This window comes from Apteryx mantelli, chromosome 12, assembly GCF_036417845.1.
Source record: "Apteryx mantelli isolate bAptMan1 chromosome 12, bAptMan1.hap1, whole genome shotgun sequence".
Lineage (NCBI taxonomy): Eukaryota > Metazoa > Chordata > Aves > Apterygiformes > Apterygidae > Apteryx > Apteryx mantelli.
In genome coordinates this window covers 24235476-24379654 of record NC_089989.1, presented here as the reverse complement: position 1 = coordinate 24379654, position 144179 = coordinate 24235476, and the positions used below count along the sequence as shown (strand labels likewise).

General features: G+C 38.2%; 1 protein-coding gene across 1 annotated transcript; it reads left to right on the top strand.

The window, feature by feature from the left end:
* Nucleotides 1-39760: 39760 nt before the first annotated feature.
* On the top strand, nucleotides 39761-126787 carry CNTN3 (contactin 3). Its single transcript, XM_067303660.1, has 22 exons — nucleotides 39761-40167; nucleotides 40737-40859; nucleotides 44344-44509; nucleotides 67571-67688; nucleotides 81718-81921; nucleotides 82266-82368; nucleotides 83327-83511; nucleotides 92609-92745; nucleotides 95085-95214; nucleotides 96487-96637; nucleotides 108030-108157; nucleotides 109614-109789; nucleotides 113854-113971; nucleotides 115199-115357; nucleotides 115451-115600; nucleotides 116275-116345; nucleotides 117245-117479; nucleotides 117634-117749; nucleotides 119081-119267; nucleotides 122812-122924; nucleotides 124976-125144; nucleotides 126531-126787. The coding sequence occupies exons 1-22, from the start codon at nucleotides 39761-39763 to the stop codon at nucleotides 126632-126634; spliced, it is 3450 nt and encodes a 1149-aa protein (XP_067159761.1). The 3' UTR covers nucleotides 126635-126787.
* Nucleotides 126788-144179: the final 17392 nt, after the last annotated feature.

Here is a 144179-nt window from a genome sequence, read left to right as displayed (position 1 = left end):
GTGTAAACCTTTAATGCATATAGCCTGTGTAAGGGTGAAGCAGCGCTTTCAGTGCTGCAGTCTAATCCAGTCACATAATTAATTTCCTTAATACAGACAGGGCCTCTCATTAGCCTCCCCCCTCCCAGCCTTTCCCTCCTGCTGTTCCAGCACCAGCTACACTCTCCATTTATTAGCAAGAGCAGGAGCTCGTGGAGACAACAAAATGGAATTTTTAAGATACTGGTGATTTAATCAATCACATTTGATGCCAAAAGAAGTGTTACCATTGACTTCAGTGAAATTGGGCTAGAGTGTTGCTGGATGCTTCTGAAAACATAACTTTTTAACATAACATCATTTTTAATATAATGGCTCCTAGACCTACTGAAAGCAGGATTATACAAAATGGTGATAAAACACAGATGGCTATGAGCGTGAGTAGCTCATCTGATATTGGCATCCGTATTAGCAACACCAATGACATGAAATGACTGTGGACCAAGCACAAGCGTGAATGCAGCTTATCCTCTGACACCGCCACAGTGGGGAGCCTCTCTGTGCTTTGAAGGACTGACACATTATCTTGTGATGCACATACTCAGAATACCACCTAGGTACTACACTTGACCCTGGTCTTGAAAAAATGCATAATCTGTTAATTGTGCACGCAGAGCAAGGCCTCAGATAAGTGTATATCAGTGTTGCTGAAGGACAGAAGTATTTCTTAAAAATTAAATTATTGAATTTATATTAAACACTTATTTTTAAATAAAAATTCTATTAAAAATTCTGGAAAAGTAGATCTTCTAATCATTTAACTGCATCTAAAGCATCATATATTTTGTCCATGTATTTTAACTACTGACGTTACTATGCCTGAAAGCATGGATGGAAAATGAAGGCTATTACAACCTTTACAGCTAGAAAGACAGAAAACTAGATTTTCAAATATGCTTTTTAACTCTGAATATTCTAGGGTCTGGTGGCCATTTCAGATGAAGGAATATTTTATTTGCTTCCAAAGAAACAGATAATGGTGATTGTCAGTAGCAAGACCAGACGAATAGTCCATCTAGTTCAATGGACTATTTTCCATGTTGACAATGTTCTAAAGTTCTTTTGCAAAAGAAGTTCAGCTGAAGCTTGAGGTGAATTAGACGGTATTTCTGCCAGTGCCTAAGAGAGTCTCCTGAAACAAAAGCATCCAGAGGACAAGCTGTGATTTATTTTTCTGGAGGAAAACATGGTGGATTTTAGCCTACTTGTTACTGGTGGCTAAATTCCCATCTAAAACGTGAAACAACAAGATTTGTCAAAGCAGATAGGGGACAACAGTGGTGCATACAACAGGTATATAGGCAGCTCACATGCTGAAAACATGCGAACGTGATCAGAGAAATATTACTTGAAAGTAGGCATAGCAACTACGGCAGTTGGCAGAGAGAAGTGAGGGGGTAGGTAATTAATGGGAACAAGAGTTCAGTTGATAGTTTTACGTTTATGCCAGCTGACATCAGGATGGAGGAGGGGTAAATTTGATTTTCCGCAATTATTAATTGGGGAGTTTCTTAGCTGATTTCCTTAAGTATCTTTATATTCATTTATCTGCTTACACCCATACCACGCTCATAAATCAAAGTTTTCCCCCCCCCTCAGTTTAATCCTTAGAAAGCATTAATTAGACAACGCTACAATAGAAACATCTCTTCTCATATAATTTCTGAGACATGCCCACAGTGATGTTTGAATGACAAGCAGAAATGAAAAAAATCATTAGGCTGGAAGTAGCGTGGGACATTCAATTAGGTTGTTATTATTAAACATGTATATTACAGTAGCGTCCAGAAGCCCCAGGTAGCAGAAGGGCATCATAATATCAGGTAGTGGATGAAAACATGCCGTCTAGCCTCAGAGAGTTTACAGTCTACAAATTGATTATCTTCAGTAAATATACTGTGCTATTGCACATTTGCTGTGTTTCCTGAAATGAATAATAAAAGCAAAATACTTACTAAACCACTATATCTACATGCCTGGGTTCCCATAAAACAAGTGAGGGAAAGAGTGCTTTCTTTTTACTTGTCTTCACAAAGGTTAGAGTCACCTTTTTGATCTCATCAAGTGCCTCTCTGACAAACTTCAAAAAACCTGCATTTTTACATAGTGTAACTTGATACCTGTGATAGCAATTTGAAGTCCTTGATTTAAATAATTATTGCAACTGAAAAAATAATAATTGTATTAGTTGGCCGAAGTAGTTAAAGTGTGGGGCTTTGCTGGAGGTAGACAAGGTCATAAGGGAGGGCAAACTGCAAAATGCATTTTCAAAATTTTAATGATGACGGTGGTCAGTCAAGCATAAAAATACAGGTCATCCTTCCTATACAAAGCACAGCTAAAGCACATATTTCCAAGTTGAAAACCATGCCACAGGTCTGTGACCTTGTCAGGTCTCATAAGCCCAAGTGAATCAGGCACAGGGAATGTGTGAATCGGGGAGCCCTGAGGAAGCTAAAATATTTAGAGGGAAGAGAGCCATCTACTGCATTTCGGGTCTTCCTCCTGGGTCAGTACTCAGCTGATGCCCTGCTGAGGTGTTAACAGCCGCTGTGCTGCTACCTGGAGAGGCTACACTGTAGTTTGCTGTAAAACCAAGGCTTGGTCAGCCTGTCATGAGACTTTGTGCAATAATAAAAAAGTTAACATCATCTTCTAGGGAAAAGTCCAAAGCAGAGTCTTAGATACATAATAGAGTTACCATACTTTAATTCGTTACCTGCCATACATCAGCCAAGCTACGGTAATAGACTGAGGGCGCGTTCCTGCTCCACGCCAAATCTGAGCTGAACCATCCTAGTATGAACGTCAGTGCTCAGCTCATGGATGCTGACTCCTTGAATCACGTCTGCGAGGCCTCGGTGATCACGGTCTGCCCATTAAAGCACATCTTGTAGTCTATCTAGTGCGTTTTTCAACATCCCTTCCTCAGACCAGCGCCACATGTCATCACGGGAGCGACCGCGTTTCAGTGCCGGCTGTTCCTCGACTGCAAAGGCTCCCAGATTCATGGAAAAGCCACGGCGGTCTCCTCGGGCCCCTTACAGGTAGCCAGGCCTCCCGCGCCGAGGCGGGTCAGCGGTGCTCATCTAGCGTGTGCCCGTCCCCAGGGGAGGGGTGCCACCTTTCTCCCGTTAGCACGTTTCAGTGTTTCACCGCTCAGACAGACGCGGGGCCGGCAGCAACTCCAGCCTTCCTTGCCCTCGCGAGGCCGAACCTTCCTCCGCGCAGCTCCGTGGCTTTCGCTGCGGCCGAGCGGACTAACGCGTACCTGACTGTAACGTACGCTTTACCGGGGCTGGGGATCCGGGAGGATAATAGAGATTTCAGGAAACTTATTACTATTTGTTATATAACCTGCTAAAAAAGGGACTTAGAGGGATTGCGCTCAGCCTTAATTACAGCAACGCAGCCGTAATACTGCGATCAGCTGGAGCCGGGTTCAATAAAATCTCCATCCGGCTCCTACACAGAGGCCGACACGAAGCTGATTCTTTTCCCGGGCTCCCAGCCCAGGAATTAGATGAAGTTTTTATTTAAAGTCTTCCGCGTCAACTTTCTCCGTAGATACCACGTACCCTGGGTCTGAGGAACGGCAGCGGGGGCGGCAGCCCAGCACGGCGCCCTCCCGCCCGCGGCCGCCAGTGTCGCTGTCGCCCGCCCCGGCCGCGGCTCCGCGGGGCTGCGCTGAGCTGCGCACGGACCCCCGGAGCGGAGCGGAGCGGCGCGGCCCCTAGCGCGGCGGCGGGGAGCGGCGGAGCGGGAGGCGGCTCCCGCCCGGCCCCGGCCCCGCCCCGGTCCCGGCCCGCCCCGCCGCGCGGCGCTCGCCGCTCGCAGCTCCAGAAGAGGCGCCGGGCGCTGCGGGAGCCGCAGGATTACGGCGCGCTGCTTCCCGCGAAGGGCTCCGCCGGCGGCGCGGCCGGGCCGGTCCGGGCGGCAGGTGGGTGGCGGCGGGCGAGGGAAGAGCGGCGGCTCGAGGTGGGCAACTTCGCGAAACAAAGTTGGGCTCCGCGCCCGCGGGGGGCTGGCGGGGCGGCTGCCCGGCGGGAGCCCCTTGGCCGCCGCGGCGTTCGCGGGGAAGCGTCTCGGGGCCGCCGGCGCACGTGCCGCCGCTCGCCGCTCTGCGCCGCTAACGGTCTCTAGCAGCGGCTCGGTTCGAGCCTCGCCGCGGGGGCGAAGTTGGCAGCGCGGCGGCACCCTGGGGGGAGGGGCGCGGCGGGGGCGCCGCGCGGCGGCCGTTAAACGGGCGTCGGGGGGGGGGGGCGGGCGGGCAGGCGCCGCGCGGCGGCCGTTAAACGGGCGTCGGGGGCGAAGCGGGGCTGGTCCGGGGGCGCCGCGCGGGAGGCTGCGACCCCGCGGCCGCGGAGGAGACGCGGCTTTGGCTGCAGATCGCAACGCGCGTTAACCAGCGGATCCGGTGGCTCACGATGCACGCTGCTCGTAGGTTTTATTTTTAAATACCTTGGGGAAGGATCTGTGCCTTATTTTGAAGAAACGATGGGGGTTGATTTGTTGCCTTACCTTGCTAAATGTATTTGCAGTCCAGTTTAAAAAAAAAAGTCTTTCTGACAAGGTGCAATATCGGCACTTCATACATTCTTCCACAGCACCAGTGGCACAACCTACTGCTGCTCTTTGCTTAGTGATTTCTGTTAATTCAGTGAGCAAACTACACGGCATTTCTGCACCTATTGCAAAGAGCTGTTACAGTTCTTCTAATGCTAATAAATATTTTCTTCATTTATAAACATCTCAAAATTTTCTTCCTTTCTTTCCAAACCCCTCTGTAAGGGCTAGAAAAATGTTGGGGGGGAATGGGTGATTTAGGACCAAACCAGCTTTGGCAGCTGTGCTGCCTCCCTCTGACTTGGTGTTGTAGCCTCTACTTTTGAAAATGGTTACCCAAGTCACCTGTGAACGTTTTGTCTGAAACCTCTAAATATTGCATGTTTGCAAAGAGACTAATATTCGCTTGATACTATTCAGTGAAATAGCTTTATGGATTAAAAACAATTAATTATTGAAAATCTGAATGTTTGTATGTCTTTTTTTCCTGAAAACTGTTTCAAGTTCATTCTTGTGTATGACTGTGGAGTTACTCAAGTTGTAAGGCTCTTTAGTTTTAAGGAAATGCTAATAATCCTCTGAAATTCAAGAATCTGAGTATATGAGCTTTTTACCCCTTTTTTGACATTCCTGGGAATGCTAATGTGCTTTTTAACAGCAACAAACCTCCAGTGAAAGTTTGTTTTTTTCCTTTGGTTGTTTTTTAACTTCCTGAATAATGGTTTTGTTTTCTGTACACCATTCAGGGCATGTATATATATTTTTTAAAGGTACAAAATGCTTTGAATATACTGTTCTCCAAACAATTTTAACTTACGTTCTTGGCTAATTATATACTCGAAACCTTTTAGAACCAGATACTAGCTTTAAAAAAATCATTCTTTAGGTTACCTGATTCTTTACTAATTCAATTTTGAACAAATATGGATTTTCATCCTGAAGTAAAGTTGCTCCTTGATTTCTGTTGAATTCTGACAAAAGCAGGATCTTTCCATCAGAAATGGAAAAAAGAGTGAGTTGTACACTAAGCTTTGGTAATACCCTACTGTAATTCTGATCAACAGTAACATAGCTAAATACAGAATAGGTGATTAGATCTACTCTTTTCCTGTTATGCAGTAGTTCTCTACAATATCTCTCTGTAGTTCTTTGCTTACTCTATTCTGCTTTGATGTTCATTCTTTAACTACAGTGATTTACCTTGTTTTGGGGGATCTTTTGATTTTTATTTGTTATTCATATCTTACTGGGTTTGAACTAAGTGCCCTTGTTGCCATTAAATATAGTGCTGGGATTGAGTAACATAAGTCCGAACACCATTTTTTCATGCATGTCTGAGAGGGATCAGTCCACTTATGATGTGAAATGGTCCAGCAGTATACTTGGGTGCAAACTGGTTAGTTATGATTATTTTTGGTAATGATACTGAGGACAGCTAAAAGCAATATGCTACTTTTTTTTTTTCCTTGGTTGAAGTGCTTATTGTATATGACATGAAATAGTAATTTACATTATGCAAGTCCCCCCTCCCCCCAAAGAAATACAAGACCTTATGAAGGACAAGCAAATTCTGCAGATTACTGACTGCTATAGTTTACAAGAGTAACTTGAACTATAGCTTGAGCTGCATGCTATGTTTGAGTGATATATTTCCCATTTTTAGAAAAAAATGATATGGGAAGTTGCAAACAATACTCAAGTTGGAAATGGAAATGCTGAACTAACCTTAACACTTGCATGGTATTCCTACTATGTGTAGAACTATTCCTGGAAGGCTACTTGTTATGCAAGAGACTTTTCATAATAAATTGGCAAATGAACTTGAGAAAGCATTTTAGGAGAAATTGTGTGATAAATGTGTATAATTCTTACTTGAAATGTTACTGACTTGAGAATGTACTCACAATGTTCGACTGCAATTTAAAGGTATGTTGTTGTCCTTTAATTGTGCTCAGCTGGGTGTCATTTACTTATTTTTATATCCTGCTATTTGATAAGTTCACTTGCTCACCAGGTCACCTACAGGCTTTATGGTATTTTTACATCTCATTATCAGTTTTAGCATTGGCTTATGCTGGGGATGAACTACAGGCTTTCTTAGCTGAAAGTATGGGTCTTTTCTGCTTATGCTAAAGAAATAGGAGGTCTAACTTACTATTCATTGATTTACACTTAGTCAGAGCTGAGGATCTGGAAGATAATGCTGGCATTGCTACAGGATTTGCCAAAGTTGTTTTTTGTGGACAGTCTTAATGAACAGTACACCAGGTGGGGGCTGCATAATTCATCTGCAACTTGGTACCTTTTATGTTAAGGAAACTAATATGAGATCATAACTTCAAATATCTTTAGACATCAGAAAATTCAGCACTATTTAACTTAACCTTTAGTGGAATTTATGCATCTGACTTAAACTGGTAGTATGAGATATTCTGGGCTCATGCTTGGTGTTGCAATGTGAAAGAGTGGAGGAAGTCACTGGTGGAAAATTAAGACCTATCCTAGACAGGTAGAGTGCTACTCTGAAACAGATTCTTCAGCAGCCTCTTGTTGTGGTGCAAAGTAATAAAGTATGGAGAGAGTATCTGGGGTTTGGAGTATGCCTTGGGGCTTTGGGTAGCTCTGGCCCTACACATGACTTTCAGTAGCTTTGGCAGTCTGATGCCAGTGGCTTTAGTTAAGGTCTCTTACAGAAGTATACACATGTATCCCAGTTGACTATACACTTTGAAAATCTCTGGACTGAAGACTTCTGGATGTGAAAGTTATGAATCTGCCAAAGCAACTTGGTAGCTGATCTTTTAGTGTCAAGCTAAAATATGCATTTTTAATTTGGGTCTGAGAAAAGATTGATTAAAATACATCTCCTAACATGTATAACATTGGCTTTATTTGAAAGAGCCATTATCCTTGAGTGTTTCTTGGAAGGACTTCTCAGGTTGTAGGCTGACACTGTACTCACTGTCTCTAAGGAAACTGAGAACATATAGGGACCACCTTTTCACAGTGGCACTTCAGAAGATTTCTGCAGCCTTTACTTAAAATTCAGTTGTCCTGGATTAAAAAAAGAGGAGGGGAGGGATGATTACAGAATAGGTGAAAGGGGTGCGATGGAATGTTCTGAATATGCTTAAATTTTTTTCTCGGCATTCAGAAGGAAGATCTAGTTTTCTACTGTTAAAACTTTGGTATTTTTAATGTATTAAAGTGTTTTTATTCCTTAAAAATCAATAAGGTATTTTCTTCTTGTAGCTCATGTTTCTCCAAACTATCACTTTTAAGTAATACTCATTTGAAAAAATGAATCTGTTGGTCAATGTAATGAATAATTAACTGCTAAAATTGCTGCATATCTAGCTGAATGAAACAGCAGCTATAACTACTGAAGTAGTGTTCAGCAATGAACCAAAATGTCTGAAGCCTGTTTGTGCTCTCCTGGAGAAATTTATTGTGTGAGAATAGACAGTATTCGAAGCCAGTATATGTATATTGATGCATTGAGAATCCTGAACGCAAACAGCAGGAAACTGCTTTCTGTCTGTGTTTTGTAGTAGCTTCATGCTCCACAGTCAAACACTAAAATAAGTATTGCAGAGCTATTGGCTTGGTGAACCCCCAGGAAACAAGATGTGGCAACATATGAGCAAGCATTTCAGACAACAGGAAATAAAAACAGAGGTGGCGAGACTTGTCTGGGAGGTACTTATTGATGGGTTATTTACTGGATGCCCCCCTTCTCCCCCCCTCCCCCCAAAAAAAAAGAAAAAAAGAAAAGAAAAACGCCCAACTTCAGGGTTTTTGTAGTGCTGCATTCTTCTGGGCTGGCTAGGTTCAAGGTCCATTGTGGCCAGACTTATTCCTCCTCCCTTCTTGAAGGATCACAATGATGTGGAATGAATACACGTGGTCTGGTGGTGCTGAGGTTATGTTTGAATATTTTGGCTAAAAGTTGATAATACCTTTTCCATCTGTCTACTCCTGCAGCTTTCATATGAAAGCCTCTTTTCTGCATCCATTGCTTAATGCTGCTTGCTATTCCTATCTGTAATCTTTTCCCCTATATCTTAGCATGTTCCTACAAAACCCCATCAATGGCCCTACAAACAGAACATCTCAAAGCTGCCTCGTGCCCCTGCTACTTTTCTCCAGAACAAAAAATACATTGTGCAACACTAGATTTGCAAGTATCTCTCTGTGTGGAGGTATTAATGAGTTTAAGCACACATGTAATGTTGAACAAATACTTTGTTTTCATACACTGATGCCATAAGGTTAGCTAACAATGTGTACTTCACATTTAAGGTAAGATTGCATTATAGGTAATGCTACACAGTAATTCAGGTCACAAAGAATGTTAGTCGTACCATATATACTATTACAGAAAGCTGTACTGCTATCTTACCACACTGCATCAAACTCGCTAATGTATTTCTTTTAGTTTGCTCTGAGGTACATACAGTGCAATGGGTTGGGCTTCTTTATGGCAACAATTTGCGTATTGCCAATATTTAGAGTCTAATTCCAGACAAACATTTATTTTTATTATGAAGTGTGTCTTATAAATTCAACAACTGGTTGAATTGTCATTTTTCTTAAGTTATTGTATCATTTTTTTGTGCCTGAAGGTTTTGTTTTAGCTAAACCCAAACACTGCACCAAAAAAAAAAAAAATTTGCACACTGAGATTGATGCTGAAGTGGCACATGACTCTGTAAATACGCAGATGAAATAACACTGCAAAGATGCAGTTAGTCGATCTTCTCTTTTTCTTTAAAGGATCACTCCTTCTGGTGAGTTTTTGTGATGTGTAGGCAGAGGGCAGGGATGATGATCTTTAATGTGGTGCATATTCTTTAAATTTAAGTGCAGTTTGAGGGGGGAAAAGGTGTTTTATGATGGCAAGGAGTTAATGAGTATGAAGGAGGTAATAAAATCTTTGTGCAAGTGAAATCTGAGCACCAGGACAATGCCACTAACTCTACTTTCTTATCCCAGAAGGCTAGTGCGCTGCCTGATGCCTCGCAACTGGGCAGTTAAGAGTGAAGCAAGACTTCTGTGCTGTAGCTATGTAGCAAGGGGTGTGTATGTCATTGAGGACTTTCTGCCTTTCTATTGTAGCTTATTTTCAGCAAAAATCCAAAATGCTTAAACTGTTTCAAATTAGTTCTTTTAGCATATCTTTAAAGAAAGAAAACTAAATGAAGCATATTTTTATAACAAGTCACTTGATGTAGCTTAATGTCAGGGAGGCTGTGGAATCAAGACCCCATCTGTTTGAGTTAGGCCTTCTGGCAGTAGCTCATAAACCATCAGAGGTCTCGGATATAGCCAGGTTTCATATCTATTATTATATACTTATTCTTCTACACTGTTTATCTTTTTTATAGTTAAGGAAAGACATGCTTCTAAGTCCAATTATAATGGAGAAGAGAGAAATCTTGAATTTTACTGTAGTTCAACAGTTTGAGATTTTTTGAGACTTTATGGCTATCTAGTTCAAATTCAAACTTTCCTAGATCAATCCAGATTACTTTGCCATTTCCATCTTAATCCAAGTCACAATGGGCCACCCCACACTAATTTTTTTAAAAACAGCTATTCCCCCTATTCCTGTTTTTGGCATGCTAGCTCATAAAAAAGATCACATTATTTCTGTAACTCTGCTGAAATCATGGTGCCTTGTTTGTAATTTGGGGGATGTTTCGGTTTGATTAGACTTTGACAATTCGGAAGACTATTATAGCTCAACATATTTTGGTCTTTTTGAGATTTACAATCTAATAAATCACAGCTGTTTGTAGCCATAGATATCTCTTTAGAGTAAACTGGTGGGGAAAATCAACTAGTTTTCCACAATGTGACTTAATGTAAAGCATGGCCGGTGTCCCCTTCACTCGCACTGAGGTCAGAACAATCATTTTCAGTGTATTGCACTGCTTGACTACATAAGGAGCAATCCAGTCTAATCCAATCCAGAGCAGGTCAGTAAATGATAAATTTTGTTTAACTTACAAGCATACTGATTTTCACAGTTCATTTACAGAAAAATCATGCATCTCTGGATTTGAAAATGCTCTACTTGTTGAAATTGCCTCTCTTGGAATTCAAGGTAAAACATATAAGAAGAAAAGTCCTTTCTTAATGGTGTATTATTGTGGAGTTATTTTACATGGAGAAATTGGGAAATCAGACTCTTATGACTAACACAGAAGCCATAATTTACCTTTCTAACTATAACCGAATGTTCTATTTTCATTCTGTTTTCCTCAGGAAGTAAGGCTTATGCAGTCACTTTAGATGTGTCTTGCCTACCTGTCCATCTGTCTTGTTAATCTTTCAACTAGATAGGTCAAAGATAGTCTGTTTCTACAACTCTCTGAAAACAGGGTCTTTGGCTGTTAACCAGCTGCTTACTGGTGCCTCACTGAAGGGAAGAAACTTCAGCTTATTAGATGCTAGAGAGCCTGCCAGCAGGATCTAGAGCTGTGGAAATAAGGCTTTCCTGGGAACAGGACAGCTAGTGGTAGTGCCACTACGTAGTAATGAAGACATAGTAACCCTTATTGAACCTGGTCTTGTATATGCAGATGCAGGGGAGTAGCACTTGCCTGGATGATGGGACTGTTTGTATTAGTACAACACACTCATGTGGAACTGCTTTTTGAATCATGCACATTTTTATGTAGAGCCCAAAGATCATGTTTTAAAAAAATAGTCAGCATTTACTATGCTAACATTTTTCTTGATTTAATCATAACTTGTCTAGCATTTCCCGCTACAAGTATAGCGCAGATTGCGTTGTGTGCCAAGTTGAAGTTATGACTGGGAGGAAAGCTCACTTCTGGATCTTGGGTTGTTTAACATCTCAACCAAGCATATTGATGTAGGCTGTAAATGATAAGAAAAGGCAGTACGCACATGTCTGTTTTACTAGGGTGTAATTTGTAAAGCACAGTATAGCTTGATAGCATTTTTGCTAGGTCACTGCTTGACCACTAGTACCTGTTAAACAAGTGTGCTATGCTTGGGAACATGTTCCTGGATGATGAAAATAATTCCTGCAAAATCTGTTTTCTGTGCTTCTAAAAACAAATCCTCTAAGGAAAGGCATACAAGCTGGAAGTGATCAAGGGCTGTTAGCATATAGTGTATCATATATATGTGTACACTTTGAGTCTTTCCCCTCTACTATAAAGACTAATAGGAGACCCTATATGTGCTTACATTAATACTTCACGCTTGGAAACTATGAACCATTTTCTGTTATCCAAAGGCTGGGGAAAAAGTGTTAACTCAGTTTTTCAAGAATACTGAGGAGAAAATACATTTTATCTTTAAGGTTCTGTTGAACTTACTGTCTGCAAGCAGAAAACTATATTCATTATAGTAAGCCAGACTAGAGAGTGTTCTTCTAAGTAATTCTAAAGAACTGCTGGAATTTGCATGCATTTAAAAAAAAAAAAAGCAAAACATGATTTGTAAATTTAATGGTATGTGTAGTATAGGGTTATGATTATATAGATCAGTATTGCGTATTATTGAAATACTGCAGGTTTGGAGGTGGTATTTTCCTGGTATTTACACAGTTAGTTATAGAAGAGTTGTTAAGTGAGAATCTTCCCTAACTCATGTTAGCAGTTGTCTGTCTTGCCATATAAATCTTTCTGAAAGCTTACGGTTAGCTGGTGAGGAGGATTTCTCTGGTCTGCTATGTAATTTAAGCCCTGAAGTAAGTATTTACCAGTGCCAGTGGGAGAGAACCTCACTTTCTACAGGCTGAGCAGAATCTCAGGGCTTTAACAGGAGTATTTCTTCTTTGCTCTAAGGCAGTTAAATCTTATTATGTGGTCATCTATTGATGCCCACACATAAGAAAATAGGGCTTGCTTAAAAAAACTTCATGAAAAGGTTTGGTACTATATTAATTGCTAGTATTTCTCTAGGTGATGGAACAGTGCTTTGTTCCAGCAATGCTTTAGTTATTAAGTCCTTCCATCCACTGTTTTTGGTCCCATCTCTTCTAAAATTCTTAGTTACTTCTTTGAATAATGAAGGAAATGATAGTAGCAGAGAAACCAGAGGGTATTAGAAGGAACAGCTGGTGCTCTTTGTCTCTTCTCATGCTGCCAACCATGACTCATGAAAAGGACACATCAAGGGCATGGTAACAGAAGGGAAGCCATTCCAGGAACAGCTATGCTTCATCACAACCTTTTTACTTCCCTGAACATCCAGAATGACAGAAAAGGAGCCCATTACCAAGTCAGCTTGGTAGTAGGATGCTCCATTTCAAGCCATCTACTCTTATCTGCTTGCATGGAATTGAGACTGTAGTTAAGGAGCAGAGCTGAGTTTCAGCTGGAATGAGTCTTATTATTTATTTTATAACAGTGGGGTATACGCCTGAATAATTGGTAGGCCACTGTATCCATCTTGAGCTACAAGGGTGTTTTATTATAAATACTTGTCCTTGAGACATTCAGGAAGCTATTAAATGTTAACAATCTTTCTTACTGTAATCTGCACTAAATTTAAGGATTATTTCATTGGTGTATACAGTGCAATCATTAACAATATCAATTAGGGTTCTCTTAAACCTTGGTATTTAAGAATATATTGCCTTATAGCTATTAAAAGGCAAGCTTTGTGTTAGAAGAAAACACATTTGTGCTCTTTCATAGAGAAACATGTAAACATTGTGTGTGTGGTTTTTTCTTTTTAAATTATTATTATTAAATAAGAATAGCCTGGCCACCTTTGAAAGATACCTCTTAAGTAAGCACTGGTTTCAAGCACTGCTGCTGGCTTTTGGACTGTTCAGCTCTGCATCTGGCTTTTTAGGAAAAGTCCTAATGTTTTTGTACATGAATTGGCATTCATTATATAGTAGTGCTGGCTCCAACTCTTTCCTTTCCATCTGTCTTAATTTCTGCTTGTGTTGACTAAATATGTTGAGTGTGTTTTTGACTGTGCAGATAAATGTATGAAAATGAGTATCTCCTTTGGGTAGCCTACATGAAAGGGATAGGTTTTGTAACAACTCTCTTCTTTTTCTTATGACATTACATATTTATATGTGAATTGCATCACATATTACCATAATGACTCCTGAAAAATAATGTAATTTATTCAAGATTTCAAAGTACTGTCATGTAAGTGAGTGTCTTTTCAACGAAGCTGAAGTCGCAAGGTACAGGGAATTGAAGCTTTCCCTGAGAACAAAGAGGAAGCCAGTGGAATGTAAATCTCTTTCTGGAGATTCATATCCAGATTTCTATTCAGTCCAGAAGATTAACTCTTCCAAATATGCCTTCCTATATCAGGATCTTTTGAATCAGACTGCTGTACATGATGATTTAAATCAATGGCAAATACTGGTGCTCAGTACCTCTGAAAAACATAATGGAAGCAAAGGCTGTCAATCTCTTCTGAAAATAAGATTAGCAGAGGTGTAAAATCAGTCCTTTTGGTTTAGGTGTAAAATTGGTCCTGGTGGTTTCCCATTAAAGGTTGCTACTAATAGGTTAACTTACAGCAGAGGTGAGGGAATCAATAGCTAAATCAGAAGATAGACTCCTACCTTGATGTTCATGTTTTTGTTTTCTCATTTATGAATATAAAAGCTTGCCTTAGTAGTTAATGTGTGGATTAACTATTAGGTTAGAAGTTTGTTTTATAGAAGTTCAGATAAAAGTTATGTAGAAGCACTATGTATGTGCATAATACTCTCATTGCTTGCTTTTTCTCCTGTAGGCAACATCTCTGTTTAGTTCACTTAATTAAAAACCCCCAAAAGTTAAAGCTGATGGGTCAGATGCTTTAGGATCTTCAGGGAGACATATTATGAGAGATTCTAGTCCACCTCTTCAGATGACCGTCTGCTGCTCCAAGTTTGGGGTATGATTGGGGTAATATTTACTGTACTGTAAAAATGAGATCTGGAATATAAATTGAGTGTAACTGCTGGAGTGGGAGTGAGTACCGGTGAGTGGAAATGGAGAAAAATCTGTGTTACTTTGTTTATGAATGAACTGAATGTTTAGCAGATGATGTGAATGAACAAATATAAATAACTTGGAAATACTCAGAATCTCTTTAAAGGTTGAATAGTGAAATATACAGAATTTTAGGGAAATGTGCAAACTGGTCATGGAAGTCTGGTAAATGTATATTTCTGGTTTTCTATGCATAACTATTACAGTAGACTGCTTCAAATGCATTAAAACCTACTACAATGACTGTGAATTTTTTAACCCTTTTAGAAGAACTTGTGCACAGCTTACAAACTTGACAAAGAGCTGTTTGTATCATTATTTCAGTCTTGCAGGTAGGAAGGCAGAGACATGGAGAGCTGAAGGAAGTTGCAAATGATGAGTGGCACAGCCAGGAATGTAGGTTCTTGATGTTCACTGGAACTCATCTATCAGCCGTGTTACTTCCCAAGAGAAAATGGGGGGGAGGGGGGAGTAGTGTATTAATGAGTCTTGTGATTATGAGTTGGTATATATAGGTGGAATAGGGACCATTGCAACATTCTGTTTTAATGTTGGCTTTTTTCTGCCCTCTTTCCCAAGAGCCTCTTATCCTCTGGCCATAAACATCTAGTTACCTGGCAGGACACCTGCCTGTTGTTAAGGAGGAAATGCACCTCCCTAAGTATGGAGGAGGGGCTGAGGTGTTTGGGGGGGGGGGTGGCAGCTCTTTGGTCTCCTTGGAGAGAAAGGTAAGGTACTATGATAAATGCTGAGCCTCTTTGCTGAACTGTCTTCTGGGATTTTTTTTTTCTCTTCAGATGAAGCCTGAGAATATTAAAATTGAAAAGTTCTTTTTTGATTCTTCACTTTCTTCAAGTGAATTGGTTTTTTTTTTTTTTGAGTTGTTTTATCTGTTTTGCAACCTGATTTAAAACAGGCAAACTAAAGTAACTCTAACAGGGAGGGATTTTGTTTATCAGGTATAGTCTTTTTATGTATCAGTTTCTAATTTTCACGTTATCCTTTTTTAACCTTCTCCATTAAATTCTGAAGCAAGCTTCTGAGGTCAGGATGTTGCAGGTGATATCTTCATGTTAAAAAGGGGAGGAGAAAGTTTACAGAAGAAAGTTCTGGATAAAACTTTGCAGAAGGCTGAGTTGCGATGAACAAATAAGCTTTATTACATGTATCCTGGAGTTTTGGCTATTTGCAAGCTATGCACAAGACATAAGTTTAAGTCCTATGTGTAGTCATTGGTTTACAGGATAAAAAGCAAATCTACAGGTTGCAGAAGAGGTGAAGGAGGATAAACAAAAATAATTTAGCACCCAGGAAGAAAAGAAATATGGTTAAGAATAGAGGTAATTTATATAGATTGTTTAATCCCTCTTACATTCAAAAGATTTTTCAGATGATAAATAAAAATTTAGATTTGCCTGTGTGACTTAACAACTATCCTAAAAGAACAGATTGTGAGTTAAGCATAAAGGTGCCTAACCCTCTAGAGAGGCGCCTTGGCCTTAATGACTTTTGGAGGGGGTTCTGGCCTTTATTACAAAGACACATTTGGCACTGACAGTGCTGGTTTGGACTTGCAGCTTGCTCCTCTTCTCCCTGACATCTACTGTATGGGTAGAGAAGGGGAGACATTCAGAGAGCTGAATTGGGTAACATGTTTACACACCCTTAGCTTAACCTGCATCAGTTCTGTAACTTTGTTCATTGCGTAGCATCACAAATGACTATGCTGGCATGACTGTAGGAATGAATAACTAAGAGTGGGTACAGGTTAAGTCAGCACTGCTGCTGAAAAGGTGTCTGTGTAACTGAAACCTCGGATTTCAAAATGATTGTCTGGGAAAAATAGAACTCAAGTTCCTAAGACTGTCGAATACTTCATGTGAGGTCTCGAACTGTGTAGTCCCCAGTATCTGTCTGAGCACTTAAGCTTTCATTTTTCTAAAAAGTGCATGTCCTCTGAATAAAGGACTTACTGATGCTACTTAGGACTGACTTAGTGATGCTGCAGAGGTGTTCTGCATATTCAAGTTGGGTTTGTGTACACATTGTTAGTAGTATGTGAAAAAACTCTATTTATATACTAGACTTCTTGTATCAGAGAAAATGTGCTTTGTTATTGTTGTGGATTAAAGATCTCCTCCTTCATACCTCTAGAAGGAAGATTTATTTGTGTTTAATTGACCAGACTGCTGCTATCAAAACTGGTAGAAGGGAGTCCCTTTACAGTGGCTGTCCAAATTCTTGATTAATTCCCCCCCCCACACACACACACACCTTCTGCTGGGGTTGGGTTGGATGAACTTTGATTTGGATCTACTTCTCTTGGACCAGTTCTGGAGCCTGCAGGAGCTATGGGGACCACTTGCCTTCTCTGTCTGCTCCTATATGTCACCCTCAAGGGCTGTCTGATAAGCTCTGTTGTCTCCATTTTTCCAGCTGTAATAGAAATGCACTTAAATATCTCTTTTGAGAAGATATGGGGCAGCAGCTGCTCATGTATATCACTTTGCCTCTTCTTGGACACTTAGTTCTTTATTTCTACTCTTGACTGGGAAAGAGTTAAGTTTTGTTCCGGAAGTTATATATATTAATGTAATATGGAATTATTATTTTTTCTCATTCCCTTCTCACATACCAATATTCCTCTTGTTACTGCTGCTTATGTCATATATTTTACTAATTTTAGTGTTCTGTTGAAATTATAATGGAAAAAGTGATGGAACCTTACAAAGAACTAGCAAATTATTTGTGCAATCAAATAGAGTTACTGAAATTATATATACACAGAGAGAGAGAATAGGTTTACCTTGTATGTGTTTAACTTAATCTGATCATAGATGTTGCAGTTTATCAATCTCTCACTACAATTGTCATAACTGTATTGCATTTTGAATCTCACATTGACTTCTTTGCTGTTGTATTGCTAAAGGAAAATAAAAATCCATACAGCTCTGGTAAAGAGCTGTGTTTCCAGTGCTTTAAATACAGTAGTTTGGTCTACTTGAGCATCTTATTTTTTGGATAAGCCTAAGATGCAAGCACAGTCAGAGGTATAATATCTAAAGGGGCTGATGCTGACTCTGTCTTATTATTCTGTGGCTGTTATGTGAAGAACAAATAGGGTTTCCTTCAGTCTTCTCTTTTGGGGAATAACAAATGGTTGGGTTTTCTGTTTTGCATTGGTTTTGTTTCTTAAATTCTTCCTTGCCACGTACCTCTGGTTTGAACACTGAAATCCGGATATTGTAAAGCTCTGGTATTTCATCAGGTACTAAAATTAGTACTTATTTATCCAGAGTTATTCTGAAACCACAGAGTTATTTTGAAAATACATCCTTTTTAGCTTTCTTTACAAAACATAGCTGAAATGAGCAAATCTTAATCAAGAAGTGTACCGTCCTTTTCCATAGGGCAGCCTCCAGAAGTCACCTAAGTGGGAGAGGAGTGTGGCCCAGCCTCTTCCAGAACAGTTACCTACATGTTGACTGTGGTGACAGTGCCCTCTCCTGACTTGATGTTTGATGTTGCTGTTTGTTTCCTCTGGAAGTATGGACAAGTGATAGTTGAGGTCCCTTCATATGGTTCTGGGGTCAAGAAAAGGATCTTGGTCTCCTTTTTTCAGTTTTTCCCGCATCTTCTTCAACAGCTTCTGAGAAAAGCATGTTGTCTTTTAATTGTTCAGTATTCCTTTAATTCACGGCTTTGATGAAAGTTAAGTCAAACTAGTTTGAAGGCTTAAAGGTTTTGATCTTGTCCTGTCATGTTGTAAGAATATTCTTGACTAGATCCATTGTGGGCTGATTTTCCCCCCCCTCCCCCCCCCCCCAGCTTATTCTTTCTATAATTCTCATTTAGCTAGATTGGTGTCTTCAGGTGAAAAATTCTAATAATTCATCACAAGTCCCTTCTCTGACTGGAATACTCGCAGTATTTGTACTTGTGTTATTTCTACAAGTATTTTTCTACATGTATTTCCAGTTGACTGCATAGCAGCTTGTTCTTAGGCTCTCCTTAAAAACCATAAAATAATCTCTTGCTTATATTGCCAAAACCCAGAAGCCGCGCTTACTATCCAAATGTCTCATTTCATACAAGGGAGACCTCAGGGAAGATGGATACATCAGCTTACTTATCTCTTACCAAACTGTACCTAGCTTGTGGTTTGTGGTGGTGGTGGTTTTTCTTTGTGGTGGTGGTGGTGTTTTGTTTTGGTATCACTTGCCAAATCTACTTATTCCTTCTTTCAGAGTCAGGAAAGTTGCATAAGCTCCTTGTCCTGAAGCGGTAGTTGCAAAGCTCTCGCCTTCGCTGTCCTACGCAATGAAGGATGTAGAAGCATCCCAAATATGGCATGAAAGGCACTATAGTTAATAATGTCACAGGTCTGGCTATTTTAATTTCATATTCAACTTAAAATAACTTCTCTCTATGAGAAGAATATAAATCTCATCTAATATATGTTGGTCAGATGTGTGTCTCTTAATCTTCATAGAGGATATTTCATCTTGATAGGTATAACTCTTATGATCCTGACAGAAAAATGCAATGTAGATGATCACTTATTTTTGCAGAGATATCTGAGAAGTGCTAAGGGTTGCTTCTCCTAGGTCTTAAGGGATGGCAGAGACACTTACACTAAGAATGATTAGTCTTTCTATATTTCACAGAGTGGTTGAGGTTAGAAGGAACCTTTAGAGATCACCCCTGCTCAAGCAGGGTTGCCTACAGCAGGTTGCCCAGAACCCTGTCTAGACACCTTTTGAATATCTCTGAGGATGGAGACTCCACAGAACCTCTCTGGGCAAACTGTTACAGTGCTCAGTTGCCCTCACAATAAGAAAGTTTGTGTTTTTTTTTTTTTTTTTTTTTTTTTCTTCCTTATGTTCAGATGGAACTTCCTGTGTTTCGGTCTGTGCCTGTTGCCTCTTGTCCTGATTCCCTTTGACAATTTATTTGCCCTTTCTAAAACCTTGGTCTAAAGATCTGAGTTAAATATTAAGTGCTACTATATTAGGAAAAAGTCTATGGTGGGACTGTCCAAAAGCCTTTGCTCCTTTGGCTATAGCACAGGATAATACAAATTCCATCACAGATATGACCATATACTGATTGTATATGACCAGTGAAATCATTTGAACTGTGTAGCGTGGTGTGTGTTTTTTTTTTTTTTTTCTTTTTTTTTTTTGGTAGATGTTTGCATAGGATTACTGTGGTCTTTTGGCCTTTTCTCTCCTTTACTGGCTCAAATTCAGGTTGTGAAACTGTAAGAACAGCTTCCACTCAGTGCTTTAAATAAAAGGTGGTAGTGAATCTTGCTAGAGGAATAAAAAAAGCTTATCTGCCTGTAGCCCACTGCAAAAGGGCTGAGATTGCTGGTTTGATGGGTTTATTAGTTCTTAAAGAATTATGAATTTAATTGAAGGTCATTTCTGGAAATGACTTTCTTTGTCTGCAATATATGATTAGTAGGGAGAGCGATGCCAAGTACATAAAGGCATGAAGTGTACATTGGAGGTTCAAAAGAAAATTAGCATCTTCTGGGGTCTGGAGCTTGTTGCTACTTTCTTATTGGACACTGTAGAAAAGGATTTCTCCTTCTCTGCAATTAAAAGGTAAAGTAATATTTGGGAAAAATAAATTAGAAAAATGTAAGCTTTTGGTTAGCAAAGCTTCAGTATTTTTCATTAAAGAGCGAGTATTCTGAAGCTGTATTTCAAACTTGCTTCTGCAACCATGAAAGAATTCAGAACAAGATTATAATTGGGATGAAATAAAACTACCGAACCTCGAACTAGATTCAGATCTATGTGTCTACATGAATTTCCCCCCTCCCCCCAAGCAGGTGCAAATTCCACTCTGTCTGTATGGCTTTTCCACAGATTTCTTTCCTGTCATGGCATTTTAGATCAAGAGACTCTTAATACTTCACGAACGAATTAACCTCCCTCCCCCATCCTCTCCTACTTCCATGGTTTTCAGAATCTATCAACCACAGATTTCCTAATTTGAATTTATTTCCTAAGTCAAGAAACTGATTTCTTCAGTACTTCAGGTATTCTTCACTGGAATAGCTTCCTGACCGTTGAATGCTATCTCCGTATTTTCAGTTTAGCCATCTGTTCCTTCCAGTTAAATGCTGCTTGTGTCAAGCCCATTTCTTTTTGTCATGAAAGCAGGGTCTTGATAGATGGGAAGAATAAAAGGGGTGCTTCACACTTTTGTTGGCTAACCAATCTAGCAGTTCTCTTCTTTTCTCTTTGTAGCCATAGTTCAATTATGGTCATCCCTTGCAAGCCATAAACTTGGCAAGACCTAAGAGTATACCGCTTAGCAGAAGAAAACTATGTGGAAATTTAGTTTTCTTACTGTTTCAGGTTTATCATTGTATGATGACTCAACTTCCTTCCTGGAGACTTTAGTATCATAGATACCTGAATAATAATAATAATCTACAAATTGTGCAAAATGGAAAATATCTGCTGCTATTTCATTACCTACTATGTTCCCTCCTTCCTCCCTTATACCCCTCATTGTAGGGATCTGGGTAGTGAAGGCTTATGAGAATATCTCAAGATACTGTCTTCTGCTAGTGTTGAGTTAACCAAACAAGCTTTTGTCTGAGTTAATGCTGGAATTCCTTTCACAATAGCAAATATGAAGGGGAGTTGGGGAGTGGGGGATGAGAGAGAGGGAGGGGGAAAAAATGAGCAGCTGCCTAGGTTATCCCCAGTGCATTATGGAAGAGGAGCGGGAGGAAGCAGGAGAGAGTTCTATTTAAAAATAATAATAATTTAAAATAGACCATATCTTGTGGTCTTAATCAGTAGTAACCATGAGATGGTTCGTTTCTGTTATACAGTGCACTGGAATGTTCAAGCTAATCAGGCATACTAATTGACTGAGCATCTGTAACTGCTTTATCATAGTCTCCAATGGGTATTATTCTGCCTGCTAAGTGTTTTTGCTGTTATAATCTCCTTTTGGGGTTAATATCTCTGCTACTGGTGATTTAATTTGGCTGAAATGCAGTATTCAGGTTCTTGGGCAGTATCTCAGTTTCTGTTTAAAAATCTGCATAAAAATACTTAAGCATTTTAAAGTTATTTATCCTGAGACTATCCTCTCTCCTAAATAAAAATAAAGTGAAACTTCATAGACATTGGTGTGGATTCAGCTGCCTTGGTGTAAAGTTTTTTTTTTTTTTTTTTTTTTTTTTTTTTTTTTTTAATACTGAAAATGGGTTCAGATGTAACCATTCAGCTATGACTTTCAGCTTCTCTTTCCTTTTACATCAGTGCTGTGTCCTTCAGAGGATTATTTTCTTGCATGTGACTGAGTGAGATAATCATAGACAGGATAGATTAAGGGTACCTGTGGCCATATCTACTGAAGTTCAGTTCCATATTAAAATTGTTGGATTCTATCTAGCTCATTTCCAGACTGTAGAGAGAGATATATATATATTTAAAAAAAAAAAAAGCTAATAAGACTTGTATGAAATGTAAGAATAGTGATATTTTACTACTTGGGAGTTTTCTTTTTTGCCTGTATATTTAAGTATTAATGTCACTTTGCCATTCTTGGTGTCTGACTTCATGGGGCTTTGTTTTAAAATTAAATAGAGACAATAAAAAGTATCTCATTCTTCACTGAGTATCCACTGTGAAGCTGTAGAACAAACTGTTGCTTACTCTGCTGTCGTGTGTGGGGAAGGGTCAGTCTTTGAGCTCATTTTGAAGACTTGTGTCATAAACTCATAGGTTTAGGTCTTGATTTAGGACTGCAATGACTTGTTTCTCAAGTGCTCTTTTTGTTTATTATCTCTAACCATGTAAGACTGTTTGATATGGATTATTCTGTGAGTAGTTGACTTGACTTAGAGCTACACAGTGGGCCAGTGTTGTACTTAGGTTTGCAGTCCTTGAAGACAGTGTGAAGGATGTGCTAAACTTCAGAGCAGAAGACTTCCAAAGTACCTGGTTTCTGTCAGCTTTCCCAACCAAACCACTCCACGTCTTTCACAGAGTTTATTTTTCAGTAAAGTCTATCCAGAACATTTATAATATTTTCAACGTCAGCATGCATCTGATTACAATATTAAAAAAAAAAAAGAAATGAGTGCTAGTTTGTTAGTGTGTGACACTCTTCACCCTTGCTTACAGTAGCAGAACTGTAAATATCTAATAACTGCAGAAAAAACAAAAAAGCATCCCCTTCATTCACCTGGAGTTTTCACCTTCTGCTTATCTAAGTGTGAGGCAGAAAACAAGCCTGCAGGGTGTTTTTATGTCTGCTTGCTTTTAGATCGTCTTTGCTTCCTAAATTTAGCCTGATGGAAGGAAGAAACTTTTTCCTCACGGCTTGTGAGCAGTGTGTCTCACGAACAAGTCTGCATCAATTTTAGGTTAACTTTGGTCTAGAGCTTCCCCCATTGATATCAAACAAGAACAGACAATTGTATAGTGAAAGTTCTCTATAGAATTTTGGAATTTGAGTTACAGTTTCAGAAAAGGCAAAATATTATGTAGTTTTTTAGGAGTGGTGTTTTTCATTGTTTTTGTTTTATGGTATGTGATGTGCTCTCTGCTACCTGGGGAAAATGAGTCTGGGGTAATCCAGATAATGTGATCCTGTGGGAGATGCATGGGAATGTAGTGTGGAGACCCTTGAAAGGGTCTCTAACTGAGGCACAGTATAGGCAAGCAGCTGAGAGTTGTAAAATTCCTTCTTACCCAGTAATCTTCTCTTCCCTCCATATTTTGTCATGTCACCATGTCATACTATGCTGTCTCTTATGATTTTTTGGGTGAGTGTTCTTCTCTATATGCTGATAGACTTTGCCCTAAAATCAGATGTTGCCTGCAACTTTCTTTTGTGCCTTGAATCTTGTATAATATTTTAAGAATTGGTATCCTTAACATACAAAAGAAAATGGGTAAGGAAGGGGGCAGGGGAAGAAAGAGCATGGGAAGAAAAGGAAACAATGAGGAAATGTTGGAAACAGTCTCCTGTTAATATTAATTTCATATACATATTCATTCACAAATATGCCTGAGGATCCATGTACGTGGGTCTATACCATTTAGTTAGTCTTGTAATATGATTACTTGTTTGGGTTTTGATATAATTTCCTTTGTAATGGCAAAAATAAAATGTGTCCACCCCTGGCAATCAGAACTCTGAAACATAACGCAGGGAAGTCTGTCCTTTCTTGCTTTGAATAATTGGCAAGAAAAGTCTGCATTTAAAGGCTTTAATAATGTATTTCAAATATGAAGTCTTGGAGGCCTTTTCTGCTTAGTAGTTAGTAGTAGCTTGGTAGAAATAGCCTTTTCTGCTCATAGGCCCCCAGTAATTCATGAGGTTAAAATAAGTGGTCTGGAGCTGGTTTGTGGTAATGCAGGTAATGAGGTGATCTCCTCACTGTGTAATTCAGAACAGAATACATGTCTTCTGGCACCTGAGCCCCTCAGTATGATTTTCTGGAGAGGAGGAGCTTAGGAAATGCTTGTGTGGTGGTGTTTGGGGTTTTGGGGTATGGTTGGTGCTTGAAATAAGTCTGTTATGTGGTGATTGTCTGCTTTCTAAGTTTCTTGGTCCAAATTAAATGGAACTGACTGAATTCCAGTGATTGGGATTTGAAGCCTGTCACAAGGGATTTGAAGCCTGTCACAAGGGCAGGATGAGTATTGGTTCTCCTATACCTTGAGCCATTGTCAATTTACGTGGTGTACTTCTGTGGGAGAAGTGTGAGGGGGAATGGCACATTCTGTTTAAAAAATGCTGTTTGAACTAGATGGTATTACTGTGGGCAGTAGGTTTATTAGAAATTCAGCTCTCTAAAATTTTGATGAAGGGAGAACTACTGACAAATTGCTTTAGGTAACCCTCTGAGCCAGGTCAGTTGAAAACCCTAATTGGTATTCTAAGGGATCTTTGGCCAGGTAAGGCGGTGCCCTGCAGGAAGTGGATGTTAATTCAGACTGAGGCATGAAGAGATGTACAAATGAACTTCCTTCTGGCCAGGAAATATCTAAGTGACATTATGTATGCAATGGAAAATGATGCATTATGTTTTGGCACCCATGCAGGATAAACAGAGCTTTTGAAATTATGATTTATAGGAGATGGAACCTAAGCTGTTTTGAAACAAATACTATATTATTTGCACCTGACCAGAGAAATAGCCAACCTTACTCTCCATATGCTTATGTGGCAAAGAGGAAGGCCTAATAAAAGTAACTCAAAGTGCCTAACTGCCAAATATCAAGCTTATTGTTGGAGACTGAAACACTGACTCATTGGCAACATCATTTGCCATCCCAAGACTTGCCGTGCTAAAGGCCAGCACGGACTCTGGCAGTTTGGGAGATAGCAATCAAAATGCAGACATTATTTTCATCTAAGTTACAGAAATAGAAATCAAGTAGTCAGATCACTCCCTTCACCTATGGTGCAGCTCTTTAGGATGTTGTTCATCCAGTTTCATATTTGGTCCTTCCAATAACTTTATCACGATTCTAGAGTCTTGCGCTGTTTTTTGAGATGATTCATTACATCTGGTCCTCTGGGGTCAAAGAACTCCTTGCCTCTCGTGGAGAACCTGTCTTGGGAAACTGGTTTAAAGGTGATGACCCATATGTGTTATCAGAAGGGTTTCTGAAATTGTTAAGCTACATGGGGAAAGCCTCTGGCATACAAACGGTAAGAATAGGGGCCTGAAAATAAGAGGAAGTTTTTTGTTTGTGGATGGGGTCCCCCCCCCCGGTCACTTCAGTAAGGCTTTTTGAAATTGGCCCTTGGTTTGAAATATTCTTATTCCAAGAAAGGAGGAATTAATGGACAGAGCACAGGTCGTTGTGGCTGCAATTTTAACATGACAGTACATTAATCTTAGACATCTGAAATGCAAGAGGTATTGTCGAGATTATGCAGCATGTATTTCAGGAAGGTATTTAGTAATCTACTGAAGTATAGAGGAATGCATCTGTATAACAATAATAAATGAGATATTTAAAGCAGGTAACAAGTTGGCTTTAGAAGATGACTGATAAATACAAATACAATTTTAAAAGAATGTTTAATAACATTTCTGGGGAACTTCAAAGTTTTCTTATTTGAATGGCAGCAAGGTAAGATAATACCTAATTCTTCATTACTGTATTTAAAGAATTTTTTACAAAAAAGTTGCAACCTAAGAGACTTGGTACACTATAAAAACACCCTTTTCTCTTGTATGAATTGAAAGTATAATTTTGGCATTGAAGCTCAATGTCAATTTTACCTTAGAATCTGGAATTTGGCTTGATTGTAACTGTGGTGCAGAGAGCCTATATACAGATAAACATTGTAGCAAAGCTACAAATACTGCTTCTTGGTGCTTGCCAGCCATCCCTAAGCAGCAAGGATAGAATCTGGATTTCCATCCACGTCAGGAACATCTTCCTTGTATTTGAACTCAAATACCTTAGCTGATGCCTGTGTAGTTAACATTGTCCTAGCAAGTGTTTTATCTAATATGTGTCTTATTTTATTTTATCTGTGAGCAGAGGTTTCGTTTTTAATAATGAATATCTTCTGTAATTAAAACTTTTGAAAACATGAAGAGGGAAGAAAACCTCAAAAGTATACATTTTTATGATGTCTCTGAAAAACTGGCTAATCACATGCCATGAATAACAGGGAGCACTTACTTTAAATATAATTAGTTTCTGCTAACTGTTTGGATAGAAAAGGAGAATATCAAGTTAAGTATAAAGGTCTCAAGAATGAACCTTTGTGCAAATATACTTTGTCTCATCAACATTTGAAACTTCCATATTTGCCAGTCTTTGGACATTTTCTGAAGTAATACAGAGAACAACAATGTAATTCTAATTTTTGCTTTATATATATTTTGAATTTGAAAAATTAACCTACTCTATCTGCAATGCTATCAGTACAAATTCTTATAATTCAGTTTTTGATTACAGTAATTAAACATCAAACTATTCACTGTGTTCAGAATAACTGTCCTCCATGTATGTTGGGTATGGAGTTAGTAGTATTGCTTATGATGATTTATTAACTTTAAATTCTATCACATAATTGATTAACTGAAACAGTTAGATTCTGACTTTTTTCCCAGTATTTATAGTGCAAAAATGTAAAGCCAGGCCCTCTGAAGTTTTCCCCTGAGCTTACTAAAATGGATTGAGGTAGGCTTTCTCCATGGATGGTCAAACTGTGTAAAGCAAAGACCTCTGGCTGGACTTAGAGGCTCTCAGGTTGTTGGTACACAAGTTAATGCTCAGACTTGTAGAAGCTGATGGCCTAAAATAAAGTAGGATTCCTGAGGACTTTAAGATAAATGTCATTCCTCGATTCTCTTCTTACTGTAACTTCACCCCTTTTGTTGGCGTGGAATATTCCCTTTGAAAAGACTGAATTGAGTGATAGAGTTCCATGGTGGTTATTAGATCCTAAGGGGGGGGGGGGGGATGCAGATACTGAGTTCAGTAAGCTCTGCTGGCATATTCAGAGAGGATCTCTGTGTCATGAGGAGGTACAAAGTAGAAATGCTCCATGAAGTTGTTTGTAGAGAAATTAGTGTACAGTGAGAATGGGCATTCAATTACTATAATTGTTCTTTGTTTCAGTGGGAAAAGGAGGGATTAAAATAAGCATAGGACTCGGGGAGATACTGTATGAACTAGCACCACCCACGTGGTCCTTAGACCAGAAAACCTGCAATACAAGATTTGGACCAAGTGCCAAGGATGTAAACAGACAGGTAAATCCAGTGGACCATAAATGAAAGAGTCAATAAATGCACTAAAGACAAGAGAAGTTGTAGTAAAACTCTTCACAGAACAGTTTCTGATTCTTCTGTTTTAAGATTTTTGTAGATAAACTTTGTTAAAAGTTTCTGTGACTCTTCTGACTAAACCTCTGCTGGTGACACACTGAAGATAACTTTAATCCTACCTAGTGCTTGTTAATGGTGAAGTTTCTCTAAAACTTTCCTCCTCTTTTTTATGTTTACAATCCAGCTTCATCAAGATGATTTATCTATTGTTGATATCCCTGTAGGGATAGGAAGGCTGAGCAAGAGCCACAGGGCAGCCTCACAACTGCTACCTGCAAAGGCTGCTTGCTAATGAGTGATGTTACCATCCAGTTGTGGAACAGAGATCTAATAAGACCCCAAAGGAGCCAGAGCAACCACGATTTTCCTTGCAGCACCATTTTAAGCTCTTTTGAACAAGCCATTGTAGTGTGTGTGTGGTGGTTTTTTTTTTTTTTTTTTTATTACCTGTATTCTTTGTTATGCTGCTTAGCTTTTAACTGGTTGATTACTCTTTATTTATTGCATTTGAGGTGTACTGGATCTATTTGCATTTCTTTCAGAAGGATGTTGCCAGTACTGGTTGTCTAGTATTCAATACATAAACTTTGTTTTGTTTTATTGCAAAGCCTTTCCAATCTCTGACACTAACTTACTGAGATACCTTTATCTCTAGATTTGCATGTTTGCAGATGGATGATGTCAAAGGGAAGTAGTTAACATACGTTTTCTACTCCAAGTGACAGAACTTCCTTTTGAGAATTCATAAATGTAAATTATGCTAATCTTATAAGCTGACACCATGTCTGTGTCAGTGGAACTAATCAGAATGTACTTCTACTGGTTATGGAAAAGATGATCTGGTGAATCCTAGAAATTGCAAGAACACTTGATTTGATTAAAAAGCACTAAAACAACTCTGTGCACTGGACTCTTTAAAGCCATTCTGTGCAAATCTTGAGCAGTGGCCCAGCAGTCAAGTGACTGAAAAACAAGTTAGCAATTACTTGCTTCAGCACTGAGGAGAAAGATCTCTTTGGAGAGAGGAATACAGATATGGTATGAAATAAAGAAGTTGGGAGGGAAAAATCTTGACTAGCAGGATCTTTATTAAGCAGACCAGTATGGAAAATGCATACACAGATTTTCATCAGCTGGCGTGGATCTGGCTTATCCCTTAAAATACTCTGATCTGCAAGTGCCCTCACCTACAAAAATGTTCCACTTTTCCCAGAATAGATGTGCCTGCCTTCCACATATCAGACACCGAAACTCTAGACCTTTAAGTGCAGAAATCTCCATACAAAAGGATTAAAAAAAAAGACTATTTTCTCTGGTTAACTCTGGCATTGGATGGATCTGCGTTGACTTGGTATTTTCATACACATTTCGCACTTCAGACTTGAATTTGTCGCTGTGGAGACTGATCCTAGAGAGCTGGGCTATCTTGGTATTGAAATAGTCAAGAGATTAGGAATTACTACAGAAGGACTAGCTTGATAAATTATGTTTAAAACGTATTTTTACAGTGTGTTTAACTGTGTTTCTTATGCTTTTTCAGAAGCCTATGATTGTAGCATCTTTTGAAAGACAGCTTTTTCTGAATGTATATGGTTGCAACACATTTGCTCTTCCAAAGACAGAATAAGTTGTTTTCATCATGGAATTTGTTTCTCTCGGTCTTAGAATATGAACTAAAAGACTGAGGCTTGCTTCAGTGATGTGGAATATTGATTTTCTTCGTTGATACAAAGCATGTTGGGTAATTTTTCACTACTAGTAACTTCATTTTTGAGAGAAATACATATTTTCAAAGACTTTTTAATTCTTCCGGCTAGATTGTGTTGGAGTTCATTTTTGAAAATAACTTCGTTCATAAAAATAGATGAGGACTGCTTGAAATTCCTGATGGTATGTCACATTAATCACTATCTCATTTTTATGTTGCCCTGTGTAGATGACTAACTAGAGTGTTAATCTTGTAATTTATCAAGATCAGCTTCTAGTAATTCCTTACCTTTGCAAAGATACGCTGACCTCTAGTGTCAGTACCTCAATTTATTTTCTGTTTTGTGGTTTGCGATCAACATAGAAAAAAGCAGTTCTGGTTTCTAGCTCTCCTGAGTTCCAGGAATTTCTGATTAATATAGATTCAATGACTAAAAATTCTTCTGGCTCAAAATGAAAGCTTCTTGAACCAGTCTGTGTGTGCAGATATGCATGTGCACACACCCAAAAAATCCCACCTTTGGGGAACTACTAATTTTTACACTTTACTCTGGTAGTAAAAATTAATGTCACTGAGTAAAATTGCTAGCTGACATTTGAATTTTTCCCAGACTTTTTCAGGTTAGTCTTGTTCTTCATTTGCTGTTTTATATGATCTGATAGCATATAGGTTTTGGAAAGCTAATCTTGAAGGAAGGAAAATCAGTTTGAAACCCTTATAGGTGTGTGCTGCCCTGATATGTAGTTCAGCTGTTCTCTTCTTGCTCTCCTGTGGTCACTTTCAATGTACTTCTAATGCGTGAATTTACTTAGCTCTTCTGAAATTCAAAGAAATGTATAATAAAGTAAATCTGTCCTGTCCCCATCCCCCCTGCTGCATGTTCTTTCTACTTCAGACTTGCATTCTTACTGTTTCAAAGTGGTATCTTCAGGTTCTCCTCTTTTCAGTGCTGTATCTAATGCTATGAAGCCTTTTCTATTAAAAAAAAAATTTTTTTTTTTTAATATAGTTTCACACATTTTGTGGCTATTCTTTTGTTTCTTTAGCATCACTTCCAACCATAGGAGGCGCTGCTTGTCTTTATTCTCTCTGGCCTTTATACGCAAAGTACTGAATTTCCATTGAAGTGCTTGAGATCCAATTCAGAAGTACCAAAATACCTTCGTGGATATGCCTCTTTGCCTCTGAATGTTAAATTATGCTTTGCTATTAATACTACGCTACTTTTTTGCGAGATGTGATATATTGGAAATATAGCAATCAAACAGCAAGGAATTAGAATTTTTCATACTCCTTTTCCCTTCTTCTTTCTCAATTTGGATGGTCTCAAATAGACCTGGGTCATCTGAATATAAGCTTTGAAGGTGACTAAGAAGCTCAACTTTGTCATCTGATTTTAGGACCCTTGCTCTATTAGTGAATAGTTCTGATGCAGATTACTTTCATGTGCTAGATAATTAGAGTATGCATATTAGGAAGAGTGGCTCACACCTACATTTCTGATTTCATGAACTTTACTTGTTATCACTTGATGGTGATCTAATTTTTTTTGAATAATAAGTTCTTGGATTTTTGACATTACAGGAGTTAATACCATTAAAACTTAGCTTTACCACTATCCAGGGTGTTGGATGAGGAGGAAATTCAAGAATTTTATAGTATGGTGTCTTTCTGGTGTTAAATCGGTGCACATATGAATTTGAATCTTCTTTTGTAAAGACTGGCTTCCAAGTTTGAAGATATGTTTATTTGGCTTAAAACTGACTTTGAACACTTATAGGTGTAAGAATTTGAAAATGAAATCTTAGATATTCATGAATGGATACTGGATTAACGAAGTTCTACAAAAAAAAAACAAAACAAAATGAAGCATGTAAAAAGTAACTTAAATCTTAGATTAGCTAGTTAGTAACGAACATTCTCTTTTAGGTATTAAAGTTCTGTAAAAAGATAATTCAGACAGTTTGGGATGTTTCTTTATGACTTTATGCCCACATATAAAACTTTTCAATTTCTTAGCTTCTACCAAAATGCTGGGGGTTTTCGTAGCTGGAAATGGCATGTATCTTGCTCTTCTTTGCCCAGAGCAGTTAAAGAGCAAAATCTAATGAATTAAGGTTTTGCATCTTTTTTTCCTATTTGTAAGCTTTTTTTTTCTTTTTAAAAAAGACATAAGTGATCTAGATCAGGATTGATTGATTATTGCATATGTGCTGACTATTGGTAGATACTTCTGCTGGGATTTTCTTGGCCCCTTGCTGTGCTAAAGGTGAATATCATAATGTTTGATCAAGGTATTTAACTTGAAAGGTGAAAACATAACACTGTATACTCCTTTAGTTGTAGAAGGTGACTGATGCTGAGAAAGGAGCACTCGAGCATAGATGAAATCTCAATAAAGAAAGGAGGACTAAGAACTGGTGTGCTATCCTGAGGAATATGCTAGTTGGACACTTTCTGGCCTGCCCTTCTCCAGCTCTGTTCACTAGGCTTCACCTCACTCTTTCTCTGCCTCTTCTCTTCCTCTTTACCACTTCCATCTTTAGCCAGGATATTTTTCTTCCTCTTGCTTCATTGTTTTCTCTTTTGCCTTTCCTAATTCTAAAAAATTTTTTTGTTTCTTTTTATGGCTAGAATAATTGCATACTTCTGTCTGTGTATCTCTTTAATATTACATTTGTAAAATACTTCCTCCAGAAGTAAGTCATATCTTCTACTTTTCGTTCTGTGTAGACTTTTATTGTCTGATCATGCAAATTGTTGAAAAGCCTGAACTTCCTGTAGCCTTTTCAGAGATGGTACCTGTTGACTATAAGGAAGGTAGGATAAGGAACACAGCTATCTTTGGAAAGCACTCATTAAATGTACAGTGCAACTACAGCACAATGGCTTATGCTAATACAGTTTCATAATTGTATTACAGTGTCGGTGTGCAGTAATTACCAATTCTATTCGATAAACTATTTACAGATGATACTACAGAAGCAACATGCAAAATACAATGGTGCTTAAGCTACACAGAAGTATGCAATTATTCTAGCCATGTCATGGTATTTTGGGGTTTGTGGGGGGGTTCTTTTAAAGCTTAATTCTTAGGACTTTTAAGGTGTTTCTTTCTCAGTGACGGACTTCTGGCCATTTCCTAGATGTCATGAGAAATAGCAAATGCAAGGTAAACTCTCTTGCCACACAACTGCTTCAGGGTTTTGGCCCTTGAAGGGGGTGGGGAGAGCTCATGTCATGCAGCTGTCATGCGAATAGAACTTAAGCAGAGCCAGAGCCCCTTGCTCATTTCTGCTGGAGGTTGCTCTAAGTCAAGTAAACCTGTTGCAGTTATTGCCTGTTCTGTATTTTAGATTCCACCCACATCCTTTCAATTATGAGTACATTTCAATACATTATCAAACATGCCTTCCCTTGTGTAAATTGAATACAGGATGGTGTTTGACAATCACAGCAAATTAGCTATCTGTCAGAACAGTAAGTCCTGAAGCAGTGTGAATGAGGCATGTACCTTGGGCTGGTGTTTTATTGTTCCACATTCTAAAGTAGGTGATTGCCCCATTAACATTCATTAGGGGAGTGTTTTAAAGATAGTCTTTGGAAACACAATTTCTATTTTCTGTTTTAAAAAAGAGAAAATAAGTTCTCAAGCCTACAAATATTAAGCAAAACGGATATATTACCTTTCTTTGCTTATGTGGTTTCCTTGGTATGTACATCTGACTTCAGACTTTTTTCAGCTGCAGAAAGAAGAGTTGTAATGTTGCCAAATCAGTGGTGTTTTTCATATGTAAAGTTATCAAGTCATTGTACTTACATGAATGCTTTCAGAAATAACTAACACTTTAGTTGCTGCTGTTTCTTAAACTGCTTGTTCAGATCTTAGTCTATGAGAACTGGGCATGGTTCTTGACGCTACTTGAGACCATCTGATCTAGACAGAGTAACTTGATGGTGGGATTTCTTTTCTTTTTTCCTCATTTTTAGGTACTTTGGAATTGCTGTACCCTCTAAAGTAAAACTTGCTCTTGTACCTGCTTTGCTTTGCTGGCAGCAGATACCTGTGAAATTCATTGGCAAAATGTCAAATTGTTTTCTACTATTGATCTTTCCAGAGTATGATCCGCTTGTTGCTTTGTGCATTTCATTGTCTTTCATGGCTCAGACCCATAAGGTATATCTGCAGGTTCCTATGATTGATATTATCAATACATATTACCTGAGAGAAATTTGAGAGTGTATTTTTTTTTTTTTTTTTTTTTTTTTTTTTTTTTTTGAAATACATGAAACTGAAAGAAAGTACCTATGACACTATGGAGGACACTGTCAATAGAGTCCCTGTGTGCCTTGCTACGCAAGTTGATAGTGTACTCTGCATGTGTCAGGCAATTGCAGAAAGAGAAAAGAGACTGTGGCAAGGGTCATGCAATGTTTTCCTGGGAAGCAGACTATTTCTGGCAAGTCACTTGGGGAGGTGGTGGTGAGGAATATATTGTAGGTGGTCCTCTGCATAATCTCTTTTTTTGGGTTCTTAACTTGAAATTCAAGCACCTGATCTACAGAAATATTTAAAAATTTGTAACTGTAATGTGAAATAAACTGAAAAGCCATGTCCAGATATCTCAGATTGGCTCCCCAAATCTAATGGTTGCTTTTTTGACCTTAATCTTTCTGTGCCAGGAAGAACCATTTGATCTAATCTGATCTGTATATTGCAGGACCTTAAATTTTGCCTAGCTACCCTCCTTTTGAAGAAAGAAGATGCTATAGAAGTGACATGTACAAAACAAAGGCCACAGTGGTCTCAACTTAAATAAAAAGACCTGTAAAGCTGCTTTTAAAAACAAACAAAAAAAACATACTCGGGCTAACCATAGCAAATGCTTTATCTAGACCATAACAGAGTTAGAAATGGAAGTTAACACATTAGCCTATAGCATATTGTTATACCCGATACACTGACAGTGAACTGTTTTTTAGCCATTGCAAAATATTTTAGCAGGAATACCTAACATCATATTGCAAAAATGAGACTGATTGCGAGACAAATTTCTGCCTTCTAACCTCTGTCAAACAGAACATGTTACTCTCTTCACTCAGAAATTAAGCCAGAGCTATAAAGTAATTCCATTTTTTTGCGTGCTGTACACTCACAGATATTTTTTTGTTCAGCTGCTACATCTTCCTCTTTATACTTCTCCAGTGAAGTTATGCATACTGAACACAATTACTGTATTGTAAACAAAGACTTGGAAAGAGTAGACGTGCAATAACTGATTTAAAAACATGTTCAGATTGCTCAAATAGTGTATACAAAGCAAGTGGAATACAAGCTGTTCTTGTAACAAGTGTGGATACAAAGAATACTAAAAAAATTGTACTTTTTCAATGCTAACGTATTACACTTTCAACTTTTGTCCTTTGTGTATAATTGTGCCTCATGTACTCTTTTATTTTCATGAATCAGTAGTTTTAAATAAGTATCACAGATTTTGGGGGCTGGGGAGGGGAGGCTAACCATAAAATCAGCTTACCCATCAGCTGTGCTCCTGCTGAATTATGTAATTTCTAACAGGCTATACACATGAAATGTGATATGTAGTCCTCTGTTCAGGGTTCAGTCAAAGGGGGGGGGGGAAGGAATTTCAAGAGATTGGACTGTCAATCTCGCTTAAAAACTACATTCATAGGAAAAACAGTTCTTAACTGAATCCTGTGGTGATCCCTGTGTATCTATTCTTTTAACAGGTTAAACCTTTCTCTTGGAAGACTAAATGTACAATTCATCTGAGGCTGAACCAAAATTGCTAAATTTTGGTAAATGAAGATGCTGCTGCTGTGGAAACAACTGTTCCTGCTATCAATTGTTAGCTGTCTTGGAGGTAACACTATATGATAGTCTCTAACTTCCAGTTTAGAATTACACACAAGTCTTTGAATTCCAGATTTGAACTGCACTTGCAAAGTAGAACTGTACATATTTTAAAATGCAGATGCTAAGTAAAGTTCTTAAGAAGATAAGCATGCAATATAGAGGTTTCAAATATTAACAGTGAGTGATTAAAATAACTTTTCATCTACAGAGTTTCTACACAGGGCTGCCATTGGGGGTGACTGGGGATGATTGCTGCAGTTCTTGTGAAAACTTTATTTATTTTGGAATGAGTTTATTAATGAGGAATAGCACTGCGTTGTCATTGCACCAATTCAGCATTTAGAGGCTTGCTTTTTCTGCTCTGCCACATAACCTAGCTAACTCTGTGTTTGGAACTTGTGATGCCTAACGAATTCAAACATCTGTCTGAGTAAAAACAAAATCCCAGGAGACTTAAAAATATAAGTTCTCTTCTGCAGTACAACTTTCTGGTTTATGGACTGCTTTCAAAAAAGTTACCTTGGAACTTCTGACACTGAAACAACAATAAGAAATGTGCACATAATTAAAAACTGGGAGTTTTGTTTTTCTCTGCTTTAAAGTGATGGGGGCAAAGCTACCTTTTAGTATTTTTCTGTTTGTTTGAGTAGATAGTGTCTTTCTACTGATTCTGTGTTTTTTCTAGCCCTAGTCAGTCCTGCTGAATCATCAAGCCATGTAAAAGTCTGATTCCCTTTCAGCCCATTGAAAACTCAAAACAGTAAGAGTGTGGCAGGGAGTTGCTTTCCTTCAAGAGGGTTATAGGTAGTGTTCTGTGGCGTTCTTCAGTACCGTTCTTGTACTTCTTGCTCTTCTGTTTTAGCAGTAAAGGTATGCAACAGCAATCAAGCTCTAGAGAAGAAGGTGAAGTTGTGAACATCCTGTTAGCTAAAAAGTGGGACCATACCACTCAGGGTTGTGCCATTTTTGGGCTGCATCTGGAAATACCTCAAGCTGAAAAATGCGTTTGAACTTTCATCCTTAAAGTCATTTTAAAACTACAGTTTCTATAATGCCTACTACCATGTTCCAGGACTGCTCAGTCTGTTGTCACTGGAGGATTACTTGTAAAGCCAATTTGCAGCTGCAGTGCCTGAATTGGCAAAATTTGATGTTATAAGTGTCAGCAGAAGGATACATGGTTGCAGAATGCATTTATGCACTTCTGAATGTCTCATATGTAGCTTTAGAATTCTGCTGTACTACTCAGTACAATTGTTATTCAAAGGAGAAATACTGTGTGAATTAAAATTTAGACTAAACCAATTTTTTTAAGTGATTATTTGAGGTAATGAAAGATGCTGTGAAAATACCAGACAGAATCCAAACATTAAAAATTTGTTAACCATCTAAAGTGTTCTTTTTCTCTCAAAATGTCCTGTTGCTGGTTTCTATCTGCTGGATGTTGTTTCTGTTATATTTACATTATGGTACCATACTGAAGTGCACAAATACTTTTTGTGCAATAGATCACTTGTATTGGTTACTGGTATCATGCATATTATTTGTAGTAGAATGAATGACTTCATAATGGCCATGGTTGTGGTGGTGTTAGATAGCTATTTATACTTTGAAATCAGCAAAGTCATGTTCTTAATCTGTTGAATTTTTTTTCCTATAAACTCTTCAGTTAATATGTTAGTCTTGCATAAACTTATCTTCCTGTAGTTTTTGGTAATACTTATACAACTTAAAATTTAACCTTTGAATCATAACAAATATATAAGATACAAGTAGTATAAGAGAGGAAGGCTAGAAAACAGTATTTCATTCAGAGACAATGTGGACTAAATATGTTACACCGGAAAATGGCAGGCATTTTACTCTTACTAAAGTTGTATCTTTTTTTAATTGCAGAGCATCCAGAATCTTCTAGATTGATCTGCTGAATTAAAAAATAAAAATAAAATTATTTAATGGAAAAAATATTTGGGATAATAGATGAGATAATATTCAGACCTAGGAGGATAGGTCAACTCTTAAATAGTACGGAGAGTTTTCATAGTCTCCCAGGTATTGCTGATGCTACTTCTTCTGTTATCAACAGTAAGATGCAGAAAGCTGTAGGCATAACCAGCTGGAGACTTGGAAATGAGTGCTTGCAAACATGCTTTGAATGTGAGCTGCAACATCTACAGGAGTATCTGTCATGCCCTCGGTGCTTCACGCAGATCGCTTTGACCTTGGTGGAGGTTCACATGGGAAAGTACATGATCTCCTCCTAAAAGGATGAAAGATAGATCTATATATATGTTACCCATCTGCTGAATGAATTTTTCATCCTTTAATCTTTCTTACATTTTTATTTCATGTCATCTCAGTTCTTTTGGGTCATCCCTAAAAGCAACTTAGATGAAAGTAAGTTTTGTGTTTTGCTGCCTATGAAGAGTGGTAATCTTAGAGATTCAGGATGAATGGGAAGGTTCCTTATGCTAAACCATGTTAACTTCAGACATACCAAATGACTTTTGAAAAAAAAACTTAGAAATAAATGTGTGGTTCTGTGCAAACAGAACTGCAGTAAGAGACACAAAATGAAAGGGATGTTTTTAGCTGCAATGTAAAAACTTACTGGTTCACATCTTTGAAATAATGTATTAGCAAAGCTTGTATTAGATATTGTGGAGTTTGAAAAAATAATAGCAGAAATAATAGAAAAATGTTTGTTGTTCAACTAATTACTCAACTAGTAGAATACTTACTTTGCAATGACCACTGAATTAAAAATGAACAAGTTGCTAATGTTTTGAAGTGCAAGTGATTCTAGTTTCTTGTAAGACTGTGTCCTTTTCACCCTTCATTCTCCTAGCCCTTTGAGTCTGTTTCAGCTCATATCTCTTAAGTCAGAGTATATCCCAAATATCAGTTTAGTAGCAATGGGAAGTTGGTAGGTTGGAGGACCGGCAAGAAGCCAAGCAAAAAGCTATTTTTTTACATTGCTGAAAGCCAGATGGTTTGATAGAACAGGACTGCTTAGAAGCCTCGACCACCTGTTGATATACCTGACTTAATGTTGGTAGATTTCTGTCACTGAGACTGTCATTTGTAGTTACAGGCACTGTTTGCAGACATAAGTTTGAGCCAGGCATGATTTGTTAGTCTGAACAGTTCTAGCTGTCTAACCCATCTTGCTCAAAACCACAGCTAAAGGTCTCAGTCCTGACATTCCGTACTCTTACTATTTGGATTTTGGGCATGTTAATTCTCACATTACTAGCTTATTTAAATAGCTGGAAAATTATTAGTATACTGTCAGGAACAGTGTAGAATCCTGTATGTTTGTTTCCAGTCCCATTTTAATAACAGCATGCTGTCAACATAAAGTAAGCTATTAAAAAGTTTTGAGAACATTATTTTAAACTATCATTAAGATAGATCAGTAGGTATTCTGACTTTCTATAGAAAACTACTTTTCTTATAGTCTGCTTATAAACATCATTAAATTGCAGACAAGACTTGAAAGAATTGTCTTTTATGTGATGACATCACTTCTACAGAAATGGAGATGTTGCTGATCTTGGCTTATAAACTCTGACATTTTCAGAGTCCTTACAGATAAGTTCATTTTATACTAGTTCCCCTATTATAGTGTCCTATATTGAATTGCTTTGGGCTTATGCTGTGTGAATCTTGTCAGTTTATCAAAGTGGGGATGTGAGAGTATCTAAGGGGATGGGACCTTTGGAGTTTTTTTTTGTTTTTTTGTGTGTTTTTTTTTTTTTTTTTAATGTATGCTTATATCTGTATGACTAATGATCCTGCTATCTTTTTGCTTACTTGGGCAATTTACCTTAGGGAAGAAAAAAAGATTATATAGCACTTAAAGCATGCATGGAGTTTCAAACCAGTGAGAAAACATCCACCTTATTAGGAAGGAGATATAGAGCATACGTTTATATGTTTTAAAATGATTACATTTAAATTACTCTGAACAGTAAGTTCAAAGATGAGATTAATAGAATATGTAAAGAAACAAGAGTAAAGTGTGAAACTAAGTGATCATCTGTGGTGAAGTCTTGAGTCGATTCCAGATATTTTATGACTTGGAGTAGATGGATACTCCAAGTAAATAACTGGCTGTGCTGCTGGTGTTGGCAAAAGGATTTTGGTTTCTGTGACCATGGGACCCTGTTTGAAAACTGATTGGGAGAGATGGGATCCACCTTACTAAATGGGAGACACGCATCTCTGCCAACAGGCTGGCCAACCTGGTAAAAAGGGCTTTAAACTAGGAAAGACGGAAGGGGAGAGTTATCGAGACCATGCAGGCAGCAAAATGGGGCTCAAGTGGGATTACCTCAAGCAATAGCATATAGCTAAGGAAGTACTTACAAGACTATGGGCAATCCCCTTGCACCCCTCCTGGGAAATCAGCGTGCTCAAATACCTCTCTGAAGTGCCTGTACACAAATGCATGCAGTATGGGGAATAAACAGGAGGAATTAGAGCTCTGTGTGCAGTCACATGGATTTGATCTCATTGCAGTTACAAAGACGTGGTGGGATAGCTCACACAACTGCAATGCTGCCATGGATGGCTATAGGCCCTTTAGGAAGGACAGGCCAGGAAGGTGAGGTGGGGAAGTTGCCCTTTATGTGAGAAACGAACTGGAATGTATGTAGCTTTGCCTAGGGGTGAATGATGAGCGGGTTGAGGGCTTACGGGTGAGGATTAAAGGGCAAACTAACATGGGTGACACTGTTGTAGGTGTTTGCTACAGACAGCTGGAAGTAGCCTCACAATTGCAGGCCCTGATTCTCGTGGGGGACTTTAACCATCCTGATATCTGCTGGAGGAACAACACAGCAAGGCACAAGCACTCCAGGAGGTTCCTGGAGAGCATTGATGATAACTTCCTGACACAGGTGATGGAGGAGCCAATGAGGAGAGGTGCACTGCTGGACCTTGTACTAACAAATGAGGAAGGGCTTGTTGGAAATGTGAAGTCTGGGGGCAGCCTTGGCTGCAGTGACCATGAGATGGTGGAGTTCAGGATCCTACAAGGAGGAAGCAGGGCAATAAGTATGATCGCAATACTGGACTTCAGGAGAGCAAACTTTGGCCTCTTCAGGAACCTTCTTGGAAGAATCCCGTGGTATTAGGGTCCTAGAAGGAAGAGGGGTCCAGGAGAGCTGGTTAATATTCAAGGATCGCTTCCTCCAAGCTCAAGAGTGGTGCATCCCAGTGAGCAGGAAGTTGAGCAAAGGAGCCAGGAGACCTGCATGGATGAACAGGGAGCTCCTGACAAAACTCAAACAGAAGAAGGAAGTGCACAGAAGATGGAAGCAGGGACAGGCCTCTAAGCATGTGAAGGATAAGGAGGTGATCAGCAGTAGTCAGCATGGATTCACCAAGGGGAAATCATGCTTAACAAACCTGATAGCCTTCTGTGACAGGGTGACTGGCTGGGTAGATGAAGAGAGAGCAGTGGATGTTGTCTACCTTGACTTCAGGAAAGCTTTTGACACTCTCCCATAACATCCTCATAGGCAAGCTCAGGAAGTGTGGGCTAGATGAGTGGACAGTGAGGTGGATTGAGAACTGACTGAATGGCAGAGCTCAGAGAGTTGTGATCAGTGGCGCAGAGTCTAGTTGGAGGCCTGTAGATAGCAGTGTCCCCCAGGGGTCAGTACTGGGTGCAGCATTGTTCAACTTATTCATCAGCGTCCTGGATGAAGGGACAGAGTGCGCACTTGGCAGGTTTGGTGATGATATAAAACTGGGAGGAATGGCTGATACCCCAGAGGGCTGTGCTGCCTTTCGGAAGGACCTCAGCAGGCTGGAGAGGTGGGTGGAGAGGAACCTCCTGAAGTTCAACAAAGGAAAGTGCAAAGCCCTTCACCTAGGCACACCTAGGGAGGAATAACCCTACAGGCTGGGGGCTGACCTGCTGGAAAGCAGCTCTGCAGAGAAGGACCTGGGGGTCCTGGTGGACTGCAGGCTGACCATGAGCCAGCAATGTGCCCTTGTGGCCATGAAGGCCAATGGTATCCTGGGGTGCATGAGGAAGGGTGTTGCCAGCAGGTCAAGGGAGGTGATCCTCCCCCTCTCCTCAGCCCTGATGAGGCCACATCTGGAGTACTGTGTCCAGTCCTGGGCTCCCCAGTATAAGAGAGACATGGAGCTACTGGAGCAAGTCCAGTGAAGGGCTACAAAGATGATTAGGGGACTGGAGCATCTCTCTTATGAGGAAAGGCTGAGAGAGCTGGGCCTGTTCAGCCTGGAGAAGAGAAGGCTCAGGGGGGATCTTATCAACGTGTACAAGTATCTGAAGGGAGGGTGTTGAGAAGATGAGGCCAGACTCTTCTCAGTGGTGCCCAGCGATAGGACGTGAGGCAACAGGCACAGACTGAAACAGAGTAAGGTCCATCTGAACATGAGGAAAAACTACTTTCCTGTGAGGGTGACAGAGCACTGGAACAGATTGCCCAGAAAGGTTGTGGAGTCTCCTTCTCTGGAGATATCCAAAAGCCATCTGGACAGGGTCCTGGTCAACATGTTCTAGGTGACCCCGCTTGAGCAGAGGAATTGGACTAGATGATCTCCAGGGGTGCCTTCCAACCTCAACCATTCTGTGATTGTGACTTTCCATGACTATAGTAGTGACTATAATAGTGACTTTTTTTTGAGTGACCCAGAAGAATTCACTTAATCTCTTGGTAAACTTTGATAGCAGTTCCTTCATTTCCATAATGCTAGGAAGAAAAAGGCACTGATGACTGTGATGCATTGCTATGCAGTGATTGACAAATACGGTGTCTAAAATAAATAAATAAAGTAAACACCTATTTAATGAGTGTGCAAACTGCTTCTCTGCAGTTTGTGTGACAGCTGGCTTTCCTTACTGCTCCTTTTAATTTTGGCTTCATTTTCTGCTGTGTGTTTATTGTATTGCTAAACTGGAGAGAAGGAGTAAACTCCAAGGGGAGCACCATCTTGCTCAGCCTCAGCTGGCAGAAGTGTTGTGCTGGTTACTTGCTCACCCATCCTTTCATAGCAACTTTGGTACAGAGTGAAGACATTAAGTTTCTTTTGCCCTCCTGTCATTTGCTGCTGTTTTCTAACAGCACAAAACAGATGAGCTGACCACTGTTCTCTCTGCCGAGGTACCCTGTTAGTTCTTCCTGAGAATTAAGAGGAAAAACAAGTTTTGAAGAATGCTGGAAAGGGAAATAAAGCTATAAAAAGAAAAAAAGGTTTAAAGGAAAGGAAGCAAGGTGGGGTGTGTGTGTGTGTAAATATATACATATATAGTATTAGAAAAAAATCTTTCTTCAGGAGATCAGAGGACAGATCAAACACAACCAAACATGTCTGGAATGAGACCTGTAGAATCCACTTGGACTAACTTGCTCTGCAAAATTTCTAACTAGTTACCACCACAAATAGTATCATAACGTTATCTTGACTGTATTTTATCTGAACAAAGCAAGACAAAAAAGATAAAGAGCCATTAAACTTGGTTGTTTATTTAAGCCTACAAGCCTTGGCTGTATTCAGACTATAAACATGGAGCTGAAAAGTTCTTATTCATTCCCTTTAGGCATGATCCTCTCAAGCATTTCAACATGCTTAAAAACAGAATTTGTTTTTTAATGGCTTCTCTGTATATCGTAACATCAAAGACAGGTTTCCGTGACAATGTTACATTATGGCTGAAAACCAGGAACAAATAGTCTGAAATATAGTAAGTATTGATTCTTGAATATAAATGACAGCATCTGTGTGTGCGTATGTGACAATGGTCAGGAAGTGATCAAATCAAGGGAGAATGCTTGTCTGCCTTAGTCTGAAACACCTTGGAGTTTTGCCGCTGCATGTGACTGGATAATTTTCAACTTCCAAACAGCGTGTTTGTGGTGTTGGCATAGTCAACGTCCAAGGCAATTAAACCAACTATTTCTGTATATGACCTGTATCTTGACACAAAAACCCAGATATGCTAAATTAAAAAAAAAAAAAAAGAGTAAAACTAGGAATTGTTGTAACTAGGCAAGCTGTTCTATTAACTGTAGGCATAGATATATTAAAAAATGTAATAAATGTAACTAAGTGGAATAAATCTGTACTGCAGAGGTAGGTTTGGATTGCTAAAATATTCTGTGTGGACCTAGTTTTAGACATATGGAAGTCAAAGGCAGTAGAGTAGGACAAATATTGGATGTTTATGAACCTTTAAATCACAATCAACAAAGTAAAACTTTGGAATGTTCCTCTGCAGTTTTTTGAGCACTAATGCATGCGTAGATGTGCAGGTAATACTTTGAGTAATTTTTAGTGTTTCAAACCTCTCTATATATAAATTGAACCTTAAAGGGTTCTTTCCTTTCAATGCTTTTTTCTCCCCTTCAAATCTTTCCTTTGAAAAATAGGAAAATGCTGATTTTAATGGCAATCTGGAATTAAGCTTATTGTTTTCCTTGGTCTGTGAATACAGAAATGCATGTTGCAAAATGAATTTTGCATATCCCCAACTTCCATTATTCTGGAATATGTAGTTCCCTAAAATATTTGATAATTAGGGATTCCTAGTATGCATGCATGTGATGGCTGTGAGTATACCATAAACATCTTTGTTAGATGGATAATGTACAGAGTATTTTTGTTACCCCTAATACTGAGGTGGAGCTATTTTCTTTCTTTGGATTATTATTCCTCTCTTGTAAAATAATACAACTGGCATTCACAATCCTATTTTCCTTTGACTTTTGTCATAAAAATTGTGTTGAGTATTGCTATTGGATCTGCCATGGTTTGTTCTTTTATTTGATATTAACATAGGATCTCATAAAGATTCTATTTACAGATGAAGAAAACTATTTGCTCTAGTATCAGGAGATTCCAGATTATTTTAGTATTGGATTTCTGAATTCATTCCAAAATGCTGTGTATCTTTATGCCTTTGTGTTACATACTGTGACCAGATATTTAAAGTTTTTTCTTCAATGTCACCACTTCCTAGTGGATAGGAAGTTTTGACCTCTAGTTATAAACTAATTTTTGTAGAGACAATATGGCAGGGATTACTGGAGAAAGCCAAGGAATGTAATGTTTTCACGTATAGCTTTTGGAGAAAAGATTAAATAAAACCAGCACCCTTTTAGAATCCCTTGAACTTGCACTTGAAATACTGCTTGTTGTTGAGGAATACTCTAATGTACTCTGAGAAATCTGAATGGCTTTGAAATACAAAAGTGTCTCTCTACCTCATACTTGGGCTCTACAGCCTGCTCATTCTGCCCCAAACAGATTTGTAAGTTTTTGTTTATAGGATATGGAACCACATTAAACAGGATGCAGCATATACTGTCTTTAGTGTTGAGAGAGCCAAGCCTCTGATAGAAGATCCTTGGCACTGGAGTCCTTTGAAGGAACAGAAGGAGATCCTACCAAGAACAGAGTGGAACATGGCTGTGTTTTTTAATATTAGGGATCCTGTAAGATGAATGAGAGGAGTGAACACTATTCCTGTTTATTCTGTCATCCAGATATGAAGAGTATAAAGGGAAACAAAGACTTGAATTTTGGTCAAATTCTTACTAACCGGTAGTTGATATGGGAAGCTGTACTCCTGTACTGTGTTGGCAGATGCACTGGACACTTCTAAAGCTGATGTGAAAATGTCCTTTTAGAGTGCTGCTGTAATATCTGATCACTGTAATGAATGTAGTCTAAATCAGTGTTCTCTGTATTCACATGTGCAATCTCTTTAAGAACTCAGTCTCCCACTGAGTGCATATGTTATCTTCCAGTCGGCATAAGCTTATGTAGTGAGATGCGGTTTCCTCTTAGTTAAACATCTCTGAAGGCATGAGAGTGCTTTTTTGGCTTCAGTATTTTTTTTTTTTGAAAACAAAGGATATACCAATCACTTATTCTTAAGCCACTTCCTCATCTATCAGTCAAGAACAACTAATGCGTTTCAGGTGAATTCTTCCTCTTATGTTGAGACTAATCGCAGATAGTGGAATAGCTGCAGTCATAAATGTGCAATTCTTAGTGTATGCTTCTTGGACATTGGCAGAATCCCAATAATACCTTCGCCTGTGCAAAGCAGATGCATTTTCTTATAGCTGTTATGAACTTGCTACAATTTTGATTTAGTTTCTGGTAAGTAGTTTCTGTATGGGTGAAAATCTATTTGTGAAAAAATAAATAGCTATCATTACTTACTTAAGACTGTGACATTCCTCTTGTTAAAATTCAGTTTTCATTAAGAATTAAGCTGTTCAGACAGATCCATTCTGTATCTCAATGCATAATGTTTTACATAGTGATATTCTTTTTGTACATTATATATTTATAGTCATAATGTAATATGCATCTATGCTAATAATGACTTTCAGAGACTTGTTTAGCCTGGATCGCTTATGTATTGCCAACAAATTTATTAAATTGATAGAAAATTTTGTTTGTTTGTTACATTAGTTACAAAATGAGGAGCCGATTTCATAAGTCCTGCTTTCCTGTCAGTTATCTGGTGTCATGAGTGCTTTTTACAAATCTGATAACAGAATACAGAACTGCTACTGTAAACTTAAAAACGCACCTGTTCTAGGTATTCTTTTACCTTTAAAATCAACCTGCTGTCAAGGTGTGTGTGGGGGGGCTTGTGTGTGTCTTTTTTTTTTAATCTTGTGTTGAATAAAAGATACAGCAAAGAGTGGCATTTAAACTCTGGGAGCTAAGAAACTTGTCCTCCTGCAGCCATTTTTACCTTTTGCTTATAAAGTGGCAGAAGGCAGTAGCTTAGAGAAGACCCAGTGACACCTTTTGCTATGAACCAGTGCAAATCTTGCCTCTGCCTCCCTCCAGCAACTTTTGTTTTTAGTATAGCTATAGTCTTTTTGTACACTTGTGCTTGGCATTGCAAGCTTTTCTGTGTTTTTGGCTTAACAATAGAGCACACTGATTTCAAGAAAGGCTTTTTAGTGCTTATTTTTCTTCTTTGTCAATATATCAATAAGAAGGTGAGTGGCAGCAGACGATGATGGTAATTCCTCTACTTTGAATGAAGTGAGGGAATAAATAGTTTCCTTTGTCAGGATCCTCTTTTTTCTTATTAGCTGTAAACCTAAGGCTGTTCAAGTCAATGAAAAGACTGTCATTGACTTACTGGAGCTTCACTAAGTTCACTGGATTTACAGGAATTGACATTTAGATGATGGGCATATTCTATCAGTTACAACATTTAATTCCTTAAGTGTAGAAAATGCTGTGGTACTATAAACCTCTTTCCAAAGACAGACCTTAAGAACTGCCTCTGAAAAGTTTCATCCATTTCCACCATGTGTTCCAAACTAAAGAAAACCTCCTCTCTTGTAAAGCAGCTACTTCTTGCTGTAGATACTGTCTCATTTTAAAGCTGAATCCTCACTTGCAAACTAGTGCTTCATGTCAACATGACAAATGCTGTGTTTATCTTCATTAATTAAGCTCCTCATAGTATTTATGACATCCGAATGGAGTAGTTCTGGTTATTGGCAATTTTAATTTTAAGTGCTTTATTCTGCAATAAAATCTTGTTATTGAAAATATTACTGGGTATAAAGGCTATATATCTGTATTTATACAGTTGTCTCTCTAGTGCAATTTAAAGTGCTGTAAAATATAACAAGTAGTTCCATTATATTTTTTTCTGAAAGTTTATAGGACTTGGGGTGTATTTAATAGTAGCCCCTAAAAATGATCATTTATCAAATATCTAGGCTATTGATTTGAATAAGAATGATGATAACTCTCTGTGTCTTGGGATTTCTGTTTGCAGAATTTCTTGGTGGATTTTTTAGAACATAGACCTAAAATAAATTCTAGACAATTTATTCCTTGTATTACTTCAGTCTACTGCCTCAGATAACTTAGAGAAAGTAGCTTTTGAAGGTATATAGCCTTTCATTAGACAAGGCACAGCATGACCATCTGGTGAGGGTAGGACAAGAGCCTCTCTAGAGCTGCTTTTTGGGTCAGTGTGGCCCAACCTTGGCAATTCTGAGTTTCAGAACAAAAATGCAGATTTTGGAACTTCTTGCAGGACAACTTACTTCCTTCCATCCCAAAGCTACCTGCCATTAGGGATGGGAGGAAGTAAGTTGTCCTGCAAGAAGTAAAGACTAGCAGCTGCCTCTGAGAGGCTGTATCATCCACTCTCAGCAAGCTGGTATCCTTCCTTATTCTCTTAAAGCATCGGCTTCTCTCTTCTTCCCTGATCCTGAGCAGCACCTGTAAAGTAGGATGACTTTAACTTGTCAGGCTGTTGCTACTGGAGAGAAAAGCTTAGAGAGCTTCGTTGTTTTACTTGCCTTTTGCTGGTTAGGGTAATGAAATGAAGATAAAGCTTTCATTCATTACCTGAACAGCTATCCTATTGTCTCTTCTACCTTTTAATAGCAAACTAGACAGAAACATCCCAGGCTTGCTGTTGAACAACCTTTATTGCTCAAGTATCTATCATTGTATTGCTGAAGTATCTATCATTGGCCACTGTTGAAGAACAAATGATGACCCAAATAGCTGAGTAATTTCAGCTAGTGTGATAATTCCTGGGCTTTTGGGCAGTACCTTTAACTTTCCATTTCTTATTTGTAAAATATATCTAGTTGTGCTCATCCCTTTACAAAGGCTAGAGATCAGCAGATGAGTCATATTATAAATGTGCCAAGCAGAGAAAAAGCGGGGGAGGAGAATCCTTTTCTCTGCAAACAGAATGATAAAAGCCACTGGGAAGGCAACATTATGTGAAAGGCCTTTGGTGGAAGTTCTGCTGTGCAGTTGCACAACCTGTATCAGCCACTTGGGAAGCTCAGGATATTGAAAAAGTAAATATGGTTGTGAATGAGAGTTGAAAAGTGAGTGAGGGTGCATTGAGGTTGAAATCTAAAGCTGAATGTCTACCTAATTATTCAGAAAGACAACAGAACTGAGAATAAATATGCTTTATATTTTATTAAAAAAAAAAAAAACTCCTAGAAGAAACTATTCTGATTTCTTTGTTCTTGAAGCATTTATTTTGGATGTCATAATTGACTTAGGCAGATGCTTGCCTCTTGGACAAAAACTTTTTTGGGGTGTAATTAACCTTGTAACTTCTTGTTTAATAACAATTGGGATAATATTAGCCTTTATAGCTTTTCCGGTACAGGTTGTACACCTCAGTAGTGAGATTTCGGGGATCAGTATTTATCAGGGATCAGAACACAATTTTCTCACTTGGTTTTCAGAGGGGGGGCAAAAATAGCACAAGGTTGTGAAGCAAAAGCTTAACTTCAACCTTGTTGTTATACCTGCTTGAAAACCTAGGCAAATAAAGACTCATTTATATTCTTGTATGATTAGCATGATCAGAACTTATTGATGCTAAAATGAAGCAAATTTCCATAGCTGTAAACAGAATATTAAGATATAGCTATTTAATGCATCATGTTTTTTCCTTCCTGGATGGAACTAGTAGTTGCAACTTTGTCAACTTCTTAAGAGTCTTGTTACAAGCTCAAAAACACTTCAGATACCTACATTTTGGCAGGAATGAAGATGTTTTTCTAGACAAGTGCTGCTTGCTATCTTGGGAGAGAAAGCAGAATATTATTTAACATGACATGTAAGTGAATGTATTTGCACTTGCTTATCCTTTATTCTTTCACAAAACTGGAGGGTCAAGTGTTCGGGGACTGTGAACTCAAGGAAGGAACATTTGAATGTAGAAATCATTTTATTTGAACCATCACTATAAGTATTCAGAGTATTTTAATCCAACAGAGGGGGAATAGAAAGACTTAGTAAAGGAGTGAGGTATGGAGTAATTTTATGCAATGGTGAAGCAAGGAACTCCTTATACTTAAGCCAACTGGATGTTTTCCTGCAGTGTAAAATGAGAAACTAGAATAGCCCAATACAAAGGGCACAGGGCTGTGATTAAGAAAACCTGGGTTCTAATGTTGTCTTTACTGTTGTGACCTTATACAGGTGGCTTATCAGTTTCCATTCAAATTGTGAGGAAAAGTGTAATGACACTTGAGTTTTTGTGTAGGCTGTATGTTCTACATGAAAAGAATCATAAAATTGAGAAGACATTGCATTGTTAAGTATCAGTACAATGAAATGTCACTGTTACATTCTAAATGTACAGCAGGGTTTAGTCCTGTTTAGTAACTGTCACTTTGTTAAGAAATAAAGTGAGGAATCATTGCTTTATCATCACTTTTTTTTTTGTTTTGTGCATGTATGGAGTTGAAGCATGTCATGAACCTCTTTCAAAACAAGCAGAAAACTTCACAACTCTTGTGCCTCTCCTCCACTGTCTCAAATAGGGAAGTGTTGAAATGCCGTCTTGTCCACTGTGAATGAAAGTCATTCCTGGCAAACAAGGCATACACTCCGCAAAATAATTCATTGCGTATTCAGGTGCTCTGCAGCTGGAGCAAAAGACAACAAAGAAAAGTGTAGTGTCGGGCAGTTTATTTGCCTTTAGCTGTTGTTGTTGTGCAATGAGAACTTCAAAATACTTTGAACCTGAATTAAAACAGCTTAGACCAATGCATTTACTATGCATTTTATCCTGATTACTCAAAGAAGTATTCATAATTCTGGAAACAATATAGAAATTCCCAAAATAACTTGATGTAAGATTCAGTTAAGGATTCTCCAATACCTCTGAGGTAGCTGATAAATGTACTGCTGTTGGTAAATAAACAAATTGCAGATGTTAAAATATTGAAATGGTTTTGATTCATATTGATGTTAATCTATCCTAAAATAAATCTTGCAGCATCACTTTAAAGAATCTTCACATATACTCCTTGTTCATTTTAGGAGGCCTTTACATAGGTAGAGCTGAAGTTCAAGTAAGAATCGGTCATCTAAAGCTCTTTTATATCTTTAAGTGTTGGGTGTTTTTGTTTGTTTGGGGGTTTTTTTGCTATTTTATTCCAGATTCTCTTTTGGTTACCAAGAGAGACTTTATGAACTGGGCCTTCTAAGGTTTCATGATGTTTCTCTTTTTCAGGTTCACTATGTGGGGAAATAATGTGGCATATTATTTAATGAGTCAAGGCAGCTATGGGGATATGTAATGAAAGCAGATACATTTCCCCACATTTTTTGAATGTGATGAAATGTTTGTCCTGTGTCAGCATTAGTTATATACTGTTGCACTGACTGTAGTTCAGTTCAAAACGGGACAGACCCATTTCTTTTCATGGTATTTTTTTGCTAGCTGGAGAGAGATTCTAGCAAGCTCTAATAAGAAACTCTGTTTCAGATAAACTGCTGACATTAACGGTGACTTGACTTTTTGAGAGAGGGGGTGGTGCAACAGTGCTTTTGCCTTTAAAACTTGTAAGAATGGCCTTTATTGACTGCAGCTATGGGAAAATTAAATCTAAATTTATGTATTTGCCTATGGAAAATGTTATTGCAGGCTGTAGACTTTAGCTTTAGGACAGAAAATTCCATGTCTGTACTTTCTTTAACATGTGTACATATAAAGATTCACTTTAAACATTCTGGATTTACCTCCATAGAATTGACTCAGAGTGGACATGATTTCAGCTTTGAGAATACAAATGAATTACCATAGTGAGGAACATATTGGAAAATATTACTTCAGCTCTAAATCTTTTTAATTTCTTCAATCTTAACATGAATTATTGTATTCTGTAAATAAGATCTAAAGAGAAAATAAAATCTACATGAAAGAACAGAGTAAACGAAGGAGAGAAAGCAGTTGTTACACATCATAACCTTATCTGTTCAGGTGGCAATTTCAATTCCATTTGAGTTCTCTCCAGTTGTTGTCTTTTTTATGTTGGATTAAGTAACTTTTTTTGTCATCTTATTCCCATAGCAACCCTATCTTTTTTTTTTTAATTGATGTAAATCTGTTTGTCTCTTATTATCTTTCAAAGACTGCACATGAATAATGTGAAAGAGGGGAGTATGGTGAGGAGAGAACAGACCTTCTGACATAGAAAATAAAGGAAAGAATATTTTAGGTACATGACAAAACTATTTTTATCCTTTTTAAAAGCTAATTATTTATTATGTGTCGTCCCCCCTCCCAGTGGTGTTCTTCATGAGAATCAAATCTTCCCTCTGCTTTGCTAGGTTGTCTGGGCAAAATCCTTTCAAAAGGTTTGAAGGCTAGCCTACGCCCCCAGCCAAAATCAAAATCAAACCCTCCTGAATTGGGGGGGGGGATCTCTGAATCTTCTATATCACAGGGACAAGGCCCAAAATCAGAATACAAAAACAGTTTATGCAAAATGCTTCACATCATGTGTTAGTTGCATCTGCTTTCATTTTTAAGGCATTAAATGAGGCTGAAACAAGGACCTGTTGCTTCATCTCCATAAACCTTTCTCCTGTTGAATATTTCACTTGATTGGACTTGCTTAATATAAGTTTCTGAACTGGAGTGCAATGGAAGATAGTGTTACATAAATTGACCTGAATCAAAGTTTTTATTCCATAACTATAATGGAGATACTTGATTGCTTCTCTGGTTCATTGCAAGCTATGGCCTTCAGAGTTAAGTTATAAGCAATCTGGTTACTGCAATGTTAGTACTGACACTAAGAAACAACGATCTTCGGAATTTTGTCTGGATTTTTGTCTACTTCCTGTTCATTCACCTGCTTTTGTTTGTCTGCCACCTTTAGTTCGTTCTCACCAGAATCCTGGCTATCAGACTGTCGCATGCATTTGAAGCTTAGCAGCAGCGGGTGAGGAATGGACTGTTTATGTAATGTAACTTGTTAGCTCAGTCGTGTTTCAGTTTTACTACTTGCTCTCCCTTGTTCACTTATCTCTAACTGCCAAAATCTTGGCAATAATTATTTTCAAATTAAATATTAATTAGATATTCTTTGGAGTTATAGTTTGTATACATTCACATTAAGGGTCTGATCTAAAGCCCATTGAATTTGATAGGTATGTTTGGTAGGAATTTAATCCTTTGAGCCTTCAACTGTGGTTTTACAACTTACAAAATCAAACATTAAAAATGTATCGGTCAACAGAAACACATCTGTGCGCTATCTGTGGCATACTTTCACCCTTCATGACTAATCAAACAGTAGTAGACTGGAGCTTCTGCAAACTGAAATAAGAACTAAAATAAACTTAATGTTTTGCATGCGTTTTTACAGCAACAAAATCTCATCTACAAAAGGTTGGTTAAAAAATGATGTCTAGCAAGTGCAGTTGCCTTGGCTATAGCTGTGATTTAATGAATTATACTAACTTAATGAATGTATGAATACATAGTAAGTTTTAACCTTAAGTAACCCACGGCTGCAACAAAAACTTCAGATTTAGAAGGGACTGAGAATCTCTGTTGTAAATGTCTTCACTTGTATGCCTTTTTACTTTTATATGTAGCTGTTCAGTGCTCTGATTTGCTGCCAGCCTATCTAGTTTGTTTCTTGATGTTTATTATGAGTATAGCTACTTGCTAAAAAAAGTAGATATTTAAAGTAATGGAACCTGCAGTACTGTTCCTTTTGCACTAGATTGTTTTTTATTTTGTATTGATAATACATTTACATAAATGTTTCTAATAGAATATGGTAGTGAATGGTAACAGCACAGACTATGGATTGTATGTAGCGTCATTTAATAAGCAAAGAAACTTATTACTTATGAGAAGATATATACTACTTGTGTTTTATTTTCTTCTGTTATTACCTCTCTCAGCCCTGTGCAGTGTGAGATCTTCATTCTTTTTTATGAAGCTGTTTTTTCAGCCATGGGCTTTTTATTAAACTGTAGTTAACAATATACTTTTGAGGATTATGCCACCCTACATAGAAAAATTTTGTTTACACTGGAGATCAATCTGCACATAGTGCATCTGTCACTTGAAGTATCTGTTTAGATACCAACAAAAAGACTTGAGGTCCCACTGTGTTTGGGGGGTTTTCTCTTTATATATATGTTTCAATCTATTAAACTCTCTTCAGTAGTACTGAGATTATATTTGTTTTTATAAGTAGAATAACAGAAGAACAGATCTGTATTTCTGGGTAGCTTTCCTCCTGCCCCCAAATCTATTGTAGAATGGTTTGATGCTGAATTTATTAATCTATGTGGTTCTTTGCTCAGGTGTAACCCCTTGTTCAGCCACATTTATTCATCCATTGAAGGATGTGCATGTTGGTACATGATGGCATATTAAAGGTTTACCACAGCTGTCAGCTCTTTGACCCTTCAGTAAACTAAGTTGTTCACATAATTTTGCTTTCATTCAAGTGTAATGCCATTACAGCAGAGGCAGACAGAATGCAATTCTCTGTAGATCTTGTCTCATTCCTTTCTGTTCCAAGGAGATTAATGTGCTCAAATCATCCATGTATTTTCTTTTTTCATTCTCTGGTGCTTCAAGAAGAGCAAAGAAGTGCACTGAATAATGCATTAGCACTAGCTTTGGGGGGATGGAGTAAACTGGAAAGAATGAACTCGCCAGTTGGGCAGAAGTCCTCTCAATTTTCCTGCACTCGTGCTTGCCCTTTCTCTGCTGTGTTCATACCCTTCCTATTCATTATTAGCAAAGAGCTCTGCATCTTTTCCCTTTGTCCACAGTTAGTGTGACCTGTGCTATGTATTTAGCAGCCCTCTATTTTTGGTGGAGGGGCAAACAGGGTTGGTGGGTTTTTTTGTTTGTTTTAATCTTGTTTTGTTGAGATTCAATGACAGCAACAGTAAGGCATCATCCAGCATCATCCGAACTAACTTTCTTTTCCTTCAAAAGGGAATTGGTATTATTATTTTAAATAACATTCTACAAGAACTGGAGTCGAGGATAGTATTTTGAAAGTCATGCTTACTACTTGAATTTCAAATGCCTTTGTTTTTCCTACTGATTTTTTTTATTTAACTTTACTCAAATGCCAAATAGTTTTTTTCCTAATAGCACTTGTCGTGGATATAAGCAAGTCAAAATCTCTACACAGAAATGTCTAAATCATGTTTAAATGTTAATGTTGTATGATGAAACCTTAAGCTGTTTTAAGCATTTGCCCATAGAAGCACCTTCCTGTGTATATCCATTTACAAAGAGATACCATTAAAACAAGCAAAAAAACCTCTTAGAACTTGATATGGGTGTTTGCTTTCTGGTAGCACTCTGTAGGCAGTGTGGATAACCTTGTTATCACCTCCTCTGTACCGAAGTTTGGAACAACTTCCTGCAGTGTGTTTTCTAAGCCATCTCTCCTTCCCCGCATTCTTATGCAGCTATTCCAAATGAAAAACTTCTTATAGTGCTGCTTGCTGGCATTACTGCTGTACTGGGATCTTGTACAGCTGATGAGAAACCAAAAGAATGGGGAGAATGAGAGAGTTTATAGATGATGGGCTACAACTGGTGTCTGGGGCTATCTCTTCTAAAGCCATGCATGTAAGAAGATAGCTATCATGTTGTCTAGTGCAGTTGCTCTTTATGAACTTATATTCCTTGTAACTTCTGGTGATTTGTGTTTTCCTAGTGCATATATATTGATTCCTCCCACTGTATGTCCTAATACTTTATCCAGTAATGAAGTTAATCAAAGTCAGTAATTTGTTGGGTGTCTTCTTTTAGAGACTGGTTCTACAATGTCACTGCTTCTCATCTTTGCTGTTGGATTTTTTTCCCTAACTGTTGTTCATGATTTGCTAGTTGCCCTGTAGGCTTCCTTACTGACTCCCTAAGTACCCAAGATGCGTATGTTCTGGTGCTTTTCATTATTAATATCTAATTTTAACAATTTGTTTTCTGCACTCCCTTATTATTCATGCTCCTTTGCATAATCATCAGTTACATAAAAGCCCAGAACAATTTTTCCTTGTTATCCTTAAAAATTGGAAGAAAGAATTCAGTTATTTTAAAACCACTCTGTTCTTAAGTATCTCTTTCTGTTTTTTATATTTTCTGGAATATTCTTCCTCCTTGACTAGCAAAAATCTAGTATTTTCCTTCTTAGTTTTATTATTTCATAACTTGACCTCTTAATAGCATGTGCTGCTGCTTTATTTACTTTTAAATGGAAGTAAACAAAAGAATTATCCGTGAATTTAAAAGAGTAACTATAGCCTCTCTAACTAGTTCTGCCTTATCCTTCCTGTATTTTTATTACTTCTAGTTTTTCATTTGATGATTCACTGGAATTACTTTCTTGTTTCTTTTAGAAACCTTTATACTTCACAGTAAATCCTTTTTTATTGATAAATTTGTCCGCAGAATTCCAGGTCTGAGGTCTGTCTAATCTGGGTAACCTAAACATACTTCCAGACTCCCAGGATATACTGTCTCCTGGGTAAGAGTAAAACACAGATGAGTACCATTTCTTCTCATGCCCCAGCCTCTGTGAGAAGGAGATCTAGAGACTGTAAAAGAGCCGCTATGCATTGCAACTGTGTTTTCGGTTAGAAGCAAGACACTTGAGCACGCTTTGGTACTTGTCTGCCATGCAGCCTGAATTACTTAGATTTGTTACTATATAAGATGTCAAAGCAAATCAAGTCAGAATGAATTCTTATCACAAATCATTGCATTGTGTAATGAATTTAATTTATTCCAAGTCATGCTTGCAAGGTTCTCCTGTTCTTCCTCCACAGATAATGGAGTACCAGATAGCAATTCATTTTGAGCAAGACCAAATCCAATTTTATCTTCTGTCTATTTACCTCTATGTTTAATTGCATAACAATCATTGCTCATGCTTTTGTAGATCAAAACACAGGATTTATTATCCGCATGGAGATTAAACTGCTTGATTTTTAAATGTTATCTGCATTATATCTGGGTCAGAACAATGACTAATATTGAGAGGAGTTTAGTCACCAAGCTGAAGCTCTGGCACATGTGCTAAAAAGGCCTAGAATGATTCTAACTTCATGGAGGATATGAGGGGCAGAAGTAGATGTGCAACAGAGCAAATTAAACCTTGGCTTTGTTGCAGGCAATAGTTTTTTTGGGTTTTGGTGTTTGGGTTTTTTTTCCAGTTAGTCAGGCTGATTTAGTTTAGTGTGTGTTTCTGTAGCTAGAAGGAACTGTTATTTGGTAGGATAAAAGGTAACATTTACAGTACTTTAAATCCCAGAGAATAAGCTGTGAAGTAGGTCACTTGTATCTTTTTCAGATGAAAGTTCAGAAGGAACTGTTAGATTATCTGTTTTGATTTCCTGCATATTGCAGTCCAGTCCTGCTTTGTAACCCTTGTATTAAACTGTTATCCAGTCTATAGCAAACTTATTGCTGCTTCTGAGGTGTCCAGCTTTGTTTAGAAGACTTTGTATGATTCAAATATATCCCTTAATATCTTGTTGCAGAGGTAACCTGCAAGACTAGCACTGACAGCTGTTGCAGAGTCTCTGTGCTAGTCTTGCACTGTTTTCTTTACTCCAGTGGTATGTATCAAGTGTACTCTAAATGATTTCTTTTACTGACTGCTGCAAATCTGTTGCAGGGAGGATGCAAGCAGAAGATAAATTTACTTAGTGAAAACATATTTTAGCTGAGATAAGTAGAACTGTTGCAGAGTGTGTAAATAAGTCTTGCTGTGTGTGTTAAAGCAACTGCAAGGATCTCTGTTCATCAAGTTTTCTTAAACAGCCTACCAGGAGTATAAAGCTAGTTCTCAGCAAAAACTGCAGCATATTCAGTCCCTGCTGCAGCATGCCTTGGGTACAAAATAATCTGACATCTTCCACTGAAAATTCAGACTGTCAAAAACTAATTAAATATACTCAACAGCGCTTGAGAAAAGGGGAGGTTTCTAGATGAGACAAGGAACTGACTGCTCTAACAGCAGGAAACCCTGGTACAAATTGCTTACTCCCCATACTAAGCAGCTCTGAAATGAGACCAGGTGGTTTAGACTGTTCTGGTAGAATTGGCTCTTAGTCCATTTAAGAAACACCTCCATCAATTTCTGTTCCCTTAACCTTCCTGTAGAACCAAAAAGTTCACATTATTATAGCGTTTCCTTCCCCCTGCACGTTAGGTTTAGACAAGGCAATCCTGTTTAGGTCTTCACCTACAGGTGAAGGAATATCGTTGAAGTATGCCTGAAGTCTTCATAGCCTCCCCATGCTTGCAGTTTGTTGATACTTCTCTATAGCACTCACCTTATGGAGTCTAGCACTGGCATTGAGAGCATAAGCCAGTCCTTCTTGTGTTGGGAGCCTGACAGCATAAATAATGAAATTCCTCTGGATGAAGAAGGGAAGCGAAAAGTGATGTTACTGTAATTAAGTGGTAAGGGATTGACAGAATGAGTCTTTTGAGACTAGGAATAAAGGGTTTTTAAGAAGAATTGAGGAACATGCAGGGCCTGAGTGTTGGTAGGAGTTTATGAAGCTGGAATTGACTGGAAAGCAAGACTTGAGCTGGAAGCCATTGGGTAGAGGTGAGAGAGGGCAGCACTGGGATGATATTAGGAATGACAGAAATGCGACCAGAAACCGAATCTGGAACTGAAAATCATTGACCAATATGAGGACAAACTGTGGTGCTGGGACCTGGACCTGGAGCTAGTAACCAATGAGTTAAAACTGTGGCGTTGTGATCTGGAGCTGGCTGAACAGGGCATTTTAGTACTACTAGCTGCTTGTTTGGACCTGTGTTTTGCAGCCTTTGCTTCTCCTGCAGGACAAATGCTCCTCAATGCTTTTCCCAACAACTATATGCCCCTGACCAAGAGGGACCAACACATGCTCCCATCCAAATCAGGAATGAAACACTAGGTGCTGAGATTTTAGCATTCTTTTTTTCTCTTGGCCAATGTTTGTGATCCTAGGCAACCTTAATTCTGGCACTTTCGTACTCCAAATAGAGTTTTTGACCTCAGTGTGTTATTTTAATTTACTTAGGGACTACAGAGTAATATGTTTGTGCAAGTATACTAATTTAAGACCATATGGTGTATTTTAGATTTTGATTAAATGTGTGGAGTGTTGGGTGTTTTGGTGTGTGGGTTTTTTTTGTTTTTTTTTGTTGTTGTTGTTTTTTTAGGACTTTTTAGGACTATTTGAAGACTATTCATCATTTTACTTCATCTTCAATATTCAAGATCATTCTATGTCACATAGACTGCACAATGTTGTACCTCCTATTGATCAAGTTGTATTGTTTCATTTTTGCATTTTTATGTGAACTTGGCAATTTTTTTATTGCTATAAACTTACCTGACCTGTTAGTATCACAACGATGAGTAAAATGATGTCTTCCCCCTGCCTTATCTATGGTAGAAAGTACCAATCATACTTGTCAGTTAGCTGCTAATGACATGGCAAGAAATGCACCTCACCCGTCCCTTTCCTCTGAAATGGCTGAGGAAAGTGACTACAGACCATCTGCTTTAGCCACTTTTGGCTACTGTAAAGCAAATGAACAAATTATATTCTGATTTGCTTTGATGTGCTACTGAACATCCATTAAGCTACAGCTTTAGTGTTGCTGTATGGTGCCCTAATAGAAATAGATCATTTTTCTTATCTGTCCTGTCCTTCTGAGGCTGTTAATGCAGTCTAATCCTAGCTAGTAACCAAAGAGATTTATAGTCATAAGTGTTTGCAGCAATTTTCCGGAATGTGTCTTATGCTGTTGGAACATCTTTGTACTCAGCTAGATACTGCAGCAGTTGTAGTGGAACACCTAAGGAAGAGTGTATTATACCCCTACTTCAGAAATGTCAGATTTGGGCAGTGTAGCAGCAATTAATATCAGTACCATCTGCTATTTTCAGGGCATTAAGTCTGAGTCATTTTTTGTCAGATGTGAAAATTCACTTATTGCTTTCTAAAAATAGTGGTTAATAAAATAACTGTCCCTTCTCCATACTAACCAGGCAGATATGATACCATGAAAATGTTTGTGTTACTATTGGAGTGACCGGTAGCAAAATAGGCAAAAGTAAAATGCAGAGTTTTAATGTCTTTGAATTCATCTGTAAATATTCACCTATTTCACCCATATAGGGTAAAATTCTGTGTTTGTAGTCCATCACCTCTATGGCTTGCTTAAAGTAGATTACTGAATTCACTTATATAGAAAAAGTCATCCTCTGTAAGTTTATTAATCTAATGACTTGAATCACTATTTTATTTGAATCGAATGATTTGATACCTGATGAATCCATGATGGATCCATGTATTTTTAGGTTGAGAAATAGCGTATTAGAGAATACTAAGAAAATCCCTGTATTAAGAAAAAGTATCAGATTTAATTGCATTAAATCTTTTTAACTGTTGTTAAGTGTACTTTTATGGAAAAGGCTTTTTTGTAATGTTTAAGCAGTTACATAATTGTGTGCTGAGATAAAAGATGCTAGATCTTCTTCCATGGATGGATAACACTGAAAGTAGTTCAATATGAATGGTCCTGTACAGGTACACACAGTTCAGTATCTCCAGTTACTCAGTCATGCAAGTTAAATTTTACTTTCCTTGAACATTTATCTCAATAAAACTCAGACTCATGGTTGGCTTATCAGAAGCAATCCCTATCTAATGAAAATAAAATAGAAAAACAAGAATCGTGGAAAAGTTTTATGAGCTATTTACAGAGTAAGAGGAAAAAATAAATGAACACTGTGTTATTGTTTGCTCAGAAGTCTTAACTGCAGCATCTTTTATCATAATTTTTACTCAGAATGTGTTTTTGTCCCTTATGTAGCTAGAAATGGTTTTGAGGACATAGAAATCAATTTAAAGATATGTACCCAATTCCCTGAATTGGGGCTCAGATAAAATTTCAGTTAATATTACTTACCCTGAAATGACCTTTGCCCCTGTTTCACATAAATTCAGCTGGTTGAGTATTCTGTTTTAACATAGCCTGGAAGGAAGGCATGGTCTAGTCCCACTGTCATGACAGTTAGAGGTTGCTTTTGGGAGCCTGACATACATGTCCGTTTCCCTTTTTACTGAAGTATCAGTTTCTGCCAAGTTCTTGCACTGGGCTATGAGCTAGCAACAAAAGAAGAGTTCGGTTGTTCAAGTTGTTTTTTCTGCTTGGCAATTTTCTGTGCCCTTCAGAAAGTGTGTTAGGTAAGATAGAAAGATGACTTATTAGTTGGATCTCTAGCTGGACCACTCTGATTTGGGAAATAAACTGCTCCATGTTTTTATCAAGAAGGTGTCCAGATCTGTTGACAGTTGAATAAAGGGCTCTTCAGGAACAGTGAAAACCCAATAACCATGCATTAACTTTTCAGGATTCTCAGTCAAGTTAAAAATGGAGAACAGTAGTTGGAGTTAGAGACGAAATCTAAGAGGTTTTGGAAAAGAAATTGGTGCAGATGATTTTGCCATTGTAGTTCATATGTTAAGGGTTGTTCTGCTTTTCTAGGCTAAAGACTTTTAATATAGTATTGTAGTTTACTGACTGGGAGATATCTTGTTTCATTGCAAATGCCTGCTAGCTGAAAAAGCTGGTGTTGGAGAGAGAGAAACAGATAAAACTACTTAAGAATTTAAATCACAGCAAGAAACAGTCTTAGGGTTGAAGAGCGGTTGAGATTTTTGCCTTTGGAAAGTCTAGTTCTCAAAGAAGCATTCTACAGAGATTATTAAAGCTAGAGCTTCACTATGTAACAGTTCCGTAAATATAATATAGTTATTTCCTCTAGCAGATACATTTTTAATTAGTTGTGTTGGAGTTAACTATTGTTAGTGGCATTCAGGGTGCATTCCTTATTATTTTTGCAGCACCACACATACTTGTGCAGTTCCCATAATTTTTTTTTTTAACCCAGGTATAACAGATATTTTGAGATGAGAATTATAAATATTTTCAAGGTCTCAGAATGTAAGATTTCTATGCTGACTAACAATTTAGTATATTTTTACATGTGCAGCAACAGCTGTAGTAAGACATCTGTTGATGGGACATTTTGTTATCTGCTGTATCTGCTATTTGTCATCTTTACATCTGTTATAGTCCACATGGCCCTAATCAAAATGGTGTGGCTCTTTGCCAGGTGCTCCATACCAAGTGAGGTGGTGAAAATGATGGATCTTGGTTACCCATCTCCTGGCAATCTTTTCTGGTGACAACCCGACTGTATTCTGTAGTATCTATGGGAGAATATGTCCATTTCTTCAAAGAAAGTTGCCATCTTTGGAAAGATGAGTGAAGTCAGTAGCAAAAAAACCTTCTGTTGTCATCAACATGATCTCAGTTCTTCAAAAGTGTATTGTTCTAGGAAGTCTTTTTTTGAGGAATTCCTTCTCAGAAACTGTCATTTATAAAAACCTTCAGGTAGTTAGAGCCAGATCTGGCAAAGCGTTTAGCCATCTGTTTAACTATTAAAATATGAATAGTCCAGTGTTCTTCCAACACTAAACTTGCTTTTTAATCACAAGCTGTTAGAGTGATAGAGGTTCTTTATAGAATATTGTCAGGATATTCTTACAGTTTGTTTTAAGAAAGCTTTAGGGGGATGAGAACTAAGATACATCTGAGAACTCAGCTGTAGGATTACTTGCTTGAACAAACATTGTTTCCTTCTGAGACGTTTCTTAAACTACAGAACTGAACAAAGCTATTGAAGTTATTTGCTTTGAGTGAAAGGTAATTCCCAGATAATGAGCTTCAAGACGACATTTTTGGAAACATTAATTGGAGAATGTTTTTTCTTCAAAATATGCATTTTCCTTGCAATATTTCTTTTCTCCTTTTTTGTATTTTTTCCAATGTTTTCTATTTCTGTCTCTTAAAAAAAAAAAATCGCTGCTCATCAAATGTTTGACTTGATCATCTTTTATGCTATTAATCTTTGACTACTATTTTTTGCTTTGCTATCTCTGATCTCTTCCCTTCCTTCTGTTCCACACAGTCTGTGAAGGCATCTAATATCCTCTTTCTCTCTCTCTCCCTGCTCCCTTATTACTTCAGTATCTTCACTACCTTTTTTGTATGGCAGCATTCCATGTCCACAGCACTCATGTCTGTGCCGATTTTTTAGCTTTTCATTTTTGTTTGTATAAGTGTCATGATTTTTAAATGATTGTCATTTAATTGGTTTGATCATGTTTAATTGTTTCCTGTTGCTTTTTTTGCCGCATCCCAAGTGAGACTCGGGGGAGCTGAGAAGTGCAAGTGTCCTAACTTTACTATTAGTTGCTATTGTTCATAGCAACTAGTTTCTACTGGTCCTAATCCCTGCCTGACTTATTCATTAAACATTCTTGTTTTCATGCAACAGAGCCAAGTTACAGGTACTCCTCCCTCACCCACGCTGTGTAAGGCTGCCACATTTTTATAAGCAGTAGTTCTGTTGATGTGAGTTAGTGGTTCAAATGGACTTTGAATGAGATTAATGCTGCATGAACAGAGAGGTGGGCAATATTTTGAACTGGAAACAGAAGGTTGTTTTCCTAGTAGTGCTTCAATGTGATGCAAATAAAGGTTCCTAGAGGTGGGAGGTAGACACCTCCCTGCTTGCCCTATGCTGGAGCTTTTAAGGCATGAAGATGGCCAGGATATCAGTGTTTGTAGGAGGTGGGGACGGTAACTGGCATGTATCAGAGCTGACTCTCAACCTAGAAGAGGTACTCTGAAGCTGTGTCATTACTCCTATGCTATGGAAGTACACTAATAGTAGAGGAGCCACTCCCCTCTTACTTGGTTTTAAAAATACTTATGCTAGTATATATAACCTGTTGTACTGTTACCTTCGTATAGATGAATGTTGTACTATGTAAGTTCAGCAGTGTGTCACAGCATTACGAGATGTAGAGGTTGCTGTGAAATTATACTGTTTTCCTGTAATACCAGCCTGAAAAAATGAAACTGTAGAGATAGTACTACAATAGCCAGTGAATCTCTTCCCATGTGACAAATCATCCAGTTCTTTTTTGTGTTCTGAGTAATGTTCAGTTTTGCACTGTCATCATTTCTCTCCTTTCCTTTCCACCTCAAACACTATTTGATATTTACAGAGGTAACTTTAATCCTCCTTCATCCATCCCCTTCTTTCAGACTTGATCCAAAACCTAGTGAAGTCAGTGGAAGGACTCACTTTCTCTGTGCAGTTTATTATGTTTTTTAATTGCTGTATGTCTGCAGGCACTGTTCTAGTTAACGGGCAAAGTATCCTAAATATTCTATTGAGCTGATAAAAGTATTAAGAAGCTTAAAATTATGCCAAGTATACATTCAGTTTCCACCATTTGACTAAAGTAGTGAATAATGTAGGTTCATGAAAGTGGCTCTGTGTAGCCAGATTTTGGGCATAAGAGTTGTAGGAATGAAGTTTGCATATGCATGTAAGCCATTTTGGTGGCAGGAAAGTTTAAAACAAACAAGCAAAAATCCCAGGGATTTGTCTGTGTCTCTCTTCTCCAGAAGTTATTAACAACACAGGCTGTTCTTTTCTTTTTTTTTCTTAAGAGCTGAGAAACTGGTATTTCATTTCTTTTTAATAATGCAACTTTGTCTCGTAATTAATTAGGTGCTAACATCAAACAAAGAGTCCCTACTTCAGAATTACATGTTCAATAAAACAGTTAAGCAAGCCAGACAACCAAATCTTAGGTACTTGAGCATCTTAGCTGTAACTTTTTCAAGATTATGCATTAAGTGTATATAATAAATTCTGCTATTTTGTAGGAGTCTATTGAAGTAATGGAATAAATATTTTTGTGGTTGTTAAGGGACACTTGCGCTAAAAGGGACACGAATATAATTTTATCCTCTTAGCACTACTTAGGAAAAGAACTTTTGCTAGTTTGGTTAAAAAGCAATAAAATATAAAAGGTAGGAATACTGTCAAGGCTGCCTGCAGGATCTCTATCTCTATTGTTTTAATGAGTTGATTTGGAGAGCAATATTGAGAAAATAGAGTAACATACGTGACAATTTCACAGAACAAGTTTTTCTCAATGTCTTCTAAAAAGACTTTTTCTGCATTTGTAGAACGCGCACCCTTGTTCTGCAGTTATCAAAGCATGGTAGAATTGTCAACAAACATGTGCTGATGATAAATATCTTCATGTGATTAGATGCTTGGGTTTCACTGGACTTGGAGTCGGACTTCTAAATCCTACCCTTCACTAAGGAGTGCCTGTATGCCCTGTATGTTACTTAAAGAGGAAAATTGGTATAATTTCCAGCAGCCTCTACTAATCTTAGGAAGAACCAAATATGTAACTAGGGGTGAAACTTCAGCACGCGGGTTTCTTGTAATAGTGTGATGTAACTCGGTGCCACATGTTAGGAGGTTGAAATGAGGCATGTGTCTGAAGTCGCTTTTTCTGTCCTGTTCTTGTCTTTATTCTTTGTTTCCAACTATGTTTTATTATATTAAGACATTTCAGCAGGATAAGAGCTTCTTATTTCAGCGTAACAAATCAATCTGAGAAAGTAAACAATCTTTTTCCATTATTTGCCCACCTTTTACAATATTTTATTCAACCTCTCAGTTTTCTGGGAACTTAATGTTCCTTACCAATGATTTCATTTAATAGCCAGTTTTGTTAGAAGACTCATCACTGTTCCCTAGTAATATTGCTTTTGGGATACTGGCTTTATAAAAACAAGCAAAAGAAAACAAAAATCTTTCTTGCTATTCCACAGAAAAGGACTTGTTTTGACCTTTGTAATGCTCTAAATATGCTGCAGAAACCCCTGAAAATAAGATCAGAATATTGTATATGAGCAGGGGATATTTTCTAAGGTCAGAGGTTTGGACTTCATTGGACAATACTTTCTAATATAGAGTTTTAGTAATAATTTACATGATGATTTTTTGATCATTTTCAAAGTGGTATCAGATAATACATAAGACAATATAAAGATACATAAATGAATTAAGTGATGATATTTCTGCAGCTGTGATTAGTCTAGTACTTAAACTGTTCTGCAGGGTAATATGGAGAGCTTCCTGCTAATTAATGAAAAACTGCTCTTCATTGTAATATGGCTCATATTCTTTGTTTCTGATGGATTCTGCTTTGCTTTTTTTTTTCCCCCCAAAATTATTCCCCTGTGGCAATCATCTTTATCTGCAATCAGTGATTAACAACTTCTGCAGTGTAAAATTGCGACAGATCAAACTGTGGAACTGTGATGGGTCACAGCTGGATATCTCCAGCATAATGAAACCTTGCCTGCCTGCGTGTGTTCCACAGGTCATGGCCCTTTCCGAGCTGCTTCCACCCCAGTTCCCTTCTATTAGCACAGTGTGGAGGATAGCACAAAGACTGAGTCTTTAAAGAAGTATGTTTGCAATAAATGAATATATGTGCTTGGAAAGCAGTGATTAAAATAGGTCATCTTGATTACTGAAATAATACGTACTGCATAAGACTTAAACTTGGAGTGGTTGTGGTGTAAGTGGACAAAATTCAGTCCAAGTTCATTTTATATTTTATATGTAAAACTTTTTTTGGTAAATAGGCATTTTAAAAAACAAATTGGGTAGCTATTTTCATCCTAATACAAATAGCATGTCTTTTCTGCTCTGAAATATGACAGTAGAATAGGTCCATTAACCGGGTTAGGAAAAGTTTAAAAGTTGGTAGTGAAACTGATGTTTTAAGTTTTTGTCACTAAAAACCAATTCTAGTTACTGCTTCACAGTTCAGGACGTGCTTTCTTAGCACTCCTTTTCAGACCTAGTGGGGATAATGGTGTTACGAGTGCTGTTAGCTCTTAATTCATCATTTTGTGACTCAGTGGTATCCTTAAGAAAAATTGCTTTAGGGATGGCTAATGAATTTATATTGCTATGCAGGGAAGAGAAAGATGTGTAAAAGGCCTGAAACTATTGGCAAGGCAGACTATTTTGATCTCCCAGTGAAATCTGTTCAGTTGTGGTTGTTTATGACCTTTAAGTGTCCAGCTGAAGGACCCAAACTTACTGAGTGTGAATGAAAGTATAGGCACCTGATACGTATTTTATACAGAAAGAGTGTTGGGAAGCTGGAAACAGATTCATTTTTAAGAGCTCTCTTGTATGCTTTAAACAGACAGCCCTCCTGTGAGGGCAGTTGCAAAATCACGTATCTATACAAGCTGATTTCCAATGTGTTTAAGGTTGTCACTACACAGCCAGTACTGATGAAATCAGTCCAGCTGTGAAACAGCTGACAAAATGAGTCTGTAGCAATACATGGATGTAAGACAGCTTTGTGCATGTATGAGACACTCAAGAGTTCATAGGTGTTTCCCCTCTTTCTTTTAATTACATAACAAATTTTTCTTACAGGCCAGTAACAAAAAATATCTTATCCCTGTGGCAATAAATATATTTTTAATGAAACATTAAGACTCTCTACTCTTCAGTGTTCTGATTGGAACAACTGTTGCTTTTTAATATTAAAAATATATTTTGGGGGGGAGAATAGCTACTGTTGGTTGACTCATTATGATTATGTTTCATAATAAAGACAGCCATATTTTAAAGACTGCTCTGGGTCTTTGAGCATCTGTATGTGAAAATAGCTTTTTACAAAGTTGTAGACAAACTTTTTTAACTTCTAGCTGACTTTACTTCTTGGTCTCTGGATTGTTTTCTGTTTGGTTTATTTATTTGTAGTCTGCTTTATTAATGTGTAGTAATACACTTCATTACTATCAATAACACTCAAAGGACTTCCTGAGACCAGATCTTAGGCAGCAGAAGAAATGCCATCTATTGTGCACTCAGTTTTTTCAAGTCCAATTTTGATGTCCCCAAGTTCACTTCTGTGTGTTTTGTTTTATTAAGAATTTACTAATGGGAAAAATCCTTAAGGTAGAGCCTGAATGTCAGCTTGTACTGATGATTATATCCCGCTAATTTAAGGACATAATGAGGCCATAGTTTCTTGGATCTTGAGTCATCCGTTAGTGCTAAAGTTAATTTTAAGATTATAATAAAATACTACTGTCCTAGAATTTTGCATTTATGCGTAGCTGGTAGCTTCCCCACCCCCTGCCTTTAATAAAATTAAAAATGATTGCACAAGTCCTGAAACCAGACAGAACTCCATCTCAATGTATTGAGATGCAAAGTGCTTGCTTTAGTCAAAGCTTAGAAAAGTTGCAAGGAATTGTGCCCATAGGGAGGTGGTAGGTTGTGTGTGGTGTTTTTTTTTTTTTTTTTTTTTTTTTTTTTTTATAACTATTTAAAGGCATGCATCTCTTTTCTGAATAGCCGTGTTGTTAGCATTAATTTACAGGTGGTTAAAGTAGTTCAGTAGGATCTTGATGCTATTTTCTTCATTTTAGAAGAAACAGTGGCTTAAAGACTTCCTTTTAAGTTATGCTGATAACTCCTTTCTAGTTATTGACATTTCTGATAGTATAGACCTGGCATAAGAATAAAATTAGCCATAGAATCTGTTTAATTATATTCTTGTAAATTAGTTCTCTTTGGTCCTAATTCTGTCATCCTTGCTTATGTTGAACAACCATTTCTTTTGTAAGTAATCAACTGAAATCATTGAACTTATTTGCATACTAAATGATTTGATATTTGGAGTTGAAGATCTTGAAACACCTGTATATTTAGGCTTTTCTGTTTCCTAATATTCAGGTTACCTTTCTTTCAAAAACAGATGTTGAAAACTCCAGAACTAAAATAAGAAGCACAGTATCAGTTCGAGAGGGGCAGGGAGTTGTGCTGCTTTGTGGAACACCACCTCATGCTGGAGGTAAGAACCAATTTTTTTTTTTCCTTTTAATCAACAGCAGCTTTTAAAAATGTCTTGTGTGAGCTAGATATGCTGGATGTTTCCATGCTTTTAGTGTTAAATTCAAGTATTACCTGCCAAAACCAGTAAATCTATAACCTCTGGTGCAGAGAGTAAGTGCTGCTTATGGGTAGAATATTCTTGCAAAAATTTATCAAAGTTACTTCGTGGAGCCAGCCATGAGCACAGGTTTTAAACAGATATGAATTAACTAACTAAGATTTCTTAGTGCTGTCTATTTTAATTCAATAAAGCAGGCTACTCTATAGTCAGCACCTATTGTGTTGGTTGACAGGTGACATCCAACTTACAAAAGGTAAGGTGTGAACTCTTCCCAGTGAAGTCTTAGTATTATGTCATGTGTAAGGACATGTATTTATCACTTTCATTTGACCCATTCTTTTGAATGAAGTATATGTGAACCTTTCAGTTAAGTTCTTCAGGTATAGAGTTTTCAGCAAGTAACAGGAAAGCAACATAGCTGGGCTGACTGACTTTTTTCTTTTAACAAATGTCCTGTAGTTTAGAAATGCAGTTTCAGTCAACTCAATACTGTATGTTAACTTGATTTGAATTTTGGGGTTACACTCGCAAGGAGTGTAACGACTTACTTGAAATGTTAGATCAAACAGTGGTTTGGAAAGCTGCTGCTTCACCTAGCAGGCAGATTGCAGGTGGCATCTGGGGGCTCATGTTTCCCTTCGCCATCTATTTGGCACAGAGAAGGGATGTAATTCCAGTGTGGAGGTGGACGACACCACTGCACAGAATTCCGAAGTATGCTGTTGAAACTAGAACTGGTGGTGGTGGTGTGTTTTTTCTGTTTTTTTTTTTCTTTCTTTCTTTTTTGGGGTGTGTGTGTGTTTTTTGTTATGATTCCAACCAGAGCATCTGACTTTAAGGGAAAATATCTCTTTGTCACTGTGGAAATATGGAAGATAAGTTCATCAGAGAGCAAGAATGGAACCTGCTTTCTGAACTAAATACAGAAAGAAAAGAAAAGAAAAGCAAAGGAAGCTAAAGAGAAAAAGGGGGAAGGAAGTACCTAGAAGGACTTACTTTTATCTTGAAATGTCTGTCTAGGTCCTTGTAATTTCTGTGCACTTAATGTGTCTGATTTTTATGGTATTTCCACTAATTGAGTATCTTCTGCAGTTAAATTCTGCCCAGTTTCACAATTGTTTAGCCTCAATGAATTTAGTTTTCTGTATGACCAGACAATTGTAAGAAATTAGATTTGTCTTTAATTGTGCTAGGGTGTGCCCATTTCTTGAAATTAAGATATTTGATAGTATAATGCAGTGATGCTAGTACAGGCATACCTTGTTTTATTGTGCTTTGCTTTATTGCACTTCGCAGATAGCTTCAGTTTGTGGGGAGAGAAAAAAAAACAAACACAGTTTGTGGCAACCCTGTGTCGAGCAAGTCTATTGGCACCATTTTTCCAACAGCATGTGCTCACTTCATGTCTCTGTCACATTTTGGTAATTCTCACAATATTTCAAACTTTCGTTATTATTATATATGTTATGGTGATCTGTGATCAGTGATCTTTGTTACTATTGTAATTGTTTTGGGGCACCACGAACTGCACCCATGTAGGACGGTGAACTTAGTCGATAAATGTTGTGTGTGTTCTGACTGCTCCACCGACTGGCCGCTCCCCCGTGTCTCTCCCTCTCCTGGGGCCTCCCTATTCTCTGAGACACAACAGTATTGAAATTAGGGCAATTAATAACCCTACAATGGCCTCTATGTGCTCAAGAGAAAGGAAGAGTCGGACATCTCTCACTTTAAATCAAAAGCTAGAAATGATGAAGCTTGGTGAGGAAGGCATGTTGAAAGCAGAGATGGACTGAAAGCGAGGCCTCTTGTGCCAAACAGTTAGCCAAGTTGTGAATGCAAAGGGAAAGCTCTTGAAGGAAATTCAGAGTGCTTCTCCAGTGAATGCACGAATGGTAAAGCAAAACAGTCTTATTGCTGATATGGAGAAAGTTTGAGTGGTCTGGATAGAAGATCAAACCAGGCACAACAGTCCCTTAAGCCAAAGTCTAATGCAGAGCAAGACCCTAACTCTCTTCCATTCTATGAAGGCTGAGAGAAGTGAGGAAGCTGCAGGAGAAAAGTTTGAAGCTGTCAGAAGTTGATTGATGAGGTTTAAGGAATGAAGCCATCTCCGTAACATAAAAGTGCAAGGTGAAGCGGCAAGTGCTGATGCAGAAGCTGCAGCAAGTTATCCAGAAGATGCAGCTAAGAGAATTGATGGGGGTGGCTACACAAAACAGCAGGTTTTCAATGAAGATGAAACAGCCTTCTAATCTGTTGGAAGAAGATGCCATCTAGGACTTTGATAGCTAGAGAGGAGAAGTCAATGCCTGGCTTCAAAGCTTCAACGGACAGGCTGACAGCAAGAGAACTAGAACTAGAAGTGGAGCCTGAAGATGTGACTGAATTGCTGCAATCTTACGATAAAACTTAAACGGATGAGGAGTTGCTTCTTATGGAGGAGCAAAGAAAGTGGTTTCTTGAGACGGAATCTACTCCTGGTGAAGATGCTGTGAACATTGTTGAAATGACAACAAAGGGTTTAGAATATGACATAAACTTAGTTGATAAAGCAGCAGCAGGGTTTGAGAGGACTAACTCCACTTCTGAAAGAAGCTCTACTGTGGGTAAAATGCTGTCAAACAGTATTGCATGCTACAGAGAAATCCTTTGTGGAAGGAAGAGTCAATGGATGCAGCAAACTTCACTGCTGTCTTATTTTAAGAAATTGCCACAGCCTCCCCAGCCTTCAGCAAGCACCACCCTGATCAGTCAGCAGCCATCAACATGGAGGCAAGACCCTCCATCAGCAAAAGGATTACAACTTGCTGAAGGGTCAGGAGATGGTTAGCATTTTTTAGCAATAAAGTATTTTTTCATTAAGGTATGTACATTGTTTTTTAGACATAATGCTATTGCACACTTTTGTTTACGCTATACTGTAGTCTAACTTTTATATGCACTGGGAAACAAAAAAAATTTGTGCGAGTCGCTTTATCGCGATATTCTCTTTGCGGTGGTCTGGAACCGAACCTGCAATATCTCCAAGAGATGCCTATAATTAAAACACTGCTATCTTAAGAGAGACCAGACCACTGGATGTATGGATCCTTTGTGGACCCAAAGTTGTGAGTACATCTTATTATTCATTCTGTATCTGAATCTTTGGCTAATTAGCATTGAGCCTCAAATAATACTTTAATGTAACTGATTCTATTTATTTTGCTTGTTGGTATGCCATCCCATTTTTTGAAGGGCTGTGAGATTAAATGTTAATTTTGATTGCAAAGACAAAGTAATACAAACTAAGCATTGTGAATGTAATAATTTAGGTATTGTGGCCTCTTAAATTTGGTAGAGTCCAAGTACTCACAGGTCTAAAGTGGCAATTTTACAACTTCTGAAACCTGCGGAACTTTCTTCTCTACTAACTGACGTATATGCTTAAATCATCTTTAAACTCTTTAGAACAGCTTTGTCTTTTGGCTGCTGAGAAAATGGGTTATTTTCCCAGCTCTCTGTAAGAACAGAATGATTAAATTCTGCTTCTATATACAGTCCAAAGGCTGAATTATACAAGCCAAAGAGATACGCACATCCTGTGCACATCTCCAAACTGACTACAATCCTGCGCTCTATCTGAAATGTGAAAGTTTGAGGTGTTAAACAGGAGGTGATACAAAACATGCTCGTATTCCTAAGAGCCGTGGTTCAGATCACCACATAGAAAAGGTGAGAATTTCTTTCGCAGCCAACAGATGGAATATGATTGACACTCCCACACTAATTGTTATTCATGCAAAAAAGAGCTGAAGGGTCTATGAATTACCAAATGGAATCAAGAATTGTTACCAGAATTACTTAGAATTTTCAGATTTGTTTGAGAATTGGAGGATTAACCATTAAAGTTTTCAAGATATATGGAACAAAGTGGAATTGTCCATCCTCTTCTTTCTCTCTCCAGTAAAATAAGTCTATATCACAGTGATGTCAAGCATATATTGCCTTTAGATGTGTCACGATGGGACACAAGTCAGTGAGTCTTTGATAAAATATTGATTAGACTGATTCAACAGAGCTGCTAAGGGAGCAAGAGTAATAATCTATTAGGCGTGAGTGAAAGAGAAAACTGGTGTGTAACCAATAGCAATTTTTAAATATGTGCAAAATTTGTGCAAAGAGAAAGCAATGAACTGTTCTCTCTATCTAGCAAGAATAGAACAGGAAGTAACTGTGGACTTCCACTGTCGCAAGGGAAGCCTGGCAACCTCAATTAGATACTAGGACCAGAATGGCTGAAATTATTAAGCGTGGAAGTGATTGCCTGAGGAGCTGGCAGACTTTAAAACTGGAATTTTTTTAAGAATGAGTTAGACTATCTGTCAGGGATGGTTTAGGAACAGCAGACCTGGCTGTAGGGCTCTGAGGGCTGTTCAGTCCTTTCCAGACCTGTGATCTCTGATTTTTGTGATTCTGTACCTGTTCTGCTGAGTAAACAAATTCTAAACAACAGTAACTTTAAGAACTTTGTCTTCTCTTCCCCTTTAGTCACAAAAAAAAAAGTTTTAGTCTTAAGCATGTAAGATGTAAGAAAGAAACAAAGCATGTTGCAGGTTTTCTCTTAGAGGTGAAGAAAACCAGTGCCTTCATATGCTGAATTTCGTATCCCTTTCAGCACTAACCACCTGTTTTATAGGTATTTGTGGGCACTTTCAATGAAAGCCTTTTGAGTTTTGCCATCTCTCACAATTTATAAGGTCTTGCTATCTTGATGGAAACTTGCAGTTACCTTTTACATTCCCTGTAAGGAGCTTTCAAGGAGACTTGAATAAATTGTGATTATTCCTCCATGTGCAACCTCCCAGTTGCAATATGAACAGATCTCCCCCCTTTCCCCCCTGCCCCACTTTGGTTATCTTAGCCACAAATAGTCATGTAAATAGTATGAATATTCCCTTCCTGTGGGGAGTGAATTATTCCTGCGCTCAAGGGTACTTTTGTCCTTTAATGTTTGCAGCTTCAGTCCCATAAAGATATGGACACTTGCTGTTTAAACCCATAATGAGACTCCATTTAACTTTGTATATGTTAGCTCATATGTTGAGCTTGTATATTAGCTTGTTTTCTGTGATTGTTGTTAGTACATGGTGGGAGGAAGAGGATGCTCACAGTCAATACTTCTAGCTGAGAGTTCACAGATCAGTTTTATATTACTGTGGTTAAACATGACCTGTATCACAAACTACTCTAACTTTTTTTTTTAATGAGTTACAGCATTTTCCCATTTTGGCATTCTCTGTTTCAGCAGACTTGTTTGAGATTTACTGAATGGGAGATTCAATGAATGATTTACCTTCTGTGTGAAGATTTTCCCCCTCTTTGGTTTTGCTCTAGCTGAAGAGGGATGTATGTATAATTCGATGATTGTTACTGATTTGGGATTTCTAAGTAAAACTGAAAGAAAATATTTTTGCCAATTCAACTGTCTCTTATATTAGATAATGTAAGTTATATTATAATTCAGCAGGCTTTTTTGATAATTAAGATACTCTTCAGTCATGAATGATCTTTGTTCTGCAGGTGCGTGATCACATTTCTTTATATAACTTTAATCATGTTACAGGAAACATGTTAAAATACACTGTTTTTCACAAAACAGTAAGTCCTCTTCCCCACATACTTGAGAGGTAAAATGACATCTAAAATTGGTTTATGTAGGTCTACTGCTATCTCTTTCAATTGTTATAATTATTAAACTTCACTTAAGTCTCCAGGGCTGTTTTGACCTTTTACTATCTTTCTGTTATGTTTTCAAAGGAGAGACAATATATCAATCATCTCAAATGAACATACAAAATTTAATATTAGACATGCATTTAATATGCAGCTAGTTAAAAAGGCTAGATGTGGAGATCTAAAAATTATTTTTTCTACTCTTGACTTTGTCACTCCTTCATTTACTGATTTTTGGAACAAAGCCCTAAGTAAATCCCGAAGTTCCTTTAAGGTACTACCTACTATTACTACTGTACATGTATCTTGATTATCATGTAGTGTGCCTTCAGATATTATGATTTACATTTGTATAGCACAGTCAGTTTTACTAATCTGACAGTGATTTTTGAATTTCAGAAAATGTTATAGACTTAAGGTGTTTTCTCTCCTTCAGGAGAGAAGAGAGCAATGAGGCATAGTCATCTTATTTTATTTATAGAGGTGAAGATTAGCTTTATAGCTGTCTGCACTTTTCAAGAAATTCAGGTTTGCCTGAATTACTATGTTGGTGGGTATACCCACCATTATCTTGTTTCTATATGGAATATGAACATAGCCGAGAAGAACTTGGGTAAATGCCAAGAATGTTGTGGAGCCAACAAACTACTTGGTTTCATGCTTACAGTGCTAGGATGAAGTTCTACTTGCCTTATATTCACCATTAGCCTTGTGTGGTATGAGTGTTCCTATTTCATATGGAAATGGTCAATGTGGCAAGGGCATTTCTACATGAAAAGCAGCAAGAATGTTCTCTATCTTACTATCATGTCCTGATAAATGCAGTCCTAATTGATAAATGAGACCATATTTGAAAGATAAGCTATAAGCTAGATTGATCACTATTATTTTAAAGTTGTTGCATGCTGGTCTGAAATGATATGAGATCACTGAAAATAGATCACAATTTATTGCTCACTGGTTAGTATGACAAATCATCCAGTGAATAATGTCATGTCTGTTGCAAATTAGTGTTTAGACTTGCAAATTGTTGCTCGTGTCTTTGTATTGCCGTTTGGAGGCCTGTAAGTTTCAGAAAGACTGCTTCATGAATAACACAACACAGAAAATCTCTCCTATGCCAGAAATATTCTGATGCTTTTATTTTTTCCACACTCTTGAATACCAACATGCCATTTTTCAGGGAACTATAATTTGAGTTAATTTAACTCATTTGGCTTTGTAAATGTTTCATACCCTTAAAACAAAGCAAAAGCAAACTGATAGAACTCCAGATTATAGTTTCTTTTCTATTGCCCATCTGTGTGTTTTCAGTTAGGTGCAAAGTAGTCTGATTTCTGCGCATCTACTTTTTGCTTTTGTAGCAGACTGTGGATGATATTCATGTGGGAATGAAGAATAAATCCTACTTGCAGTAGGCACATTATGAGGTTTTCACACAAAAATGCATTCTAAGGAGAATAGTAAGTTGAATACTGTCAAAGCTATGGTCTTACAAATTGTTCCATAGTGTTCTTGAGCTGTTCTGAATCTGCCAAGAGGAAATGGTATTTTTATTTAAAAATATATTTTGCAATAGCCCTGCTGGTGTCATCATCATCTGCACAAATTTCAGCTGACAGTTTGAAATCAAATGGTGCTCAAGAGACATTTATATTTGCCCATATGAGGGACAATAATACATGTTCCCAGCTGGAATTTACAATGATTTCTATCTGTCAAAATATTATTCTCCCCACCAGTAACAAATCAATGTCTACAAAGAGAAATGATTTCTCAGACTAACTCTGTATTCTTCCATGTGTGTGCGTATAAAATGCCCTTTTTTGATAAGCCTGTGTTCCAGGTTGAAGTAAAGCTGATTAAAATTAGTATATCCTTATTCATGTATTTGTCCAACACCTGCAGTTACTATATACTAGATGTGTTTTAAGCTAGCGTGGAGGTGTATACCCAGCTGAAGGAACTTGCAACAAATGATGTGTGATTCCAGTTTGGGAGAGGGCAAACTAAACAAGCAATGTATCACTCCAGATTCTTTACAGAATGCTTTTTCTCCATGTTTCATTATGTACATTAATGACAGTGAACACTTGAATGTATTAATATTTATATTTTATTTGTTAAATATTTGGTCTTCTGTCACTTTAAGTCTTAGTTTGGGAGATGTATGTGAAGGATAGTTTCATGGCCAGGTAAGACAGATGGTCAGTAAAGCCTAAAGCCTGGGAACATCCACAATCAGTATTACTAGCTCCTGTAAATTTTGCATTAAGTCTTCTTGAATACCCCTAGCAAAATGATTATGGTAATACTGTAGCTTTTTATTGTTTTCTTTTTAAAGAGAGGTTCTAGCCTGCAGTCATTAAGTGTGTGTGTGTGTGTGTGTGTGTATATATATATATATATATATATATATATATAAAAAAATAAAATGTGTGTGTGTGTGTGTGTATATACATATATATATAGCATGTCCCAAGTATTTAGGTCAGAATGAATGAAAGCAATGTTGTTAATCTCAGTATATTAAAGCTGGATTGTTTTTGGAGGGGTAGGGGGAAGGAGGCATGTCAGAAACTAGTCTGTGCAATGAGAGATACAGTTTCATCTAATGCCTGAGGAAGAGTTTTGGATAAGATTGGATCTGCTGGCTTCAGTACACCTGGTATCTACTAAAGACTCTCTAGAAGAGTTTGTAGTAGCACATGTAATGTTAGGCAGCCATGGGAGAGTAGAAGCTTTTGAGACTAATGTTGCACAAGTTTCATCAACAAAATATATATAGGCTCTCCAGAAGACCAAAAAAGACTCTGGCATGTCCACTTTGTCTGATGTCTGCTCTCCTTAGCCGTCTTCACTGCCTCATTCAGTTTATTTAGGTTCAGGAATATGGGGTAAGAGTCTTGTAACGAGCGGCTGTGCATGAATTCTTTTCTGTTAGGGTATTTGTAGGAAGAAGGGGGAGAAAGAAAGAGAGGAAGATAAAGTGAAACACTTTCTCTTAGCTAGTTCTGAGTGTTTCAGAAAACTGCTTTTGACCCTTTTCTCTACTAAGATTCCCTATGCTGCTAGAAAAACACACAAACTAACAATTTATTTACTTTTTTTCCCAACTCTTCTTTACTAAAATAATCCCACTTTTCCTTGGGAATATGGTAATTGGTCAGGAAAAGGCAGGAGAGGGATGGCTGCAGTCCTAGCATGTCGTCATTGCTGAACACTGGTAACAAGAATACAGAAAGTAATTTTAATGTTTTTCCTAGGGGCTTTGCCAAGTACCTTCTCCTAAATGAGTGCAAGACTATGAAATGAAGTTTGTCACTACTACCACCTATTAAATATAAATTTTTCAAACAAATGTACTAAAATGCTTAGGTAGTTTCCATTAGTTTATCTCAAATCCTTAACGTTCAGAAGAAATCAAATGTGTTTTAGTTGAGCAATAAGCCAAACTATTGTCTTTTTATCCTCAAAATTATTATAAGTAGGAAGCAATTTAAAATACTTTCAACCATTGAAAATGCACAACAGAGTTGTTAAATGCTCTGAGCAATTAAATGTAAAGTTCTAGGGAGGTGATTAAAAGAACAATTTGTCATTTGAAATGGATATGGCTAATGAGTATGTTTTTAAATATTGCTTCCTAAAGCAGTTTCTTACTTTTGTGCTTACTTTTAGAGTAAGAACGATTTGATCAGAGCCAGTACATTTTGAATGACATTGCTAGTCTGAAACAATTAGTTTGGAAATGTGATAAAGAGAAACTAATCCATCATCCTTCACAGCTACAGGGTAAATGAAATTGGGTTCTTATTCAGCATTGGAACCCAAACTAAAAGCATTTTGTTAGACTTTTCCATTAGCATCTGGGTTTCCTTCAGAGCAGGAATGAACATTTAACCTGCCAGTTAAGGACCACTTTTATATTACAAGGTCATGTTCAGTTTGAAACTAACACTAGCTAAGGATCAAATCCCATGTGCATCAGAAGAAGACGAAAAAAACCAGCAAGCAATACCAAATGGGTGGGCTGCTTTCCCAATGGTTATGCCGTTTGGAAATGAATTGAATGTGAGTTTTTCTGTGGTATTATACAAATAACGCCATCATTCTTGAAGATCTGTTTCTGAAGGATGAGCTTAGAAATGTTAAATTTTTAACTGCAGTTGTCTGCTTTTTTCATGCTTTTTGGAAGTTTTAGAAATTTTTTGTAGACACTGTAGTCTGAAATGTAACTGCAGCTTATGTAAACATCTAAAGATTTGTGCATTATTAATGGTATAACTATTTGCATGCGAACAATTTGGGATGCTCCTAGGAAAAAAGCAGTCCTATACAGTTTTTGTTTCCAGCTGAACATACTTGGTTCAGTTTTCCAATTTGTGGACATTCTATGTGCTCAAGAATATACCCTAAAACCCAGAAGTGGCATACAATTTATTTTCAATAAAATTCTGAAGAGATTTTTTTATTATCAAAACTGTCATTTTTGAAAGTTGCATCTGAATACATTCCTTCATCCAGTTCATAAAAATGTTAGGGGATCTAATATTGGAGTACATAAACACCTTGTCTTAGGCCTACACTGCATTAAGATTTTTATCTGTAAAATCTTTAATGTTTATTTAAAAAAAATGAAGAGAAAAGTGCAGTTTATTTTATGACAGAAAAACTATTACCTCTTATTTTGGCTTAGATCCAGTAGCCAAGAATAGCCTTCCAGTTGACTGCATTGACACATGGAAGAATGATGGAATACTGGAGGAATGTAGGAATTCCTTAAACTGGCAGAGTCAGCTGAGGACTGAAGATCAGTTAATGTCAGAGCTGGTCTTTATATTTTGGAATTATATTGCAAAAGTACTCTCCTTTTCTTCATTTCAATGAGTTAAATGAAATAAAGTAGCTAGAATTTGACCTAACAATTAAGTCAGCCCAGTACAATGCCAAATCAAATTTCTTTGGGGGATTATTTATGTAAACATCCTCTTCCCTGATTGAAATCCAATGAGTTTTGAAAATAGGAAGTCTGAATCTGTTTCAGAATGATATTAAAGAGAAAATATATAACATGATTAAAAGTATCTTCCCTCCCCCCCCCCCCCCCCCCAAAAAAAAAAAAGTACCTACATGGCTAAGGAGCTTAAAGCCTGATTTCAAAACCCAATTAAGAGCCACTAAAAATATGGGTCTTACACCCCTGTTTTGCTTTAGGAACCTTAGATTTTTGTTAAATAAGAAGTTAAGATAATTTTTTCAAGCCTCATAGGTGGTAGAAAATGACTGTAGCAGGCCAGAAAGGTTGATTTAAATTGTTGAATCTTTATTTTACAAGTTTAAATTTGAAAATTGCATACAGTTTTTATGACCTCCTTTTCACTGGACACTTACGTATGCAAAGTGCCTAGTACCATGTGGGCATGATCCTGGATTGTGGTATGCAGACTGCACAGTAAATAATAAACAAATAATGCAAAATAAAGAGTAGAAGCTAACCAAGATGTAGTAAACAAAAATTGAGTAATAATTGTAATTTCCAATATCTTATCCATCTGTGGCCTCCAAATAAGGAAAAAATACATTGGAAAGTGAAGGATTAGATCTCTGAGGAAGCCCAGAAGAGACGTATTGCTTTCATTTATAACAGAAAATCAACTGAAAACTTGTAATTGACAGAAAGGGAGTGAGTTTGTCCCTTGAGGTGTACTAAGATCAGCAATAGGAAAATGGGGTAAACACAATAAATCATAGAACAAGTTGTTTAATATGAATTTTTCTGGAAAATACAATTTTGTAAAGTACAATAAATATAAAATGAGCTACTGGCTGTGGGGCACTGGTAAAGAAACACCAGGATCCATTTTTAAGAGAGTCAATGAACATATATGTCAAATGAGAAATTAGGTTTCCAGGGGTGTTTATTCATAGGCTATCGATGGATCTGATTAAACTGGAATGTACTTTACCTGGCTTTTGTAATCATAATGGCCGGTCTTAATGAATTTACTCTTGACTTAAGGCAATGTAATGGGAATAAAATCAAGCTGCTTATTTCCCTACTGGGTATCTAGATTGGACCATCCCCTTCAAATGTCTTTTTCTTTTCTTTTTTTGAGGAGAATAAAATACTTGAGTTAATGAAAACAAGTAGCTCAGTGAGTACCAGAACTAATAAAGCCTGTTTTCCCAGAGTTTTGTATCTTGTGGCTGTTTGACTTTGTAGAGCCGAAAACCTAAATCGGTTTTTCTAGTCACTGACTCGATACCTAGTTTGTGCTACAGCTTTTCCCTCAGTCTTATGACCACTCTCTTTCCCCAGCTACATTGTAGAAATATAATTATGTTTGATTTTTCCGCTCTTTCCCATTTAGCAAGATCATACAATCTTTGCTCTTTGAAGAGGATGTAGTGTGCGTATGTTATGCCTGTGCATTATCTTCATGAGTGAAGTGGCTGCCTGACCAGTTGCAGAATGTAGCCAGAACCACCTGCAGCTCCCCCTCGGTGCTGAGGACTGCTTGCTTGCTATGTCCCTCTGTTCAGCAGCAAACCAGTGACACCTGCTTCTTTGTATTTATTGCAAGATGGGTGAATAGCTGTATAGAACAGTTTTACATTGGCTGTACAGCTGTGGCTTGCTCACTTATGAGACTTTGCTGTGCGCTTTTCAAAAGTCTTACCTGAAGTTAAGCTATATCACATCTATGGTTTTTCTTCCCACTGTGTAGCTACTTCATCAAAGAATAAAATAGGTTGATTAGTTGTAATTTTCTTTTCTTGACAGATCCATGTTTGCTTTCCTTATCTTAAATTTATTACTCATCTCATATCACATAGGAAGAAACTTTTAGACAAAGGCATTCCTCCACCTGAAGAGGTTTCCGCTACAAGGCGAGCAGGCTAGCTGGCTACCTGCTTTCACAGTAAACACTTCCCGATGTAACACAAGCCTGACTCTTGAGAGTATTCTAGAGAAAGTTAATGTTCATACACACTGTTCTTGAAAAGTTATGTTAATGGAAGGAGTATAAATATTGATGGAAGAAAACTAAATGCAATTATGATAGGCCATTTCATTTGGATGCCCTTTTTGCATTAATCAGTCTCTAAATACTTTAATAATTTCATTTATTGAATGTTTTTTCATCTTCACAATCTTACCTTTTGTTAAATTCTCCTGTTGGCTTAGCATTTTCCTAGGTGCGTATTCATACTCAGTGCTGAGGATTATGTTAATTGCCTGCGCTTCATTTCATGGCTGCATCCACATCTACGCACTTTCAAATTAAACCTCTGCAAAAAGGGATGATCTTCATTCTGTAAGGGCAGTGCAAATGCTTCAAGATATTTTAACATCAAGACAGGTCAATCAAACTATAATTGTCTCTAATTAGCACTTGCAGAAGCTGTAATTTTTTTTTAATAAACTTTAAGCTGAGTGGCACTTGGGTGAAAAATTATTTCTTGCCTGGAAAACCATTAAAAATTGATTTCCTTTCTGTTTCTCTAAGATATGAATGAGAGACAAGAACATCACCTCTCAGAGGAAGTGGTTTTTGTTGAATAAAACTGGCTACAGAGTTCAATTTTCTCTTCAAGTGTTGATCAGCAAAAAGCAAATTATACTGTAATTTTTGCCAAATCTGTTAGTTTATTGTTTCAAAAATGGTTTTCCTTTAAAGGGACCACAAAAAATAGTTTTGAGGACTGTTTTGGCATTTCATGGAAAAAGATCTAATTTTTATATGAGAAATGTAGTTTTGCTGTGTGCTGCCTCTGCCAGGTGTTTACTCTTCTTTTGGCATTCCTTTCCCTTGCACAGACCTGTGCTATTTCTAGCTACTAAAAATCTAGCTGAGTTGTATAGTAAATTCCATTTTAAGAAAATCTGGTTTCATTTTTGTTGTCTGCTCCTCTTTCCATGCGTATTATTTCTTTAAAAAATCAAGTAGATGAAGAAAGTTTTCCATGTGTAAAACTGATTTCATTTCACTTTTTTTCCCTCTAATGGAGGAAATATGGCTTTGGTGTGAAGATGTTTTGCCTTCTTTTGTTTTGTTTCCAGTACCTTTTTACATTTTTTTTTTTCTTTCTGTCATGGGCTGTCCATCCTCTTTGTTTGTTACTGATCTTTGAAAAAGAAAACCTGAAAACCCTTATCAAACTTCCTTGCTTCTTCTTCTTTTTTTTTTTTTTTAATACTGATTAGAATTGTCATTTGCTTGGATCTTCAATGAATATCCATCATTTGTACAAGAGGACAGTCGGCGATTTGTGTCTCAAGAGACTGGTCACCTCTACATAGCCAAAGTTGAACCATCAGATGTAGGAAATTACACCTGTGTTGTAACCAGCACTGTAACGAATAGCAAAGTTCTTGGTTCACCAACCCCTCTAGTGCTCCGCACAGATGGTATGACTTCTTCTTATACTGTGAATAAATAAAACTAGTAGTTACTAGTTACTGTTAGTATATGCCTCTAGCCTCTAGTGAACATTTTTGTCTCTTAAAGTTTAAGCCTTTCATGCCTTCTCAGAATAGTGATTGCTTATAAGAAAATAAACTGTTCTGTGTTACGTACCCCTTTTCCTCTTGTGGGTCTCATGACAATTTAATTGGAAGGTCCCTATGCTTGTTTTTCCAAACATGGTGCAAAAATAGTCAACTTGATTTTTTTGAATTGAATGTGATGTCAATGCCAAAGAGAAAGATAGCTTTAAAAATGAAAAATGACTTTTTTCAATTTTGTCATCTAGGTGTGATGGGAGAATATGAACCTAAAATAGAAGTTCAATTTCCTGAGACACTTCCTGCAGCTAAAGGTTCAACTGTGAAGCTAGAATGCTTTGCACTAGGAAAGTAAGTTCCCCTCTTCACTGGTACTGCAGAGTTTAAGCATGCCAGGGTTTATCCACACAACAGATGTGTAGTTCTGACAGTCTTCAGTGTTGTTTTCTAAAGTCCATATTTTGACTGTCACAGTTATTGCCTTGGTAATAACCAAGTAATAACAGTAAGATGGCAAACAGTCTTGGAGTCATTTTTATTGTTGTTTAAAACTAAAATGTGCATGTTGGCAACACATGAATTTAAATTTAATTTCAAATTATGTTGAATAAGATTAATGCAATTTTGCAAATGTACTCTGACCTAGCTCCACTTTCTCTGCATACAGTGAACTGTTCTTGAAGTCAGTGGGAATTTTGTCTAAATTTGAATGTTAACTATACTTGATGCTTTCGTAATATTGTTCTTCTTTTATATATGAAATAAAGATAAAAACATATTCCTCTTCTGAATGACATTCTATGCAAAATTGATCTCTCTTGTGCTTCGCAAATGCTCTGAGAACGCCTTTATGTTTCTGTAAATGTATTTAGTAACCACTTTGGTTTATTTGCAGACAGCTTTGTTAGGTACTCAAAATTTTAAGTGCCAGATTGATAACTTAACCATATGCTATTGCTTCTGTTCCCTGGCTAGGTGAGTGAAAGTTTTAAAATCAGCCAGTGAATGGCTGTTCAAGGATGGAAACCTCAAAAGACTTTGCTTGATCCTCCTTCCATTAAAGTCAATGGTAAATCTCACCTGTTTACAGCGGAGGCCAGTGCTGATTTACAGGAAATTTTACAGTCACTGGATAGTCACACAGATACTCATGAAAGTTTGGTAACATAAGTAATAGGATATGAAGCAGAATCTATTTATATGCAAATCAGTTACTGTACTATCTCACCATCTGTAATATAGAGTATGTATACCACTTTAACTACAAGCCTTTCATCACTTTGATTTTTTTCTTTTCTCTTCTTTTTAGCCCTGTGCCTCAGATTAACTGGAGAAGAACCGATGGTCTGCCATTTCCACGTAAAATAAAGCTAAGGAAATCCAATGGCATGATTGAAATTCCTAATTTCCAGCAGGAAGATGCAGGACTATATGAATGTATTACTGAAAACTCAAGAGGAAAAAATATTGCAAGAGGCCGTCTCACTTATTATGGTAGGAAACCTTCTTCCCCCCTGCCCTCTCTCTCTCTTTCTCCCTCCCTTACCCATGAAGTTAACCACGCGGGGCGCGTTCTGGGTGTACAGCTTCTGCAATGCCCATCAAACGTTGGCTCTTAAAACTCAGGGCATTATAACTGTTTGCAGAGAAAGAACTTCTGCACCAGGGTTTTGCATCAGACTTTAAGAAACATTGACAAGGATTTCTTCTGAGAACCATCCATGTTGAAAAGGGTTGCTAAGAGTAGTGTGGAAAGTGCTTGCCTATGATGCCCAGAATTTTTTTTAACACTTTTTATTGTTGCACGAGTGAAATCTTAAGTTTCTAGTCAATTAAATTGATTTGGGGGTTATAATGTCACATTTACAGGAAATGCAAATTTCATTTTGCTTTTGGAAAAGATTATTCATAGATATTGTGAATCTTTTCCTTTCAAAGTGGCCAATTTTATTTTAAAATGAGTAAATAAATGAGAGAATATAATCCAATATGGGAAATGAAGAAATGAAAAATTTAATAGCTGGAGAATGGCAAGTGTCTCTTGTGCATTTAAGGCTGTGGAGTGATTTGAATATGAGCAAAGAATATTGGTGGTCTTTTAAAGCTGCAGTGATTCGCAACAAAGCAGTAATTGACAATTTTTGTTAAAGCCAAATCTCAGCAAATATAATTTTCCTTAGGTAAATGGTAATTTAAAGAGTGTGACAGTCTGTGCCATGAAATGTTTTTTTTCACATAGGCATATTTGAGCAAAGATTTTTATGAAGTTATGTAAAAAAGAAAAGAACATTGCTGTTGTGCGACTTCCTACAAATGTTCTTTCAATTTATTTATTCTTTATTGGAAGCTACTGTTTACTAGAATACGCAGGATCCTACAATGTAGATTTTAGTCAGTGCAGATTTTAATTTAAGAAACTACAGATTTTATAAATCAGAAGAAAAAATATATTTCCCCTCCCCCCCAAATTACATTACACTGAATTTTCTATGTGTGAGTTGTGATTATGACCATTTTGATAAATACTGTGGATAACATTGGACAAAAGAGCTAAGATGTGTCATCTGTCATATTATACTTGGCAGTATGCTATAAAGTGGCTTTCATTAGCAGCTTGAAAAGTTTTAGATAAGTTGTGGTTTGTACATCAATTTGACTCAATACTCCTTCTCCAGATTTAAATCAGCAACTCTGCTGAGTTATAAGATATATCAATGTACACTTCTTGCAAAATAGAGTTGATTTATTCATTAGTTCTTAAAATGTAATTATGACAGTGGGTAATCTTGAGATACTTGACCTGCTTCCCAAATTTTGTTTTGGTCATTAAAGGGCACAGAACTGAAGTAAAGGATGTTGCTGACCAAAAAAATCAAATATTGAGTTGAAGTTTTGTGATAACAAGTAAATCATGATTTGCTACTGATCACTGTAAATATTCTCATTACAAATCCAGAAAGGGATTTGAATCCTCAAATAGTTAGTATTCCAATACAAATATCCATCTGTATTAGATTCATTCCTAATATGATGTTTAGACTAAAAAGAATAATGAAACCTGTAATGGCAGTAAGGGTACTCCAACTGTTTTATTTCATTTGTTCTGCTTAGTGAAACCCATTTTGCAGAATTAAGTAGATTTAAGTAATCTTGTTTTGTTGATATAAATAGAATACCAACAGGTCTGTATTCAGGATAGGGTAATTTTAAACCTTTTTGATAATTTGAAGGATTTTCATTCTGTTTGTAGATTAATAATGTTCTGTAACTGAAGATAGTATCTGCTGATGACTTGCTGCTGTGTCCAATATCAAAATTCAGAAATCTGTCCAGCAAAGATATGTAACCATATGCCAGTCAATGTTCCAATAAAAGATCAATACTTATGCACTTTTAAAGAGGTTATTCTGGAAGCAGAGGAGGATTTGGGAGAAAATTAATGCAATCGTCTGAAGACTTAGAACAAAAATCATCCATCTGCCAGAAAGTACCAACTCTGGCAAAGACGACTCAAATCTGTATGGTAATGTTAGTGGATGTTGGCTGATGCTAAAACATTTTATTGGTAGAAGTGTTAGATGTCTGGTATTCATATATAGAAAAATATAACCATTAGAAATTGAGAAATGCCTTTTTATTTCAACAGTAGCAACGTTTCTTTTTCTCTCATCAGCAGAACAAAGCAGATTTCTGGCTTACCCAAAAAGAGTAAAATAAGATTTCGGGTTAACGTTTTCCATGTTGTCTTGGTGAAACAATGAGAAGAATCAATCCCTTCAGAAAAAAAAAATTCTAATAGACGAAAATCTTCTGTTTGTCTAAAAATAGGTTTTTCTTTGTTTGCAGTTCTTAGAGTTTATTTTGTAAATGAAATAGACACCTAGGACAAAACAAAAGCTTGAGACATTTCCTAGCACTGCTGTGAAAGAAAACATTTTTATTCTCCTGATTTGTTTTGTGAGCTGAAACTATAAAGCTTCAATTCTGAAACTGCATTTTCAGCACATACATTGTTTAAAAAGTTCAGTTTTATTTACCATGTCTCCTCCTCTTCCAAAAATGAGTTATGGTCCTGACTCCATAAGGCACTTGACTATGGGCTCAACTTACCATAATCATTATTTCAAGAAAGCTTGTAATGTATGTTTGGTTTAGAAATTCTATGCACATCAGTAACTCTGCATATGAAAAATAAAACAGGTCTGTTTTTTCTAATTGCATTATGGGTTTTAAGTATAACTCTCAACACACAGTTGAAGCTGATAATTAGAACAGATATTCTAAAACAAATATTCTTGGTTCTTTCATAATATTTCTAGGAGACTATTAATCTTCCTTTTTTTCTCCTGAAGGATTACATCAAGAAAAGCCCACCATCAAATGTGCAGTTTATTGTCCTCTCTACAGTTCCAACATTTGTTTAATGCCAGTTTTCTCCTCAGTGGAGTTCAGAATACACTAAAAATAGGACAAGATTATCTAACTTTGATTTAATCTAAAAACCTGAATATATAAATAATTTGCCTTCACTTTAGTAGTATATTCATTTGTCATCACTGTTATCCCTTTCCATAAAGAGGAGATAGAAGAAGAGAGATTCCATGAAGACTTTTTGGGGCATTGAAAAATGAGAGATGAAACAATGACATTTTTGTAGTTTAAGATGGAGTTAAATAACAGCTAACATGGTAGAGAGATTTAAAGCAATTAATTTAAAGTATAATTGAAGAAAATATACTCTTAATTAGCACAGGCTGATTTAATGGAACTCTTGCTTGACAATGCTGAAAGTCAAAAATCTAACAGGGAGAAAAAATCCTGCTGCTCTTTGCCTTTGCCTCAGTGATACTGGTCTGTAATAGCAATGGAGTGCTGTGAAGCTGACCGGCACGTCGATAGTCAAAGGCAATTGCCTGTAACTTGCGTGTAATAACAGCCACTTTTGTTCCCTTATCTAAGTCACGTGGGAAAATAAGGGAGCAGACTTGCTCTTCTGTGAAAATACAACCCCCCAGTCATAAATAGATTCTATGTAGATTTTTTTGTGTATAAAATACTAATGTTTTGATGATAATGTACCATTAAAATTATACTGAAATCACGTCACTCATGAATGTGGAGCAGCTTCACTGTTTACCGCTTTTATCTGATAACCTGACTCTATCTTGTTCATGGAGATGTCTTTAAATAGTTAGTTACAAAATATATGTATGTAAATAAATATCAAGGAGTTGCTGAGTTTGATCCACTTGAAGTTTAATCATCAATGCTGTCCAATAATTTGCCTTACTACTGAAACAGATTGTTCATCTTTTTTGTGTACTAAAACTTTTCCCAATGATATAAAAATTACCTATGGTATTGAAAGCATTTTTATTTTTGTATAGAAGTCAGATAATGGAATTTTCAGTGACTTTTGAAATTAAGTTGTCAGATGCTTCCTTAGGCCAGCTTGTTTTATCGGAAAAAATTATTTAATGCTTTAAGTTGCTTGGATTTGTCAGATAAAAATTGGCTCATCACTGCTTAGGCAGTCTCATCAAAAATAGGCTCATCTCATCAGTATGAGAGTCATAGTCAGACTTTCAGGGAGATATTACCTAAAAAAACGAAGGTGATATTTTCTGTTTTTACAAACCTTTGTGAATTTCCAGTTTGTTTCATAGCTGCTTTCTGTTAAACTATGGTAGCTTCCCTTTGCCTCTGATTTATTGCCCAACTGCTGAGCTATCGGAAGGTATTTTCAAAAGAGATTTCCAGCCCAGCTTTTGGAGTGTAAACTTCAAAGGAAAGATATGCATATAGGCAGGCTACATCTTTTGCAAGACCCCCAATTAAGGACTTTCCAGAAGAGCTTCCTGTAGTCTTCTGCCTCCAAGCAGTAGGCATGGCAGACCTCAGTACTCTTTGGCAGATCACAGCTTCTAGACAAGAGTTGCTGTTATGGAGCTCTGCATTTTGTTTACGGTATTCCTGTGGACTACAGAATAAAAAGGAGAGAGTTTTATTGGAGTTTCATACTCCCAAGGAAATCAGATGCAAAAATTCCTGCTGGCATGCATTTCTGCTGAGGAGGTTGTAAGGTACTCCACAAATTATTTACAAATTAGATCTCAACACAGCTTCTGAAAAGTGACTGCTTCTTCAGCCATTGCTTCCAAAAGCTTCAGTGGAGTCACTCATTGTAATTAGTCTTCACTCACACCAAACCCCAGAAGAAGGAGGTTCTTAATCTTTTTTTTTTTTTTTCTCAGAGGTGGTCCATTCTCCCCTTATAGACTAAGGGGACACCACAAAATGTAATAAAGTAACTGTTGTTTTCTTTAGGGAGACCTACTTAGCTTATTAGCTGTAAGAAAAAGGTGATCATAGTCACAAAAAAAAAAAAGACCGAGTCTTCTTATTGGGAGAAATATTATAGATTATATAGTTGTATCACTTCTTGCCTATGGGACCATGATTTATAAGAAATATATTAGGCAAAAACAACTGAAGCAAAATACAAGCTGGTGCTTTTACAGGTGGCTGACTATAAGACTGAAGGCTAACAGGTTTTAGAAAAACAGCTGCCTACTAGTATGTTGTCCTAAGGGAACCTCATATGAATCTTTCATGAAGATTGTACAGCAGGTTCCTGAGAATCAGTAATATTATCACAGAATATAGATTCCCATCATGGTCTCAATCCCTGTGCTACAAGCTCCATTAAATTTAACTTTCAGCTTCATAATTTACAGGACATTCTTTAATCTCAATGAAAATGTTGCCTGTTTACCTGTTCCTTGACTAAGGAGGAAAGAATGATGTCTTCTCAGGAAGATCTCTATTATACACTCAAGCCAACGCAGTAGTTCAGTAAAATAATGAGGCTGTATAATGAATCATTGCAGTCTGCCTTCAAGAGCACAGATGTGGTGGTGGTGTTACCCTCCTGAGTGAAACTAGATGTTCTAAACAGGTAAAATTTCTTGATCTAACAATAACTAGAACTCAAGAGGAAAGAAGTTGTATGTTCAGAATCATTTAGGCAGAGCCTGACAGAGCACCGTTAAAAGGACAGTGTTGGGCTTAGAAAAAATCCTGCTCATCTTTTGAGAAGATATGTAAATCTACATGACCTTCTGTCTGCACTTTTCTCAGCTGCTGCAATGTGAACATCTTTACCTTTGCCAAGATAGTATTCAATGGGATACTCCCAGATGGAATTGTCCTGGTTTAATTGTCATTTCAATTTTGAAATGGTTAGTTGAATTCCTCTTTCCTAAAGAATTTGTAATGCTTTTTTCAGCCGTTTATTAAGACTTTTAGATGTGCGGGGTGAAAAAAATATTGTTCTTTCTGCAGATTCCTTGGTCAGTAATTTGAAAAGAAAAACAGATTCCCTGAAGAGAATCACTGAAGACTCCATCAACACTCTTTGAAAATGATTAAGAGCACATGAATATTACACCTTATGGCTTTGGAAGCACTGTTCTGTACATTTCTGCTTTGAGTGTTGGTCTTGCTCCCACATCTGCCTTGGAGACTTGGGAAACCCTGCTATGGAGACTGTCTGACATGAAGAGTCCTAAAATGAAAATTTACAGTGCAGACAATGTTTTTCTTTCTGATGGAATTGAATAGATATTGAACTTGAGAACAGACTACACTTAACCTAGTTTCAAATGGAGATAGGCAGCAGATGTGAAATATTGCCCATGCATCAATCCATCAGTAATTCAAGGACTGTTGCTTCTTACATAAATATTTAGCAAATACACTATTATTCCTGCACTATTATGCAAAGTGCAGGAAGCGTGCTAACATGTAGCCTTGAGCTTTCATCCCCTTGACACATGTGGGACAAATACTCCAAATGGCAATGTGAGATAAAGCAATGGCTCTTTCTGAAACTCCAGCATAGTAATGTTAGCTTTCAAGATTTAACCAAAATTAATATCAATAAGAAAATACATTTGTCTGACACAAAGATTAAGTTATCCTGTCTTTTAGGGTCAACAGAGAGTGAAAAATGTATTGTCCCCAAATCAGTGAAAAGCATTAACCCTTGTGGTACAAGGGACATGCAAAACAAAGGAAATAACAGAAAGTTTCACTGTCAGCAAAGACTGGTCGAATTCCAGAGCATCTTAAATTAATATCTCAATAAATATAGTGTAGTTGCTTCTTCTGTAGAGAAGTCAATTCTGAGAATTTATACATAATTATATGCATATATAGCATTAATCCTTGTTATCATAAAAGTACATTATATAATGTTGTGATCTTATCACTGCATTGCAGAACATAATATGGAGAGAGAATTTATGTGCTAGAAGAGAATGAATCTTCTTTTAACAAATTAATACCAACCCCCATCCAAGTGCTGGTCTGATGGTCTTGTGCCTATGGCACTGGAAAAGGTTCAGCACTCAGCTGCACTGCAGACTTCCCTTGTGTCTGTAGGCAAGTCATTAATTTCCCTGGTCTGAATTAATTGCTGGTGTAACACCACTGCAGTAGGAAGTTCAGTAGGAACTTATCTGACCTTCTGTGCTTCCAACACTCATCTATAAAATAATGATCTTTCCTGCATCACCAGGGTTTTGGTTTTATTATATTTTTAAGTGTTTTGATATGAAAGTGTTAGGGCCTCTATTTAAGCAAAGAAAGGATAACATTTCAAAGATCCTTTCTGTTTTAGAAGCTAATGCTTTCTTTTTAGGAGCCAAAGTCTTGTTGAAAGAAAACTTTCTTCTAAACATACATCTACACAGCATGGTCTGCATCTTATGTACCTCATTAACTTTTTGGTACTAATAAGGGAACAAACGCAACAGCATAGACCTTAGTATAGTCTGCACAAGTTATCTAGAAACTAAGATAAACAGCTGGCAATTGGTATACTGAGCACCAGTCTGCAGCATTACCAATATTAACAGTAGCAGAAATAACAAAAAGCATGCTTAAAGTTAGTTTCACTTAGTGTAGTTTTACAGTAGAGTAAAGACACATACAAAACATGAATTTTTGGCCCCTAGATCTAGGGCATAAACTAGAAGCTTTCACAGTTTTGCCTTTTGATATATAAAAAAAATTGTAAAGTATGTTGTATATATTAATAAATGCATGATGCATATTATTTATCTAATGCTTTAAGTATCTGATAACATTTTTCTTTTTTTGGTACTTTAGCATTGTCTGACTGTGCGTTGTGGCATTTTTGGCTGAACATTTATCTGAATCTGCATGACCTGCCCATCATTATTTTATGCTGCTGAGGGTAGCAATACTGTTTTCTGCAAGGCTGTTAACAAAGTACTGGTGGCTCAGTTTGTACGTTTCGTGTTAGATACTCAGAGGAAAACTTGGAATATTTTTGAAAGTGCAGCTCTCAAACAGGAAGATAGAACGCATTTAGATATTAAAACAAAAAAAGCACTTCTCATTTATTGTGGAGACCCACATTCTAGTGCTAAACTACCCTCTACCCTTAAGTACTCATTTTAAGATTAACCAGATAAAGACATAACGCAAATACAAATGCTGTTAGTTTAGAAAGTTTAATTCCAGTAACTTTTCATTTTACAAGAAAAATTACCAATTTAGGAAAACTTATTAGGTAATGAAACTGAGTCCAGAAAATTCCTTTGCCCCTAGCTATATTAGAGCAACCAAGTCTCATTCTACTTTTTATCCGTTTTATTCATATGCAGTGTCCAGAATTTGTCATCTTTGAGAGAAATAGCATTTATTGATACTATGAAGTTTATAGCAATTTGAATAAATTCAAAGAAAGTTCGCACCAGTTTGCTATAAAACTGTGCTGTGCTGTTCTGTGAATAGCAGTAAAGGAGTAAACTACTGTAGCCTTTCATCCAGTTATGTTTATTTGCCAAGTGACTTTTTTTACCCAAAGAAATTTATAACATACATTTTAAAATGTATTTTTACAGATTTTAACTGTATTTTAGGACATTCTGAAGGGTATAATGCATTAATACATCAGCATTTTCATTTAAGAAGTAGTTATTTTTATGGACTTTAAGGCCTTATTTTGGTCTGTGTCAACCCAAAGGCTATACTGTGACTAATTTTCTCAGAATCAGTTTCGCATATGCAGGTATTTATCCAGTTAAGAACTGACTAGCATTAAAAACCAATTCAAGTGGTATTGAGAACTGACATATCATTAGGGTGTGTTTTTTGGGTTTTTTTTTTTTTTGGACTTAAAGGATTTTTTCAGTATTAGTTTGATTATTTGACTACATCAATTATTGAATTCTAGTATTGCTGCTAATTTTTTTTTTTTATCTTATGTTTACATCAGTTTCAAAGCTGTGTTGTTTAATCATCAGTGATTTTAGTATTGGTTTCACTAATTCAGCTTCAGTGATCTGTAATCTCAATTTTCTTTTGTTTTACTGCTGTAATAAAAATGTATAAGAGGGACAGTGAGTAATTTCTTTCATTAGGTGACTTGGACCAAAACCAGTGAGACTCTCTGCTTGTATAAACCAGTCTACATACAAGACTAATCAGTCCCTTGCAAATTAACCCTTTGTTTTCATATGGAACAATAACTTGTTGTTGATATGTGTTTCATATGCAGCAAAACCTCACTGGGTCCAGATTATAAAAGATGTTGAAGCTGCTGTAGAGGACACCTTGTACTGGGATTGCAAAGCAAGTGGGAAGCCCAAACCATCATATAGGTGGCTGAAGAATGGAGACCAACTGTCAATAGAGGTAACGTTCTTTTTTGAAAAAGTGTACTTCATATAACACAAGGATTTGCAAAAGTCCATGTAATTAGTCCAGAAGAATCTTTGAAAAAAAATTTTTAATGTGTTTTTTGTTAAGAACATCCAAATGGAAACTTGAAAGGCTGCAGTACTACAAACACAAAGATAAATTATGTTTTACAAAAACACCTTGGCTAAAAGGAGATTTAAAAGCAGTGATAAAACTGTAAAATTAAGTTTATAAGGAAAGAATGGAGAAAGAATTTAATAGAATTAATAAAAGGTACATATTAAGAATCATAAATGAACAATAGCGAACTTAAATGATTTTGTTATACTGGTAACTCACATTTTGTTAAAGGTATTAAGCAAACATTTTTAAGCTTCTTGAGGAAAAAGCAAAAGAATCCTAAAAAGTCATAGGTCACCATTATTTGATGCAAAGAATGAAAAGTAAACAGCAATGTAACCCAGGTATTTACTTTAATGCTGTATTTGTAGGTATTTGATTTAATGCTGCTGTTAACATAATGGAAAGTAATACTTTGGTGACAGGGGAAAGAGGTTATACTTAGAAGGAGAGATGCTTGGTCTCACAGATCAGTAACTCAGAAAAGTATCTGATACCAATATCAATCTTAGTTCTTATTGCTGCACTGAGGAAAATACCTAATTCAAGTTATCAGTTATATAAACCTAGGGACACTAGCAAAACCAGGAAGACATTTTACCTTTGGTCCACACTGATAAGACTATTTGAATATTATGCTCAATGTTGGCACCCACAATTGAAGAAGAAGGAAAATGCTCAATTCAGTAAATGGCTATGAAGAATGATCTAAGCACTGAAAAACACTTCTTACCATTCAGAGTATTCTATGCTCACTAAAAGGGATAATAGCATTTTGTGGACAGGTTAAGTGAGGGAGTACAAAATATCATCTCAATGATTCAATGACATTGTTACTGTATTATACAAAATCTCTGAAACAATATGCTTGTTTACTTCAGTAAACACAAAAATACTTTCTCTCATTCAGTCTCCCTGAATACCAGTTTCTACTCCAGAGCACTGATGTCCAGCCTTTTGCCATGATGTAAGGGCATAAGCATGACTTATACTGTAAACACAGGGCTATAAACTGTAGAATTAACTCTGAAAGCTAAGGCTGAGGGGACAGCAGAAGAGGAGTCCTCTGTGGCTGTGTATCATGATCGATTGTCCTCATCTCCTCTACTGCAATATCCTCTCTTCATATTGGGCCTCCTTCACAAAAATCTCCTGTTGGAGTTATTCTACTTAGCTTCCCTTCTCCACAAATGAATCTTTTGTAAAAAAAGAATAATAAGAAGAGCTCACGATGCTAGAAGTAGGATTAAGATATGGAGTTTCAGGCGTGCTCATCTTTGGGTCTGTTTTGTCCTTTGCCTAACTGACTGAGCACCTTGCAATTAACTGGGAAGGGACCTGTCAAGGAAGGAGCTGAGCTGAGCTGTCTTGTCTACCCAGTAGAGAGCCAGAGTCACCCTTCAATGGGGGCCAACTGTAAGTAGAAAAAAGTAGAAGAAAACGCCAAAGAGGGAGTATTTTTGCATTAGGGGAGATTGCATTAAGTCTGGTGAGCCACATCCAGATCATTTGTTAGTCACTTCTGCTCCAAAAGATACATTTGAGACAATAATTTGTTCTTTTGTTCATTATCATTTCTCTGGTTTTTCCCAAAGGAGAAGCTCTCTTGTTTTTGTCACTGATTCCTGTTGTCGTTCGTCACCAGTGCCTACCACTCTATCCTTGAAATTAGTCACTTTTTATCCTAATTCATACAGTTTTCCAAGAGAAAGCAAGGTGGAAAGAACCCTGTACTTCAATAGCTTTGTCAGCTATCAGACACTTAAATATATGTCTTCCATTTAATATCTGTTGGAATTTATTCTGCGCAGTATTGCAGAGAGCTCATTAACAAATGGCACGCATAAAATCTCTAAATAGTATGAAATGCCAGTGCCAGCTGTATATTTTGGATACCCTAGTCTATTGTGAAGAGCCTAGTATGGTTTTTTTCCACGTTTTGGGGGAAATGCAAAGGTATTTCAGATTATGTCTATAAAATTAGCCAAGTTTGAAGAAGCTGATTCACACACTGTCTTGCCAAGTCTCATAATTTTACCAGTGCTGCCCTATCATGATATAACCACATCACTTACTTTAGAACTCTTGTCATAATTATGTTGTCATATTTACCCCATTTATCGTATTTATGCTGTCATATTTATCTTTCTTACTTATTTTAAATTCTCCACAGGAAATATATCATCAATAAAGATATTTTTCTTAATATTCAGGGAAGGATCCAAATTGAAAATGGTGCACTTACAATATCAAATCTAAATCTGACAGATTCTGGCATATACCAGTGCATAGCTGAAAATAAACATGGTGTCATCTATTCAAGTGCAGAGCTCAGGGTTGTAGGTAAGATCACCTTTCCTTTCTACTGAAGCACAAACCTCACTTTCCCCTCCATCACGCACCCTCCATCTCCCTAGTATTACACTTTGCGATTTGTAACTCAGATACTATCACTAAAATAAACATTTTTGTCAACCTAATATTATTTTATCTGCAGGGCCAAAGCGTTTACTCACCTGATTCCAGAGGATTTGCAGTCCAATCATTCATTGCTTTAAAACAGAACACACATAGATTATTTATTAGAGGAGGAGCAGAGACAAGGGCTTGGACACAGGCCTGAAGATTAAAACTAATCATATGATCTGGAAGCAACACTGGCTCAACACATCAGTCAGTTGCACTGATCTCCTGCATCATGATTCCAGCATTCCCAAGAGAGCAATATCATTTAAAAGCAATAGAGTGCTCTTGTGTGCAGCCTTTCTTCATTGAGGGGACACGGGATTATCAGTCAGTCATTCAAATGATGTGTACTTGAGTCTAAAATGAATGACAACCATTTATTTGATCTGAACGTGCATACTACCGATGCATTCAAATGCTTGTGCACTTCCTACCTCCTATATAGAAAGACAAGATTTCAAAACTAAGCCTGTAGGAACAGTGCGTTGTGGAGGCATAAGTTATTTCCTTTATATTGTTAAGGTTACAAGTCAGTCAGCAGGCTACTCCCCCAGCCTTGGTCACCTAAAATGTTCAGTTTCCTTTCAAAGTTCAGCATTAGCATAGATAGAAATCTTTCAAGCGCCTTTACTTAATTGTTAGCTAATACAAACTATACCCATAAAAAATGAGCTGCTTTGTAGTTTCGTGTCATCTAACATATCTGATCTGACATAGTATTCTGGTACAAAATTAGAAGCCAAGCAATTCCTTGAGTTTTAACTAGAGTTCTGGTGTTGACTCCCCTCACTGGACTTAGGCAAGTCATGTAAGCTCAAATTCAGTAAAGCTTAATGTTAGGCATGTGCTTAAAGCTCACTGGATTCAGTGAGCTTGGGTTCAAATGAAATCGTCTTTTCTTACCTTATGTACGTGCTTCATTTGGTAACATACTTTGCAAATTTGGGAGCTTTATGTTTGTATCTGTGCTTCTCTAATATAAGATGGAGAAATGCATAATTGTCCAACAGAAGAGCTGGCTGAGTTAACTGATTAGTTCATGTTTTTAGTTGTATTTGGAAGCTGAGAAGTGTCATAAGTGCTAAATAGTAGTATCATTAATAAAATTCAAGGTGCTTTATTTCACTGTTAATATACCCTCTGTTTTAGCTTCTGCTCCAGATTTTTCCAAGAATCCAATGAAGAAAATGATTCAGGTTCAAATAGGCAGCACAGTTAATTTTGAATGCAAACCAAAAGCTTCCCCTAAGGCCAAATGTTTGTGGAAGAAGGGAGGTGAGCAGCTACAAGAAAACGAAAGGTATCAAGTCTATATTACTTTCTTTGTTTTAACCTTACAAAAAGCTTGTTTACACTTTTCTTTCTCTTTTGAGAAAAGCTTATATAACAGTGCCACCTGTAGATCCAAACAGTTCGGAAGTTAAATAAATAGTTATAAAGTTTAATAGTTATGAAGTTTTTTGGTTGGTTGGTTTTCTAATTGTCATTGTATCTGAACACAGAGAGTGCATATATATAGCTTTCTTTAAGGTCAAGAGCCAACTTTAATTTTCAGTGTAATGGAGAGTTTGGCCTGATCTAGAGAGAACCAAGCACCTGGATAGGAAACTGGAATGGCAAAACCTATAAAACAGTGCAAAATTCCTTTGACAAAATTCTCCCAAAATTCTGTCAAGGAGGCAGATGAGACATATCACAACCGTGGTCATAATCTGGCTGAGAGACAAAAAGAAAAGAAAAAATAGTAAGTTATCAACAGACAAAAGTTAGCAATTGGGAGGTCTGGAGTAGCACTCTTACCATTCTAATATTTCGATTTGTACTGTTCTTCTACTGTTTATATAGGAAAAGTTATTACAAAGATAACTCCAATGTGTAGGTGACCTTAAAAAAAAAAAATCGAGGTATACCAAGGGTTTACAAGAGGGATTTAATAAATCCAGACACTTAAGCTGAATGGTGGCAGATGAAAATCAGCATTGACAAATGTGTAATACACTTTGCAAGGGAAAAATAAAACTGCTTGTATCCAGGTGTCTTTCTAAGTTAACTATAATTGCTTAGGAAAGTGATACAGGCATCACTGTGGACAGGTGGGTGTAAACATCTGCTCAGTATGCATTAACAGCCAAATAATAGAGTGGTGATATGTATGGGACAGAATAGAATATAATTTTTTAAAGTTATTACACCATTACAAAAATCCATTACCTTGGATACTGTGTTCAGTCCTGGTCATTTTCTCTCAGAAGTAAGTAGTAGATGAGAGATTGTTGATGGAAATATTTAGAAGCATGACTAATTGATCTCTAATCAATTCAGAGATTGAAAGGATTAAGTCTGCATGACTTCAAGAAGAACTAAAGGCAATAAAGGTGTGTGAAAAAATGGATTATGGGGAAAAAATGGGATGTGTACTCATTATTCATACAAATACTTAATTTTATGTGCACATTGTTTAGATAAAAAAGAAAAATGAAAATAGGCATTCAGGTTCTCTATAAGCAGCTATAAACTTACCAACTTTATCAACGATAAAATAGATCGCCATTTCTTTAGTATTTACATGATAGCGAATATGTTTTGCGTTAGCGAAGTGCTGTGTAGTTCTCAGTGGAAAGTTTGTGATTCACCATTCTCAACTATTGACTTCCAAGAATGTAAACAATTTTTCTAGCAATAAGCATTAAAGCATTACTGAATTAGCCATAAATTGAAATTGCACCAGTCACTAGATCATTTTGTCAAACTATACAGAAATGTACCTCTCTACACTCCCGAGCAGCCATTTACTTTGTATCTCTCCAACCCTAAGGGATTACTGCCTTTTCAAGCTTTCTGTCTTACATTTCAACATTTGCATAAACTGGGAGTTTGGGGTTGCAAACTGGGGTGGGAAAAAAACCTTTGAATGAGAGGTCCAATTAAGACAGTTACATATCTGAGTTAGCATTGAATAAGGAAGCGTGATCCTTATGACATTCTGCCTGCAGCACTTTAGCACTCGAGAGAGTGTAAAAAGTCTTAGGAGCAGGATAACTGTTTGGGAGGTTTGCTTGCACTGAGGTCAGTCTTTCTGCAGCTAGTTGCTAGAGTATCTGAGTTGGCCACAAACTGTAGTCACAGCAACAGCCCCAGAAAGCAGAAAGACATAGGGTTTGACTGGGAGCAGTGAAGAGAGGATGATTACACACGGTCCTTTTGTAACACTCTGGTATCAAACCGTATTTAACAGGATACTTCAGTGAGCATAGTATAGCTGAAGTGTCTGAAAATCCAGAGATGAGACTGAGGAAGCTGATTTGGCCATTTTGCTTTTGGAGGAAGATTGCCAAGGCAGTGTTCTGATTTCATGAAGGCACGTGTACTTCTCTAGGTCTTTTGTGTTATGTTTTACAAAGCTTCACCTATTGTTGTGAAGCTGTTCTAATCCAGGTGAAATTCTTTTAACCCTATTCCTATAAAACACCATATAGTATTTTTGTTTTGAAAATTTTAAGTGCAGATTTTACCAGATAGATCAAAACCTTTTACGAGCTGGGACTGAGAACATTAGTTGCTATTATTTGTAAGGCCAGAGCTGTCTCCTACTACCCAAAAGGTATGGAGACTTGATATCTTCTTGGTCTGTGCAGCTCTGGCTCTTTCTTCACAGGGAACACAATAATTTTCATGTGTTCAAATGTTAAATGTTGACAAGTGTGGCAATTTGGCAGAAGATCAGACATCCATCATTACAGAGTTTCACATAGTGCCACAGATTTTTTTAGCTGGCTGCCTGCAAGCAAGCAAAATCTCGTTCAAAGTAAGCCCTTCGTTGGTTCTTCCTCCTTTGTGATACCTCCTGTTGTCTTGTAATGTCATAATATCACAGGCATAAATGAGTTTGTAACACAGGGCCACAGTGACCCCTGTTGTTATTTGATGATTGTTCTTATTTTAATGGTCACTTTTGTAAAGTATATGTGTGAATAGATAGCACCTGATTTTCTCCAGTTAGGAAAATTCCTAGCTTTTGTCCCTGTGCAATTCCTATAAAAAGGCAAAGAGAGTGGTATCCTTCTTGTCCCTGCCTGTCTCCTTTGCTGCAGTTGCCTATGATCACCCTTCAGATAACCTGTGTAGGTTTGATTCATGGTATTCATGGCAGCAATAGGGCGGCTGCCCAAGCTGCCAGGTATGCTTGAATATGCAGGGCTCCACGCATGCCCAGGAGTGTTTCAGCCGTAAGTGGGACCTTGCTTTGTAAGCATTCTGTCTGAATAGACATCAGAGCTGGTCTTAGTGGTTGTTTGAGTTACCCTTCAAAAGCAATACCTAGTAATTTCATTTGGGGTGATGGTACCAGGCAAAAGAAACTAATGTTCAGTTTTTGAAAATGTATTGACCATGTATAACACTGCCTGCTTAGATTTATGCTTTTGCTTGAAAAGGCAAATTATAGCTTTTAGTTATGCAAACTAAGTGCAGGTGTTTCCAAAATATGGCCCAGAGTATCTTCTACTGTATTTTCGACAGCACGGTATAAATGGCTTACAGAAGAAATGTAATAACAAGCCAATAATCCTGGATTAATCTAAATGAAGTGCACTTGCCTTCAGAGTAAAGGAGAAATGTGATTCTTTGCAGAAAGCACTCTAGTTCATTACTGTCTGCTATGAATAATTGCAATTCATGAATTTATTGCAGTTCTACAATTCTTGCAATTGAGGAAAGGATTTTCAACTAGCAGTACATTTTTTCAACCAATAACTATGTTTCTAATGGAGAAATGTGTCAGGAGAGGTTGTTTTTAATGGAAGAAAAAGGGAGGAATGAGCTCAAAATAAGCGTAAAGCTGGCCAGAGAGGTCCAGCACGCTCTTTACCTGGGAGAGGAGAATGAGCTTAATTAAATTTGGAACTCAGACCTATGGCAGGGTTCAGACTTGCTCCCAGAGCACTCCTTAGGAGAGGAAAGAGAGGATGAGTAAAAGGTTTCTCCTCCCTTTGCAATTTGCATTTGAATGTAAAGAGCAAACAGAGAAGTCAAGCAGTCTTCAAAGGCTGCAGAAAGCTATCTCCTTTCCATGAGTCTGTTTCTACAAGGAAAAGCTCTGCTGCTTGTATTGCACTATATCCCACCTGGATAAGTATACATAGAGTTTGCCAAATCCATTTGCCCTTGAGTAGTTAGAATCATATTCTTGCTGATTTTGGTAGGTTTACTTGTGGCATAATGGAGTATCTCTGGTAGAGAATTTGGGTAGTGTGATGTTTTGTTTTTCATGTAAACGTACACACGTGTTGGAGCATATTCTTTTCTGAGGTTATGTCAGCGCAGGCAGCTCCAGACGGTCACAAGCATGCCTCGCCAGGGCTCTAGCATAGACACCAGGTTTAGACGATGCTACTTTGGGTCTGTACCTGAGTGGTAAGGCCTGCAGGAAGGCCTAGGGACCATGGCTTAGCATGATGGTGGAACTAGATCTTAGATGTCTGCTGTGAAAGTAAGATGCAGCAACACGGATAGAAACAGCACATCTTAAGAAATCTTCTATTTGAATAACAAAAATAAAGCACAAGTACTCTATTATTTCAAAGTATTCTTAGTATTTTGTGGTAAGAGAATTTCTGTTTCATTTGGGGTAGTGACCTCAATACTTTTGTGAAGCCTGAAAGATTTTAATTTTGATGTCACTGTTGCTTGTATTTTTAATTTATTTTTAAATGGTGCTGCATTTCCATGTATAGATTTGAATAATGACTCAGTAAGTTTTACTTAAATGAGCTGAATATGATATATCTTGAAGGAGCAGAAGGTATATTTCAAAATGGATTCATGAGCTCTGGACTGACAAATCACTCAATATTGGAAAATACAATCTTGCATCTTGTTAATTTTGCAAAGTATGTGTTTTTTTAGAATATCTTGATTAAAGAGAGCTAGATAGTGAAGAGCAGTGGAATGTAGAAATAATTTAAGGCATAGGGGTCACTGTAGAGCATTGCATAACAAAGGAGAGAAAAGGAGAATCAAATGAATCGGGTACTGAAGCAAGAAATGGCTTCCTCCAGAATGCAGGTCCTTTCCTTTGAAAGGATTAATTTTGGATGATGTAATGAGCATAGTAATCCTAGCAAGAATTCTGTTGGTTTTAATGATGCCCAATCAGGTACTGGGAGAGTAGGAATGTGATTACCTGGCACAGGTCATCTCCTGTTATGGTTATTGCGTGTACCACCACACTAGGAGCAGTTTGTAGTTACTTAGGCCATTCTTTCCCAACCGTCTCATGTTATAAGGCCTGTAAAGAATTTCTGTACAGTATATTTTATCAGCAGTCATTAAGCCACAGTATGGCTGGGTTTATTCCAACTGAATCTGGGGCAGCTTCTATTAAGAGCAGAGCCCACAGGGTCTCCAAGCGGAGGGAGCAGAGAGGGCAAACCATAGTTGTCTCAGAGGGGCAGAGCTCCATGAACCACCTCTATTGCAAAGCTGGCCTAAGACACCTCCAACTCCAGGTAGATAAGCTTTTATTTTTATTTCTTTTATCCTCTAAAAAAAGCAGATTAGACAGATTTAACAAAGGTTAAATGAACTTGGTGCTAGTTTAATTCACATTTCTATGAAAAACTGAAGACGTACTAAAAATATTACAATGTAGGTATGCTCTTTAAAGAATTTTAAAAAAATATTTAATATATCTGTATTATTTCTAATTGATAAATAGTACTAGAAATTCACAAGAAATAAGAAATAGGTTGGTTGTAGCTGGTCCTGAGCTCCTGGCTCAAATATCTGACTGGAAAAAGATTAATACGAGGAATTTTGAGATCACGCAGAGCAGTGTTTAAGCTGTTAACAGATCCACCCTTCTTCCTAGAATTTTCTAGATTTATCAAGACTAGAAAAAGATAAAAAGAGCACAAAAAGATATTGCAAACTTTAATTTCACTAAAATAGACATTTCAGTGCAAGTCTCAAAAAAAAAAAGAAAAAAGGCAGTTTTAAGCATCTTTAACTATAATGAAGTGGTGTCAAATTGGGGGGGGGAGGGGAAGCAGAAGAACGAATTCCTTTTAAAATGTTACATGGTTTTTATGAGGATCAGTTACTGGATTTATCATCACTAGAGTCTGAATTAAATGTTTTTAGTTCATTTTGCCTTATGCTTTCAAACTCTGTGATGTAAAAAGTAATGCATTTACTTACCAGTGCTTCAACAGGAGCTTATTTTTGCTGGCTTTCTTGTTAAGTCATCTGGTTTAATTTAGTTGGAATTTGACTGATATATAAAAAGCAGTTTTAACCCACTTTTCCACTGATCCTTTGTATTGAAATGTTACAAACTGGAAAGTAGTGTGTTTATGTTTATTGTCATAGCAATAAGAGTGTAAAATGGTTGGCTCTTCTGAATAATCTGACAAATGCAGACGGCACTGGTTATTTAGTTTGAATATGGCTGCTATTTTAGTAATAAAATATTGTCATGGGAAGATGAGCAAATCTGCATTCATTTACACTTTCACTGATGACACCAAATGTCAGGTGGCAGCTCTGAACCAATGTAAGGGCTGTGGTCTTGAATCCTAAGGCATATTCTGGGTTTTAGGCCTGTCTGTGGTTGTTGTGCACCGGTATTTGAATTTTAACAGGATTTTGGTGAGTAAGGTAAAAATATGTAAACCTGCAGATAAGACTAGGCGAGTTCTCTGAGCAAGCCAAATTGTCCAGTTAAAGTACAGGGACAGTGAATCCAGAATAGCTTCAATATCCCTATACTACAGGCGCTGAAGTCAACAGAAGATCTTGGATTGGCTTTCTGGAGCACCATTTGCCCTCTAATCCCAGAAGATATTTTTGTTTATATACGTATATATGAAAATATGGTACAGTATGTAACTATAGTAAAATAATTTACCATTATGAAGTACACATGAAGTACGTGTGCTCTTTTCACAGTTGGATTTTTGCATGGTCAGTTATAACTAAGGTAACTAATATTGATCTTATGAATCCAAACACAACTGACATACTGGGCAGTGTTAAGGGAGACTGTAACTCCAGTGAAGTCTCTCAGCTGTCTGGGAGATCTGTAATGCCAAATGCATTTTTCTAGCATAGGTGAGACAGGAAGTGTCTCATAGTTTTGCCAAACTGGGCAGCTCAAGTAAAAAACCCTGAAGTCCCGAGACCGGTAATCGCTTTCCCCATTCATTTGACCTCAGTCAAAAGACATTCAAGCATGAGCATAAGTTAATACATTTGGCGATTCTAGGTATTTTCTATGCCATTCCATTGATTATTGGAAAACAGGTTCTTCTCAAAGGTCCAGTTCTTACAATTTTGCTCAAAAGCTAGATGACTATTTTGTTTTTGTCAATAATCTTTTGAAAACTGTGATCTGATGACCAGATAAGGTCACAAATCGGTCTCCAGTTGTGCTAACGTGTATGGGGCAAAGTATTATTCAGCCAGTTAATCTCTGTTAGAGGGCTAGAAGTTTCTGCCGTTTGCCAGTGCACCAAAAGTCTGCAGGCAGCTGAAAATGGAATTCAGTTTGAAATTGCTAGGCTTCAGTGAACTGTATTGAAAAAAATACTGTGGATACAGGAAGCATTAAAAGGTGTTTCATTTTTCTGCGCAGGAAATTGAGAGCACTTCCTGGCAGCAGTCGGCCAGAGTATATTTGTTATATCACAGCGTGTGAATGTCGAGTAATTTGAAGTATACTAAAAGCTTCAGCTCATCTAATACTTCAACAGGAAGGGGTAGAGCTATTTTGGGGTTTAGTGTTTTCATAAGCTGAGCTGCATTTGCTGCCTTTGTAATGGAAAAAAGTAGAGATTTGCTCTTTTTAATTTACCAGTAAAGATTTTATTTTGACAATACAATTTTTCTAGAATTGATTTTGTTGTTTTTCTAATTCTGAAAAAAACTCTTGATTCTTAACTATATCTTGGTTTTAATAAGCCTCCTGTTTCATTATTTCAGATGAGCTAGAGTTGCAAATAGCTCAGAGCACTCTAAATGTCATTTGTTTTAATTAAACAACAGACATTTTCTGTTTTATATCCTGATCTATTTTTTACTTTGTTTGATCTAAAGCTTTGTCAACACTGCTGGGTTTTTATTTGTTTTTGCAATTTTTTCTCCTGGGAAACTGCTTCAAAGTAGATGCTGTACTACAAGCCCTTGCAGAATATATAGATAGCTGGACAGTCCAACAACTCAATAGCTTGCTTGCAGCCATAATTGATCATGTTTTAACACCTTTTATTGATGTGGTTATGATTACCTATAAAATGTATTAAGCATGTCTGTAACATGCTTAAAATGCCTATAAATCATATAGTAAACTTCAATTAATTAGAAATGTTCCATCTAATATAAAGCACAGCCAAATATTACTCGGTTTTCTAAAACAAGGTAAGCCTTGGGGAGCCAGCCATACTAACACTGGTGAAGCATATCCTCCTTACGAGTTTGCATCAAATGTTGCCACGCTGGTTTATGTATCCCAGTACACTTTTGAAGATTAAAAGGTAAGTACTTAAGAGATGTAAACTGTCTATTTATCTATTGTAACTCTTTTCTACATCAAATAAGATGCTTTTCTCTGTCATTCTGACAAGTTGACTTGTTACTTCTTGTAATATGCATCAATTAGTTTCTTTATTTTATCACCTTTGCCTGAAGGAAATGCAACTCAGCTACAGTATTGTTGTATAATGCAGTTATACACCTTTTTAAGAATATATAAAGTACAATTCAGAATAACTAAAAATATTTTGAAAAAATGTGCTTAATTCCAGAGTATATTTCATTGTAAAGAGCTGCGTAATATCAATGCAACTGTGCAAGAAATCCAGGCTCATACTTTTGGACATCTAGAACACAGCCTCTATTTGGCCTTGAGGATTAGGTAAACATTCTGTTGAGGAAAAGGTGCAGCACAACAACAGAGCCATGATAGAGTCCCACAAGCATAGTCTGTGGTTAGTGAAGATGGTTTTATAGAATCAGAGAAGTTAGGGGGTGAAGGATAAGATCATTGAACTCATCAAACTCTAATGTTGCATTGTGCTGCTCTTATTCACCAACATAATTATTCCCTGAAAATGAATTCAAATATGTTGCTTTCGTAACAGTGTATTATTTATAATATAAATCAATATAAATAATTAATGACAGTGCAGCTTACTGAATCATATACTTTTTAAGGGCTAACTTTTGTTTCCACAATGCAATTGAATCCAAGGTAGTGCATTCAAAAGGTATGTCTTAGCTATGCCTGCCTTCAATCCAGAAGGTCTTTACAGTCTTGCCCTACAGCCGGTGCTGCAGTTTCAAGCTTGAATTATCCTTTATCAATTACCATGCAGAGTTTCATGCAAAGAACTGCTCACACTGAGATATTAGCTACAGTACATGAAGGATGGAAAAACAAGGAACCCATTTTTTCAGATAAACATGCTGCCTATCCCATGCTTGAGAATAGTTTTGAGAAGAAAAGCAGTGATCCCAATTCCCACCTACCATAGCAGACTTCTAAATCTACTTTTTGTAGTAAGTGTTTAACCACAGAGAGCTGAATCTTTAGTTGAGACAAATTGTGGAGATCTGTTGATACTAATTTGCCTGAAGTATATTAAAAATAAAAAGAACAGCAGGGGTGTATATTTAATTAATTTTGTACTGAATAAAGAAGCACATTAATAATGAAATATATGCATGTAAGAAGCCAAAATCTACCTGACTGCTATGAGAAAGGGAAGATAGCAATGTTAAGTTTCATGATATTTGCCTTCTTCCCAGGTGATACTTATTCTGACAGTTGTGTAAGACTCTCCAACTAATGTGGTTAGAGCTTCTCCTGGAGTAAATGTTGTTTACTGTTGTGTTAATTCTGTTTAGTTAGATATAGGTGTTTTGGCATTTCCAAAATGCTTTCTCATTAAGGTGCTTGGGGAAGTGACAAAATAGCCTCTCTGTGATTCATTTGGTACCTTAGGTATCATTTGGTGACCTAGGGGTATCGGGCAGATGTTGTTTAGCTTTTTGTTAATTATTCTGAACATTCTTATATACACTTAGTTATATAGCTGCTCCAGGTTATCGTAGGGAAGACTTGGTAGATGGTCCTGTATCTAAGGATATGACAGATGGAAGGATCAGGGACAGGAAAAGAGAGAAACAAATTAGCCTTTACCTTTAGGTCCCTTCACAGATGCTGTCTAGGATGTCATCTCTGTTGGGATGCTGGTGCTCTTCTCTCTGCATCACTAATGTCAGTCTCCTTTTGTCTACATCTCTTATTTCTGTTTTCTTCCATGTTATATGCCATTAGTTGTGATTCTCACTAGTTGGGCTTGTTTGGGATAGAGGAAATCTTTTCCTTCAAGTTCTTCCATAAGGCATGCTTCTACCCTGTCTAGAGGTCACTCATAGATATAGATGATAAACTGAAGCATTCATTGTTTTCATTTCAATGGAATGAAATGAAACGCACTAATATAAGCTGTATGGGGAAGGACTCTTAATTAGCCTCTTCCATGCCTCTATCCTTGCAGATAGGATGTCTTTTCTCATACCTCTGAACGATCACAATTTCCAGCCACCACATAGCCACCATAGGTGATACGGCTGAGGAGAATAGTGTCATGGCAGGACCCAGCTGTGTTCCTGGCATCTTTCACTGCGTCAGTGCTAGTTCCACTTCCCTGAAATTTTTGCTGGACTTTACAAGCCATATATCTATGAAAAATCTTCACTTCTCTTTGCCATGCTTCCATGCTTCCATTCTTTCATTCTTTCCAGTCCATTTTTATTTTCTCTATTCTGTTTGATTATAAGAGGCCAGCTTTGTAGCTGAGAGAGATGACAAATTTATATCTTATTTTGATAGAGTGCACATGACAACACATTGTGTATACTGGTATATAGGAGATTGTATTCTGTAATAATTTAAGAGATGATGTTGTGTTTTTTGTCTAAGGCTTGTAGCTGTTACGTTAATCCAAATGAACCTTATGTCAATAAATAAGGTAATTCTACAACAAAGCTTGAACATTTTTGATTCTGGCAACAAAATGGGCCAAGACTAAATATCTGTCCAAACCTAGATTTCTGAGGGGAGCGGGGGAGTACAACATATGAGGTTAAGCTTTCAGACATCAGCAAGCAGTTTATATTTGCTTGGGCTAAATGCTACTCTGCAGATGTCAATGGTGCAAATGAAGTATTGGCTTAAATGAAATATACGCTAGGCTTGTATATATGAATCCTCGAAAGTGTAAAATGTGGATTGCTTATTAAACATGTATTGATGATATGCAGTTATTTCAAAGTTGCCATGCAAGACTGTGTAAAGTAAGCAACATAATACAGTTGAAAATTATTCTAGTTTCAATTGGTGCAGCTGAAAAAGACGGAGTTAATATATGTTTCCTCTTTTCTCTCTCAAACACACAAAAACATACATATGTATGCCCACATACATATCTTAAATGTTGGTTCTGCTGATGTCCAAAATAATATGAACATGGGTTCAACTTCGTTGCATATCAGTGTATGGCAGCAAAATTTTAAAACATCAGGTTGGTAACTGGTGCAGTTTGTTACATCTAGTCTAACAGAATGAGTATTCAAACATGTTTTCTACAAACCAATGCTGCAATTTTTAAAAGTTCTTTGTAATTTTTTAGAATCGTGTTATTAAATGATGGAAGATTAAGAATAGCCAATGTGACTAAAGTTGATGCTGGAAGCTACACTTGCCTGGCAGCAAACCAGTTTGGAACAGCTAGTGGCACAACAAACTTAATAGTTACAGGTGAGCTGGAAAGAAGAATTGTTTGTAAGATTATTTAAACTGAATTACAAAATCTGCATCAGAAGTCTGCAATGATGTGAATTCTGAGTTTGCTCTCTGAAATACTGAATGTTGGAAAGTAAAGGGTCTGAAAAGCTATATATTTAAGAATATATAAAAATAAAAGAATATGAGGTACTGATCCCTGATCAGTTGGGAGAAGAGAGGCTCAGGGATTTTCTCTCTTTGACAGAGATGCTTCTTGGCCCTGATTCTCAGATCAGGAGGTTCTGAACACTTTCCTCCCCTCTTTCACTTACTAAATACTAAATAATGCAATTATGCTTTTTAAGTATTTTTTTTAATTTGAGAAAAAAGAAAAAAAAAGACAATTCAGGGCAATCAAGAAAAGTATTTGAGTCAACTTTACATTCCAGTCCAAAATCTGTTTAGTCCTAAGGAACTAATAATGCAGACATTATTTGCACATGGAAAAAGCTGTGGAAGAAACTCCAGCTGCAGGATCCTTCAGGCACTCCGCTGGCTGTAAAAACATAAAATCTTTCAAAAGTGAGTTTTATACGTAATTGTTGTTAAAAGGGTTCTTGCCCCTTCCTCTAACTCATCCATCATTAGCTGCTGTCTAAGATACCGGATTAAAAGGACAAGTGGTCTGCAATGTTTAACTGAAGACTGTCTTTTCTCGTGATGTTCTTTTTTAAAGATTGGAATGTCTGAAAGATTTTCCAAATCCAGAATTATATAATATGTTACTGCATTACATATGCTATGTATCTCATAGATCCAGACAGAATTATTTTGTTTTATGAATTAACAACTCCAGATTTTCAGCTTGTCCTGTTAAATGATTCATGCCCCTTTTTATGCAAATAATAGAATTTATTTACAAAGAATTTATACAAGAAGATTTTATTTAAACAATATTCACATTACTTGATTTTTTTTATATATTAGTGTGATTCTGGAGTAACAAGCAGCTATTTTTAATGACACTGTTTATTTTCTATATAATATATGGACCCAAATATCCGATGTGTTCTATCCAGTGTGGATTTCCTCCAGATTATGTTAGCTTCATCTCTCACTGCCACCTCTCAGTGTTCCAGTGCCTGCAACTGCAGCTTCCTGCTCCAAAACACAAGCATTATTGCTGAGAACCACATACACTTCTGAATGGTAACTTTGTCGTTGTGGGTTGCAGTCCATTTAGCTTTGTAAAGTATATTGACCTGTACACAGCAAGTTAAAATCTACTTTCTCTGTTTCAAGAAGCTCCCACTGGTAAATGCGTAAGGATACAGTGCTCCAACAAGAGAGCTCAGTCAGTAGCATTTATAGTCCATCTGCCTAATTTGAAGTGACTCTCATTAATCAGGTCTGAAGACTGTGGTAGAATATTAGCAGCAAGGAAAGATCAGTAAAGAAATCCAATAACTGATATTTCTGTTCTCAACAGAGCCAACAAGGATTACTTTGGCACCTTCGAACATGGATGTCACTGTTGGAGAAAGTGTCATCTTGCCTTGCCAAGTTCAGCATGATCCAATACTAGACATTAGCTTCACCTGGTATTTTAATGGAACACTCACTGATTTCAAAAAAGATGCTTCTCATTTTGAGAAGGTTGGGGGGGTAAGTTGAAATTACCTTCTCTTGTCTTATGCGTTTATGCAGCACATCCAGGCTTACTTTTTTTTCTTTTTACACTACAGGGTAAAAATAGGATGTTTATTCTCTTTTGGGGCTGTAGAATTTTCCTTTGTGTTGGAGACAAATCATTAATTGAGCTAGCTGCTGCACATAACCCATTGTACAGCCACCTAGATTTTAGACCGGATTGTAAGTGCCAACCTCTGTTTCTGCATCTGGCCCTACGTGATTTTCCCAAGAGTGCAAAAAACGTATCAATGACGGAACAAGGAACATGACTCAGATTTTGTGCGCTACAGTCTAACACAAAAAAAAAACCCAAAACAAAAAAACAAATTTTGCCTTATTTTTCCTGGATTGTATCCCTAATGAATCCCTCAGCATTCTGTTGGAGTCTCCCTAGCTGAATGGGAGAGGCCATATATCGCATTATATATTTCTTATTTAGGATGTAGAGATGTTGTGGCAGGGAGATGGATGGAATTGATGCTTTTTATAATTTAGCCTTTTAATCAAAACATAAAAAGTAAAAGATTAAGAGGGATGTAAGATGCTGCAAGAGAATGAAATCAATTACAGTAAAAAGCCTTATTACAATGCAAGGCATAGCCGAGTAATAAAAAGACAAACAGCTGAGCATCAGCATTTAACTCTGGCCTTTGAAAGTCTTGGTAAAGTTTGGTTTCTCATAATCTTGCCAGATCTCCTTTCTAAAGGAATAGCTGCGGGTTAGAAAGTACTGCCTGTGAAATTTCAGCACCTACCCAACCTACCCAACCCTTAAAATCCCAAAAGATATGACATTTAATCAGTAGACATCAAATAACACAGTTCTACACATTGTTCTACAGTTGGCAATTGATTAAATACAAATGCATGTGAAGATGATGAGATGAGCAATAAGATATTGATATATCATGTACATTTTCATAGAAATCTTTCTAGAATTATGAACTGACCATCTGTCATGATGTAATGGGAATGCTCTGATTTCATAGCCTGTTACCTTCCAGTAACATGGACTTTATTTACTTAGTAATATTTTCCCAAAGTACCAGCTGCACTCTAGTTGTGTAAACAAACAGTAATTTTAGAAAGGAAAGGTTAAAAATATTCAAAAGACCTAAATCTGACAATACTGCTGACTCAAGGATTTATAAGCTGACTGGAAAGTTAAATATTTTATCTCACTAAAAATTTCTGCTTTTTCATAAAACAAACACAGGTGTCAAAAATAAGTTTTCATAGGAAATTCTCAGCCAGTCCTGAATAATGTTCCAGGGTGAATATTATTGACTAATTCAGAATGCTGAAACTACATTTTATTTGAAAATCTGTCATAAGAAACAGAGGTCAGTTCTTATGGGAAGTAGAAGTTTTTGGTTTTGTTGTTTAACTCTTGTTTCTATAAAAAGGGGATTGAAGCCCATTAGTAGAAAGCTTCATAGATTATCAAGAGATACACTAAAATATTTTGTGAGCTTTCTCTGGATCCCATTTAGGTTAATGGAATGATTTCATCTGGAAATGAGAGTCATGGTAAGTAAAGAAGACAGCATAAATACGTTATAAGCCTTCCAATAGCTGCAGTGGTCATTTGCTCAAGCAAAATATCTGTGCAAAAATCGCTTCAGCTTTGTTGGTGGTAAACATGGCAAAAGGAAAATAACTCTTCAATGGATGGATTGCCTCTTTGAGATGAGGGCTGTGTAATGATATCTTGGGAGTTCCTGTCACGTTCTTAGAGGACGTAGCATGCCTTGAGGCCTCCAACATGTAGTAGTTATTGGGAATGTTATGGGACCACCACCTGGTCTTCCAGATGTTTACAAAAATCCAGGATGTAACACTGTTTAACTGCTCTTTTTTGTTAGTCAGATAATTTATATGAAGAGTATGGCAAATCAAGCAGTTTCCAAAATTCTGAACAGACTGGCCCTAAACTGTTTCTAGTATCACCTGTTTAGACAGCCCAGCAATGGCTGAAATTGTTATGCAGTCAGGAAAAATAAAAACAATTTCAGTACCAGTTAACAGATGTTCATGCTGTGTGGACTACTCTTTATTTGAATTCTGTGGAGCATGGAGAAGGGTGGGTGACCTTACTGTCACCTGGACTCATCCACACTGGCAAAGATTTAATCTGGCTAGGCAAAAATGTGGATACTGCTAATGGTCTGCAGAACGAGAGGTGAGAGTGCCTTCTGCATTGCAGCTTTTTGCTGCTGCAGGTGTCTGTATTTTCCCCAGTACTTTGGGATTCTTCCCCAAAATAGCCAAGAAAAATTTGAGTGCAGTGTTACTATTTCAGTGGCCATATATTTTGCTAATGTTACATAAAGAATATCAGAACTAACCCCATAACAGCATTTGCTTCGCTTCCATTAAAAAGATAGTGGTCTAGCCCATTCAAACTTGTCGGGCCAAGGGGAGGCAAGTTTCTATTTCAAGTAAAATTATTCTATTTGACGATCCCCTATTGTCTAGATGTTTTAAACGTAGTTTGCTAAGATAAGTTCATGTAGAACATGATTTGCCTGTGAGTATACAGGCAAATTATTGTTGTTATTTTCCTGCATGTCCACTTCCAAGCAAATAGCTGGATTTTAGATTGCCTTTAACTTAACTTTTAATGCAGAGTAGGCTATCAGTGCTGGATCGTCCTGTAAATGCTAGCATCTACATTGTAACAGAAGATCAGGCCTTGTATTCATATTGTCACAGGTGGAAGGGAAGCAGTCTGAATTGTTTTGAGCTTGTGCTGAATAAAGAAGTGAGACGTGACAATGCTGGTCCTACAATAACTGTGAAAGTCAAACCTCCCATTGACATCAGCAAAGCATACCACAAATGATCTATTTAAAACTTTTGCTCGAGTAGCAGGATACCCAGGTATATTCAGGCTGAGCCAAGGCAACCAAGTTTTTGCTGAGTGTATGAATACAAATCCACCACCATAGTCCTGTGGGTATCAGACCATCAACTCTACTTTCCCAATGTAACTGAGATTAAAATCTGACTGCGAGATTTTTCACCTGGAAAATGTGACGTGAAGTGTACTAAAGCAGTTATTATTCAGCTGACACAAAGAGGAGATTTTGAAGTGACGCAGGCTAGCAAAGATCTAGGATCAAGTTCTCCATTACAGTAGTGAAGAAAACAAATAATATATAGAGACAAAACATTTCCTGTGTATTATTAAATTAAAGTTATCACTCAAGTTATCTGTATGTTTACTTTGATTCAGGAGAAAAACAAGCACATGCTATGACTTAAAAAAAAAAAAAAAAAAAAAAACGAAAATTACTGAACATGAAATATTCTGCCTAGAACCAAGAATAGAATTAAGAGAATCTTAAAATCATGGGAAATTAGCCAAAGACCTACAAATGTACCACCCTTAAATGAATGTGTGCTCACAATATAGACTACTTAAATTAGTAACTTCATAGAAGATTTCAAGAATATGAGGCTTTAAATGAGGAAAAGGAGTCGGCAGCAAATTCACTCAAGACAGTTCACCTTGCACTGTGCTTTTTTGCTTTTTATTTGTAAACCTATAGAACAGACCAAATTTAGCTTTGTCATTTACATACTTGAACTCTTTCTTTAAAAGTCTGTAATTGCTAGACTTTCCCGAATCTGTTTAGATGACAAATTGGGTCACAGCCCTAGTAACCACATTTTCTCTTTCTTAGGGCTTTGAGTTAGTTTGTCACAGGGTACCGACTTCCTTCATGTTTCATAATAACGGTCAGTAGGTATATTCCTGGGATGAGGTAACCATGGTACAGCTTACCTCCCATGCCAAAAAAAAAAAAAGATACTCCCTCATGGGTATTAGGAACGTGCTTACAGACAATTACCATGGAGCACGCGATATATAATACCTTGTTATCCTGCAGTCTGTGTGCCAATGTAATTTTTGAGCAACTTTTTGTCTTCAACTTATTTTGTTTGATTTCTTCTCCATTTATAAAATATGAACTCAACATTAAATTACAAGATGGAACAGTTGAATTAGTAAGAACTTTGTATCTTGACAGAGTGCCTCAGGCGATTTAATGATTAGAAACATCCAGCTGAAACATAGTGGAAAATATGTTTGTACGGTGAAGACAGAAGTGGATAGTGTGTCTTCTGCAGCGGACCTTATAGTACGAGGTAAATTTCAGCTTCAGTTATGTGAATCATATTTTCTAACTTTTGTATATTGTAGATTACAGAAACAACTCTCATTGTAGATTACAAAGCCAACTCATCTATGACTTGAACTGTGTGATTCTGTCATGCAATTAGGGAGAATTTTAGCACCTTTTTTCTCCATATGTGGCTGAAGCTTACTTTTTCCCAGAGAAATGGAGAGATGAAGAATATAACGAATCTTGACTTCACACCTTTTCCCATTGGCAGTTCCTCAAGTCAGTGATGAGGGGGAACTCAGTAGTGGCAGCTGCCGCGAGACAGTTACGGATTGCTGCCTCTGCTGAATAAAGGGGTTTCTGACTCCATGATCCAGTATCCTTCCTGTGAAGTGGGCAACTGCTGCCAGTGCTTAGGAAAGCCTTTGTCCTAGAGATGCATTTGAGTTTAAGTTATGCAATGTAGGGATATTTATTTTTCTTCAGAACTGGAATTAGAGCTGTTAAGCCTGAATTGTAGCTTTCAGTACTAATTATACAGCTAATGTATTGCAAGAGAAAAGCTGTAATCCAGTAAAGAACATTATGCAGTCAGCATTTATTCAATATATTCTAAAATATGCCAGATATCTTTTTGGATAATGTATTTTATGTATTATAGATATGATGTATTGCTGTATAACACTGACTGATAACACACTGCTATTTGGATATTTTTATGAACTGTTGAGTATTTCACTCCTTCACTGGTACAGATACAAAGCCAGCATTTTTGCTAGGATGCACAGAATCAGGATTTTCCAGAATGTGGCAGAAAGCTTGCCTGACAGAATTGCTTTTCAGGGTGCTGATCAGATGTTGTGCTGAAAAAGTGCTACACTGCATCATAGAGTAAAACAGCTGTAGATAACGAATTGGCAGACTACAGAGAGGTATTACTAGATTAAAAGAGGACATCAAAGACTAAAGTAGAAGAACTGAATTTGGAAAGACAGAGAAATCATGCTGAACAAAGGTCCTGAAAAAAAAAATCTGTCATCTGTCACAGTTCAGAATTACTATTTCAAAGTTTATCAGACTTAAGTTTAGTGAATGTAAAAAAAAAAATTAAAAAATGTTCTTACTCCAAGCTGAATTGTTTTCTTCCTCCCACAGTGCTGATAAAATGGGAATCCATGGTGCTCTGTTAGTGATTTCCAGGGTACTACCCTTACAAAACACCACCACCTATTTTTCAATCTGATTCTAGGCTCACCTGGGCCCCCTGAACATGTGAAAGTGGATGAAATAACTGATACCACAGCTCAGATCTCCTGGCAAGAAGGCACAGATAATCACAGCCCAGTAACCACGTACACCATACAAGCAAGAACACCTTTTTCAGTTGGCTGGCAGAGAGTCACAACAGGTAAAACAGAATTCTTGTTCTTTTAAATGTTTTTAACTAGGGAGAACATGTTTTTAGTTTTCTCTCCCTCCCCCCCCTCTTTTTTTCTAATAGTTCCTGATGTGATTGATGGAAAAACATTTACAACCACAGTAGTGGATTTAAATCCTTGGGTTGAATATGAATTTCGTGTAGTTGCCAGTAACAAAATTGGAGGTGGAGAACCTAGTTTACCCTCAGAAAAAGTAAGAACTGAAGAGGCAGGTTAGTGGGTTTTTCTATTTGTTTTTAATTCAGAATCTTAATCAAAAATATATATAAAGTGTTCAAATCCATGGGTCTTTGCAGACCAACTTGGAATTGCCTTCAACAGTTTATGCTGCATTACTGCACAGGTCACATAAGCATAACATCTAAAATACATTTAAACTGTATTTAGTATGCCAAAATTCAGTCTGTTCAGTAAGCACTGTAGAATCTGAAGATGTCAATGGATGGAGAGGGGACAGGGGTTTTACTCCTTCCTAGTGTTTGATCAGGGTTCACCTTCCATATAACAAGCGAATGTCCCAGAAGAACATATCAGTAACCCCCCCCCAGTAGTTACTCGGGATAAGGACACTGCCCAATATATCTGCATAAGTAACTCTATTGAAAATGTGAAAATTTTTAGAGGCTCGTAAACTTTAAAGTACATATAACAAACAGGGTTCAGAGCTTGTGATGCTCCACAAGCTTGCAGAAGGCTATCTGCCTGCCACAAAGAGGCAAGCTAGCAAGCTGACGGCAGCAAGGGGCATGGGCTTTCCAGGCCCTTTGCCTCGATGTGCAGATTGCAGCTATACAACTGGGTTAGCTTCGGAGCGTGAGGGTGATGTTATATAATATTGTCTCTTTTACCTGCACTGTGTAGACAGCTATAAATTTCTTTTTCACAGTTCCTGAAATTCCCCCATCTGAAGTCAGTGGGGGAGGAGGCAGCAGGTCTGAACTGGTCATAACATGGGATGTAAGTTTTCTGGCAAGCAATTTTCTTCAGAGAATGATTGTTTTCATTCAAACTCTTCTTAAAAGATGAATTTCCCTGGCTGCAGCAGCTTCTCATCTAGGATGTATATGTGCTCGGTAACATTCTGTAATGTGAGCTATGTACATTTGCCTTCCCTCTTTCACTTTCATTCGTTACTGTGCTAGACTGCAATCAGTAGGAAATTTAGTTAGTTTGTCTAGAATTGCTTCTCTTCTCAAACAACTGTTAAGCTCAAAAGGGGGGGGGCTGGGGAAATGGAAGTGTTATTGTTCAAAGGTTGAGATAAAGAATTATGCTTTTCAATGAAACTTTGCAGTTCATATTTTATTACCGTTAACTCTGGACTCATGTGCTAGCAAATACAAAAAATCAGATATTACTTTATGGTCTGTATCCCATTTTTTATGAGTTAAAAAATGTTAATATATTATTACTAGCATGACTACTCTCTGTGGTTACATAATTATAATCACATCAGAGGACAGTATAAGCCACTGTGCTAAGGTAGTATTGGAGTCTACAACAATTGACTAAGCAATCACTTATTTTTTCTGAACTACAAATTGTGTCCAGAAATTGAAAAAAAATATATATTTACTGAAGAGTGTCTGAAACCAGTATACTTGCTGGAAAACAAGCAATATACCTGAAAATTATTCTCTTCTTGATGAAGGCATGTGTACAGTGCAAACCTTAAGGTAGGATGAAGAGAACATATTTTGCTATACTGTACCAGAGTTAATTTGTTGATGGAACGATCCCAAATGATGTACCAGAACCTGCTGACAGTCACGTATGTGAGCCTTTTGGTACTTTCTTCCTGTTCCGGTGCTGTATATAACATTACAGACTATTATCGTCTGTTGCTTTTCACACAGCCCGTTCCTGAGGAATTACAAAATGGAGAAGGATTCGGATATGTTGTTGCTTTCCGCCCCTTTGGCACCACAACATGGATCCAGACTGTAGTCACATCCCCTGATACACCAAGATATGTCTTTAGAAATGAAAGCATCTTACCATTTTCACCTTATGAAGTCAAAGTTGGCGTATATAACAATAAAGGAGAAGGGCCATTCAGTTCAGTCACCACAGTTTTTTCAGCAGAAGAAGGTACGTGATTGAGTTCTCGCTAAGTATTTAACATGAGCTTTTTCACGTGAGACTACAGCAACTGTTAATAGAAATTAGATCATTTTAAATATGAACATATTTATTTCCACAGTCACCAGTGCTACTGATCTCATTTATTGATTTCCAAATACAGAGCCTACCATAGCACCCTCTGGTGTATCCGCAACCGGTCTGTCATCCTCAGTCATTGAAGTTTCCTGGAATGCCATTCCGTGGAAGATGAGTAGTGGAAGGTTACTGGGTTATGAGGTAAACCCATCTAAAATGAACTCCCTGTTGTAAAGGAGCATGACCTGTAATGATTTTTACATGCATAACTTTCATGTCAGATAACCCTCATTCCTCTGAAAGTGATGCTTTTAAAAAATAAATCCTCAGGTGACTCCACAAAACCTGAAAGGGAAGATGAAAAGCTAGGGAATTAGTGGGCTAACGAGCAGCCTACAGGGGATTAGGCCTACATCATTTCTGAATCACTTTTTTTTGAATGGCCAAGCTGAGGAACATATAAATGAATATCTGACACTGTGTTTGTAATATGCAGGCTGGAAGTAAGCAGCATAACATTGTAATGTTCTGGGACAGAACCCACCGTGCACAGCCTGTTTTGCTTGGAGCATCATCAGCTTCTTGCTACAACTGCAGAAGGAGCCTCAGACTGTCATGCTGTCATGGCCTGATGTGCTGCCTACTTGCCTGAGTATCTGCAATACCTCTTGCTTATTTTAGCATGTTCCTCTGTTAAAGAGAAAATTTTGGCCACTTTATCTTAAAGTTGATGTCAACATTTAGTGCTTTGGGCAGAACTATTTTTGGGATAGCAAGGCATACAGTTTCCAGTTATTTGCAGAATCCATGAGATGCAGAGAGTTTTGACACACCTTCCCAGAATTCTTCCAACTTTACCACTGTTCAAAGACTGAGATTCTGTTTAAAAACTGAGATACTGTAAAAAACTATTATTTTTTTATGAAAATATTTGAAAATTGAAGAAAACAGCTGTATTAATGGACTCTAGAAATACCTAATTTACAGAAGACTACTACCACCTTTCCTGCTTTCTTTCTGACCCACCTTCATCCCCCAAAAGGATATTTTCTTCTATCTATCTTCAACAATGAAGAGGAACACAGAATGAAATTGTGTTTTGCTTCCTGTGATGATAGTCATGGCTCTATCTAATAGTATTTTCAGACAGATATTTTTTTCAGATTACATTTGCTTCCAAATAAACTATTTTGTAAGATACGATTTTCTTCTAATGAGTTTAAGTTGTTTTCTTTGTAGATGAAGTAATGCTTTTCCTCTCATTGTCATTTTTTTTAATTCAACCAACATCTAATATTTCAGTTTCCTTTTTTCTAAAGAAGTCACACAAAGAAAGACCAGCAAGTATGAAAGACAGATAGATAAATAATAATTTTATTCATGTAGTATGTGTATTTCTGAAACTTTAATGTATTTCTACCTTTTTCAGCTGAGAAAAAAAATACACTTAAAGGAGTTAAATGCAATACTGTGGGTGAACATTCCATTGCAAAAGAATTTTAAATAGTGGGGGGTTTTTTTATATCTACCAGGTTAGGTACTGGAATAATGGTGGAAAAGAAGAATCTTCAAACAGAGTAAAATCTGTAGGCAATGAGACATCAATAAGAATAACAGGTTTGAAGAGCAACTTAGCATACTATGCAGCTGTCCGTGCTTATAACAGCGCTGGAGCAGGTCCCTTTAGTGCCACAGTAAATGCTACCACAAAAAAGACACGTAAGTATCATGAATTTAAAGTGGGGAGAGCCATAATGCTGGTTTAGTACTTGCAGGCAAATGAAGAACAGGCATATTACCAGGAGTCAGTCACAATATGCATAAATGATCAACATTTTCATACAGACTAGAACAGTTACACAATTAAAAGTCAAGCTCAGATCTTCTGTTTTCAACCCTCTGCTACTTTAGTAGGATGATTACGCAAAATTCAAATACACCACTGGACCTGAAGTAAGAGACCTCATTTCTGCATAGACCCTTTAGTATTCTTCTAGTGACTGGAAGACTTTTTAAAAGCCAGGTGTGATTTTCTTCTATTAGAAGAAAGATTTCTGTTATTTGGAAGGAAAAACAGTGACTTGCTGAATTTTTCAGGGTTCTATAACATATTTATAAGTTCTCTAGGGCATGAAGTGGAATATTCCTCATACTTCATGCAAAATAATCATTCATGTCCATTGTTTCCCCTTGAACAAATTACTCAAGAGGCCACTTTACTATTAAAAAGGAGAAATTAAGCTGGAGAACAGATTCTCAAAGGCTGCACTAATTTCTACAAATGGAAATATTTTTAGCATGCGCTTGCATTGTAATACAACTCAGAATAAGGGTCATAAATCTTGAAGCATTTCTGTCAGACTCACAAGAATGCACAATTAAATCTGTATGAAAGGTCAAATACCCTGGTACCAAAGATCAAATTCTCTCCTACCAAAAGTAGTCCTACCACCAGAACCATGAAATAAAGCCAGTTCATTAGAAATGTGCATATGCAGAAACAAGTGTCACTGTCACTGAGGGCTAAACCAACTCAGATTAACTTATATTTGCTAGAGGTTAAATTTATTATAGGCATACAGTTACCGTGAATTGGCGGACATGAAGTAACTCACTGTCTGCAACCTGTATCTGACCTTTGATGAACAGAATTCTTGACGTAATCATCAGTGTGGCTGCTCGCACAAGATCGTGCCAGCCTGGTCAGCTCAGTAACACTGCGGTCCTGTTTAGTGACTGCCTGCTTCCCACGTGTAAACTAGAGCTGAACAAGCACTTGATCTCACTGATTTGAACAGAATCTGGATCAGGCCCTTAATCAATACCTCTGCTACTTGGAATCATTAAAAAGAAAAAAAAATAGTTGCACTATACCCATACATCTTGCTGGTGAATAAACAGGGCAAAAACACTGCAGTACAGCCTAATGAGATTTTCAAGAATTTTGCTACTAGATTATTTTGTTACTAGATTAATTAATTAAGACAAATAATTCTCTGTACCACTGTAGTGGAAACACAAATTAGAACTTAACTTTTCAAGTCAAAAATGAGATCTGATTTCCTATAAAGGAAACTTATTTCAAACTGGACTTCTGCTATTTGAGTTTCTTTGAGCTTTCTACTCATGAGACATGCCTCTTAGGTGAAGAAACTTCATACCTTTTATTCTTTATTTTCTTTTGAGAAGTGATCTGAAAATGTCCAGAATTGAAAAGAAAGGGGAAAAAAAGTTATTTTTTCATTCAAATGTTCTAATTTCTACTTTAACTTCCACCTGAATTACTTGTAATTGATGTATTTCTCACTGTGAAGGAACTCTGTGCACATTATATTTACATTTGCCCACACGTTCTACAAGATACTCGCTAGTAACTGTTAACCTAACAAGCGACACATACTCAAGTTCAATTTGCAGCCTCTTTCAGGTCTAAACATTCAGTCTTTGTCTTTGACCATTAAAGTATCTTTGCTTCTTTATTTGAAATGAAGTATTCATGTTCATAACCCCAAATCACAAGCATAGCTTTATTTTATACAATATTTTGTTATATATAATTGCAAATAACTGTGGAAGTCTTGCCTAAGTTTATAAGGCAAGATGATACAATTATTTAATATTGAGGAGGTCTTAAAACTGAACAATACGTTCTGGCCAGAGGTTCTAATGCAGAGAAATTTTAGTGTGTATGAGTAACTTTAAGCATCTGAGTAGGCTCAGTGAAATTACTGTAGCTATTTGCATACTTAGCATTGGGCATGCACTTAAGCAGCTTGATGGTTTGGGATCTGGTCTTTTATGAATTAAGTTCTGCTGTTTTGATCACTGAAAATTACTTGAGATTTTTGGTAACTGAAGCAAACCGGAGCCTTCTAAATCACTTCTATAAGTCAAGTGGTAGATAGAGGCTTACAGTTTTTATATATAATTACTCTTCCTTTTTCTTGGATGTCATATTAATAAGTTGTTGTGGATTTAAAAGAATGATTCTTTTCTTCTCAAAATCAGCCTTAATAGCTGAGTGAAAACTATTCATATATGCTCATATACTACTCAGTTCTCACGAATAAAACAATTTTATCTGACAATCACCTCTTAAATTTACAGAAATTGACTATTAGTGCATCAGATTAAATTCTATTTAGTATATAGAACAAGGCAAATACTGCAAAAAAAGATTTGTGAATAGTTCAGAATAATTCTTTTAAGTCTTGCTCTTGCATTTCTGTGTCCACTTTGTGCAGAGACATATAATCCGTTTTTTTCTGATCTGACTGCTCATGGACAGAAATTAGGGAGCTACCTGTGTGGAAGAGTTCTTTAGAAAACAAACAAACAAGAAAAAAAGAGCACATGCACAGAACCATTTAAAAGCCACTATTACTGTTTAATACTGGAACTTTCAGCATCAAAGCTTAGAGCGGTCCACCTAAGCAGCGATTGCCTCCACTAGGTGACAGCAACAGTAAATTGTTTTCCTTAACACGTTTAGAAAAGATTTTAATAGTTGATTGTGTCTCTGAATGACCTGTCTGGGAAACCAACTTGAGACATCTTAAGAGGTTTGTACTCATCTTCTCCTTTCCTGAAAGCTTGGCAGTTCCAAGCTGTATTAAGGTGGACAGCCAAAAGCATGCTACTCCTTTTGAAACAAATGGTCCCAGATTGTTAATGAACATACAAGAGCAAGAGATTTACCTGGCAAAAACCCACTAGTGTTCCAATTGCAGTAACTGCAATGGTATGGACTGCATTTCAAAATCATGCCTGGAGTTAAAAAGAAGAAAAAAACCTGTCAAATATTTTTGCATAAAGTAAATCAGAGTAGCATATAGGTTTGAATATTCACTAAGAAAATACTAAATGTGTCTGACAAATAATTCATTGTGAAACATTTGTTTATTCTTGACACTATATTAAAAATAGAAATTGTCTGTTATCATCTCTGGTTTCATTAGAATATGTTCTAATGGATCACCCATGTCCTAAGACAAATACTTTTATTTGGCTGTATTTAATGAAAGCCCATCAACACATAATGCAACTTCAGAAATAACATTTATGTGCCATTCTATTTTTCCTTCCTTCTGTTTTTCCAATTTAGTCTCTGAACCATAAAGTGTACAAACGACAATGCTGTATTTGAGTTGCTTTTACATCCGACATGTAATGACAGCCAATTACCTGAACTATTATGTCCTGCTGCAGAATAAATCACTAATGTCAATTAAACTAAAGTCATGCTTTTATTATGTATTTTAAGCACCCAGTCAACCACCAGGAAATGTTGTATGGAATGTTACAGACTCTAGAGTAATTCTCAACTGGGAGGAAGTAAGAGCTATGGAGAATGAATCTGAGGTAACTGGATATAAGGTAAGTAAGAACAGACCAGCAGAATATCTGAAAGTGATGCATGCTTTACTGGACTCTTTCTTGTCTGTTTGCAAGGTAATGAGTTTAGCGGTTAAAACACCTACTGGATTTTTTTTTTGTTTGTTTCCCCATAAGTCTTGATTCAAGGATGAACAATACCATGCCTAAAACATTTCAGTAGTGCCTCCTTTTTATAGGTTTAAATGGTATTGTAACAATATCTCACAAACTGTGGTCCTTTTACCATTAATGGTACACTAAATGCCTTCCTCTGCTTATGCAAACAAAGTCAGGAGCTGCAGCCTTTGCTGTCAGCTCTTGGAAACCCAGGTATCCAAATGTGTAACATTTGGAATGAAACAAAATAATCCAAAACTTAGCTGATGGAAATCATTTCCATTGCTGGCCCAGTATATTCATTGTTACCACATATGAACCTGCTATTCTTACAGCTTTTCTTTTTCATTACTTAAGTGCTCATTGTCTTGATAGAAATTACATTGTTATCTCTATTCTAAAGCAGATCAGTGCACAAATATGCAGGTATTTCTCTAAATATGTTATATATCTTACGTATGGTTTAAAGACCTGCTGAGGAGGTTCTTGATGATCTGTGTATAGCTGGATCTCACATAACATACTCCTGTATAAAAGATTTATGATGAAGATCAGACTGTGCAGTGCTCTGGGTAATATTGGCAAGAAATACTTGTTTACAGCCCAGATAAACCACCTAGTTTCATAGCGGGTAGTTGAACTGAAAACATACCATGTATAGTTTCAAATTGAATACTCTGTCTCCCACAGCATTTTCAGGTTTCCCAAATGATAGCATTGCTAAACACATAATGAAAAGCTGACTTCTTTTGATAACACCAGTTAATCTTACAGAAGTAAAACACTTAGGATGTCATTTTAATCACAGAATGCAAGGGCAGTTAACAAAACTTAGTTTGTCATGCAGAGAATATCCAACAAATGATTTTGAGAATGCCAGAGCTGCCATAGGACAGTCATTGGGGGAGGAAGCTGTTGTCCTTGGGAGAGCTTTTTAACAAGGTATAGCATTAGGGACTGGCGCTGGGAACGGGAGCACGCTGCGTGCAGGGGCCTGTTGCACACAAAACTGGAAAGATTCAGAGAGCCTGTTGTAATTTAGAAGTAAGGTGAATTCAAGGTGAAGATCTGAGTTTGGCGACCAGCTATTATGTGTGTAATCCCAGTGGTCTGGCATTTTTTTCTTTCCCTTAAGATTGCTATTATTTTGGGTTAGTTTGGATTGGTTGGTTTGGTTTTTTTTTTGTTTTGTTTTGTTTTACACTGCACTGGGAGACTCCCAACCTCATGTGAAACTCTGCCAGGTGAGTGCACTGGACCCACAAATACCTCAACCTCCACCAAGTCACATCTCTTCCTGGTCAAGTAGCTTGTGCTCGGGGCCATTCTGGCTACAGCTAACCTTCAGAACAGAAGGGAGGCTGCGTGTTGCTCTTAAATCCCTCCTCTTCCCTGATCATATTCGAGTAGAAAGGGCTATAACATTTAGATATAGCTCCCGTTGTTTAAAACACAGATCTTCATATGCAGTTAAGTTTTGTGACAGAATAATTATTCAGTTTGCAGAACATCTTCTAACATAGACCATAATTTTTGCATTTTGACTAGTTCTCATCTCTCCTTTCCCTTACTTGTATTGTCATAAGCAGTTGATCTAGATAATGACAGATTCCAAATGGTGGGATAATTTATACAAGAATATGTTATTAAGCTATTCAACAGAATATATTATTCATTTATTATCATTATATATTGTGCCATTTTAGATTAAAGTTGGAATAAAAGAGCTTGACTGATATTCCCTTCTTTCACTACTTCTCTAGATTCTGAATGTAATTCTGCCCTATAATATCAACCAGAAATTAGATCTTTTCCCTCTTCAGGTTTTTAAAAAATGAAGCCTTGTTTCCAAGAAACATTAAAAATTGCATGGTCCTAGTGGAAGAAATAATGTACTACAGCATTGCAAAAAATGCTATTTGCTTGCATTGTAGGTTTTTTACAGGACTAGCAGTCAGAATAATATGAACGTGCTGAACACAGACAAGACAACAGCTGAACTTTTGCTCCAGTTTAATGAAGATTACATTATAGAAGTAAAAGCAACAACTGATGGTGGAGATGGCACTAGCAGTGATCAGATCCTGATTCCCAAACTGGCTAGTATGTTGAAGCTGAATTGTTATTATTTTGCCATGTGCCTGTGTAGAGTCTTTGGCCAATACCAGAACCTCCTTTATACCAACCATGGAAAAAAGCATTAGTAAAAGACTGTGACCCAAGAGCTTGCAGTCGAAAGATAGAAGGGCAAGGGGGAAAACAAGTACAGAGGGGAAATGGCTCTTGCCTAACATGTCACAGTACATCAACAGCAGGGCTGGGAATTTTAGCTGCCATCCAGCTCTGTGCTTTACGTAATCTATCTATTGAGAGATGATTGATCTACTTTCAGTACCAAGGCTAAAGTCAAATCAGAGCCCATCATCTGATCTGTCAGTTCTAGGTTAAATGATCAATTTATGCAAGTGTGTGTGCAGGGGTACTGGGGGCAGAAGGGAGCAAGCTGGGCAAGAGCAAAGTGGTTGGGGGAGGATGATCGAAACATAGATGAGAGCAGCTGTCTCGTCCCTGGGCCGACAGCTTGGAAACCATACAGCCTTCCAGAAAGCAAGCAGGTAGTGACAATGTGGGGAAACTCCAAGTGAGGAAAGCTCATACTGTGGACTGAAGGAGTGCAGCATTTAAGTGAGCCACATTCCCAGGTAAATGGGGTATAATGGCCTGGAGGTAACGGGACTGACAGGCATGGTTCGGGAAGGCTCTGGGAAAGGTTTGGCACTGTGTCTCAGAGTACAGCAGCAGAAGGTTCATGATCTCTAGTTAAGCTTAATTTCACCAAGCTTTAAAATACAAAAGGCTTTCTACTCTGACACCAGTGGTGAAATAATGTTAATCATTTCTCAGCCCTTTAAATTGCTTCATCGAAAGAACTAAGTGGCATGACTGTCTATAAATATATGTACACATCTATATGCATACATTCCCCCCCCCCAAAAGAGATGACACCATCACTTTTGCCTTTTAGTGTAGTGAAACATTACTAGATTTGCACCTAACACCCAGCAATTTTCTTTATATGAACTGAGTACATATTGATGGGAAGAAAAAAAAATCAATGCTTGTATGCTGTATGGTAATAAGTTAATAAAAAGAAAAGCAATTAACAGTCTTCATGCCCTTACGCATGACGAACTTCATTCTATTGCACTGGTAAATTACCATGTAAATTAGTATTAAAAACATTAGCTTTTACTTTTTTTTAATTATTACCTTGAAAATAAAGACTGTTTATATACTTTCAGTGTTTTATAATGCATTTCAATATTTTAAAAATATTTAGCATATTTTTATAAATATTTCATTGCTTATCAGAAATAAAAATTTATATTTTTTTCTGGAAACAAGTGCTTAGCATCTAATAAGAGTAATAATTTTATTCAGCAGATACTCTTGATTTCATTTAATCCTAACCTTTTTCATTTGTCATAGGTATGGATGCAAGAGGTTCTGGTCCATCAGTCTTGAATATCATCTTCAGTGTATACAGCTTCTTGCCAACAATATTTTTCTTGACTCTTAATTCAGTGCTGTGATGATACATTATTTATTTTCATTCACTGGAAAAAAAGAATTATCACAGAAAAGTGCTTTTTTAAAAAAAATGCAGTGGCTAATGCATGTTTTTCTTCTATTCTGATGTGTTTTTAAATTCTTTATATTTCACTGTAGGTTAAAATAAAAATATCATGTAAAGTTTAGCAAATCCTTTAAAAGGGAATTTAAAATGCCTTAATACTTGAACCAAAGGAGTTTACATATTACATACTTCCAATAAATGTAAAAGAGATGGAGTGAAAGCAATGGCACTGTGATTAGAGTTATAAAGAAGAGCTAAGCTCTGAAGAACTCCATTTTGGCAGGGACACTGCATTGTTTTGAGTATGCTCTGTGTTATGATAACGTTCTACATGCAAAAGATGAAATCAGAGACATTTGCTGCAATCTGATGAGAAAGTGTGGACCAACTGGCAGTTCTTAAAAGACAGTGTCATTATCAAGTAGATTTGGATAATTTTGCCTACTGCCCTTTACATAATTTATTCTACAGCTAACAAATTATAGAAGATAGAGAAGAGTCACAGCATGAATGCTAGTTTTGCACAGTCCATGGTGGGGTGTCCAAGGGGCAGGGCTTCCACTGCTTCTCTTGAGAGATGATTTCACAACCATGTTTCAAAGGCAGCTCTACATTTTATTTCAGCGTACATTTACGTACCCTTCCCTTCATCAACAGACAATTAATTTCCCCACATCACTACCTTATATTTCTTAATCAAGTTCTTTATTCATAACCAACCTTCCACCTTCAGGATCATTTTTATTGACCTTCTCTAAACTCCTGTCAGTTTGCTTCGCTAACAGAAGTGCCCAGTTGTAAGCGTTATTAAATGCAGTTGCACCATGGCCTTATGGAAAGGGACTCTTTCTTACCACCTCCTGACCTTGTGATGTGGTGCTTCCAAATATGCAGCCCAAAATTATGTTGCTCATTTGTCTACCACACCGCGCTGTAAACACATGCCTAATTCAGAGTTCATAGCTCTCCTTGCTGCTGCTGCAAAGCCTCTCTCTCTGTTCAGCCAGCTCATGCTGTTTTCACCTGGTCTGACACTAATGCATCCTATTACTGTCATATAATCCTGACTGACAGGATTATGGCAATACTATAGTTTATAATATTAAAAAAATACAGACACTTCAGGCTTGCTATTATTATAGGGAAAAAAACAAAAAAACCTATGCTATCTTTCATAGCACTATATTAGAGATACATTAAGCCTGGTACATTTGACTTACTTATACAGTTGTGAATTTAGACAAATCAGTCTTTTAGACACCTTTTAGACAACTATCCACAACCATGGCAGAGCATATTCAACTGACATAAAGCATATCCTTTTAAAGAGCTTTTTTGTTTTTTTTATTGAATCTCACAGTATTGTTACAACACACAGAAGTGTGAGTGTGTGAGAGAGAGAAAGAGAGAGAGCAAGAGAAAGAGAGAAAACCAGGATTAATGAAAGAAGTATAACTGTAGAAATTTCTTGATATGCATTCAATAAAAATTAGCTTATAACATCCAGAAGAAAATATGTGCTAACTGTTGTTGAAGTAAGCAAGCTCTGTATATACTGTACATATATAGTTATAAATGGCTAGTTGCTTTTCAATATGTGGCTAACCAGTGATGTTTTCAGACACTTGCAAATAGGGGGAATGGGGGAGAGATGGAAACCAGGTGTTACTAGTAAATATTAGTTCTGTTTCATGCAACAAAGGATGAATCTTTATATTCTAGTTTCGCAAAATTCTAGTTTGTGCTCTGTATTGCTGTTTTCATGATGATATTACATTGTATTATTTAATTTCTAGTTATATATCTCCATGAGATATGTACCCAGTACCTTGTTTCATATTGAAAAGTTTGAAATTTATCCTTGAATTTCCAGCTGTGTGTGTATATCCTATGGTTATCTGTATGCATTTTTTTCTATTATTCTAATAAAATATTTATTATATTGAGGGATACTAGAATATTTCAAAGTATTATTGCATTGCAGTAGTGTATTTTTGCATACATGGGGATTTACTGCAACTAAAAGCTATGTCTATGGTCTTCATAACATTTCTGCTAACTGGTACTTTTGGGGGGGGGTGTAGGAGTTGTTTCCCCTCTTAGTAGCTCTGCTGCCATAAGACCATTTCAAAGCTGTGCAATTCATAAAAAAGACATAACTCCCACAATTCAGGCCCATGCTTCCTTCCTCCCCCACAAATTTGTACAATAATTCAGTAAGTTTTCAAAGGTCTGTAACTGAAAAAATGTTATTTTAGTCTCAATTATAGCCTGCTTTTGGGGGGAGGGGGGAGGACAGTGCAGCCTACTGTCTACTTGCACACATGGGGGTTTACCGCAACTAAAATCCTTGTCTATGTGTGTTCTTCATAATCATGTACTCTACTGCCTCAAGCCCTAGTTTTTCTTGGCTGCTACCAGGAAGAATCAGCTGCTGAGGCTAAAGCCAAGATCCAAGGAAAAAAGTAGCCTTGGCTTTTCTGGAATATAAACCTTGTAATAAAACAGGGTTTGGCATAGTTAGGCAAATTTACTAGAAGTCAATTTACTAGAATTGCGTAAGCCCAGCACCGTTACAAGTGTTCATGGTACAGCAGCAAGAGGCAAAGCTAAAGCCATTATCTAGAATAGTTTCCTTGGCGACTTCCAAATAGTTTCTCTGGAAACTGTTAGTGAAACACAAAATTGGGAGATACTGTGGATTTTTTTTTTGGACAACAAGCCTAATTAATTATCATTGTGAAATGGAAAGAGAATACAAGAGAATCCTGCCACCAGCTCCACTCACACATGCAAGACTTTTTTACTTACACTGCTTAAAAATAAAGTTTGCAACTGTTTGTCTAGCATACATCCTTTGGAAGTAGGCACTGCTCTCATTTGGAAGCAGGCACTATGGGTGATATGAGTGCTGTGGTATGGGATTTGAAGGGTTGTGGGTGTGGGGGGGTGTTTGTTGGGTTATTTCAGGCTTGGGTTTCAGGTTCCTCACCCCCGCACCACTCGTCTGCTGAGACTTCGTAATTGGTTTCTTGTGCCATCCAAGTATTACGTATCTTCATTCTTTCCCTGCACTCATTTACATTGGGAATTGATTCTTGTGATTCTGAAGTCTGAATACTTCAAATGTAGCTGGTCTAAGAATTAAAATAAAAAATAATAAAAAAAGACTCTTCGGACAGTTTATGCTCTTGGATATGCTGTGAACATGTAGGATCCTTTATGAATACAAAATAAGTTAAAAACTAATATTACTTTAGCCCTAAGAAATACTGAAGATCTCCATTTTCTACTTAATTTGCCTTTCACTGGTAGAATGCAGAAGTGGGCAGTGCCTGTCAGGTTATATACGTTATATCTTAATAACAGGCAATAAAGCAAGCTGTCCTGCATGAGGGAGTGCATTAATATGACAGCTTTCTGTTTGAAACAAATAACAATGGAATATTGTAGAAATAAAATGAGTTTGTAAACAGGCACTCTCTCTCAGGAAAAACAACCTCCTCAATTGTTTTATGCTAATGCTTTGAACAACTGAAAAGCAATAAAAAAGGATATGTTTAGCAGAGATATAACTGAATGTATGTTACTGTTTTATCAAGCCAGCTTGATAAAGAGAGACACTACTTTTCTATAAATCTCATGCATATATACTGGAAACTACAAAATGGGGAGGAAAAAAAAAAGATGGTACACCCACTTAACTGTTTCTTCTCTCCAGCTATCAGTTTTCCCCTCTTAGAAGAAAGTTTTTCTGTGAGAACTTTTTACAGTTCATGTTTGCCTTCCTGCCACGCATACAACTTGGGTCTCACTGGGAAGCAGGATGTGCAGCTATAAAGAAGGTCTAGACACTGGTCTTTCTCCACGCTTATTCGTCTTTCAACAACCTTATCAAGTGGAGACTGGCAGCTCCCTGCACCCAAGCCGGGCTCCGAGCCAGAAGCTTTTGCCTGCAGGAGCTGCCTCTCAGAAGCGCTATTACGTCTCGCCCTGGGCTTGGGAGCCTTTCCCAAAGCTGGCTGAGGCATTTGGATATGGAGGCCATTGGTTTCAGTGGGCCTGGTCACTAGCATACCTTCAGAAAGCTGCCGGGAAGGCCAGGAGGTGCAGACGCTACCTTGGCAAGCTTCCCAGAGACAGCGCCCTTCCCTTCCCAGAGGGCGTCCATCCGGTCCGGGCTGAGCCTGTGGTCTCCACCGCGGCTGCACAGCCACTGTGCTGCCAGCTCAGCAGCTAAGTGCTTTGCCACAGCACTTAAAAAAAAAAAAAAAAAAAAAAAAAAAAAGGTGCCCACAGCCAGCGTAGCAGGCATGACCAGACTGGTAGGCAGCATCTCATCTTCACCAGAGAAACAAGTGCGGGCATCCCTAGGAGATATCTTTGGAGAACGCGTGTGTGTTTGTGTGCGCTTTCTGCAAATTCAGAAGTTGGAGGCCTAGAATAACCCTAGCTTGTCACCAATCAGATTTTGAATCTAATTTCACATTTTCCCCTTTTCAATAGTGTTTGTGTGCTGACTCTGCCCTGTGCTGTGTTACGCACATGGAAAATTTCTACTCTGCAACAGTTTGATATTTCTATAAATACTCCCCTTTCCTCAAAATATCCTTTTATGGGCTTTCTTCATCAGCTTTAACTACCTGCTGTGCACTGTCTCTCACACACTGTCATGCAACAACATCTGCCAGGACACTTTTTATAATCCAAACCATGCTCTTCATTTGGTTTGGTTTTGAACTGTCTCTATTTAGAGACTTTCCAGTTTGTGCATGAGAGAGTGTTTAAGTATTAAAATATCACAAGATCACCACATGCATCTTTCCTTTCTTTTTTTCCCATTTCTAAAGGTCAAGAAAACTTGATAACCCATTTGTATCAAATTTCTTTTCTTAGGCTCCTTGTTGACCTTTTTGAGGTAAATGAGCATCTCTGAAAGTCTCCCTTTTTTATGGGCAAAGTTTGGAGATATGCCAGTAACCCTGTGCAGCGCTACTAAGACACTTTCTTTTCAATGTACCTAAGATTATTTTCTTACCATTTAAGAGCATAATTAGTCCCTTGAGGATTGGGCCATGCCTGCTTTCCGTGCTGTGCTCTTCATGCCATCTCAGTGATTAATTCTCTTTTGGGTGGAAGAACGTCAAGGCATTGGCAAACACTGAAAAAGGAAGAACCAAAAGCATCCCATTAGGAGCCTAGAGAGAGGCTGCAACTCTGAGATATTTGTTATTTCAGCCCATGATAATTTAAATGCAAAGCAATTCCTGGGACGGGGGAGAGATTCCCAGAACTGTCCATCAGGAAAGAGCCCCCATTAGGAGAGTTCGGCTCATTCCTGCCTGCCTCATCTCTCCTTGCAAATCCCGCGCTCCTCAGGCAAAATGCCACAGCTCCAAGAGGAGAAGGGACCGAGTCACACCCCATCCCACCCCCACGCTGAGGAGAACAGCCTGCAGGTTACAGAAGAGGTTAAAGAGGAGGCTTTAAATTCCCGTGGTCAACGGTGGGACCTAAAACCAGCCTCCAAACCATCTGGCAAAGATGCCAAATAAAAAGGCAGAGGGCTCCTTTCACACCTCCTTTGGATGCCAGCGCCTGCGGCAGCTGTGCTCCGGAGGGACTCCCTGCCCTCCCCGAGCGCTCACGGCAGCAGCCTCCCCCGGGGGCCTGCACGGGCTCCTGCCCGTCCTGGGAGTGCAGAGCGGCGCCACGGCCTGCGCGACAGGGCAGCAACTCCAAAGCAGCCCCAGGAGCTTCTTTTTAGGCGCTCCGAAGCGGCTGCTTTGCAGCTCGACAGCCGGAAATTGCTGCAGTTCTGCGCACCAGCCCCGCTGTGCAGAGGCAAGAGCAGCCTCTGCAGCATCACTGTCCTTGGTGGCTTCTTACCATTTCATGCTGGAACACAAGCAGTAACCTGTCACCTCAGCTACAGACATAAAAAGAAACGAGGCAAAGAAAATAAGGGAAAGCCCTGCCTCTCATGCCCTTTATGATAGAAATATAAATCATTTTCCCAACTGAGGGCCTGTGAAGAAGTCTATCAAAAAGGACATATGCTTAACAAGAACCTGTCTCATTAGCAATCCAAAAAGAGCCATGGATAAAAAAGACAAATAATTTAATTTTTGTCACACTTCCTAACATTGCCACCAAACTGAGGCTTTTAAAGTTACACTTGTCACAACACTAATTATCTATTCAAACACTAGAGCTCTCAGCTGATTGAATGAGCTCTTCTGCAGTGAGAACAGATTATTTCATCAGCTGCATCTGATTGTCATTACTTTTTGGATATACGATGTAAATTGACTATAACCATAGAAAATACGGCTTTGGTACCTTTGCGGCAGTTTCACATGCAACAGAGAGAACTCTTCTCCAGCAGCCAAAAGCTTCTGCTCGTATAAGAAAAACCGATGTCTCTGGGTTTTGCGTTGCCCTGGAAACGTGAAAAGTAAAGCGCCATTAATTATTTATTTTCAAGCAACCAGAATATCCAGTGCTGGGGGCCTGATCCAAGGCCAATGAAATCCTTACCCCAGTCTCAACAGACTCCAAATAATCGCTAAGGAAAGAACCAGGGCAGAACAAGCACAACCAAGTTTTACTTGTGATTTGTTTCCAAAAGAGCCATCAGAAGTTTTCCATAGGATCACCACAAACATGTGCGCATGCACACACACTGCTGTGGCTCCTTCCCCAGCAAGCGAGGGCGTCGCGGCCTTCCGGTGAACGAGCTTCTGCCAAGAGGACGTCTCAGAGGGGCAGGTACGCTGGCGACCAGGCAGGCGGGAGCGCGGGGGGCAGCGGTTCAGCCGTGGGATGAGGATGATGCTGGGCAGGTCTCTCTGCAGCACTTTTTTAATTGTCTGAACCTTGCTACCAGTGGTTCAGAAGAAATATAGCCTTACCACAAGGTTTGTATTTCACCTGACTCTACTCATTCCCTTTAATAGCTGCATGCTGACTGTGAGTGCCTCCTACTGCTTTCCAGTTACTTCCAGCACCTGCAGCTGCCCTTCCTCTCTTCCCCAGGTCTCAGACATCCTCCTCCTCCTCCTCCTCTGCCCGAGCACGAAGCGGCTCTGTCAAAGGCATTGGGGAGCTCCCAATCCCTTCAAAAGCTGTCCTCCACCCCGTTTGTTTCAAGTGAAGCAGCCTGACACAAATACCCTCACCCAGAGGCAGAAAGCACACGTCCCTCCTAACTGCTGGACGCATACGCTAAGGAGGCTGCCGCCGAGCCGCGGGGAGCGCCGGCAGTGCTGAGGAGCGTCCCCATAACGGCAAACGTGGGAAGGCATCAGGAAGACGCTCCGCAGTGGCTCGCAGCGATGCTTTCTAGCCTTCGCATCTATCATCTGTTTATATTTTAAAATATATGCCCTCTTCCTTCAAAGAGATACTAGCAGCTGAGCTCATAAACATCCATGCAAACATCTATACGAAAGCAGGGCTGTAAATCCCACAGAAGCATTTTCTCCAGATGGGAAATCATGCCAATATTTCTAGTCATTGGTAAAGAAACATGAGTTCAGACAGACTCTCTGCTATTGTTCTCTCTGCCCAAAATACTGCCAAATAAAACACTTCTATCTTCTGTAAAATCATTTTTAAACATACATTTACCAAATGAGGATTACTTGGGTCTTTTCCTCCTCTCTTTAGTGGTGCCCTGGTCTGAATTGTACGTCTCTGTCACCTTTGGTGGAAAAACTGAAATCTATGAAGACAAGACTTCTATAAAGACATTAAACTTCTGGTGGGAGTTTGAAGTTGTATGAAGGTTTTCTTTTGGAAAGATTGCTCACTTCCCCTTCCAGGGCAGCCCAAAGCAATTAGCTGAAACTCTAGCCACAAAAGTCTGAGAGGATAAAAATAATTCTAGTAAAATCTTCTTATTTTTTTTTTTTTCAAGAAATCCTTCTAATTTATGAACTATGCAGTGTGTCCTTTCTCTTTTGTTTACGCTTTCAGATTGCTTGTTAAAATGCATAATAACCTATGAACCTAAGCACAGTTTTAGAGTATTTCCCGCTCATGAATATACATAAGGTTGACCATCACACCTGAAGAACTTTAATTATCTGGTTTGGAATCTGGGCCAGGTTTTAGCACAGAATTATTTGGTATCATTGCAAGTATTTTATAAAAAACAGTTACTGGAAGGCAACGAAGTCACATCAGCATCGCAGCCTGTTCAAGGACGGGCACGCAGAGCCGCACGCGACCAGTTGGAGTTGGAGGCTCCATCGTGATAAACCCCTAAAACGAGGGGACAACGAGCCGGTGGCAGAGCCGCTTCCTCCGGCTGCCGCCCCCTGCACAGCCCAGAGCAAACCGGGGCGTCCGCCCGACAGGGAGCTCCGTGCGGGGGAGCGCGCCGGCCCCTCGGCGCACGCAACCCCCTCCCGGTCTCAGGCGAACGACCCGCGCTCGGCCCCGAAAGCGGCGCAGTTTCGCCCGCTGCAAAGCCAAGCGGCTCCCGCGCCGGAGCCCAGCGGCCTGACCCGTCTCACGGCGAGGTCCCGCGCGCGCTCGGTCACGTACGCATCTGCTCCTCGAGGTGACCTGCCTGCGAGCACTGGATTACCGTATACGAAACTCAGGACCCATTCCAGTGCTTTCAGGCAAAATGCATCAGAGTCTTTCAAAATGCCTTCTCCACATAAAAGGTTAATGAATAAAATATGCCGGATACTGCAGCTCCTACCTGATCTCTCGCTGCCTCCTCCCACACCTGAGCTGCTCTTGCTCTTGGCATACTCCTAAAGAAGCATCATTAACATTTCAAGACAAGTAATCCACCTGCAACATCACGTTGCTAGGAAAATCATCTATAACCAGACTCATGCAAACTGTTCCTTTTCTCTGTTGACACCGTTCACAATTGCACTTAAAAGGGATCACAGCAGATGTGGCAGAGCCTGCCCGGCGGCGTCGAGCAAAACGCCTTGGCTCATTTTCCCCGCCGTCCGAAGCGCCGGGGGGAGCAGCAGCAGCCCCCGCCGCGCGGCCAGCGCGCTGCCTCCTGCGCCCAGCCGCACCGCCGCGCGCCGGCCGGCGTCCGCCTCGGCCCTTCGGGAGCGCAGGGCACGGTCGGGAAGGCCACGCTGGAAGGGACGGCTCTCCAACACCGGTTTCGCTGTGCAACGCTACGCGGACATGGCGCACACTGTTTTCGCATTTGGTCTTGAGCCGTTCCAAGCAAAAAAACAAAATTGCTTAGAAAGACACGGCGAGACACCCTTGCCCTTTAGCTCGATGGCATCGACTCAGAGTCCCGCGAGGCTACACGAAGGAACCTGCTGCAGACCCGCACCGATTTGAGCTGCCACCATTTACGTAAATCCCTTTTAGTCACACAAGATACGTTAAACATTTTTGGAGCAAAGAAAAGAACAGATGGAAAAACAAGGATTTTACCTATCACAGAATGGTTCCTCCTATGCAAATTGAGGATAGAGGAGCTAACAGTTTATTTTTACGAGAAAGGAGAAAGCTGAATCTGAAATACGGCGTATGACAATTTGGAAGCTGCTACCAGGTGTATTGCTGCAGCCTTTAGGCGACTTGTACGGCCTGGGAGGCCCACGGGGACGAGGCCGAGCGCGGCGTTTGGCTGCTGCTCGGGCACTCAGCGACGGCCGCGCTGCCTCCACCAGCGGCACGCGCGCGCCAGGCACTGCCCGCGCCTCGGCGAGCGCGGTGCTAATGCTGCAACGCTCCTTCGCAGCGGCTCGCGGCCCCGACCCAACCTGCCAAATGCCTTTTCTAGCGCAAAGTCGGAAGCCGCTGGGACTGACAAATTAAGTTTGGCTGTTCCTGCAGTAAATCATTAATGTTCCTGCTTCATCTTTATAGAATTTCTTCAGTAAATGTTGCCGCGGAAAACTTCATAGTTTAATGTTTTATTTATATACTTAGTCTTGGAGGCTGCTGCTGGTTTGTTGTCCCCAATATGGGACGGCTGAGTAGTAAAAAGTAAATAGTAAAAAACTCATGTCCCTCTTACGATCTTCGCTGCTGAGTCTCTATTGAGGGGCACAAAGCAAGGAGGAAAAACCCTTGAGCAAAACACATATATCACGTTTCCTATACCAGCATTGCCCTAGGTCCCTAATATCCACTTCTCTAAACAGTTTCAAGTCACATACTCAAAATTACTGATTAATCTTTTTCTGCTGCTCACCTATAAAAACATCTCAGAAACCATACTGTTGCTATTACCACCACAAGCATAAACTTTTCTATCAATAATATAATCCAGTACGTAAATCACTTTCATTTCTAAATGAGCCATTTATACGGGTAATTTTGAGGTCTCTCCTCTCTCTCTGGTTTTCCTTAGGAATAAAGCTATCAGTGATCTCCATGAACCTCTGACTCTCTGTGAAGGTTTAACTGACTACAAGAAAGTTGGATGAAAGGAAAAAAAAAAATCTTTTTTTCTAGAAACATGGAAAAGTTTCCATAATGCAAGATAAGCTAGAAATCTTCCCTTCCGCCATATGGATATGCTTGTAAGAAGCATATAGAAATAGGCCGTTTCTAATCTGATTAGGGGAGGAGAGGAGAAGAGGTGTTTTATAGCTAATGCAAGAGAAGAGAGACCAGACTGGCATCAGCACAGTTTGCAATGCACCTACCTGAAAACTTCCAGAGTTTTCAAGATTTCCTGCCTGCAGGAGAAGAACCTCTCAGAGCCATTTTCTCACACAAGAAGAAAAGTGAATAAAGTACCCCGGCACAGCCTGGGGCTAACACTTCTGCAGAGAGCAAGCCGAGGATTGCGAGGAGCCCTGTTAAATAAGCAAAGGTTCAAATGTCAGGTGACAAACCTGGCTATTTCCCAGGAAACGACTGCCAGAAACAATCAAATTGATGCAGGCAGCACCTGGAAAGCAAGAGCAGCCTCGGCTTTAATTCCGCCTCCTCTGCACCGCTGCGTGTGCTCCTCAGCTGTGACCACGGATTTTGGCAGAAGTCTACTTGTAGGATTGATGAGAAATAATACAAATTGACCTAGAGTTGGTCAGGGCAGAGCAATAATAAAAAAAGAGATAAAAGAGACATTTTTTCACAACACATTTCTCAAGAACCGTTCTGTTTCTGGCCAGCTCTGCTAATACAGAATAATGGAAAGTTCAATATGCGTATTGATATTTATTCCAACGACTTCATCATCTCCCCTTACTGATGCACTGGAACCAAACAGATAAATATTTCAATATTAAACACCTACTTGTGCTCAGCAGGGGCAGAGCTATCCATCCTGCAGTTAATTAGCTATCCTCTATATAGATATGAGAAGGCTCAGCTTTAATTTAAACCCATCTGGTAAAGGTTTCCCAGCACATTTCACCTGTCCCGAACAACTGTGGCCAATCCTCAAGATTACCCATTAGTCTGTAACGTTCGTTTATATGAAAAAGGTGGTTAAAGGCTGAGGAGCAGATCCTTTACGCTGGCTGACATGAGAATTAGCAACAGTGGAATCTAAAAAAAATAATCAGGTATGAGACTAGGAGCACAGCAGAGGTTCCCAGCACCAAAAAAACAGGATTATGAGGAAACTTTCCAGCCTACTTGAGATCTAGAGCCAGAGGACTTTGCAGAGACCCTCCCTGGCTGTTTTGCAAGGAAACGAGCACAGCTCAAGCTCTGCGTTGAGTTCAGAGAAGAATCGAGATGCTGCTGCTGCTTGCGGCCGCTTTCCTGGTTAATCAGAGCGGGCAGGAGAAAGCGCGAGGCACCGGTTCGGTTCCCTCCCCTGCTCAAAGGGATTTAACCTCGCGTCTCCGATCTTGCCGAAGCGCTGCGGACCCCTTACCCCCGCCCTGCCCGCGGCTACCCGAACCGCCAGCCCCGGTTCAGAGAGAAGGCGCCCCAGCTCCTACGCCCAGACTGATGTGTGCGCCAAGCTCTGCCACAGGCAGCCCGTGGCACGGTCACGGCTGCGGCTGGGAGACGCCTCCGGAAATCCAAACCCAAACCCCTTCGCTGCCTAAGCAGTTCAGGCACGTTTGGCTTAGGGGGAGACCGAGCAGAGAGTTTAGAGTCACAATTTTGGCTGCAGATTCCTGTGTTCCTCCTCAGTCCTGGGACAGGCAGCACACTTTCGGATCTCAAAGCCAGGTGGGACTTCCCTGGTCTGAATCACCATCTTCAACTGCCCCTGGAGATGGACCCAAAACCCCTGCCAGGGCACCCGTTCGTGCGCCACCAGAGATCCCCTCGTATCCACCTTGACAGTACCAAAAAGGAGCTAATGCTCGACGTGAATCCGAATTCCTGTGGACTGCGCTTCCCCAGGGCTTGGCAAGTCCCAGGCAACGGCCAGACCTACCGCCTGGATCTGCTTTGGGTTTTTTCCCCTCCCGGGTGTCGTTTCAGCTCGTTTGCAGAGCGCGGCGTGCTCAGCGCTCTCGCTGGGGCGCAGCCTCGGCGTCCCGCCGCTACGACGGCAGCGTCTCTCTTGCTGCTTGGATCTGGACAGCGCAGGGCTGGGACCGGCTTGTAACAAGAGAAACTGCCTATATAATTTATGAGGTCTCTTGTTGTCAAAATAACCAGACAATGCTTAAAAATACAAACAGACGCTGCTGGGAACAATATGCTTGAAATGTTGAATTAAATGGTAGTGGCACAGAATGGGATGTACTTGAAATCAGAAGAGGATAAAAAACAGAAATGTCAAACATTTTCTGTCTTTCACCCACCAAAAACATGTCATACATTGCTTTAAAAATAGACGATGACGATTCCCAGGTGGCTCAAGGAAAACAGCCGAAGTGCCAAATATTGCTGCAGCAAGTGGGCGCTGGTGGTACGGCGTCACACGGGAGCGTGTAACCGCTAGGGACGAGATCCACCAGGCGGCCGCTGCACCTGTGGACTGGGGGCACCCAGGGCCGGACCCCCGACGCCTGGCTTCAGCCTCTGCTCCCTTGCGCAGATGAGCGCCGACGGATGAAGCACACCAGCAGCGCGGGAGTGGTCGTGTCTGAAACATCAGGAGCAGAGATGATGTTGAACGCTAGGGTTTGGATGGACATCACGCATTTCGGAAATCAAAATATAAGTTTATAAGGAGGCTTCCCGCCCCCCTCGCCGTCCCAGGCGCGGCTGGAGACAACGGCGGCTCGGCTCTGCCTCCTGCTCCTCCTCATCCTCCTGTGATTGCCAACCAACGGCAGAGCAGAGCAAGGCTGCCACCGACGTCTCCAGACCCGCTAGGATGCCATTTCCTTACTTCCTTTGGCTTTCCAGAGCGGTCAAAACGGGAGATAAAGAATAAAATTACAACTCTCTTGTCTTCTTCCGTATGAGAAATACAGATGCAGCAGCATGCCTCAGGAGAGGAGCAGACCGAAACGACGGATTTACCGGCACAGACGCTGGATTTAGCTAGTGAATTCCTGATGCCGCAGAAGCTTGATGCGGTGCCTACAACGTGTTTGCGGAGCAGGCGCTCGGCAGGACGCTGAGCAGCGACACACGCGTACGGCCAGGACGGACGCCCACCTCCCGCCCCAACCGCGCACGGCGGGACTTAAGGAGACCCGTCTCAAGGAGCCTCCTACCCAAAGGCGCTCTCCCCCAGCGCCGCAGCCCCAGGGGCACGTGCCAGGGGTAATATCGGCGCGGCGGGCACCGCTGGGACGCCTCGGAGGCCGGCTCCGGCGCCCGGCGCCAGCGCCTGCTCTCTGCCCCGTAGCTCCCGCGCAACGCTCCTACCCCAACCGGCTGCCTGCGGAGACCCGCTCCACCTCCGCCCGGCAGCCCGGGGCCCCGTCCGCACCCGGCAGCGCCGAGGAGGAGCAACGAGATTCTCCCTCTGCCTCTTCCCCCTCAACGACACCCTCGGTTCGTGTTTTTGCATTCACCTCCTACCTCCCATCTGGTTCTCGGGCTGCAAACTCTTCAGGGCAGACCGTAAATCTTGCCATTCTGGCACTCGATGAGACAAACGCAAAGTGCTACTAATGGGTACAGCTCGACTTCCCTGGCACTCTTCTCCTTTTCAGCTATATCCTCTCGGTGCTTGTTACTCAAACTCCTCTGCTATCGTCAGGGTACAAAGCAGAAATTATATAAAGCAGCAGCATCCTCGTAAGTCAAAAGTGATTCCACATACAGGATGGAAGCGTTTGTTGCTCACGATATCCACCTGAAATGTGGTCATATAAAACTGCAGAGAGTACCAAAAGTTTCAAAATAGAGAAGAAAAATTGTCTCTGACACACCTATAAAATGGAAATATTGCATATTACTTTTATACATCCTGTTTCATGAGAAATGTGGTCATACTGCATTTAAATGAGTAACTAGCCTAGGATTTAGTGCATCAGTTGAAAAATTTCATGGTCAGGATGATTAAAAAAACCCTGCTTTGAATCAGAGCTGCTCACCTTTAGCACGCTCACTGGGGTCTGCTCAGGATCTCAGCCACAGGCAAGCCCGTACCCTGCAGCGTGGGAGCAGCGGGGTCCGCAGAGAGGCCTGGGAAAAGCAGAGCAAGAAGAAGGATCTGAAGCACCGCAGAGAATCAGCATTTGAGGATTGCTGAGGGGTCGCTGTCAATAAGGAAGGCTCGAACGTGGGCAACACAAGCGTTTACACAGGCTGCAAATATGGAGCCGATATTCTGCATTTTCTTATAAGAAATAACCAAATATTTTTCTAACCTATGGTCAGTGTGGCTGCAGTGTGAATTAGGAGGCATGCTTGCATTTGGAAGACTACTCTCTGCTTGATATATGACTCTGGGCAAGTCACTTTCTTCTTCGTGATACCCAGCAATAATTACAGTAATTTTTACCCTTGTGGGCTGCTCCAAAATGGATCGCTTAATATACAGCACTGTGATGAGTCAACTGTTAGTATTAATCCATGTCCAGATAGTCTTGCATGAGTAGCCTTAAACTCTGAATGACCTCTTCCAGGCACTAAAAATGAGAACATCACCAGTGGGGCTACGCAAATAGAAATACACCAGGCTATTGGTTTTGGTGGAAAAACAGAATTTTTAGAAGCAAAAATGTTCCTGATCAACAGGGGTTTTTTTGGTTGGTTGGTTGGTTGTTTTTTTTTTTTTACAGACAATGGGGGAGAACTGATCAGATCATGAACTTCTGGTTTTCACCATGGAAAACCTGTATTTAAGTTCCTGCTCCACATCTCTTGTTCAAGTTTTTCATTAAAAAAAAAAAAAAGGGTTGTTTTGTATTCTGCAAGGGGATGATATGCGCTTCCACCAAAATCACCCTTTTTTCTCTCAGTCTCGCGTTGGTTTTTGCCAATACATACATGTGACCCTTTTACAGATATTTTATGCCAAGAGACATCCACCTTTTTCCCCCTCCAACAACCACTTTAAAGTACACGTATGGGCAACTGGTGCCTCGTCAATTAACCTTTAAAGAACAACAGGAAATAGCAAAAACCTCTTGTGAGCACCATGCCCTCCTGCACCCCCCCGGACTAGATATGCTGCAATCCAGGACAAACGCACTTGCTGCTTGCAAATCAAGAGAAGAAACCTTTAAATTTGTTTTTTGTTGTTGTTGCTTGTGGGATTATCATTTCTGTTTCTGTAGAAGCAAAAGCATGCTTACAGTATTTACCATACCAGTAAAATAGTTCTTGGAGCTAAAGGTTTTATCATTTAATTCTGACAAGCTGTAACAGGTTTCGTTGTTAAGATTTCCAGAACAAGCAAAGGGCTAAGAATCAAACCAGTGTTGTTTAAAGGTGAGTGTTTAAGATGTTTAAATAACTTTACAAATCTGGCTCTACTCGCTGTAGCATCCAGCTGCTCTGGGATCTTGAGGAGCTTGTGAAGATTTTCCTACCAAGATCACATCACTAAAAGGGTGATGGCTCTTCTCAGACCCTCTGGAGCAACCCCAAACCCTACGTTTGCAGCCTCCGAGAGGGCTGGATACCCGACCCTGTTCACACGCCGGTCGCGGTGCTGCATTTCCCTCTGCACCCTGCTGCCCACCACCTAACCGCTGTGCCTGGTGCGTGCCTCGATCTGTCGTTACAGCAGTGTATTGCTGTGTATTGCGAAGCCTCGGAGCAGCGCTCAACACTGCGCAGCCAGGAAACGTAAAACTTCACGGAGGTATTAATCTGTTTCAGATGTTAAAAAGAACCACGTACTGAAACAGCGCTCTTATACATAAGTCTGAGATCACTAACACGCTTGCACATCCTTATTTTTCTACAAGCACTTTGTATCATCGGTTTAGAGCATCGGGTATGCTGACGACACAGCGGCTCAAGCCATCTGCAAGCACGTACAGCGCAATGAAAACACCAAAATTCAACAGCCTTCAATAAAGGATTCATTAAGCCCTAGGTTGCAAATAATTGCATACATGTTGCCATGCCGTTTCAAAGGCAGGGATCACCCACACCTTGGCCAGCCTGCCCCAGCCCAGACAAGTCACGCTGCCCCATGTTACATTTCCGGAGAAAAGGCTCCGTTCTGAAAACGGGTCAGGAAACTGCAGCCCGTCACGAAGCTGCTTCTGCTACGGCGCACGGCAGTGTGCACGGGCAGCGGTGCTCACTCAGACGAGTCCGAGGGTATCAAATGTGCGTAACTATGAATTTTCTTATGCCAAAACTTACCACTGCAATATGGTACCAGCTTAGAGATGTTTTGCATATGAAAACGGAAAGCGAGCAGTTACTAGCTTAGGATATACATTCTTATGAACAAGCTATTGACAATATCTAGTTCTTTTAGTGCAAGTTCAAAGCCCACAAATGAAGCGCTGGCCCATCACAGAAATATGGGAAGCACTTCTATATTAAGGTTATTTTTTATTCTGATTGTAAACTATTATACTGAGGCCTCCACATTTGTTATCCATGTTTATAATTCAGTTATTTACATAATGGACAAAAATGTAGAGGCAAATAAGATGTATGGTAGAAATATTTGTTGTTTCCTATTATAGTGAAAGAAGAAGACTTCAAAATATAGCTTTAAAAATAAAGGACAACATTATTTCTAGATGCACTGCTTTTAATGGTCTTGAAAACACACACTCAACTAAATCTATGATAAGCAAATGCTGGAGATGCAATACAGAAAATTCAGGCCTAATATATACGCGAGACAATAGTGTGAAACAGGAATTCTTGCCCTGAAAGCTTTATGCCTTTGTATGGTCACAAACAAGTCAGAAAAATAAACAAATCTCTCTCCCTCTCCTTTAGCTGCAAGATGCAACAGAAAGCAAAGAACCAGCCCAAACAATAAAAAGGGCCGTTCAATGACCAGCTACAATATCCTTTCTTAAACACACGTAAAACTGAAAGAAAGGCAAAAATGCAGACTGATGTGTACTGGGTTTCATATTTCAGTCTTAACTCTGTCTTCTAATCATGCATGCATTGTTAAATGTAGTAACGCACGGGCTTGGAAATTACCAAGCAGGTGTTTAAAAGACATCCGTAAGCACTTCTGCTATAGTCTA

Excerpts from the sequence above, each read along its gene's own strand:
- CNTN3 (XM_067303660.1), top strand. The coding sequence starts at position 39,761 with ATGGGTGACACTGTTGTAGGTGTTTGCTACAGACAGCTGGAAGTAGCC. Across the intron at positions 67,689-81,717 it reads AACACCACCTCATGCTGGAG|AATTGTCATTTGCTTGGATC; the intron begins GTAAGAACCAAT and ends AATACTGATTAG. Across the intron at positions 125,145-126,530 it reads CCTGATTCCCAAACTGGCTA|GTATGGATGCAAGAGGTTCT; the intron begins GTATGTTGAAGC and ends CATTTGTCATAG.